Source organism: Pyrus communis, chromosome 17, assembly GCF_963583255.1.
Source record: "Pyrus communis chromosome 17, drPyrComm1.1, whole genome shotgun sequence".
In the NCBI taxonomy this organism is placed as follows: domain Eukaryota; kingdom Viridiplantae; phylum Streptophyta; class Magnoliopsida; order Rosales; family Rosaceae; genus Pyrus; species Pyrus communis.
Window position 1 is genome coordinate 3,286,892 of NC_084819.1, and position 110,925 is coordinate 3,397,816.

Here is a 110,925-nt window from a genome sequence, read left to right on the forward strand (position 1 = left end):
TGTGTATCATAATCAAGACAATTGGGAGATATCACCGCACTTGTGGGGGCCGCCAGCTTCTGTCTTGTGGCTGTAGAGCCATTGACACCTGCAAGATAGTTAGTCCACATCTCTTTCTCAAGACCAAATCTTCTTCACCTAACACTAACACTTAGTACCCGGAATTTATATGTTTTAAATGTATTTATTAATGTAGATGAAAATGAATAATAAATACATTTAATAAAAACGGTCTTTCAATTTCTATCTACATTTTATTGAATTTACATTAAGATTAGAAAAAAATAATATTTAATAAATAACTGATTGCTAATCTATTGTCAGGCTAATCTCACTCCCTCATCTTGGCGTAGATAACATCATTTGTTAAACAAAATGATTATTTGACAACTAATTGAATCATATTATTATGCGCGTGCGAGAGACTTTTTTTTTTATAACTGGCACTACGCACCTCTTAAGTGCTTAAAAATTGAGAAATAATATTTAATAAACAACCACGTGCAAAAGGTATTTTTGAATCACAGCTTGCTACGCGCGACTTAGACATTTTAAATGTATTTATGTGCGTGAATTGCTTCAATATTTTTTTATTTCGTTATTTTCTTTTTCTATCACCGGCGTTACGTGCCTCTTAAGATGTTTTGAACACAACATCTATGATTTTTCTTATTATATTTTTCTTCCCCATCACTTGAGCACTATCAATTTTGTCATTTGTTTATTCTTTTCTCTCTTCCCTTTCATTTTTTATTCTTTTCTCTCTCTCCATTTATATTTATATTATATTATATAATGGTCAAATTACTAACTTACCCTCGCATGATTTGATATATTATTACGAGCAGGTTTTGACTTCTTTTTTTTTTTTTTGCTGAGGGGCAGTTTGGTCCAATTATTTTTGTCGAAGGGGGTGACACCAAAATTTTTGTCGCATGCGTGACCCCAAAGCCACTGTTCATCGCATTGCTCGCTTTATATATAGATGAACGTGGTGTATTTGTGGAGAGAGGATCACTTGATGGATCCTCTTTGTGAGGATCTCGAGGATCCTCCAATCACATTTGTTCATCATACATCGTACAGTCAGTTTTTGTCAGCTATTGATTATATTCAATTTTAAATAAAAAAAATTTACAATGATTTATGACCGCACAATATACGATGAACATATGTGATTGGAGAATTTCCAGGATCTTCACAAAGAGGATCCTTATGTCTATTTATGGATTCAATTATTAACTGATTCGGACTTACATATTTAACTTTTTTAAACTTTATTGTCATAAATATAATGTGTCAAACGATAATTGAAATCATATAGAGGTCATATTTATTTTGAGTGCTAAAGATTTGATCTCTGGACGGTGGTTACTGGCTAACCATGTTTCTAATATTTTAAAAAGATGACTGCTACTGTGTGTTTCATTTGTATGGTTTCCTACAATATTGTGTTCATCTTATCTCTTAAAGTAGGTTTGGTTTCCTAGACTAATCTCAATCTCGAATGTTTGATAGTTCGTTTCATGTTTTCACAGATGAAACTATTGCGTAAGTTAGTATGTAGAAAGGGAATGTAAATATTGTGTGATTATTAGAGTCATGTTTTAGGAAGGTTATATTTATGTCCTTTATTGTTTTCCTTATGTAATAAGGATTGTATGTACTTATATTGAGAATTATGGAATACATAGAAATTAAGCCGTAAAATTCTATTTGGTCTGGACTCTGGTGCAACAGATCATATGACCTTTGACAAAATTTGTTTACTTGTATGACAACGACTCCTCGGAAGTGTATAATAACGACAAATGGCACCACTGCACAGGTGCTTGGGGCCGACACTGTGGACCTCACACTGGCCCTCTCCCTCCATCATTGCTTGCTTGTTCTGTCATTATCACATAATTTGTTATCTATTCCTCAAGTTACTGAGCAATTAGATTGTGTTGTACTTATGTATCCACTGTTTTGTTTACTTCAAGATATTCAAACCAAGGAGATAATTGGACGTAGCACTAAGAGAGAAGAGTTATATTATGTGGATGACATCGTTCCTGGCAGAGCTAATGTAGTTCGAGCATCCTGTACCAATAATTTACAAGAAGTTTGGTTATTGCATCGTTGGCTAGGACATGCTTCGTTTTGTTATTTAAGGCATATGTTGCCTGGTTTATTTCATGAAATAAAAGAATCAGATTTACATTGTGAAGTATGTATTATCGCGAAGAGTCATCGCGCTTCGTTTCCTCCCATTATGAATAAAAGACTGTTTTCCGTTTGATCTTGTGCACTCTGATGTTTGGGGTCCTTCTCCTGTTATTACTCTTTCTGGAATTAAATGGTTTGCTACTTTCGTTGATGATTGCACCCATATGACTTGGATATATGTGATGAAGAATAAAAGTGATGTTAGTATGGTGTTTCGGTCTTTCTCTCAGATGGTTACAACACAATATTCCTTTGGTGTTTCGCTCTTTCTCTCGGATGGTTACAACACAATATTCCTTTGTTATTAAAGTTCTCCGCTCTGATAATGAAGGTGAATATGTTGGTTCCGAATTGTCTGGTTTTCTTCAGGATCAAGGAATCCTCCATGAAACTACTTGTCCTCATACTCCACAACAAAATGGGGTGGCTGAGAGAAAGAATCATCATATCTTGAAAACTGCTCGTGTCTTGCTTATTGGTGCGTTTGTGCTTAAACGGTTTTGGTTGGAAGCCGTTACCTATGTCGTGCATGTGATTAATCGTATGCCATCTTGGGTTCTGGACTTTCGTACACCTCTTCAAGTATTAACAGAACATGTTCCTGTAGTATCCACCAACACCTTCACTCCTTATGTGTTTGGGTGTGTAGCGTATGTTCATATTCACAAGATTCATTGTAGCAAATTGGGTCCATGTGCTATTTGGTGTGTCTTTGTTGGATTTGCATCCCAACAGAAAGGGTATAAGTGTTATCACCCTGACACTCGCCATATGTATGTGACTATGGATGTTACCTTTTCCAAATCCAAGTATTTTTATTCTTCATTCCCATCACCTTCAAATACCTAGGGGGGAGAGCACTAGTGAGGATCAGGGTAATCTTGGATGGTTGGAAATATTATACAATGGGTCTTAACAAGATACTACTGAGAATGAGATAACTGGGTCTTGGCAAGAAACTGCCGAAAATGAGATTAATGGGTCTCAGCAAGAAAATGCGGAGTATGTGACAGAGCTTCAGCTGCTACCTGCCGAGACAGGCACAACAGATCGGTAAGGATCTGCTGAGGAATCTGGAGCAGTCCAGCCACTAACTGATGCCTAACCTACAACCTCCTCTCTCTCGAGCTCGATAGTGCCACCTAATGTGTTTTCTCTGAATATCCCTGAGGTAAATACCACTGATGCTCATGTAACTAATCTCAATAATGTTGTACATATAAGTTGTTGCTAAGGCAAAATCATGGTGTTCCTCCTGACAAGTTTTCTCCTGAAGGAAAAGTGAGGTATCCAATAGCAAATTACGTGTCATTCAAGAATCTTGCACCGGAACGTCCAGCATGGGTGAATAATGTGGAAGCAATCCAAGTACCAACCCAAGTTGATAAGGCCTTGAAGGATCCTAAATGGGTTACTGCAATGGATGAAGAAATGATGGCACTACATAAAAATGATACATGGGAGGTAATGGAACTGCCAAAGGCAAAGAAAACCGGTTGGGTGTCGATGGGTTTTTACAATTAAGTACCAGGCCGATGGACCAATAGATAGGTATAAAGCAAGGTTAGTAGCAAAAGGTTATACTTAAACGTATGGTGTTAATTACCAGGAAATTTTTTCACCAGTAGCCAAGATGAATACGATACGTGTTCTTATTTCTGTAGTTGCAAATTTGAATTGGCTACTGAAACAGTTTGATGTAAAAAATGTTTTTCTTCATGGGCGTTTGGAAGAAGAAGTATATATGGATTTTCTTCCGGAGTATAATGCCGGAGGAAAAACTGGAGTATGTAGGTTGCGAAAGTCACCTTATAGGCTGAAGCAACCACCTCGTGCATTGTTTGGTAGATTTACTCAAGTTATGAGGAGGATTGGATTTTACCAAAGTCATTCCGACCATATGTTGTTTGTTAAACGGAGGAGTGGTAAGGTGACATCTTTAATTATTTATGTGGATGACATGATAATAACAGGTGATGATTCAAATGAGATAGTGAAACTAGAACAGAGCCTTACCGCTGAATTTGAGATGAAGAATTTTGGAGATTTAAAATATTTCGTTGGAGTAAATGTAGCTCGTTCGTCTAGAGGTATCTTCTTGTCTCAAAGGAAATATGTTCTGGATTTATTAAAGGAGACATTCATGCTTGGATGTAAACTTGTGGATACTCCTATTATAGATAAGCATTATTTGGGAATTTATCCCGATCAGAAATTGGTTGACAAAGGTAGATATTAAAGACTGATAGGGAGACTAATTTATTTATCTCACACTCGTCTGAATATTGCTTATGCAGTGAGTGTGGTTAGTCACTTTATGCACTCACTGGGTGTGGATTGTATGGCAGCATTGATGATAATTTGGGCATATTTAAAGTCTGCCTCGAGAAAAGGGATTTTGTATAAGCACCATGGGCATATGAGGATTGAGGGATTTACTGATGTTGATTGGGCAGGTGATGTGACAGACAGACAGTCTACGTCCGGGTATTTTACATTCGTTGGAGGTAATTTAGTTACTTGGCGAAGCAAGAAATAGAAAGTGGTGTCATGGTCTTCCGCCGAGGCCGAGTATAGGGGTATGACACATGGTGTGTGTGAGATCCCTTGGCTATGAAAGTATCTTTGGGATCTTGGTTTTAAACAGGCGGAGGCGATGAATTTGTATTGTGATAACAAGTCAACAAGAGAGATAGCTGAGAATCCAGTGTAGCATGATAGGACGAAGCATGTGGAGGTTGATCGACATTTCATTAAAGAGAAGCTCGAAAGGAAAATTGTATCAATTTCGTTTGTGAATTCAAAAGAGCAACTTGCAGATGTTCTTACTCATGCTGTGTGTAGTAGAAGTTTTGATGACTCACTTATCAAGTCGAGCATGTGTGATATCTGTGCACCAACTTGAGGGGGAGTATTGCGCGAGTTAGTATGTAGAAAGGGAACGTAAATATTGTGTAATTATTAGAGTTATGTTTTAGGAATGTTATATTTGTATCCTTTATTGTTTTCCTTATGTAACAATGATTGTATGTACTTGTATTAAGAATTATGGAATACATGAAAATTAAGCTGTAGAATACTATTGAAACAACATGATTGTGTATTCAATGACGGATTTAATAAAAATTCCCGAAGATGTGCATAGTTGAGAAAATAGCATGCGTAATTGATGAAACAATAATATTTTCCGGATAAAATTCGTGATTGAACTACGAAAGTATATATTATTATATTCTGATCGCCTTATTACAGCTAATGAAAATTTATGATCCCACAAATGTCCTAAATGATGTTTGGAAATGGCGATCTCGTTGACGATGTATAGCTCCCTAAAACCCTTTCTGAAACTCTAACAAAACCCAGCCATATACCAATAAGACCTCCCAAATAATAATTAAAAAAATAATAATTTACCCATCCAGCGGCAGGCGTGCGAGTACTCTCCTCCTCCTCTTCCTCCTCCCTCTCCCCTCCTCCTCCCCCTCCTCCACTTTCAGACTTTGGGTGGCCATTATCTCCTCCATTTACAGGTCAGGCTTCTTCTTCCTTCTTCCTCCTCTAATTTTTCTGTTTTTTTCTACCCTTATTTTCCTTTTAATTTAGTTTGGAAAGGTCTGATTTAGGGATTCAATCCTACTAGTACTAGGGTAAACTTCAATCCCAACTAATCAGAGTAATGAGGCTTTAAGAACCGTGGATTCTCTCTCGGTTTTCTTTTCAACCGCCGTGTGTGGGTAAATCATTTATCAAAGAATTATACTGTGCTTGAGAATGCAGTGGAAGTGTAGAAATAAAGTGTTTAACAGGTTCTGTATAATATGGAAATGTCATATAAACGAAGGAAACTCTGCCGAAATTTTGTGAGGAAGAATGGCTTCAAGTTCAGCCCACCTGCGTTCCCTGTTTCCGTCCCTCCCGCAGCCCTTTTCTGTCAGCCGCCCCTCGTTCCATCTTCTGCTCCACCCCTGCCACACCTATAGCACTGTATATCTTTGTTATCGACATTTTATAATATATAGATTGCATGCCAATATTATAAAAAAAAATCTTACCAAAGCACAAGCTTCTTGGGTTTCTTGGGTTGAATTTTCAATGGAAGCAGTCCCCTTTGATTTTGAATTGTTAAGCTGAACTTCACTTTGTTTTGTGACTGAAGAATGAAATCAGGAAAATCTTCTCACATCTTCCTCTGCTGAGAAGGAAGAGGAAGAGGAAGTTTGTTGGGTATGTCTCATTCGTGCATTCGTTCTCTTCCAGTGCGGAAGAAGAAGTTTGGTTTTGGTCTCCTTCATAATCCGCTTCAGAGTTCTACCAACACAATCCCCAACTTGCACATAGAGAGACAAAAGCACTCAAATAATGTTGGTAAGAATTTGATTTTCCTGCTATCAACTTCTATCTTTTAATTTCCAAGATTAAATGCAACTATATGTGCTTGATGATTGTTTTCTTTCAGGATCATTGTTCACCGCGGCCTTTTTAAGTCCCTTTGGATATCCAACTTTAAGGTTTAGAGTTCAATGCAGGTCAATATCAATCTTGCATCCTTTTATCCTTCACGCCACAGGGGAGCTTTGCACGCTACCCACTTATCAACTGCCTGCTTCTGATACTGGCAAGGGTACAGCTGGTCATTTAGAGGAACCCCATGTCGATTCTGATTGCAATGTTACTGCCGAGAAAACTAGGGGATTGTACAAAAAACCAGTGGATTTCACCAAAGTGAACAAGAATCTGCTTCCTACTGTAGTTCTTGTTGGGCGCCCAAATGTGGGCAAGTCAGCTTTGTTTAATCGGTCAGTAATTCATTTGCCTTTTTTCCCTTAAACTTTGTTTACTATGTATGTGTATTTGGCATAATTTTCATTTTACTCGTCAAAAAGAGAAAACGAATGCAGATATTGTAACTTGTAGCGCTCTTGGCCTTGCCTTCTAAATTTTTTATTTTGTGGGTTTCTTTTAGTTTAATCCGGAGGCGGGAAGCTCTTGTCTACAATACACCAGATGATCATGTTACTCGTGACATAAGAGAAGGCATTGCCAAATTGGGTGATCTACGATTTAGAGTACTGGACTCAGCTGGTTTAGAAACGGCTGCATCTTCAGGCTCTATTCTTGATAGAACATCAGGAATGACTGCAAGTGTTCTCGCAAGGTCTCAGTTTGCGGTTTTCCTGTTAGATGTAAGGTTAGTTATACGGAGGCTGGCATATCTTTGTTTATGTAAAAAGAAAATGTGGTTCAATTTGGTTTGTTACATGATGAGTATGTTTTTGGGCTATTCTGGGTATACATGCACGCTTATGCATGCATGCAAATACATCCAAATACGTGTGTACGTGGGATTATTGATTGTGAATGAGAAACCGTATATTATATGATCTAGTACTAGTAGATAAGCCACATCTGGTTGACCAGGGACTTATATTTTAGGGCCTTTCTCTTGAAATTTGTTGTTCACTTTTCCACTGTTTTAATTTGAAAGAACACCTAGAGTGCTACCACCTTACACTACAACCCTGGCCACCACTTCCTCTTTTCCTTTTACATGCAAATTTATTCAGTCCTTTGTGATATCTTGTGATTAGAGCTGGACTGCACCCCCTTGATCTGGAGGTTGGAAGGTGGTTGCGCAAAAATGCACCTGGAATCAATCTTGTCGTTGCCATGAATAAATCTGAAGCACTTTTTGATGGTAGTGGTTCTCTTATGACGGCTGCTACTGAAGCTTATAGGTTAGGATTTGGTGACCCTATTGCCATATCAGCTGAAACTGGACTAGGAATGCAAGATCTTTATGAGAGCCTGAAACCTAAGCTTGAGGACTATATGCTCCAAGTATTAAACAGTAAGGAAATCTATTCTTTTCTTCTTTCAATAGAATATTGGTTTCATGTGTAGAAACTTGTTCTCTCCTGTTATGTGTATTTCCATGCATATAGATGAACTTCTTCAAAATATTATATGGTCTTCTAATCCCTCTGGTCTCTCGTGGCATGCTTGCATTTTATGCAACCATATTGCTCTATGTAGAAAATTAATGAAGAGTATCATGCTTATATAAACTTGGATTTGGGTTGCAGTGTTAGTGTTCACACACATCTTAGCATATACTTTTTTAGCTCTAGATATAACAGTGCTGAGTTTATAATTTATTTATGTGAAACAAGAAAATGTATTAAAATTTCAAGCGCAAAGATGGAAAATAATGTTAATAAAAAAACAAATCTACCAACATATCAGACACAAGCAGAATACATTTATCTCAAATCTAACATTCTCCACCATCAAGCATGATTACAGAAAGGAATGTTCTTAAAATGCTTTGACATTGATGCCCCAAGAGGAGTCAAAAGTCTAGTTCTATGATTTTTTCCAAAGCAAATCTACTTTCTTAAATGTTTAGTTTGTATTATAATATAGTCTGAACATTTTCTATTGGCCCTGAACCTTTGGATACTCTTATTATCTGTGTCTGAACCTGTTTGGTGGATTTTGCACTGAATGACGACTACTTAGTCCAATATCAACAAGCTAGTATTTCAGATTTTGGATATACTTAATCTTGTTAAATATTTATTATCGTTTTAAACAGCAAACAAGCTGCTACGGATGGTTTCATATGTTTTATTGTAATACAACCTGTAAACAAGCTGCTCCTTAACCACATCATTCATATTCTTTTATTGCTTTCTTGATGAAGGGGTCAATTTTTGTGCTATCCTAATTGATAACGCCATTTTTGTTTCTTTCTTGATCCTAGATGAAGAAGGTACTGCTGAGGATGGCAGCTCTTGTGATGTTGAGGAAAGTAAGCTGGAATTACAGTTGGCAATTGTAGGAAGACCCAATGTTGGGAAGTCAACCTTGCTGAATACATTGTTACAAGAAGAACGTGTGCTGGTGGGCCCAGAAGCTGGTTTGACAAGAGATTCAATTAGAGCTCAGTTTGAGTTTGAAGGGAGAACTGTATTCCTGGTACATATTGTATTTATTTGTTTGGTGCTTCTTAACTTTCAAACTCAGGTTGATTTCCTTTATTTATATTTTGTAGTCCTTATTGGTATAAGGCTTTGTTGTTGCTGCTGCTGTTGTTCTTGTATATTTTGTAGTCCTTCATATTCTTATGACATGCTCTTTATTACCTGGTCTTATATCTGTCAGAGATTATATTCTGTCTCAACCCCAACTTTACAGTATATGTCAAAATCATATGCTCTATTAGATTTACAAATGTAGGAATCTTTCTTTGGAAGTTGGGTAGTGGTTTATTAATTCCATTTCTTTACAGGGTGCTTGAACTGATAGATTTGTAGGATCGCTTCTTCGCTCATAAAGAACTTTAGTGGTATTAGTATACTTCATACCTTTCTGTTTCTTGGGTAGAGAAATCAGTTAGAAGTTTTGGAATGAGAAAACTTCAAAGATGTTTCTTTCAAGCATTTTTGAGTTTTGAAAACACATGCTTCAATTACAAGCGAGGCCTGGGCTAAAATGCAGCTCGTTATAGCAGCCACTAGCCCTCACTTTGGATTTCTATCTTGAGTACAAGTTTTGTATTTTTTCTTCTTGGTTTAAGAAAATGTATTATTGTTACCAAATGTAAGACAGTGAATGCATATGTGTATGCTAATTTGCGGTGTCCCAGGATAAGCAATTGTAAGGTGCTTGATAAAGTTTGAATGTTGTTGAACTTTCTATTTTAATTTTATCTTTTTGTATAAGTATTCTTTGTTTTGACTGTCAAGTTTCATTTACATGGCTTATTTATTTTATTTATTGTGTCTCCGTATTCAGGTCGACACTGCAGGTTGGTTGCAACGAGGTAAACAAGAGAAGGGACCATCATCCTTGAGCATTGTGCAGACAAGGAAGAATCTAATGAGAGCTCATGTAGTTGCTCTGGTCCTTGATGCGGAAGAGGTCTGCCAAACGATATGTTTATTTTTAAGAAAATTCTAGAGTTCGTGATATGTTTAGATTTCTGCTACATGAAATTTGATAGTTCGCACTATAAATTTTATATGACGTAACGTAAGTGATTTTTGTTTTTTCCTTCATATTTAACCGATTCCTTTCTTACAACATCATACGTAATATCAGATTGCAAATTCTAGGAGAAGTTTGAAGCATGATGAAGTAGTTATAGCTAGACAGGCAGTTGAAGAAGGCCGGGGCTTGGTTGTGGTTGTGAACAAGATGGATCTATTAAGAGGGAAGCAATTATTTGACAAGGTCATGGAAATTGTGCCCCAAGAAATCCAGACTATTATGCCCCAGGTACACCTGCGTACTATTTTCTTAAGTTAAATGTCTATAATGCTCCGTGCTCATTTCAAATGCTTCTCATAGAAAACAAAACTGGATATTTACAATATTTTTCACATGCTTCTCCTTGGCTGCCTGAGTTAATATGGGGTTTTTGTTCTGTTTTAATGATATGAAATATTATGATATAAAGGTTGGGTTACTAGTTTGATGCCGCAAATTATTTGGTGGATGTTCTGGGTGGGTTATGAGAAGATATCTGAAAATGACAGAAGCATTGGTGGGAGGGCGCCGGGGGTGGGGGGGATTTCAAGTTCACTCTTCGATAATGTGTTTTGAGCATTGGTTTAAATGGTAATTTACGTTAGCATGGCTGTGGCAAACAGGTGACTGGGATACCAATCGTATTCATATCAGCCTTGGAGGGAAGGGGCCACGCAGATGTCATGCACCAAGTTATTGATACATATGAAAAATGGTGTTCAAGATTGTCAACAGCTCGTCTCAACCGTTGGTTGCGTAAGGTCAGTTGATGGTACCTTTTATGCATCATCCATCCAACATCATAAAGGTGATTTGGAACATAACCGTCTGTCTTTTCCCGCGTTTCATCAGGTTATGAGCAGGCACTCTTGGAAAGATCAGGCTGCTCAACCCAAGGTTAAGTACTTCACGCAGGTGAAGGCCAGACCTCCTACTTTTGTCGCCTTTTTGAGTGGGAAGAAAGAGCTCTCGGAAACAGACATCAGGTTCTTAAAAAGGTCTTTGAAGGAAGACTTTGATTTGGGTGGAATACCGATCAGGATCATGCAGAGGTCCGTCGAAAGGAAAGCTGCAAGTAGCACTAGCAAGAGCGGCCAAATTACTAATAGACCGGCTGAAAGGATGTCGTCCGACAAGAGAAGTAGTGTGTCGGTTGAAGTTGAATAGCACTTGAGTAAAGGAGTATCGTTGTCCTCTTTAATCTCAGAACTATAACCCTCGTCACTTGAGGTTGTATAATTGTCCAATGGTTGCAATTTTGAGCTTCTATAATCCTCTTTAGGGATATTATTTTTGTTACAGGTTTATACTGTTTTGTAGTCGACATGAAATTATCAGTTGAGTGAGACATCTTAGGTTCGGCTCCAAAAAATGGTAGGTCGATACTAAATTATTGTTGGTCCATTCTGATGCTTAGCCAAATGCCACCACCAATATCGTTGTATCAAATTGTAAAAGTATAAAAAACAGTGCCATTTTTTTTTCCCCCAGACTTGAGCAATATTGTGAACTTGGATTGAAAAAGTAATTTCACTAATATTTTAACAGCTGAATTATGGGATTATTTTGCAAAGTGTTCATTTACTATGGTGGTGTGGAAAGGTATTGAACATTTGCATGACAGCGTGAGTTCAAATCCCGTTAGTATTATTATATTTAATTTTAAATAAAAAAAAGTCAAATGATTTATAACCGCACGATAAATGGTTAAGATGTGAGGATCCCTATGATTCCCACAATTTGAATCCAGATGGAATCCAAATCCAATCTATTGTTTGACAAAAAAATATGTAAAGAAAAAACAAATAAGCTTATTTACATTAACATCCCTGAAGCTCAATCATATTTTCATTTATCTTACGAAACTCAAAATATATTGCTTTACTTCATAAGCGTTAACTTTGCATCTCACTTGAAGTAATTTTTCATCGTGTTTTCCTTCTACGTAGTCATAAACTACTAGCCTTAAAAATCCAAGCAAACTGACTTTGAGATAAATATTATATTCTTATCGGGCATGCAGGTAATCTATCAAATATGAGAACGTGTCTTGAAAAATTTGTAAGGGGTAGTGTTATACTTAAAATTTCTTTCTTAGGCTCTAGTTGCGGTAACATTCTAACTTTATCGAAGACGGTTGAAACTATTTAATTTTTTATTTTTTTTAGTAAATTGTAGCAGTAGTTCTTTAATTTTAACTTAATTAGAGTAATGATTCATCAACTAAAAATTCATTACCATTGGTCCCTCAACTCATCAAAACGTGCAACTATAGTCACTCAACTAAAAAATTATTACCATTGGTCTCTCAACTTTAACTCAATTATAGCAATGGTCATTCCAACATAACTTATTTTGACAAAATTCTGATAAAGTTGACATAAAAACTCATAGTTACACGTTTTGATGAATTGAGGGACCCCAATTGTAGTAATAGTCATTCCAACATAACTTATTTTGACAATGTTGACGAAAAGAATTATAATTACATATTTTGATAAGTTGAAAGACCAATAGTAATTAATTTTTAGTTGAAGAATTATTATTCTAATTGATTAAAATTGAAGAACTATTTCTAAAATTTACCTCCTTCTTTTTTTTTTTTTTTTTTTTTTTTTTTCAGTCTTGCTCGTATATATCTTTGCAAAATAATAGTTGAATCCGTGACGTCTTCTTACATCTCCCAGAGACTTTCTTTAAATTTTTGTTAAATTAGGCAGTGATCAAAACGAAACCATTACCACCCCTCCATTTGCTGCAGTGCTCAGATTTTCCTGTTTCATCTCTCATCATGATCAGGCTCATAACAAAATCCAAATCTTTCAGGAAACCAAGCTGCTCATCCTCATTTCTATCTTCAATCTCTCCCAGTCCATCTAACCCAGTTTCCTCTTCGCCAAAAACAACCCATATACCAAATGGCGGCTATCTCTACGTTCAGCTTCTGGGTCGAAATTTTGCTTCTTTACGATCCCAGATTGGTTCCCGGCCGGAAGTCTCATCTGGGTATTGCCAAAATTGGGTAAATGGTCCGGCAAATGGGACTTTGGGGTCTCAGACCAGGAGTTTGTGCAGTGAACCGGACAGAGAGTCTATTCAATATGATGTTGTCATTGTTGGGGCTGGACCTGCCGGTCTATCGGCGGCGATAAGGATGAAGCAGTTGTGCCGCGAGAAGGATGTTGATTTGTCAGTGTGTGTTGTGGAGAAAGGAGCTGAAGTTGGTATGTGTATAATCACTTGATACTACTTATCAAAAGAAGCTTCAATCTTTCTAGTCACCAGATTAAGTTACTTTGTGGGATAAGTGGAAAATTATACATAAATATATGTGTGTGTATATACATATATATCCTTGTAATCTGAAATGCCAAGATTGATCTTTGCTTGGCTTTTGTACTATTGAATTGGACTTTTGCAGTTTCTTATTATGTTTGATCATTTTGTCATTTTTGTGATTTCGTATAGGTGCTCACATTATTTCTGGTAATGTTTTTGAGCCCCGGGCACTGAATGAACTTCTCCCACAATGGAAAGATGAAGAGGTACTTATCTGCCTCCTCCCACCTTCCCTTCGGTTTCTGCTTCCCCTGAAGGCCTACAAATTTACTTGAACCCTATACCCTTGTTTCTTTTGTTTTTTGCTAAGCTATTGAAATCTTTACTTTCAATGGATGCCGATTGCTTTGGGTCACTAAATTTTTTATATCTGCAAATAACTCATACAATTGGAAGGTGATAAGATTGTTGCATTGTATATCAACGTTGTTGCTCATGTTGCCTAATGCTTACCCCATCTTGTTTTGAACAGTCTAATCCTTTTGAACAGTCTAATACTTGTTTGTGGTTAGCTGAATAATTGGGCTTCCAAGAAGTTTCTACGGAGAAAAAGTTTTATGATTGTAAAATTTGATTTTGATAGAGTTTGCGTTTTTACAGTCATATTTTGAACAAATGGATGTGGCATTTGTTGCCTACATGCACTCATTCTTTTTCCTTGATATAAGTACGAGGGATATCAGGGCTTTATCTGCTAATGTGGAATGTATTACTTGTTTGAGAAATAATTTGTAACTTACTTACATTTTCTTCCCTTTTATTTTAAGGTATATTTTTTGCCAACTTTGTTTGCAGTCACCAATCACTGTACCTGTTACTTCTGACAAGTTTTGGCTTCTTACAAAGGATCGTGCACTTTCACTGCCATCTCCTTTTGATAATAGGGGAAACTATGTTATAAGGTACTTGAAAATTGTGCTATGGGCTGCCATGCATTTTGCACCGTTATGTTTATTGTTCTTCTCTTTAGTTGTGCTGGAAGTTATCAAGAAACTAGCAGTTAATTTGTGACTTTGGCATGAAATTTGTCTAGAAATTCTTTTGGGTATTTCTCTGATAACCCTATCAGCTCTCATACAATGTTGACGAGCCTTTATTTTTCCCTTGTCAATCTGGTTCTGTTCAACAGCTCATCTGGAGCTAGTGGAATTTTTTTTTCTTTTCGGTCAATTGGAGCTAGTGGAACTTAAGAAGCTGTAGTATCATGAGACCTCAACAAAAAGGGAGAAATAAAAAGACACCAAAAGTCTAAGATTAAATTTTAGGTAACATTTTAATTCGTATCTTATAGTGAGCTTTCTTGTCCTTGTTGTCCCTGTTGTTCCTGTGTGGTTTTTGTGGTAGAAATGAAATCTTCGTTCGACTTCAAGATTTGCAACCTTTTCACGAAGCTCCCTTTTGTTTTTGTCAATATTTCTCTTCACTGTCATTTAATTCATGTATAATTACAGTTAAACAAACTCTTTACTGTGGACCTTGTGATGCAGTTTAAGTGAGTTGGTACGATGGATGGGAGTGAAGGCAGAAGATTTGGGAGTAGAAATATATCCTGGCTTTGCTGCTAGTGAGGTGTTCCTGTTAACTTTTTTCCTGCTGTTGCTCAATGTACTGTATATTAAATACTGGTATTACAAGTTATCAAATTTGTCAGATATTATATGATACAAACGACACGGTTGTTGGCATTGGAACTAATGATATGGGAATTGCCAAAGATGGTTCAAAGAAGGAAAATTTCCAGCGTGGCATAGAATTGAAAGGCACCTCTCTCTCTCTCTCTCTCTCTCTCTCTCTCTCTCTCTCTCTCTCTCTCTCACTTGTCCTCATGCGTGCATGCACATGTGAGTGTGGTCAACAAATATTTGAAGTTGGAAAAACCCCACTCTGGGCATATGTAGCACATGTGCTCTTACTAGAATTTGGTATTGCCCGTTTTCAAGATTGTAAAGTAACTAGGCACAATGTTTAGTAGATGACAGATGTGCCACATCAGCTTTACCTAAGGTGATGCAGAGTAGGTATTTTATTTAAGTTAGCTAAATCAAGTGCATTTATCTGTCTAATCAGTGAGGTTAGTTAGATGAGTTAGTTTATAATGAGCTATAAATACTATACTTAACCTTAAGGGGATGATTATTGTAATGGTTCATTCGAACAGAAATTACAAAAGAGTTTCTTCTTTCTGTTTCAACTTCTCCAGCTTACTTGTGCTTGATTCATGGTTGGTTTGTGCTGTTCAATCAATCATTATATCGATGCTTTATGCTCTATTGTTGGAGATCTTTATCTGAACGAGTCATGGTCATTGATCTTTCTGGGTTACTATCTTTAGGTTTTGCCTCTATACGGTGTCATGTCCTGTTAGAACTGTCACTTTATAATTCCAAGAAGAGAACAAAGAGTTATCCACTTGTTTTAGAATTTTCTATGAACTGGTATTGCTTACATGGACTAATTATATCCAATATGCAGGGCGAGTAACACTTCTAGCTGAAGGGTGTCGAGGATCATTATCAGAGGTTTCCAAAAATATTTCCCTTACCTCCAATAGGTTCCCATTGATTCTAAACTTTCAGTCCTTGTCATTCACATGTAATTCGAATATCTATCTGTTTCTATAACAGCAAATAATGAAAAAGTACAACTTGAAAGAGAAGGGGAATTTGCAACATCAGACCTATGCCTTGGGAATTAAAGAGGTAGCTTACTGTTTAAAGCAAATAAATTAGTCATACTTTAGATATTGTATTATTATGGCTGTTTCAGAGAGACTTTTCATCCATTATTTGTTATTGGGATTAATTGATTTCCCGGATTTTTTAATTTTATTTTGTTCTTATTATTTTCGTAAGTTTTAACTAAAAGAAGAGAAATTTCTTGATATACATACTATTCTGATTTGTAGCTGTTTTCCCACTACCTTTATGTTCTCAGGTTTGGGAAATTGATGAAGGAAAGCATGAGCCCGGTGCTGTGTTGCACACTCTGGGTTGGCCCCTGGATCCAAAGACATACGGGGGTTCATTTTTATACCACATGAAAGATAGACAGGTAGCCAAATTTTTGATGAATAATTGTCTATTTTATAACGTTGTTAATATATTCTCTTTCATACTCAGTAAAACAAGGTGATACTTCTGATATAGGGAGTGCAATATTAATGGGTTTCTTGCTTAACTTTTCAGATTTCTATTGGCTTTGTGGTTGCTTTGAATTATCATAACCCTTTCTTGAACCCTTATGAAGAATTCCAGGTAATTAAATCACTGGTTCTTCTGAATGATCTAAATGCATCCGTTGCCTTTGGATAAAGTGCATCTCTCTTAATTGATCAAGGGTTTTGCACCATTTTTGGGTACTCAAAATTTTAATGTTTCTAAATGTTTGTTGCGAACATGCGATTGGAGAAGTGATGCACGGAGTTTAAACTTCCATTATTTTTTTGTTGACTGTTTAGTGAATACAATACTTCCAAGTTCTTTGTCACTTATCTGACCTGAAAAAAAATATTCGGTCCTAGTCCTAGGCTCACATTTATTGATTTTTTTTTCATTCCTGATAGAAATTCAAGCATCATCCTGCAATCAAAACACTGCTGGAAGGTGGGACTGTTCTTCAATATGGGGCTCGCACCTTGAATGAGGGTGGTTTTCAGGTAAATTGGTAATTTCTGTTTTACATAATGTGTACAATACATCAAGAAAGAAGCTCAATGGAATGCTATCACTCTGAATTTTCTCCACATGGCTGCATCATGTATCTTTTTAAATTGGATATCCAAGGGCAACAATTGTAAATATTCAAAATTATCCCCATAAGTATGCTGTCACCACTGAATGAAATGTTTACTGAACAGTTAAGGTAGGAGGCTTTAAGAACAGAGTTTCGCATAGTTGGATCTCATTTTGTCAATCATAGTAATTTCATGTAAGATGTAGTTAAAGCACACTACAAGCAGAAGTAGACAATTTGTAATCCTTCTTCTCCTTGGTTTCTCAACTTTTGAATATATAGCGCGATGCCCTATTGCCAGACATTCTAGCGACATAGGTGCTTATGTTGCCAGACAGTGTATAGGGACCACACATTCAGGCAAAAGTTTACCTGATCAATGGTTTAGATTTACAGTTTGGCATATGTGGTCAGACTATCACTCTGAAGCATTGATAAGATGGGTGTTTGCCTAACGTATGGTGCCAGATTTATAGTCTTGCGACATGTCTGCTATATTATAACAGAACAGTACTCTCTCCGCTTCCTCTCTGCGTATTTATAATTATATAGATGTGTTCGTAACTATGTATATATCATTTTTTTTTCTCATTTTTTTTTCTTTCTGTTATACATGTTATACAAATACAAATATGATGATAGTTAAATTTCAGTCTATCCCATATCCAGTTTTCCCTGGAGGAGCACTTATTGGATGTTCAGCTGGCTTTTTAAATGTACCCAAAATAAAAGGAACTCATACTGCAATGAAATCAGGTATCATTCACCAAATAGTTCATCTGATTTATGTTTTATCTTACTTCTATTCAGTATGTCTAATTATGTGAAAATAATTCAGCTTGCTCAAAATTTTAAGTGTTACAACAAATGCTGGTAGATTATATTTGTTAAGTCACGTTATACCTATTTACGGTTGATTGTTTCTGTTGGAAAGTCAAGTGGCCAAATGGTCCAGCTCATAGTACATATTTTTCATGGTGAAGCACGTATTAGTATTATGAATTGGAAAATTCAGAATTTTTTTATGCGTTACATAAGTGCCTGTACTTCTAAATTGCTTTTAAGTTCATGAAGATATCTAACTTATTAGTTATATTACTACAGGCATGCTAGCTGCAGAAGCTACATTCAGTCTACTTCATGAAGGCTTAAGCATGGAAAAATATTGGGATGCTTTAAGGAATTCTTGGATATGGGAAGAACTGTACAGAGCTCGGAACTTCCGACCAGTTAGTATAAAATTCCTTTTCTTTCTCCTTTGTTTATGGTTTCAGAGTTTATCTACTCCCTATTTTTGCCCTACAGTTCTACAGTGATAGCTTTTTATTGTAATCATTGGGGGATCAACTACCTCCTTTTTGAGCCCTATACTTATGGGTCAGCTCAGATTACTGTTACTCTACTGCCCTCCATCTCGTTCAGATTGATTGTATAATTACCCTGATCCATGCAAAGTTTTGACTCATTTTTTCCTTGGTTTTCATTTCTTGGAGTAAGTTGAAAAAAGGCAAAATTTGTTTTATGTGGCTGGATTTGTCTGATGCTTCTTACTTTAAGCTTTGTACTTGGAAATTTATTATAGTTTTTGGTCACTAACCTTTGTGTATTATTGTAGGCATTCGAATATGGACTTATTCCTGGCATGGCCTTAAGTGCTCTAGAACAGTGAGATCATATTGCTCCTTATTACTTTGACTGATTAGTATTTTCTCATACTATTCAATGTTCAAACCTTAGTCGCCAGTATTTTCTGCCTTTCAGTTACATAATGAAAGGAAGATCTCCCTGGACGCTGAAGCATGGAAAACCAGACCATGAAGCAACAAATGTGAGACATTATTCTGAAAACTATGAGCTCAAACTACTGACTCAAATAGTCAGCACACTACAGTTTGGTACTAAGTGATTCAAATATTTGCAGGTTGCACAGTTCCACTCTCCAATTCAATATCCAAAGCCAGATGGGGTTTTATCTTTCGATATTCTAACCTCCTTACACAGGTTTTTAGTCACCAACTTTCTTGTATTCATGTTTCTTTTGGTTAAAGATTGGAGTGTTACAGGATTCAAAGGTACCACCTTGCCAACATATGTTATACAATCAGGTTTTCATAACCTATTTCACCTGGCTCCGAAATTAAAGATATTTGAATATAATGGCATGGAATGGAGGTTTTTCAGAGTTCTAGAACTCAGGGCACATCAATATTTAAAATGAAATCTCACTTCTTTGTGAATGAAGTAAAGAACAATGGGGACTTGCACGGAACTGTTAAAAGAGTCCAGAGGATATTTGCTCCAAAGGAGAGCCCTCTCACATCCCCTTTTTCATGTCTTAAGCTAAGCTTCTATTGGAGTTGCATGCTTCTAGCATAGATCCTTTTGGACAGTTATGTTTTGTTCTTTCCCAAGATGGTTCCGTTCCGCAGTAGGCTGAGGGAGTTATCCTACTTTAACAGAAATAGTTTGGTATGGCCAACCTCTGGTACAAAGGTGCCCCAATTTCCCACTCTTAGTATGTGATGAAATTTAGGTTTAACCTCAATGTGGTTCAAGTTGGCAGTTAAAGACTTGAGAAGCGGAGATGTGCTAGGCCGAGAGCCTAGGTTAAAGGGAATTCTTTGTTCTGTCCTTGAGTTTCGGAAGTGAATTAAAAAATAATTAAGATTTTTTCCTTTTGTGCTTCACTAATACCCAAAAAGAGAAAGGATACGTGTAGCTGACTACTAATAGGTAGGAGTTGAGGGATAATCATTGTCATTCTGTTGTCATAATGTAAAAAAATCACTTTAGTGGACTAAATCAAGTAGAGACGGAATATTGCCACTTGTATGTAGCTTCTAACTGTCAGGCATTGTGTATTTGAAGACCACTAATATAGATTAACAAACTATTCTCACAATTATGGTTGAGCGTTTTAATGTATTGCATTTCACCAGAAAAATGAATACGGCTTCGTTATAGTGTGAGTGTCATCTAGTGACCATGGAGGTTTTCTACTGGATGTTTCAGTGTGCAACAAAAGCTCCTATTTCCTTTTATTCTTTTCCGGAATCTAGTTTATTAAGGATTTTTATCTCTTTGTACATGTGGTTTGTGTGTTTGGGTATGCCTCGATGCTTTTGTACTTCTTAAATTTTTCTTTAGCTGTCAAAGGACTAGCAACTCAGACTGATATTGGTACTTTCCTGCTTGCTCTTGTCCTATTTTGTAGTAAGTTATGAATTTATCTTTGTTTACTTGTATAGGAGCAACACAAATCATGAACATGACCAACCACCTCACCTTCGGTTGAGAGACCCCAAGATTCCTGAACTTGTAAATTTGCCAGAGTATGCTGGCCCTGAGTCACGATACTGTCCTGCACGTGTATACGAGTAACGTCCATTCTATTATTGCTTGTGTTTGATTGGTCATATCTGTAAAAGGATTCTCTTATTCATCTCAAGTTTTAAACTGTAGGTATGTCCCTGATGAAGAGGGTCAGCCGAAGTTGCAGATCAATGCTCAGAATTGCCTACATTGCAAGGTAATTTGAACGGATAGTAAGAGTTACCTTTTACGTATGCCAAATTTTCAACATATAAGCATCCCATTATGCAAATGTAAGGCATATCTCATACACCTTTACTAGTTTGTCTTGCACTTCGTACAATTAATCTTCTTCATACAATTAATCTTTCGGGAGAGGTTTTGGTCTGCAAATCAAATTTACGCCTCTCTTTATCCCACACTCGTGTCATTCTGGAAGTCGTAAGTTGGGAACCATACATAGTAGGATGCTTTCACATGCAATGGTTGCTTCCAACACGCTCTTACATCAACCGATCTTCTTTTTTCTTTTTTCGAAGTTTTGAGGATGCACTGGTAACCTATAAACTTTGTTAGTCATCTTTGTAATCTCAGGGTTGCAACTGCCCGCTTGTATGCTGAAGAAAAAACCAGGCATTTTGTATCGATTCTTCAGCCAAATATTTGCTTTGCTTGAACAAAAACGAATAAACGAAAGTAGTCATTTCTTTTCGTTGCCTTACATCGTCTTCTTGCACTCATTCGCTTACACTGAAGATGTACTGATTTTGGTTTGATGTGTTTTACAGGCATGCGATATCAAAGACCCGAAGCAAAACATTAACTGGACTCCACCGGAAGGAGGTGGCGGTCCAGGCTACTCCATAATGTAGAGAGTAAACAAGCTGTTTTGCTATTGTCATTGCTAAATGTTACAGTTTCTGTATACAATAATTCTACTGTGTTTTCGCCGACGTGAATAAAATGTTGAATCAAAATCGAACGCATGTTTGTCTGCGGTCTCACAATGTGACAGTTACAAAATGTGGTTGGAGGGTGCGTCGCAGCCCTCCCTAACGAAAACGCCTGAATTACATAAAAATGTAGGATCCAGGAGTACAAAGAAGTCGGAAAAAAGGAAAAGAAAACAACATTCCGCAACCATATCAATTGTTGGCTCATAACACCTTTGCCCGCGCCTTCCATTGAATCCATGGCTACGTGACTACATCAACAGTCCTCGCCAATTCAACAGCTGCTCCAACATAACTATGCGGCGTTAACTTTAGTAGATTGGTCTTGGCTTCATTAGGTAATTCCAGGCCTTGTATAAAATCTACTATCCTCTCCTTGGTAACAGCTCTTCCTCTGGTTAGTTCCTTCAACTTCTCGTAGGGCTCAGGAACTCCGTATCTTCGCATAACTGTTTGTATTGGTTCAGCAAGAACTTCCCAAGTAAGGTTCAAGTCCTCAGATATGCAACCTTCGTTGACCTGAAGCTTTGATATTCCCTGAAGAGTGCTTTTGTAGGCAAGAAGAGAATGCCCCAATCCCAAACCCATGTTCCTCAAAACAGTTGAATCAGTTAAGTCACGCTGCCAACGTGAAATAGGTAACTTCATGCTCAGATGACAAAGATTCCCATTAGCCACGCCGAGGTTACCTTCACTGTTTTCAAAATCAATAGGGTTTACCTTGTGAGGCATCGTTGATGACCCAATCTCACCGGCCTTAGTTATTTGCTTGAAATAACCCAAAGATATGTAGTCCCATACATCTCTATCAAAGTCGATCAATATGGTATTGAACTGGCAAATTGCATGAAAAAGTTCTGCCATGTAGTCGTGAGGTTCAATCTGCGTGACATACGGATTAAAGCTCAATCCAAGAGATGTTACAAACTCTTCAGCAATCTGAGGCCAATCAACATCAGGATAGGCGACAAGATGAGCATTGTAATTTCCAACAGCCCCAGCAAATTTCCCCATTATGTCCACCCTAGAAATCTCTTGCCTTTCTCTTCTTAATCTGACAGCAAAATTTGCCATTTCCTTTCCCAAAGTTGTGGGTGAAGCAGGCTGTCCGTGAGTACGAGATAGCATAGAAATATGAGCATTGTCTTTAGCCATGTTGCATATTGCCTCAATCAAATCATCCATGACCGGATATATGACATCATTCATGGCTCCTTTCAGCATCAATGCATGTGCGAGGTTGTTGATGTCCTCAGATGTGCAAGCAAAATGAACAAATTCAAGTACCTTGGCTATTTCTGGATGTGGTTGGCATCTCTGTTTCAAATAGTACTCCACCGCCTTCACGTCATGGTTTGTCACTCTCTCAATCTTCTTTATTTCTAATGCATCGTTATTACTAAATCCATCAATTATTTCTAGCAAATACAACTGAGCATTTTCACTAAAGGTAGGTACCTCTGTAACTTGAGGGATTTGTGAAAGCCATAGCAACCATTTGATCTCAACTACAACACGGAAATAGATCAAACCATACTCACTCATGTATGGAGCCAAGTCCTTGACTTTACCCCAATACCGACCATCCAATGGTGACAACGCCATCAAACTGACAAGCTCAGATTCACCAGAAGATTTACCAGACACCATCTTCACACCCAGAGTGTTATCATTGGTGTTATTTCTGGTGTATCTAACAGCCATATCCACCGTCCTGGCCAGTTTAAAAGCTGCTCCAACATAGCTATGCGGTGTCAGCTTTGATAAAATGGACTTTGGTTCTTCAGGTAATTCCAAACCTTTGATGAACTCTCTTATACTTTCTTTGGTAACTGTTCTTCCCCTTGTTAGTTCCTTCAGCTTCTCATAAGGCTCAGGAACACTATATCTTCGCATAACAGTTTGTACTGCTTCCGCAAGCACCTCCCAAGACTGGTTCAACTCTTCACTCATGCGAGCTTCATTAACCTGTAGCTTTGCTATTCCCTGCAGTGTGCTTCTGTAAGCAAGAAAAGAGTGACCTAATCCGACACCCATGTTCCTCAGAACAGTAGAATCGGTCAAGTCACGCTGCAAACGTGATTTAGGCAACTTCTCACTCAGGTAGGAAAGACTTCCACCAGCAAAACCAAGATTACCTTCACTATTTTCAAAATCAATAGGGTTCACTTTGTGCGGCATTGTTGACGACCCAATTTCACCAGCCTTGGTTGTCTGCTTGAAGTAACCCAAAGATATGTAGCGCCATATATCACTATCAAAGTCAATCAATATATTATTGAAACGGTTGAGGGCATTGAAAATTTTTGACATATAGTCATGAGTCTCGATCTGAGTAACGTAAGGATTAAAACTCACTCCAAGAGATGTTACAAACTCTTCAGCAATCTGAGGCCAATCAACATCAGGATATGCAACAAGATGAGCATTGTAATTTCCTACTGCACCAGCAAACTTCCCCATGATTTCAACCTGAGAAATTCTGCGCCTTTGTATGCTTAACCTGACAGCGAAAATTGCCATTTCCTTCCCCAAAGTGGTGGGTGACGCAGTCTGACCGTGCGTGCGAGAAAGCATGGGAACGGAAGCATTATCCTTTGACATGTCACATATTGCCTCAACCAGCTCATCCATGACAGGAAACATAACATTGTTGATAGCATCTTTTAACATCAACGCATGAGCAAGATTGTTGATGTCCTCAGATGTGCAAGCAAAATGGAAAAACTCGAGCACCTACAATAACAAAACATTACACGATTCTCAAACATATGAAACGAAGCTATCAACAGGACGGTATCAAATATAGAGGAGCAGCTTCAAGCTTGTTTCGGTATTTTAATTACTCGATAAAGGGATTCACCTTAGCTATCTCTGGATGCAAACCGCATTTCTGTTTCAAAAAATACTCTACTGCTTTCACATCATGATTAGTAATTTTCTCAATTTTCTTTATTTCCGCTGCATCATCGACGCTAAATCCATCGATGATTCCTTGCAAGTAAGATCGAGCATCTCCACTGAAACTGGGCACCTCTGTGACCTCAGGGATTTGTGAAAGTTTCAACAGCCATTTGATCTGAAATTAAGAAAAACAATAACACCTTCATCAAATTCAAATTCAAATTCAAATAAAGAAAACGCAACAAAAATTACGAAAACTCGGTAGCAAATTAAACCAAGTACCTCAACGAAAACTCTGTAGTAGATAAGGCCATATTCGCTCATAAAAGGAGCCAATTCCTTGACTTTACCCCAATAACGGCCGTCCAACGGTGACAAAGCCGTCAAAATCGAATGCTCGATTTCGCCTTTGCCGTGGCATGTACCATTGGTATCTTCGATGGCGGATCTTAGAGAACAGTCTATGCGGCTCCGAGGGAGTGAGAAAGAAGAAGTGTTGGAAGGATGACGATGAAGGTACCTTGGGGATTTGGATGGCATAGAACTGAAGAAGCAGGAGAGTTGGTTGCAGTTCGGAACCCTAGAAGAAAACGAAGAGGAAGGAGAAGAGGCTGCGACGTCGATGAATCGGGAGGCCATTTTGACGAGCTCGGAAATCCCCCGGAAAATCCCAGAAAAGTGAAAACCCTAGATAGGTGGCGACGAGGATGATGGAGACGCAGTGCGCCAAACACTCCAAAAACTAAAAATTTAATCTATACCAGTACTGACTATTTTGCCCCTGTTCGGTTTGGTTTAGAGAAATTATTTATTTATTTATTAGTATTTGACTCTTATCCCAATTCTTTCCTTCAACCTTTTCAGTCTTCTTTTTTTTTTTCTTTCGATTTTGATAATTATCTAGATGAAATTTGCGATTGAATTTTGTTGAATTTTTTATTTATTTAATTTAATTTAATCTGTAATTTTTGTAAAATATGCAGGAGAGTTCGAAGTCAAATAGGGGTAAGCATATATTAAGCTTATGTATCTCAATGTGATTGTTTGTAGATTTCGTACGAGTTTATGACTATGTATCAAATCGTTTATGTAATATTCTCCTTTGTATGTAAATAGTACCATATACAAAATCTTCGTACGATTTTTTTTCAATCCCGTAGTATCATGCGGGCATTCTTTGCTAGTTTTTGCTAATTGGAACGGACATAAGTACACCTTGGGTCTCAAGCTTCATAAAAATTTGAGTAAATTACATAAAACTACTTTAACTATTGGACCAACACAGTTTCATACACCATCTTTAAAAAATGTCAATGTCATACCTCATTTTACGAATTTGTTACAATTTCATACATTCCGTCAGTTTCTCTATCAATTCTTTCGTTAAATAGTGACTTGACTTGAGACGGGATCCATTTTCAATTCCAACTACATTAAAAAATAAACTAAATATTAAAAATAAAAAATAAATAATAAATAACCAAACCCACGTCCAAATCCCCTTCCTTCCTCCTGCAACTCCTGCCCTCTCTTCCTCCATCTCCACCTCCCTCCCATGGAAGTGACCGCAAGATAATTCCGAACCCTAACCCTAATTTAAGAAGATGTATTCAATTGAGATTTTGGGAGATTTGAATGAATTTATAAATCGATGAATTTTTCTAAAATTTAATTAATTTGTAGAAATTCTATGAAAATATTTTATTTAATTTTCTCGAAATCTCAGGAGAAGATGTGAGATTTGTGAACATTTAAAATGCACAACGAAATCACTCAAATTCCTTCAAATTTCTCAACTTTTTAAAATTCTTCCAAACAAATTCGCAATTAAATACACCTAAAATGTTATAAAATTCTACATAATTTAATGACGAAATTTAATGTACATACGTCACATTGGATAGGATTGCTGGGGGTTCCAAATCGCTTGGTGATTAGTACTTAATCGGCCACACTGCTTATTATTTAACCTCAATTGTTGTCATATGGGTTTCTTTCTCTGGTATGTTTGGAGATTGCAATTTGCATGAACACTTCAATTTCTTGGTTACTTCGTTAACTTCTTGCAATTTCCAATTTGCCACATGTGTTTTTTTTTTTTGGATTTGATTCTTTATTTAATTGTTTTGTTTGTCTTTGGAATTATTGCAATTTTCAGAGAAGGCGGATCTGATTGCGTCTGCAATTACATCAGAGATCAATCGCGATTTTGTTATCCTGCAGGAGATTTGGGCAAGATCTGAAGCAGTTCCTCTCTGTATGTTTATTGCTCTGTAGCTCTGTCTTTTCCAATTGATGGTGTTCATGTTACACTACGATTCATGATGATGATTTAATTGTTTCTCAATTTGCAATTGTTCGTAAATAATCGTGGCATATATGAATTGCAACCTACTTTCATATGAAAGGGATCATATATCATGTTGCTGACTTGATTGTTCATGTTTTTTTGTATTTCCGAATGGCGTTATGATCGATTAGGTGAATTTTTTTTTTTTTTTAGGGTGATAACTGGTGGCAAATCATAGTTATACATTCTTTCTGGAAGTCAAGAAGACTCATAAAGGCATTTCAGCCTCTCCTAACCACAAGTATGGCTTCCATACTAGCAACCGATTTCGAACCCAAGATCTCTGGTTTTTAATTTGAAGGAATTCGAGCTCAAATTTTGTGAGCACTACATTGAATTGTATTGCACTTGGTTTGATGTTATTTTGGTAGACAATTCAAAGATAGGAGAAACAAAGAGGATGGCACATATAACTGCCCCTCTCCATTGACCTTCTCAAATTTGGATCACTTAAGCATTGGATTGTATTCATTCTTCATGTTTAACTTTGTTCTGCAGGCTTCCTTCCTATGGCTAACTTAAGCATTTAAGTTATTCTTTTTTCTTTTTTTTTTTTTTTTGAAGATATTTAGCTATTTAAGTTATTCTTTTTTTGCCTGATGTTGAACGAGATTTCAAATTCGAATTCTGGTACCTATTATACATGGCCCCACATGGTGTGAAGAGAATGATCATATATGCAAGTCACCCTCCTTTTGTGGACCCATAAAGGATGGAAGCTTGTGCGAGTTGCTGCTATAAAATGGGGAGTCTTACTGCTTAAGTCCCCACCCATCTTCCCCAAGAGAAAAGAAGAAAAAGAAGAAACAAAAATAGAGCCAGTAAGGCTCCCCACCCATCATTCTTTTTTTTAGTAACATTAATATTTGCATTTGGTTGTTTTTAGCAACATTAATCCTAACATATATCTAATTAAAATAAATAAAAAATAAAAAAAATTTCCGACTCCCACATTCTCTATCACTCTCTTCGTCTCTCTTTCTATTTCAAAAACAAAAATCACACACTTTGTGTGTGCCCATATGCTAGTCTATATCTATATTATTAAGAGAAGAGGGCTTGTCAACCTTTTGCCCCCTTTTCTTTCAATTTTGCCCCTCACTTTTGAATACACAATGTTGACATAAGGAGGGTAAAATAGTAATTTTGTACTTTTTGACAAAATGACAATCATATCCTTTTTTTTCCCATTTTGTCATCATTTTTATACACATTATTTATATAAATAGGGTAAAATGGTAATTATGTAATATTAAAAAAAATATGCCCGTATTAAGAGATCACATCATCATTGTCTCATACTCTTTTTAAAAAAATTTAAAACTAATCACACTTCTTAATCAAAAACAAAAAAAAAAAAAACAAATGAAATTGTTCACACACAAAGTATGTGCTTATCACATTATTATTGTCTCATACTGTTTTTAAAGTTGGTAGGTTGCACTGGGAATAGAATACAACTCGTTTGATAATTATTTTCAAGCAAGGCTCATTTAGTAATTATCTCGTTTTAGGTTTTAGTTATAAACTTTTACTCTTTCGTGCTTAAGATATAAAATGTATGTTGATGAAAAGGGGTGGTGAGAGCAACGGTGGTACGAGATAAAAAAAAAAATGGAACGAATAAAAACAAATTCAAGATTCTGAAAAGAATTTAAAATAGTCTTTTATTTTTTGTTTCAGTTTTCAATTTCTTCACCTTGTCTTATATCTTTCTTCTATGTCTACCATCACCATCCTTCCTCAAGTTTGGTGCCTACAATCAAAGATTTGCAGTCTTATGAATATTCTTTTTCGCGACTAATTCATCTTTTACCCTTAATTTTGACGAAATTTAAAATTATCCTATATTTCTGCAATTAAAATTTAAAAATTATCCAGTACAATCTAATCTTGCGTACCAAAAACGATTATGCGTTTCTTTGACAAAGTCCATTTGACGCCAGGTGAAATCATGATGCTATATCGTGTGGTGGTTTTGATCACTCTCGATTGCCTCGTAATTGAGTGGAGGGCAATATCGTTATGAGATTAGAAGGAATATATGCTGCAAGGAGTTGACGTGACAAGCAAGAAATTTAGTGAGTGGTGCTAAATCATCAAGAATAAAAGTTGACAAACTGAGACTAATCCCAAAAACACATTTAATTTTCAGATAACAAATCTTCATAATCTAAATCCACCATAATTACCAGGAACAAAACACAAATCACAAGGTGCTACAACCATACGGTACACGACCGAAAATTAACCCCATCATTCGATCTACAACTAAAACGATATGTATACAACAGGCTACAAACAAAGGTGTCATCTAGGTGTATCTAACCAGACTCAAAAACAGAAGGGGGAGGAGGAGGAGGAGGAGGGGGAGGAAGGGAAGGGAGGGTAAGTCCTAACTGGAGGCGGCTGTGCAACTACAATTTTTGAACAATGCCTCATCCGTCCTTAATTTTTGGCAGACCCGATAACATTTCAATCCTTCGTTACAGATTGGTTGACCTCTGATGCACTATCTTTCTGGCTTGGCGAAGGCACAGATCCTCCTATTTTCAACTCCCCACTTTGTTGTTGCTGCTGCTGTTGCTGTTGCTGATGCTGCTGCTGCATCTGTTGCTGCTGAAGTTGATGGAGCTGATGCTGCTGAAACTGGTGCTGCTGCTTCTGAGAATGAATCTGGAGCTGTTGAAACTGCTGTGCGGTTAGAAGAGTGTGCATTGCTTGATTGTTTGGATAGAACTGCTGCTGACCCGCCCCGCCAAAAGAAGTGTAGTTCATCATAGGTCCACCATTTGGCATAGCTTGGCCAGTCATAACTTTCAGATGCTGAATTTCTTCTTTCAGTGCATCGTTTAATGCTACAAGACAAATAAAAACAGTAATGTTTCGGCAAGTCAATTTCATTCACATAAGGATCAAGAACCAGAAGTTACACGGAATCCGATCAGCAAGAGAACCTAAATTATAGTATTGTTCTGATACTACACAAACAAGATGCTACAGTCTAATTTGAGCAAAACTTCTACATTGGAATGCTAATTGGCTCTAAGAATGAAACATCCAATACGATGGCCAGTCCACTTCAGGTTAGCCAGCATGTTGTTTATGGCTACTACAACATTGAAAATGGGCATAAATTCAAGGAAAATCTTTCTTGTCCATATCGGTGGGGGAGGAATACCCAGCACCGCTTTGATTAGTCACAGGAAACTAGATCCAATGACTGTACACAGGCTATGAATTAGAAGCAAATAAAGAGACTACGAACAAAAATCTACTCATTTGATAGACAAGCAGTAGAATGGTCAAGGCAAGTCTACATTTACAGCTCAGTAATAAAAGCCAAAAACACATAAACCTCTCCGACTAAACATTCATCATAAAGATGCCAACTCATGCAAAATAAAATTTAAAAACACTAATTTAGTACATGATTTAGTACCTTCTGGATAAGTTGAAGAAACAATCAAATCAAATCATAAACTAATTTAGCACATAATTTAGTACCATCTGGATAATTTGAATAATCAATCAAATCATGAACTCATTGTGCAATAGGAAATGCCAAGGAACCAAAGTTCTTTTGCTGAATCTTAAAACGTAGACTACAATAAATTAGGTATTTGGTAAAAGTACATGTAGCAATAAGTCATCATCAACCAAAATCAGAATTAGCAACCAATTTTAATTCTGAGTTAGCAACAGGAAACAATGTCTGCCAACCTAACTTATGGCATCTTGGATTCTAATCTAACAAAAAATCAATTATATGTATGCTAGCATCTACTTATTGGATCGTCCAATATGTACAACATTATTGTGTGTTAGCGTGCTTGTATCATGCTTAATTCTTCCTTTCAGCCAATGACCACAGACAATTTAATAAAATTAAGGTATGTAGCTTTTCTTGTTTCTATACATCAATATTACATGAAAATTAATTCTAATCATGAAAGGAAAAGGGGGCTCACCATCTTGCAAGTGAACCTGTTGCTCCATTGTTTGCAAACGCAGTTTCAGTTCACTGTTCTCAGCAGTCAGACCATTTGTATCTCTCTGCTCATAAAGAAATCCATAAGAATAATCACTTATATCCTCATTATGTAAGCTATATCAAACAGTCATGTGAGTAGTGAAGTGGAAACGAAGGGAATCATAGGCTAAGACATTCATCTCAGTCCAATAAAGAGAACCTGGTCTAATAAAGGAATGGGTTAAGCCAATGAAATTTACCTGCAAGAGAGTCAATTGAGCAGACAAGGATGTTGCTTCTGTTTGCAACGTCTGGACTTTCTGTTCAAGCTCAGCAATATATCGCATTTTCCTTTCTTTTGACCTTGCAGCTGACTGCCTATTTGCCCAGATCCTAATGCATGTCAACCAAAGGTAAAATATTAAGCATAATAGTTGAAGCAACGTGCAAAACAAGGAGACAACAAACGCTTTTATTTTCATTTAAGAAGGGAAAATGAAGAAGGGCAAAAACTAGAAAGCACCAAAGAAAATCAGATCCACTTCAAGGGTAACATGATGTCACATGGGTATTAATAGAAAGAAAAAAAAATGAAAAAGGAAAAGAAATCAAGCCAAGCCCATCCATACCACCCCTCTACACATGATTTCTAGAAAGAACAACTCAAATTGCCCTAAAAATCAGCCTGTATGAAGAGACAGAATCATAAGGGCATGCTTCTAGATATAAACCAGACAATATGATGAGCTGCAGTCATCAATAATCTTACTCTTGGGTAACATGAGTATAAAAAATGACCATAAAATTTTCTTCCAGACAGTTTTCAAAGAAAGTGTAATAGATATTGAATGATACTGCTACACGAACTATGTTCCACAACCACTTGTGAAAATGGTTTAAACAAACATATTTCTATTGAACTCCATTGAAGTATGACCAGTTCGAACAACAGTGCATCTCCAGGCCCCAATTAATTTATTGTAGTCCAATTGGGGGAGCAAATGACCGTTATGTAACAAATGAGCAACACAGAATCCTGGCACATTGTAACTTGAAAGCAACTTAACATTTAAAAAAAATAAAAACAAGGTATAAGTCATTTAGTAAGAGAACTTGGAAATGCATTATCCACTACTTCTGGCTTTAAACCAATGTCAAACACCTCATACATCAAATTATATATGAAAACTCATATGCAATAAGAACAAAGTTATTCACCAGTGAGTCAGTGATATACCACAATAACAACGTTGAATGGATTCTTAAAAAGCTAAGAACTTTGACTGTTAAACATTGATAAAACATTGTATGAACTCAAAACAAAGGGCAGACTATTGTCTGGAATTAGAATTACAAATGCTAATACTTTTATAACACCATAATCCTCAAGCCACACAAACATGTGTATGGGCACATGGAGAATAAACACGTGTCCTTGCATATGAAACACTACTGCCATCAATAAAGGAAAAGTAGCCTCACCAGCAAACTTTAACAAAAAACAATGTTTTTTAAGAGACTGACACTTACGTATTCTAAAATAGTAGGATTCTATAAAATGACTACCAAACCTAGGCTTGAATACATGTTCAAATTACACGTGAAAGCAATAGCAATACAAAGTACTAACAACTCTACTTTGCTACCAAAAAATACTAACAGCTGAATTCCTAGTTAAGAGTAACATGATATATGATTACTCAAGTATTAATACCTCTTTGCACGTTTTGGATCAACCAGGGCGAGCTCTGCAAGCTTAGTAGCTGACAGGGCTTTCTTTGAATCAGCTGCATTGATATCTTCTGAACTGGAGACCAGCATCTCTGGTTTGATGGTTGACGACCCATCCATTGACTGGCTATGTTGGTGCCTAACTCTAGGCCTCTCATTAGAACCGATGGCAATATTCTCTGCAGACGAAGTGGGTGCTCTTGATGATGGTGCTATTGCTGGAGCAGGTGTTGCTGCAGAAGATGATGGCTCCCCGAATTGAAAGGATGATGTAGCAGATGACGAATTGAACTTTTCCATATCAAGGTACATAGAGAACAAGTCTTCCTCCGTGTCATCCGAAAATGAAGGACCATCCGCACCACCCACAACACCAAGGTCACTATCAAAGCTAATATCATCTGGAAGGGTCAAGATTTCCGAATGAGCACGTCTATGGCCCAATTTCCTTGGTGGGTTATCTGGCATTCGGCTAATATCATGGCTAAAGAGACTAGATTCAGCAGACATCCCATGACCAAAATGACCCGAGTCCGCACTAGCACCCGAGGCCAGTGGAGGGAATGGTGATGAAGAGGATGGCTCAGGTTTCACATTGAAAGCAGCTCCGGCCGGCAAGAAACCCGAGTACCTGCCTGATGGGGGTGGGAAACCACCACCATGGGCAGGGGACTTGTCCTTATCCATCTCTATAAGAATCACAAACTAAATTTACCCTTAAAATAACTAAGATACCAAAAATCCCAAGAAATGCCAACTCCTTTACGAGCTGATCAAAATCTAAGCCAAAGTATCCAAATTCAGATCCTCAAACAAGAAAAAGAGCCAATTGAGATATGAAACAACACGAACATACTCCCTCCAATCAAAAAAGTAAAAGTTGCATAAATTACAAACCCCAGGAAACAGAGATCTGACAGCGACAAGTGCAAAATAAATACAAGAGCTTGAGCTTCAAAAGGAAATTAAGCAAACACGTACACGACCATCAGCACGAAAAAAACCCTAGAAACCATCGCAGAGCAAAGCACAGCAGCTGAACATGGTAAATTTCCGTGAAAATATGGGAATTTTCCCGGAAAAATAGTACATGGGACTCGGAATTGTTCTTACAGAGGCAGATCTTCGGATTGGGAGCTGGAAAGCGAGAGAACCAATCACGCAGCTTTTGAAGAAAGCGAAATTCGAATGAGAGCAGTCACATGGCACAGGGAGATAGAGATCTTATGGCTTGTTTAATAATTGTTGAGAATAAGTTTGGAAATGGAAGAAATATAGAATAAGACTACCGTTGGAATGTTTATTAAAAAATTTATGAATCCGGGTAAGAAAAATATTAATGTGATTATTACTTAAGGAAAACTAATGAATATGTTTGAAAACTTTGAGTTTTAATAGTAAAGATAAAATAAAAGTTAAAATAAATAGTATAATGATTGATTTTTTAATGGAAAAATATGATTTTTCGTTAAAATAAACCGTATCAAAAACTTTTCATTAAAATTTCCTTATTAATTTACATAAATTGTTTACTGTTCATTAATCACATAAATAGGATATACTTTTTTGACATGTGCTTACGTTTCTACCAATTGATTTTTATATGTTAAATTAAAGTTTATTTATGAATTTTTAACGAAAAATTATGAAATTTAAGTTTTTTATTTAAATATTTTTTGTAAAAAAATATCAAAAATAAATTGAAAGTCAACCCTGAACCAGGTTTTTCGTGTTTGTTATTTTTTTCCTAAAGTTTTAAATTTTAAAATTATTAAAAACTATAAGGTGTCGAGTTGCTTTAACTTTTTTTTTTTAATTAATGTGTGATTTTGTTTAAAATTAATAAAAAGTTTCAATATTAACAACATATCAATAATATTTATGTTAATTATAAAAAACTCAATCATATATTATGATACTTAAATGCATTTATACAAACAAAAATTTCTCATAGTTTTTATATTTTAGAATAAGGCAATACAAATCAATGCAGTGTTTGTTTCCTTATTTCACTGCAATGCAGTGTCCATTTTTTTTTTTTTAAATTGAGATGATTCCTCTAGGTAACAGAGGGCAAGAGAGAGTGATAAAATATATATGTCCTAACTATTTATAGGATTCATATCTCAAAATCAGTTCCTTGGGGATCCAACAAACCTCTCCGCCTTCCTTTCTTCCCCCTCAACTCCTCTTTCTCCCTCGCACTACCACACCTCACTGTTGTTAACAAAACCAAACTTCAATTGCAGGTCATCTGTGCTTTAAGTCTGATTTTTTTTTTTTTTTACTCTCTCCTACTGTGTTAGCTTTTTTATTTGTCCCGTCTTTCTTCTTCTTCATCTTTGAGATTTCTCTCTCAACTAGAACTTTGTTTCTCTCTTTATAATTCTTCCATAGTTATGAAATATATATCTGCAACCAAAAGACATCGGTTTGCAGGGCCCCTCTCTTTGTTGTTTTGTTAATATTGGTTGAGATTTTAGGATCGAGGGACCTGCAATTGAGGGATGCAACGATGCTAAGGCTGTTTTTAGGAAGGGCAAAGTGAGGGACTTGCATGGTGATTGTGGGTTGTGGTGGTGTTGGGGCTGATTTTGAAGTGGGGTTGAATTTGATTTGGAATTTAGCGGGCTGTTGGTTCAAGGTTGAGAGCTTCGAATGAGCGAGAAAGAGGAGAGTTGAAAGGAAGAGAGAGAAAAGCAGAGATTTTGGCCATTGGATTTGTATCAAAGATGAAATCCATCAGTTTGGAAGATCCCCACAAAATTAATCCATAGAAGATTTAAACCCTATTTGTAATAGTTTAAAACCCATATGACATTCATAGATAAGGAAAGAGGGAGAACGATTGAAAAGTCAACTTCTAACTCTTTATAATGGCTTAAAGCTTATGTGGCATTCATTATTGACCTATATCTAATCAATAAAAACATATCATTGATTAAGTCCAAAACAAAAATATATCATTGGTATATGACTTAATAGTAAAACTTTTATTGACTCTTGGCCAAATTACCTCTATTTAATTATGTTTTTAATTCTTTAACGAATTTATATATATATTTTTATGCCAAGAAATTTATAATTTGTTGTAAATATTAAAAATAAACTTTTATATTAGTTTTTGGTCCACGTGGTCCAAATTTGACCATGACGTCAACACAAATATAAGACCTACATTTGCCATCTCATAATTTAACATTTAGAAAAACAGATCTTTTAACAGAGTGGACTATGTCTAACTATTCACTATATAGACCTAAACAGGCACATATTCGCCCGGTCTGCATTAAAGTAGGCCCATATAAATATAAGAGAGTTTTAATAAAAAAACTTGCGGTATTGTTCACTTTAACGGAAAAACTACATTTTTATACTAAAAAGTCAATCATGTTAGTATTCATTTTACCCTTTATTTTGTCCTTATCATTAAAATTTGAAGTTTTTAATTTTTTTTATTAGTTTTCCTTAAATATAAATCTAACAAAACAAATGTTTGGGTCGACATATATAAACAAACTTTTATGGGGTCGAAAACATAAATAATATAAAGATTCTGGCAAGAGAGTAAATAATAAAACTATAGGCGCGTTATAAGATAGACCTAAAAGGCAGAAGGAAAAGTATGCACTGACTCCCGGCATTCAGTCTGCAGCAGTGTTGCTCTCTCCGTTTGCGCTTTCGTCTCCGTTCCTGCCTCTCGATCCCCCTCTCTCTCCTCTTTCCGGTATCTCTTTCTGTCTATCTCTCTCTCTCTCTTGTTATTAGGGTTTGATTCGTTTCTCCTTCTCTATCGATGGATCTCTCTGTCTGTTTTGCTCTTTTTTTTTCTTCAGAGTGGTTTTATTTTTTGTTCTCTCAATTCAGATTTCCTTCTCTCTTACCCACGGTACTGGGTAGGTAACGGATTTGAGCATCGATGATTGTTTGATGGGATTATTATCATAAGTTGATTCTGTTTTTGTCCTTCTTTGGTTTTGCGAGCTAGGGCCTTTCGATTTTTTAATTTGGGATTTCAATTTTATTGCTTTTTCGCATATATGATTATGGTTATGGTTTTTCTAGCGAATTCTGATTATTTTACGATCTGGGTTTAATGATTTTAGATGGGGATCAAGTATAATACGTGTGTAGAGGTTCTTCTTTTAATTGCTATGTGTGTAGCAGCTTTGTTCAGTTAGATATCTAATTGTTGATTATCAGTTAGGGTTTTGAGGAATCAAATATCAATTCTTTGTGGGTTTGAAGAGTTGTGTTTTTTTGTTTCTAATGAAAGAATAAGAATTTACTTTGTTTTGATGCTTCCTGTGTTTGTTGCTTAGTTTGCAGTTATTTTTTCTTTGGTTTTCATCTACTGATTGGCGTTTGTGTTCTAATATGTTGGAAACAGGTATTTTTTTTGCACCTGATGTCTTTTGATCTCAGCCTGAAACTTTCATCAGTTATTAGAGCATTTTGTTTTATGAGCCGAGGCCGGCTGTGGAGGTCGTGGAGGATATTGTTCCGAGACTGTACCTAGCCCTCCTTTTCCCGGGGGGACAGGGGGGAGTGTTGTTTGATAATAGTCTTTGTTCTGTAATCAAGAGTTCAGCTACTTGGTTCTTTCTGTCAGGGATTATTGGTAGGAAGAGGGGTTGTAATCAGGTAGTTGAACTCTAGTTTTTAAATTTGTGATGGGGAAAATGTTTAAGGCTCCTGGGTTTCGGTTTAAACCAACCGATGTTGAACTTCTAAAATACTTTTTGAAGCGGAAGTTGATAGGGAAAAGGCTCCATGTTAAAGTCATCTCAGAGGTTGATGTTTACAAGCATGATCCTTGGGATCTTCCAGGTATTGTTCACATTGCTTTCTCTTCTTTGAATTATTTACCTATCATCTACGTTGTTGTTGAAGTTGTTTTGCTTGTAAGGATCTCCATAGTCTTTCATTCTTTGAATCAAGTGGTTTCTTACTATGTTTTGCTTTTACACTTCAGACAAATCTGGCTGGGATAGTGGAGATCTGAAGTGGTATTTCTTTTGTCCGAGAGAAAAGAAATATGCACGTGGGAATAGAATTCAACGTGCTACTGTGGGTGGTTACTGGAAGACCACTGGAAAGGATAGATCTGTTCTTTGCAGCGGTGCAGTTGTTGGGTGGATAAAAACTTTAATTTTTCATACCGGTCGAGCCCCACAAGGAGATCGAACAGATTGGGTTATGCACGAGTATAGGCTTGAAGATCAGGGCCTGGCTGATAGGGGTGTACCTCTGGTAAGTAATTCACTTCCTCTTTCCATTATTTTTAGTTTTACTGCCTCCTCCCTTTTTCTTTACAACGGAATTTTTGTTCCTTGTAAAATGGAACCAAAGATTATTTGTCTGTGTTCTGTTATTGTAGCAACCAAGTGGAATCTATTTCATGTATCAAAAATTGGATTGACCGTGTTGATATTTGCATTCCTCCATTCTTTGTTATACTGGCAGGTTATATTGATTGACTTTTTTGGTTCTTTTGATGTTGCAGGACTCATACGTTCTCTGTATGATTTTTCAAAAAGAAGGGCTAGGGCCAAGAAATGGTGCACAATATGGTAAACCTTTTAATGAGGAAGACTGGAGTGATGACGAGGTTGCTGAAGGATCCCAAGATGCAAACACACCTGGCCCATATCTGGGGCTGCCGTGCAGCGAAAATAGTCCAATTGCTACTAATACGCATTCTCTTGAGGATATTGGCATAGGTCCTCCGTCTGGATCATGCATATCTGATATTTTACCGCAGTCTTGCAAAGTTCTTCAACCAGTTTCCAGTAATTATGTTACAATGGAGAAGTCTCATGCTTCCCATGGTGATGACATCCCGCCAACTTTTGATTACTCCAGAGAAGAAAACACTTTCTTTATGAGTGAGAATGGGAAAAGTATGGCTGAAATCCATTCCGAAGCAGTTCCAAATGAAAGCATGCCCGAGCCAAATCATGTGCTGCCGAGCAACTATAATGGTTTCGCTTGTACTAGTGCATTCTTTTCTGAGAGAATAGGCATTGGTCCATCTGAATCACTCATGTCTGATATTGAGCCACCACATTACAATGTTCTTCAACTGGAAACTGGTAATTATGTTACAACAGAGAAGGCTCATATGTCTGATGGTGATATCCTTTCAATGTTTGATTACTTTACTGAAGAAGGCACTCTCTACATGTATGGAAATGATAAAATTGAGACTGGAGGTTGTTTAGAAACAGTCCTGAAGGCAAACATTCCTGAGCCAGGCCAAATGCTTGCGAGCAACTATAATACTTTCATCTCTACTAGTACCCAGCCTTCTGAGGTTATAGGTGTTGGTCCTTCATTTCAATCATGCGGACTTGATGTTTTACCACCTTCTTGGGAGGTTCTCCAGCCGGTCTCCTGTAATTATGTTACAATGGAGAAGACTCCTGCTTCTAATGGTGATGACATCCTGCCAATGTTGGATTGCTTTGTAGAAGAAAGAGCTTTTCATGTGAATGAGAATCACAATAATGAGGTGTGTAATTTTTCCACGTGTAGTATAAGCAAATATCATTCCTTATTTAGTGGCTAGGTGTTTGGTTCTTCTGTTATGGGTTTTCTTTTATCCCAGTACCATAGTCTGTTATCACTTCTTTAGATGTGTTTGCCACTTTCATTTTGTCTCTGGGCATATGTTAGTTTTTCTATTTGGTTGTGTGGATCTTGCAACTATTGTTTTTCGTTTATCTGTGAGAAATGTTGAGTGTTCTTATGGTAATCTTATGAAGTGTTGTTCGACTTGGAAGCCTTTTCTTTCCTTTTTCTGTTATTTTTTGTTTGAATTGTGGAATCATTACCAATACATATTTGCAAATGCAGTCAAATAGTTTGTTTCCTTTTTTTTATCTGATGCTTATTTTATATGTTTGGCGATCCTCCTTTTGCTACTGTTTTTCCTTCTTTGTTATCCTCTGCTGACTGATTAGGAGCTTCTTTCTTGCCATGTTTTCTTGATCCTTCTTTCTTTGCTTTCCAACGAGTAATGGTATGCTACTGCTTAACTTAGCCAACAATGGTATATATTGGCAGTTTCAATGTACAAATGTTTTTGAAGCATGAATTTCAAACTCTGATGGTATACTGTTATATACTTTTAGCCTTTTAAATTTTCTTGCATACATGTGTGGATATCTGTTGCTACAAGCATAAGATTTGCACAAGTAGATTTATACGCTCACATTATCTTTTAAGTGTTGTCTTAACTTTTTTTTCATGGGTTTGCTTCTTGCTTGAAGGAACTGGATAATTTCATTGATTTTGGCAACAACGCTCAAGCTATACCTCATCTGAATACAAGCAATATGTATGAAAATTTAGAAGTCTTGGGCAACAGCCTAGACGGATGCAATTTCTCTGGCGGGCATGATGATTCTGTGAATCATTTTTTGGAGCTAGGTGACCTTGACCAACCAATGAATGGTGATAATTCTGTGTAATTTCCTCCAGTGGAAGGGATCTATGGGCTTGAATTTATCAGAGAAGAGGCAGAGGCTCCAGATCTCATATTTGTGAGTGAAGTGGTTCATTGACTTCCTCCATATTATTATTGTCAACAATGATCAATTGTGCTGTGATCTCCCTTTTTATTTGACTCCATATTATCTATGGAAGTAGGTTGGTAATTTGATAATAACTGTTTGTTGCAAAACTGAGTGCAGTGGCGTTCTAAAATTCATACAGCCGACTTACTTAGTGAGATAAGGGTTGGTTGTTTTATTGTTGCAAAGACAGGAGTGTAAGTTTTATAATTCAGTATTGTGTTTATCATTTTCTAATATTTTTCTTTTCACTGAATATTTTCCTTATTAAATGAGATTAAAAGTTCGATGAATTAACGAACATTTGACCAAAATTGATAATTGAAGTAAACAAGAAGATCAAAATTAACAAATTTGTAACCACAATGCCCAAAAGAAACAAAATCCTTTATCCAAGACATGAACCGTACGTTTCGCAATCTATATGCAAAGGCCCCTCATTTCCAGTAGGTAAGAGTGCTTGGTGTCCAAAGTGCTCCATCCTCTTGAACTTAACTGTGTTTTAAGTTTAAACTTTCTTTACTTTTAGTGTGGATTAGAATAGTGATATCGTTTGTAATAAAAGTAAAAGAGCTTTTGATTTAGTAGTCTATTCCAATTATGCGTTTTCGCCTATTTTTTCTCATCTCTTATCACCCTCTTATTAGTCATTCTTATGTTCATGTCTTTCATGTCCTCCTCTGCAAAAAGTGACTTTACCTTGACTTCTGTTACAACTGAATTGGGCTAGTTGTGTGGGCAAACGTAATAGGCAAAATTGTACTATAATAGCCGACGTCATAAGTTGTATGCTCAATTGGCTCATGAAAAAATGTGTCATTCTAATAAAATAGGCAAATCAAGTAGGCAAAATTGTAATTCATTATTGTCTTTCACAGTTATTTATTTTTATCTTTTATTTTTGTCTTCTTCTCTTGACATCAAATGCTTTATATAATAGATATGTGGGGTCTAATTTTGCCAACACACGTAGAAATAGGCGATGTTGCCTATTTTGGGGAAGTAGGAAGCGTTTACCTACTCAATTGACTACTCCATTGCAGCCGACGTGGCTCATCAAAAAAAAATTTAGCTACTCATTTGCTTACTCCATTAGAGATGCTAAAATTATCCTTAATTCTGGTTCATGCAACGTATCGGCCCACAGATTTTATGATGCTAATTTTGATAAAAAAAACAAAGTAAATTTAAAATAAAACTAGCAACAAAAATAATTTTGATTGAAATCCAAGTTCAATTCAACTTTTGATTTTGATACGAAAACAGACAACTAATTAAAAAAGGGCTGTAAATCTAATGCCAAAAAAATAAAATAAAAATACAAAATGGAAGTTTAAGCTTGCTAGCTCGAAGGCTGATCAACCAGTGACATCCGTTGTTCTTGTAACGTACTACTCACCGAGAGTCATAACTTCCTTCTCCAATTCTGTTAAGTCGTGATATCGATGCGTTCTCTTCAATTTACTACTTCTCTTGAGCGTTTCTACTGTGTTAACCCTTCCCTTCTCTTTGACGACGTTGTTAAGAAGGAAACAAGACACGTTCTTAACAAGCACACCAAGCAAGCTTCCGATACCCGAACCCATCTCCGATGTCTCAATGTCGGTCATCTCCGGCCTATGTGCTGAATTCATTGTCTGATCAGTGAAATTCTCCGATGGATTTATAATTCTTCGTCTGTGCCTGCAGGTTGCCCCCTCTATTTATATAAGAAAAGGCATGGCTGGTTAGCATGTGGGAGCTTTCCTCAAATATATCCAATGGAGACCCGTAGGGAATTGGAGCATTATTGTATAGTCTCTCCAATTAGGGTAAGTTCTTAAGTAAGAGTTTTAAGTAAGGCCGTTTATCACCATCCAAGCAATACTTTGGGCAAGAAGAGTTGAAATAAAGGGTTTATGACAAATATATGAATCTCTACAATCTCATAATTCTCAAAATACTACTTTAATAATTTATTCTTCTCCATAGGGAGATATTTATAAGTTACGAAGGAGCAATACTAGGAAATAAATCAAAACAATCATTTGTCTGCAAGATAAGGAAATCTAGTCCAAATCAAATCAGATCAGATCAAAACTCTAATTAAATCATATAAATTCACTATTTAAATCAAATCCTACAATACTTTCCTTTTTATTTTCCAACAAGAAGCCTATATCCAATCAATTATAACGCTCTGGTGGGAAAGAGTACTCAGACGTAGAACTCCAACCACCACTAGTGAATTGCCTCGGTGGTTAAGATCTTTTCTTTGATCACTGTGTTCTATATTCAAACCCTCCTCTTTTCCTAGTGAAATTAAATCAGTAATATCGCTTGTAAAAAAAAAGAAAAAAAAAAAAGGCAACTCTCTTTTTTTCCAAACGAGCCCTTAATATATTGTAGTCTTTACAATTTATGTTTTCTAATACAATTATATAGCTATTTTTAAATATAAATAGACGTTTATTTATATGTTATTTTTTAACAAACGATATTATTTACACTAAAAGGGTGTGGGAGTGGGCTAAGCCACATAATGGGGCTAGCAATAATGTGATTCTAATTTTTACCTTTGGCATGAATCGAACATAAGATCTCTCATTAACAAGTGAAGAGGAATCATTAGACCATAGTACTAAGCGGCGACATTTATATAAATGTCACATAATAAATTATTTTATAAAAAAATTGAATCATAATAACAAAAACCCTAGGCCCCGCTGAAAATAAATTTATTTAGAAAATATTACGTTCACCAATTGTGGCAGTGTAGTTTTGGCTGTAATTTGTAGTTTTTTGTTTTTTGCATGTGATGCTTTAGTGTAGCAGTGAAAATCACTTATGTCTATGTACTTTAATGTGTGTTTATTCTCACCCCACTGATTCTCCTCCGTCATAACAACTATTTAATCCACTAACACTATCACTCTACTTGAAAAGGAAACAAAAACAACTCACCTGTTTTTTTCCTTTTTTTGTTTGTTGTGACACCCAAAACAAAGCTACATTGCCAAAATTGGTGAATTTCCTTAATATTGTGACAACCCGTTCCAAATTTTACGTTTTTATTTTATTTTAAAAGCGTGAATTTACGAAATTGTCCTAGAGGTAAGGACTTTGACTTCCGTTGACCATCGACTTGAGAGATGTGGAACTTATTCTTTTAGCATATCCTCGTAGTACTCGTTGGTACGAACGTTTAGGCGAAAACCATTTGCGAGTCCGGATTATAACGGTATAGTTACGAACATTCGAAATTGATTATTTAAGGTTTAGTGTTAATTAAATTAAATCCCCACTTTGTGGGGTGAAGCCAAAAATCAGAAATGAAAAAAAAAAAAAAAGGGGGGGGGGGGGAAGCTCTCGTGGGTTCCATCCGTACACCTCTTCGACTACCCATCTTTCAAGGCCGATTCCGGCCAACTCCGGTGGAGTTTTTTGATGCCACCACCACCATCTTGAAGCTCTCATTCCCCTCTACAAAACCCACCCAAGAACCACCTTGATTAACCATGGGATGTGGCGATTTGAGGCAACGAAAGTTGACGAAAATCAATGGTGCTCCGGCCACCCTTTTCGATTTTCCGGCAAATTGGCAAAACGATGGCCGATGCCACCACTTGGGCTTTGTAGCCCATCATCCCAGGAGCAAAACCCAACCAACCTTGACCCCGTTGGACCACCGTAGACGACGAATCGACGTCGGGAAGTTTTAGACACCCGCCGGCTTTGTGGGCAAAATTGACTATCTTCCGTCCACTTTTGGACTTCGTGGTAGGTATGAAAGTTGCTCCACTCACTGAGATCTTCATTTATGTGAAGTTTGAGAATTTTTAGAAATAGTTGGATTTTCCGGCGAGTCGGGACGGCCGACCGCCACCCGCGGCGGCGCGTGGCCAGTGGACCGCCAATGCTATTTTTAGGCTATGTCGAATGTCTTGAATTCAGTTTTGTTATTTGAATGACATAGGTTGATCGTTGGAACCTAAATTCGTTACGATACGTTGCTTGATGAAAATGTGAATCGACGATCCGACCGTTGGATATAATATGTAATATTTAAAGATCATAGGAATTTATAGATCGGGAATCCGATGTACGGATCTTCCCGAATTGAATTTGTAAGTTAGTAAAATAAATGTTCACGTCCACTTGGTTTTGGGTAAATAGCGGAGATCCAACCGTTAGATCGTAATGAAATTTTAATATGTTATTCTAGAAACATATTGTGGATCGTTGGGAGTTGCAGATTGGAAATCTGATATGCGGATCTTCCAAATCGAGCTATACAGGGTTGTAGACCCTATCGTCGATCTTTGATCGACGGTTGACTTTTGGTCAATGGGTCTCAAATTATTCTTGAAGGTCCTTGAGGATATGTTTTATGTAAATTATGTATTCTGTCGGTAAAAACTTTGAGACGTGATTTGATAATTGGTCACAGGCGACGATAGATCGTGATGTCTTGATGTGCGTGCAAGATAATCATAGCGTGGACTCCAGGTGAGTGGGCATTTTTCTTTCATAGGCATATAATTCATAGTTCCACAAGCACTTCTATAGTGATCTATGTTTGTTACCTACAATTAATCATTTCGAACTACGAATGGCTTGATCCCTGTTTAGGGTATGTAGGCAGTCTAACAAGACGTTAGATGCAGCCATATAATAAATGAGATTAAATAATTGAGACAATAGCCTTGTTTAGTGAATTGAGCAATGTGAGGGACATTGGTGGGAATTGTGAGATTTAGCTTTATGATTTGGTGATTAAATGTTGATCATAAATCAGTGCGTGAAGAATCAAGAAATTAAAGTAAGGAAAGGTAAGTATGATAGTTAATGTAACTAGGGTGTAATTGGGCTTATCACTAATGATTACTCTCAAAAGTAAATAGTTTGGGAGTAGGGTGTTATTGATTGTACATGTTACGCCGTATTATATATATTTTGGGAATATCATGAAATGTTTGGGTTTAGATTGCATCATGGCATATTCATATGGACATTACCTGGACCTGACTATTGTAAATGCTTTGAAGTGCTATATGACGCCGCGGACGCCCAGGTAAGCCTTAGGTGAGTCCATGTTGATGTTAGTGATGTTAGTGAGTATGATTGTGTTGAGATATAATATAGCTCATAAACCTGCACCCCGGTGTTAGTGCTCCCGCCCGTGGTCAGGGCACAGTCCTTCACGTGATGTTCACCTCCCGCACCTTACGCTTACCTTGGATCCAAGGTACTCGTAGGTGACCCGCGATTATTCGCACAGTCTTCACGTGATCGTAGCACTTGAGCGTATTTATTTACACCTAGTCTTGTCGTACAGACCACTTTAGGTGGTTCCGACTCGTGTGCAGGTATACTTATTGAGCTATTGGCTAGCCATGATTGATGAGATATGAATAAGTCGTACAGGTCACTATAGGTGACTCCGACTTATATGCTAGCCATGATTGATGATTGATGAGATATTAATAAGTCGTACAAATCACTATAGGTGACTCCGAGTTATATGCTAGCCATGATTGATGATTGATGAGATATGGATAAGTTGTACAGGTCACTATAGGTGACTCCGACTTATATGCTAGCCATGATTGATGAGATATGGATAAGTTGTACATGTCATATTAGATGACTCCGACTGATATATGATTTTGTATTGATTAAATTCATTTGGCCTACTTATTATTGCATGGTGGAGTTGATGGCAAACCGTGGTTCTGGCCATTTCTGAGTATGGTTTGGATATATGTATATATGTTGTATTGTCTTATGGAAAACGATACAGGTTTTACATTTAGGGGCATTACTTTTAGAGAGGTAATAACTTTGGGAAGCTTGGTTTTATTGCTTACTTACACTCTCTGTTTGGTGCCCTCCAGATTTTAACTGCTGAGTTTGTATCGACAAGGATCTGTGGCGAATCTTAGTATTGATGGATATTTCTGAGGGTATGATTCTTACCCACACTCCTGTACCTTACTTATGCTCTGACATCGTGCGTGAAATGGGTTCGCTCCCGCTCACAACGCACTCTGGTACTAAAAATTTTTAGGTTCAAATTATTCACATTTTTCTACACTCTATCACATTTTATGGCTTCGTCACCTTTCAGGTGTCGGCCAGCACAGCTCGATTCAGGGTCCAAGTGGACTTTCTGGGTCGGGGTGTGTCAAATATGGTAAATGCATTGGAGATTTTATTTTATTTTATTTTATTGGTGAATTTCCTTATCATCCTTAACAAGTTCCTTCCATATCAATTTTTTTTTCTTTAAAAAGAATTTCATACTGAATATCTAGTCAAATTACAAGAAAATGACAATTATGGTAAATGCAAAAACCATTTCATCCCTATCTCCTCCTTTAATGCGTTTGTACTAATATGGAATAAAACCCCCACACAAGGAATTTACTCCCTCCATTTACCATATTTGTTTGGATTACACTGAACCAGAATAATTACAAAGCCTGCAACTTCTCTAAATTCACTATGACACGTATGAACGACTACATTCAGGTGCTTTTCTCGATGACTAAGGTACACCAACTTTGGTGTTTGTTTTCTTATTATAACATGGATTTTTTTTGTTTTGGTCCATATATGTTTTAGTTTTTTTATATGCCCATTTTATTCCTACATTGCCATAATTGGTAAATTTCCTTAATATAGTAAATGCGTTGGAGATTTTTTTTTTTTTTTTGGTGAATTTCCTTATCATTCATTTCTTTAACAAGTCCCTTCCAGATCAGATTTTTTTTGTCTTTCAAAAGAATTTCATACTGAATATTTAGTCAAATTGCAAGAAAATGACAATTATGGTAAATGCAAAAATAAATGGGAAATGTTATTGGCACTTCAAAAATCTCATTCTACACTCCTCTTAAATGTATTTTTCTTTTTAAATATAGAAAGTTTGGAGTGTAGAATGAATTTTTTGGAGTGTCAATAACAATTCCCAAATAAACAAATATAATTCCTTTTTTCCCATTTCATCCCTATCTCTTCCTTTAATGTGTTTGTACTAATATGGAATAAAACCCACACAAGAATTTACACCCTCCATTTACCATATATTTGTTTGGATACACTGAACCAGAATAATTAGAAAGTTTGTAACTTCTCTAAATTCACTATATAAAACAAAACAAAACCCCCATCCATATATCACTGACTGGACAAACAAGCGAGAAAGGACTCCCCATGAAACAAATAGCTATGGACTTCCACCTACCGTCTCTTGTACCTTTTGTGGTAGCATCATTAGCCTTTTCATTGTTCCTCTACTCTATATTTTTTAAGTCAAGAAAAGCAGTCAGAAAACTACCACCGCAAGCCGGAGGTGCGTGGCCGATAATCGGTCACCTACCCTTGTTAGTACGTTCGTCTGAGCCACTACATGTGGTGATAGCTCAATTGGCGGACACATACGGACCGATCTTCACTTTCATGTTCGGAGTGAAGAGAACCCTAGTTTTGAGCAGCTCGGAAATGGCGAAAGAATGCCTAAAGACCTACGACAAAGTGTTTGCTAGCCGTGTAAGCTCTTTAGCCTCAGAAATCTTGGGCTACAACTATGCCTTCTTTCCTTTCAGCTCTTACGGCTACTACTTTAGTCATGTACAGAAGATGGTCATGGCGGAGGTCTTATCCCCCCACCGCGTCGAGATGCTCAAACACTTCAGAGAATCTGAAGTGAGTGCATCGATGAAAGAAATATACGATCGGTGGACGAAGAACAACAAGAGTAGTGGTTCCGATAAGGTGGTGGTACTGATGAAAGACTGGTTTGCGGACATAAACCAGAACGTGATCTTTAGAATGATTATCGGGAAACGAATTTCAGAAGCTACAAATTACACCCATGGAGACTTGATAGGGAGAGAGGTATTCAAGGATTGGCTTCGACTGAATGCTACTTTTGTACTGTCGGATGCGCTTCCGTTCTTGAGGTGGTTGGATTTGGGTGGCCATGAGAAGACCATGAGGAAGGTAGCAAAGGAGGTAGATCAAGTGCTTCAAGGATGGTTAGAAGAGCATAAGCAGAAGAAAAAGAGGACTGTTTCTGGTGGAGTGAAAGGTGATGAGGAGGAGCGTGACTTCATGGATTTGATGCTTTCAGTTCTTGATGATGCTAAAGTTACCAATTCTTTTGAAGCTGACATTATCAACAAAGCTACCTCACTGGTACGTTTGTGCGGTTTAGCATTTAATTCTTTAAATTTGTACATTTATCTCTATTTATGACCATCAGATTGAATAAATGAGTAATGTTATGGAGACATATTTATAACACGTTAGTGTTTATATCATCTTAATATCCTTATGTGTCAACTAATGCATGCAACCAATATCTAATGAGATAAACTTATTAATTGACGTAACATGTATGCATCATTTACAACATCAAATTGTATACAAATGTATTACAAAAAAGTAGTCTCCTCAGCATTTTCCTTATTGAATGCATCTAATAATTCTATCGCCCTTCATCTATAAGCATAGGGTTTCATTTATTAGAAAGTGTGTCAGCAAATGTGTAAATTTTGTTTGTAAAAATACTATTGTTACTTCTCTTGCAGAGTCTTCTTCTAGCAGGTGTAGATGTGACGACAGGGACATTAACATGGGCACTGTCTCTACTTCTCAACAGCCCTAAAACTCTAAAAAAGGTCCGGGAAGAGATAGACCAAAATATTGGCAGAGAGAGGGCAGTAAAAGAATCAGACGTCGACAACTTGGTCTATCTCCAAGCCGTTATCAAAGAAACGCTCCGTTTATACCCTCCCGGACCAACCTTATTGCCCCATGCATCCAATGAAGATTGCGTTCTAGCCGGCTACCGTATCCCAGCAAACACTCGCGTCCTCGTCAACGTATGGAAGATTCATCGAGACCCGAAGGTCTGGCCCGATCCAAATGAGTTTCAACCTGAACGATTCTTCACAACACACAGCGACATTGATGTTAAAGGTCAGGATTTTGAGTTGATACCGTTTGGCAGTGGAAGAAGAATGTGCGCCGGAATAGCACTTGCCCTCAGGATTATGCCATTGACACTCGCTTCTTTGCTTCATGGATTTGAAATCGCAACTCCGATGGGTGAGCCAGTTGACATGCGTGAGTCGATGGAATTTACCAACCATAGAACCTCCCAACTTGAAGTCCTTCTCACTCCGCGCCTTCCTGCTCAAGTATACGAAGAGTACGGTAAATAAGGCAAATCTGCTTTGCTGGTATTTAGGGACCAGGTTACATGCAGTGATGGTTAGAGTATTCATAAACTCACGGGGGGCCATCACTACGTTTTGCATTAATTTGGTCACCTCTGGAATTATGTTACTAAATCATGTTTAAGTATTTGTTTTAAGGGGCTTCTAGATCTTAATAAATAAAAAAACCTTGTGCTACTGTTAGATCTAATTCAGGTGCTTTTCTTGATGACTAAGGTGCACAAACTTTGGCTTTTGTTTTCTTATTATAACATGGATTTTTTGTTTTTTTTTTGGTCCATATATGTTTTGGTTTTTTTCTATGCCCATTTTATCCCTACATTGCCATAATTGGTAAATTTCCTTAATATAGTAAATGCGTTGGAGATTTTTTTTTTATTTTTTTATTTTTTGGTGAATTTCCTTATCATTCATTTCTTTAACAAGTTCCTTCCAGATCAGATTTTTTTTTCTTTAAAAAGAATTTCATACTGAATATCTAGTCAAATTGCAAGAAAATGACAATTATGGCAAATGCAAAAATAAACCAGAAGTGTTATTGGCACTCTAAAAATCTTATTCTACACTTTTCGCAAGTGTATTTTTCTTTTCAAATATAAAAAGTTTAGAGTGTGGAATGAGATTTTTGGAGTGATAATAACAATTCTCAAATAAACAAATATAATTCCTTTTTTCCTATTTCATCCCTATCTCTTCCTTTAATGTGTTTGTACTAATATGGAATAAAACCCACACAAGGAATTTACACCATCCATTTACCGTATTTGTTTGGATACACTGAACCAGAATAATTAGAAAGTCTGTAACTTCTCTAAAATCACTATATAAAACAAAACAAAACCCCGATCCATATATCAATGACTAGACAAACAAGCTAGAAAGGACTCCCCATTAAACAAATAGCTATGGACTTCCACCGACCATCTCTTGTTCCTTTTGTGGTAGCATCATTGGCCTTTTCATTAATGTTCCTCTACTCTATATTTTTTAAGTCAAGAAGAGCAGTCAGAAAACTACAACCACAAGCCGGAGGTGCATGGCGGATAATCGGTCACATACCCTTATTATTACGTTCATCTGAATCACTACATTTGGTGTTAGCTCAATTGGTGGACACGTATGGACCGATCTTCACTTTTATGCTCGGAGTGAAGAGAACCCTAGTTTTGAGCAGCTCAGAAATGGCGAAAGAGTCTACGACAAAGTGTTTGCTAGCCGTGTAAGCTCTTTAGCCTCAGAAATTTTAGGCTATAACTATGCCTACTTTCCTTTCAGCTCTTAGGCTACTACTTTAGTCATGTACAAAAGATGGTCATGGCTGAGCTCTTATCGCCCCACTGCGTCGAGATGCTCAAACACTTCAGAGAATCTGAAGTGAGTGCATCGATGAAAGAAATATACAACCGGTGGACGAAGAACAAGAAGAGTGGTGGTTCTGGTAACGTGGTGGTAGAGATGAAAGACTGGCTTGCGGACATAAACGAGAACGTGATATTTAGAACGATTATCGGGAAACGAATTTCAGAAGCTACAAATTACACCCACGGAGACTTGATAGGGAGAAAGATATTCAAAGATTGGCTTCGAACGAATGAGACTTTTGTGGTATCGGACGCGCTTCCGTTCTTGAGATGGTTGGATTTGGGTGGCCATGAGAAGACCATGAGGAAGGTAGCAAAGGAGGTAGATCAAGTGGTTCAATGATGGTTAGAAGAGCATAAGCAGAAGAAAAAGAGGAATATTTCTAGTGGAGTGAAAGGTAATGAGGGGGAGCGTGACTTCATGGATTTGATGCTTTCAGTTCTTGATGATGCTAAAGTTACCAATTCTTATGAAGCTGACATTATCAACAAAGCTACCTCACTGGTACGTATGTGCAATTTAGCATTAATTGTTTAAATTTTCATTTTTGTTTTCTTCCACTACACACCGAATTTATATTTCTGACCAAATCAAATAGATATGACTAATGAATAGTTTTGAATTGAATGGTGTTATGAAGAGAAGAATGGTGTGTGGTTATTATTTCTTGTTTGTTAATGGGGTCGGCTTTTAGTCAAAGTTTGTTTGATTTAGTTTATTTACACAAGTTAGTTTCATATGAAACAATTAGTTTAGACAATAAGAAATTAACTCTTAACTATAATACTTTATACAGTATATAGCTTTATGAGAGAATACCCTTTAAAATGACCACGTCAATTAATAAAGTTATATACGGTATAAATTCATTAATTAACGTGACATGTACACAGTACACGTCATTAATCCAACAAATTCTATTTCCTTTTATTGATAAGTACACAGGATTCATTTGTTAGAAAGTGCGTTAGCAAGGTGTAGATGTGATGACAGTGGCATTATCATAGAAACTCCAAGCCCTAAAACCCTAAAAAGGTCCAGGAAGAGATAGACCAAAATATTAGCAGAGAGAGGGCAGTAAAAGAATTAGTCGTCGTCAACCTGGTCTATCTCCAAGCCGTTATCAAAGAAACTCTCCGTTTATACCCTTCCGGACCAACCTTATTGCCCTATTCATCGACAGAAGATTGCTTCATAGCCGGCTACCATATCCCAGCAAAGACTCGCGTTCTCGTCAACGTTTGGAAGATTCATCGAGACCCAAATGTCTGGCCCGATCCCAATGAGTTTCGACCGGAATGATTTTTCACAACACACAGCGACATTGATGTCAAAGGTCAGAATTTTGAACTGATACCATTTGGCAGTGGAAGAAGAATGTGTGCCGGAATAGCGCTTGCCCTCAGGATTATGGCATTGATCCTCGCTTCTTTGCTTCATGGATTTGAAATTGCAACTCAGATGGGTTAGCCAGTTGACATGCGTGAGTCGATGGAACTTACCAACCATAGAACCTCCCAACTTGAAGTCCTTCTCACTCCGCGCCTTCCTCAGTGCTATGAAGAGTATGGTAAATAAGGCAACTTTGCTATTATTTAGGATAGATTTTTCAATGTGACCGGGAGTGGTACACCCCATGTCATTATACAAATGGTTAGATATGTATGTTAAAAATTTTATAACTTAAAAAATACAAATTCCCACCACTTATATAAAAACACGTGATATACTACATGTGTTCTAGTCACAAGGAAAAATTTCTCATTATTTAGGGCACAGGTTACTTGCAAGTGATGATTTGAGTATTCGTAAACTCGTGGGAGGCATCACTAGGTTTTGCACTAATTTGGTTACCTCTCTTAAGATTTAGTATTATGTTACTAAATCATGTTTAAGTTTTTGTTTGAAGGGGCTTCTAGATCTTAATAAATAAATAAACCTTATGCTGCTATTAGAAAATTTTGTTTTTATAAATAAAAAGACCTTGTGCTGCTATTTAAAAAAAACCATGCATCCTCTGGATCTAAGGCGATTGTGAACTACACTTGTGCTCGTCCTGCGCCCAGACCATTACAGTAATAGACATCGGTGCAATCACAGTATAATGAGTAGATATGATATAAAGATGTCATGCCACATGATTATGCTCACAATTAACATAATAAACATAAAGTGTATGAAAAATCTAGTTGTAAGCAAAACATGGCATGTCACAACAGTTATGCGAAAATAATTATCGAGGAAAACCATATATATATATATATATATATAATATTTGTAAAGCAAAAACACCCACTCATTGATATGTCACGAGGTGTAACTACCTGCTTATTCTGCACGCGGTACTCCTTTAGGTATTATTCTCTTATTTGAGAAATTACTACATTAATCATTAAACTAATAATAATTAAAGTAATAAGCCTAATTTCCTCTTAGTTTGCCCAAGAGCGAGATTTAAAATGATTGAAAATTGGTTTGAAGTAGCTCACGCACTTACCACAGCCGCCATGCGTCGAACTTGAGTTTGACTGAGTTGTAGTCGCCGTTAAAATTGACAGAATATACCTTATGTCGTTAATTATATTCTAACGGCATGAGAATATGTCGTCAGAGTTGACGGAATGTTCTCTTTTCTTCTTCGGTCTTCTCACTGTCTGTGAGCCGTAGTTTTGCCAAAAATTTGGATTTTTCGCTGGAAGATTTCAAACAATTAATACAGAGCCGTTCACAACCAATTTTCTCACAAAGGAATCCAATATTGCTCGAAGTTCATAAAGTCTCTAGAAACTACATATCATAGACTCATATTTCAGTTAACCGTAAAATCAAAATGTGATATCAACGATCCGAACCGTTTATTTTCCGTATCCGCTAAAATATCATGTTTTCAAAAAAGAAATCTGAAAAACGAAATCCGGTAAGAAGAATGGACATAAACAACAATTGACCGTTAAATATAAACCTAGATTTATGGATTATGGTGTTGAATTATGGAGTTGACGTTTTCACGAAATTTGTAAAGTTTGTCACTACGAGTAATTGTATTTTTCTTTTTACATTTTTTTACACTTCTACATTAATTATTATGAATTTTTATTTATTTGCACTCAAACAAAAATTACTATTCATGAGGTTTGGATCGTTTTTAAAATCTAAATGACGATGTAACTATCGGCTAAGCGTAGAGGATGCAATCAAAAGCATTTGCACATTCTTTCACATTTTTCACACTTGAACATTAATTATTATGAATTTTTATTTATTTGAACTCCCCTAAAACACTATTCATGAGGGTTTCTAGGGTTTTAAAAATTCAAACAACGATGTACCCATCATCGAGTGTAGATGTAATCGCGAGCATTTGTATATTTTTTTTTCTTCACATTTTTCACTCTTGTAAATCAATTATTATGAATTTTTAATGTGTTTTGGTATTTCTTACGTGCTTTGAAAATAATGTGACTATTGTAGTATGATTTTTTAGTTTAAAATTATTAAACTAATTGTTTCTTAATGGGTTGAAACAGGTTACTCGCAAGTAAACTTGTTAAGGACTCTGTTATTAACGTGTAATCCGATAGTGACTCGATTAGTTGACGTGTTGATTCAAACCTTGTTATATTCATGTCATTTAGATCGAGTTAACCGGTCATGTAAGAAAGTGAACGATTTAGTGGAATGAGGGAGAGAGGGAGTGAGGCGTGAGAGAGAGATGTGTTAGAGCATCCAGAAAGGGGATGTTAAAATCCTACATGGAATGCCACTATGAAAAGTTGACATTAAAAGTCTTTCAAACCGAAGTGTTATTTGCTTACTGGTTTGAAGGCTTTGTGATTTGGCATCAAACTTGACATCTATGTTAAATTTATTTTAATTCATTTTAATAGTGGGTTCCTTATTCTAGTAACATTTCAACCAAGAAAAATTTTGTTTCAATATTTTTTTAATAGTTAAAACCATTTAAAGCTCTATTTAAATAATAAAACAACATCTGATAATTCAGTTGGATAAATACAAAATTTGACATAAGACTTTAGATTGCCACATTAACCATCAATTGTAATTTGACTCTTTAATTTGACATTTCCTTTGGAGATGACCTTAGAGCACTTCCAATGTAGTAAGCCTCCCCCCAGGCTATAGGCAACTCAATCCCTTAGTGAATAGTAGTTGCATGTAATGAACAGTAATTGTCCAAGTGCATCTCCTCCCCTAAACTGAATAATTCAGACAATTCGTGTTAAAAAAAATATATATATTTTATAAAATGATAAAAAATAATTTAATTTTAATTTCGGATAATAATAAAAGATTGCTTGAAAGTATTTGAAAATATTAAAATGTGGTGTAATGTGGAAGATTTATAGGAAAATAATATTTTTTTTTCAAAATTTTACTGTATTTTAAATTAATTATTGTAATTTTTATTAATTTTTTAATTTTTGCTGACGTCATTATTGTCACAACCCGTCCCGGAATCTTAATTCCGAGGACGTGAAGTTATGAAAATGCCCTTAAACGGGACTAAGGGGCGTAAAATATGTTGTAACTTGATGATTTGGGGATTGGGTAGGATCTCACCTCCCTCAAATCTCTCCCTCATTCCCGTACCTTGTCTCTCTCTCTCTCCTCCCTCACAAATCTCTCATTCACTCTCCGTTCTCTCTCTCTCCTTCAAACTCACACGGACCACCCACAAAACCACCCTAAAACTATACCAACGAAGGATCTAAGACCACCATCGTACTCCTGAAGACCACACGAACACGATGGTACCAATTTCAGGTGAGTTTCACTTCGGAAAACATGGATTTCAATTTCACTGTGCGTGTGCACTGTTCATGCACACGTAAAACTTGATGTTTTTGGGATTTTGAAGCTTGTAGATGTCTTAGTGAGGTCCCAAGGAGCCTCGGAGTACTTCGTTGGAGAAGTTTGGACGTCGGGATCATCGTGGTCAAAGTTGGCCGGAGCTTTCGGGGCTTTTTCCGGCGAATCCACGGCGAGTTAGTGGTCAAGGCAGGTATGGATGTGTTCGTCTCATCAATACCTTCATTTTGATATATAGTACGTCGAAAATGGTTAAGAAATGAAGAAGTTATGACACTTTGAAGTTTACCCAGAAATTCCGGCAAAACACCCACCGCCGGCGAAACCAGTCCGGCGACGCGAGGAAGAAGACGCGCGCGTGGGCAGCGCGTGAACATGGCGCGTGGGGGCGCGTGAGAGCTCCAAATTGAGTTCTGAAAATTGTCACGCGTTCGTGACGTCGTGTAGATCACCGTGGTATATTCATACACCCAAATTGAGCAACGTATGAGAAAGTTATGGACGAATGTTTGGTGTATGTGCGTTAAATAACGTCAATTTGGTTACTTTTTGTATAGGTGAAAATTATACAGAGGAAGAATGTAACCAAGCTAGGGGAGGTTCAGGGACCTATGAGACGTCGATGTGATCAGTGAGTGGGCAGTTATTTTTCAGTATATATATATACGTATGCTTGACGTATTTTAAAAGAAATACGAATTAATTATCCTGTCATATATGCATCATATTTTAATATGTGCATTACCATAATTATGCATACTGTTGCATGGTGCTGAGGAGGCCCAGGTAAGCTACATTTCAAATACATTTGATATACGTATGAAATACGTTTGAGATACGATTGAAATACTATCATCACATGCATTGGTAGTGGCATACATTTATATATGTGTATTTGGTGCTGTGGACGCACAGGTAAGTGCCAAGTAAGTGGTATTCATGTTTGTATTTCAGTAGTAGTTTGAGATGCTTAGAGAGCTCATAATCTGCACCCCCGGTGTTAGTGCTCCCGCCCAGAGAGGGGCAGAGTCCTTCACGTGTATGTTCACCAGCACCACACGCTCGCCTTGGATCCAAGTTAGATGCAAGCCTTGTCGTGCAGACCACATTAGGTGGTTCCGACTCGTAGGTGACCCGCGATTATTCGCACAGTCTTCACGTGATCGTAGCACTAGAGCGTATATATTACACCCAGTCTTGTCGTACAGACCACGTTAGGTGGTTCCGACTCGTGTGCAGATTCAGATGTTGAGTTGAGATTGGAGCTCTATATGCAGCGGTACATGTCACGTTAGGTGACTCCCGGCTGCCAGATTATATGTTATTGATGTGAATTATGCTTGAGCATTTACATTTATTATGAGATTCTAATGTGGCATATTCTCAAGCATGAATGGCATATTCTCAAGCATGTTTGGCATATTTGTACATACGTATATATGTTATTTTCTGGGAAACTATACTTGTTTTACAGCGAGGGGTTAGTATATGCAAAAGAGAAAAGAAGGTTTTGAATACGTTCGTTTTGCTGACCCACTCAATTTTGTTTTGCGCCCCTCCAGGTTTAAGGAAATGCAAAGGTGTGGTGACTACGAGGAAGTTCAACGGTGTTCTGACAGAATGGACCAAATAAGGACTCACCTTCGGGTGTTTCATTTTAGAAGTTGTATATCTTTAAAGCTTCCGAACTGTGCAAATGGTTACGTCACTCTCACGTGACGGCCAGCATGCCCTCCTTCGGGACGGGGTGTGTCAATTATGATGTCAGCATTGCATCACATTAACCAGGCCCTGGGCCTGTCGATTTCTCCCTAGGAGAGAAATTGGGCTCCCTCGGAGCCCAGAACCCACGGTGGAACTCCTCTTAGACCATCTCCAATTGAAGGGTCCAGAGGGCCAGAAAGCCAAAAATAATTCAAAATTTGTCTCCAACTGAGGACCAGGCCAAAGGGCTCGTGGGCCGCACTGGACAAAAAAGGGTCAAAGAGCCAACCGACCAGCCATCTTCAGCCAGCTTGCTGGGCCACTGCTAGCCCACTTTGTCTTTTTTTTTTTTTTTTTTTTTTAATTTCTAATTTTTTTTCTACACCATTTCTCACATATTTTTCATCATTCCATATTATCTTACCTTATTTTATTTTAATTCTTCACATTCCATACTGTAGCCTTTTAGCCCTCGGTTGGAGACGGTTTTTTTGTGACAGGGCTAAAATGAGCCCTATAGCCCTTGGTTGGAGATGGTAAGAAATATGGTCATGCACTGTTTATTAAAATATTAATTTCTTGGAGGGTTAGAGTGCTAAAACGAGCCCTCTAGCCCTTCTTCGGTTGGAGATGGTCTTAGTGGGGTGTTATGACTTCTAAAGGGTGTTGTAGAAATGATGACTTCTGAGTGGGTTATTAAAACCCATCATAAATATTAAATTTAATGTCCACCTGCACATTAAACAGTTTTAAATGGGAGTCTCTCTCTTCCTATTATCACTTTTTTACCTTCCCTTCTCTTATATTTTTCTTTTTATCTTTATTCCTATATAAAAAAATCAAAATAAAAATTTAACGTGACTTAATCTAACTAGTTAAATAAATAAAAAGAGAGAGAGAGAGAGAGAGATTAAGGGCGCGTTTACTAATCCGTAATCAAATTGAGAGGAATTGAATTGGAGAGGAATAAAAATGAGGTGGAATCAAAATCAGATTCATTTCGAAGTTGTTTACTAAAACTGTCTGGAATTCGAGTAGAAATAACATTGATCTATATAAACTGTTTACTAATTCACATGAAGTGGAATGAAAACTATTGTGATTACTAAAATAACCCTAGTTTAATTAATCTATTTTATATGCTAATTATTTTTTGTAAATCTTTTATCCTTTGTTCTTTTGTTTTTTTTTTTAATTTTTTTTTTATTTTATAGAAGAGAGAACAATTATTATTTTTTATTTTTTAGTTAAACATTTATTATTTTATTTTTGAATTTTTTAAGGAATTCTCATGCTTATCTACTAACCCAAAACCCATTGTCCTCATCTAAATTGGCATTCTCTAGAACCCACGGCTCATAGCCTCACACCGTTCCGACCGTTTCTTCTTCCACGACGTGTGGGCGTCGAAGCCTGCGCCTTTCACATGACCAAGATGTCCAACGATTGTTCTGCATGAAGCCTCTTTAAGGCTGATTCAAGTTCCCAAGGCAGCACAACAAACAAAGCGACTCTCACCGCAGACCAAGGCAGTGGTGTACACTGCACGAGGTCAGATTTCAAATTTGAATGTGTGGCAGGTATTTTCATAAAGTAAAGCGTTCGTTATAATTCCGAATAAAGTTCAATATGTGATCACGTATTCTTAAAATCGAGTACTTCTAAAAAATAATCAGATACGAGTCGAAAAGTGAAAAGAAATTTGAGATTCACGTAAAAGATTCACATGACTACTCAAAGCATTTTGATAATTTCATTACTACTAAAAATAAACATTAAATTTCAGAACAAGACGTGAAACATTTCATATCAAATTTTTCTCTAAAGGTATTTTTAGTCAAAATGTTTCATGAGATTTGCATAACACATCACTTTGGTCTCTGATATTGAAAATCAAAAGAAATAGTTGCTGAGATTATCCATCATCCATTATTTTGGTTATTTCGTTAAAAACACCGTTAAGTGTCTTAGAACTCTTGGCCGGAAGTTTAGGCAATTTTCAAAGTTTTGTAACTTAATCATTTCTTAACCAAATTCGACCCATAATATATCCAAATGAAGATAGGAAAGTGTAGAATAAGATTATACCTATTTGGAAGCCCAATGGTTGCTGGAGATGGCTGAAAAATAACCTGAAATGTGACTGGTCTGCATGAAAATTGAAAAATTCGCCGGAAACTGGGTAAACTTTAAACGTTCATAATTTCTTCAATACTCAACGAAATCAATTGATTCAAAAACGAAAATCATACTTCTCGACAAGACGAAGAGAATGGTACCATTATTGATGGCTAATTCGCCTTGGTTTGGCTGGAAAATGGCTCAAATGTGGCTAACTCGAGACAAAGACAGCCACTTTTGAGCCATTTTCTGGATAAACCACGGCGAGTTAGCTATCAAAAAAGGTATAATTCTCTCCATCTCATTGAGAAGTATGATTATCATTTTTGAATCACTCGATTTCGTTGAGTATTGAAGAAGTTATGAACGTTTAAAGTTTACCTAGTTTCTCGCGAGTTTTCTAATTTTCTTACGGACCAGTCACGCTATTTTCCGACCATCTCCGGTAACCATTGGCTTCCAAATATGTATAATTTTGTTCTACACTTTCCTATCTTCATTTTGATACATTATGGGTTGAATTTGGTTAAGAAACGATTGAGTTACGAGGCTTTGAAATTGCCCAAACTTCCAGCTTAGAGCTTCGGGACACTTAACGGAGTTTTGAACGGAATGACCAAAATGATGGATGGTGGACAATCTCAGGGACCATTTCTATTGATTTTCAATCTTAGGGACCAAAATAATGTTTTATACAAATTTCAGTGACCATTCTGGTTAAAAAGCCTTCTCTAAATTCACTCTATAAAACAAAACAAACCCCCTTCCATGTATCGCTGATTAAACAAACTAGCCAGCAAAGACACCCCATGAAAAAAATAGCTATGGACTTCCACCTACCATCTCTTGTACCTTTTGTGGTAGCATCATTAGCCTTTTCATTGTTCCTCTACTCTATATTTTTTAAGTCAAGAAAAGCAGTCAGAAAACTACCACCGCAAGCCGGAGGTGCGTGGCCGATAATCGGTCACCTACCCTTGTTAGTACGTTCGTCTGAGCCACTACATGTGGTGATAGCTCAATTGGCGGACACATACGGACCGATCTTCACTTTCATGTTCGGAGTGAAGAGAACCCTAGTTTTGAGCAGCTCGGAAATGGCGAAAGAATGCCTAAAGACCTACGACAAAGTGTTTGCTAGCCGTGTAAGCTCTTTAGCCTCAGAAATCTTGGGCTACAACTATGCCTTCTTTCCTTTCAGCTCTTACGGCTACTACTTTAGTCATGTACAGAAGATGGTCATGGCGGAGGTCTTATCCCCCCACCGCGTCGAGATGCTCAAACACTTTAGAGAATCTGAAGTGAGTGCATCGATGAAAGAAATATACTATCGGTGGACGAAGAACAACAAGAGTAGTGGTTCCGATAAGGTGGTGGTACTGATGAAAGACTGGTTTGCGGACATAAACCAGAACGTGGTCTTTAGAATGATTATCGGGAAACGAATTTCAGAAGCTACAAATTACACCCATGGAGACTTGATAGGGAGAGAGGTATTCAAGGATTGGCTTCGACTGAATGCTACTTTTGTACTGTCGGATGCGCTTCCGTTCTTGAGGTGGTTGGATTTGGGTGGCCATAAGAAGACCATGAGGAAGGTAGCAAAGGAGGTAGATCAAGTGCTTCAAGGATGGTTAGAAGAGCATAAGCAGAAGAAAAAGAGGACTGTTTCTGGTGGAGTGAAAGGTGATGAGGAGGAGCGTGACTTCATGGATTTGATGCTTTCAGTTCTTGATGATGCTAAAGTTACCAATTCTTTTGAAGCTGACATTATCAACAAAGCTACCTCACTGGTACGTTTGTGCGGTTTGGCATTTAATTGTTTAAATTTTCACATTCATCTTTATTTATGACCATCAGATTGAATAAATGAATTGAATAAATGAGTAATGTTATGGAGACATATTTATAACACAGTAGTGTTTATATCATCTTAATATCCTTATGTGTTAACTAATGCATGCAACCAATATCTAATGAGATAAACTTATTAATTGACGTAACATGTATGCATCATTTACAACATCAAATTGTATACAAATGTATTACAAAAAAGTAGTCTCCTCATCATTTTCCTTATTGAATGCATCTAATAATTCTATCGCCCTTCATCTATAAGCATAGGGTTTCATTTATTAGAAAATGTGTCAGCAAGTGTGAAAATTTTGTTTGTACAAATACTATTGTTACTTCTCTTGCAGAGTCTTCTTCTAGCAGGTGTAGATGTGACGACAGGGACATTAACATGGGCACTGTCTCTACTTCTCAACAGCCCTAAAACTCTAAAAAAGGTCCGGGAAGAGATAGACCAAAATATTGGCAGAGAGAGGGCAGTAAAAGAATCAGACGTCGACAACTTGGTCTATCTCCAAGCCGTTATCAAAGAAACGCTCCGTTTATACCCTCCCGGACCAACCTTATTGCCTCATGCATCCAATGAAGATTGCGTTCTAGCCGGCTACCATATCCCAGCAAACACTCGCGTCCTCGTCAACGTATGGAAGATTCATCGAGACCCGAAGGTCTGGCCCGATCCAAATGAATTTAAACCTGAACGATTCTTCACAACACACAGCTACATTGATGTTAAAGGTCAGGATTTTGAGTTGATACCGTTTGGCAGTGGAAGAAGAATGTGCGCCGGGATAGCACTTGCCCTCAGGATTATGCCATTGACACTCGCTTCTTTGCTTCATGGATTTGAAATCGCAACTCCGGCGGGTGAGCCAGTTGACATGCGTGAGTCGATGGAATTGACCAACCATAGAACCTCCCAACTTGAAGTCCTTCTCACTCCGCGCCTTCCTGCTCAAGTATATGAAGAGTACGGGAAATGAGGCAAATCTGCTTTGCTGGTATGTAGGGCACAGGTTACATGCAAGTGATGGTTAGAGTATTTATAAACTCACGGGGGGCATCACTACGTTTTGCATTAATTTGGTCACCTCTGGAATTATGTTACTAAATCATGTTTAAGTATTTGTTTTAAGGGGCTTCTAGATCTTAATAAATAAAAAACCTTGTGCTACTGTTAGATCTAATTCAGGTGCTTTTCTCGATGACTAAGGTACACCAACTTTGGTGTTTGTTTAATTATTATAACATGGATTTTTTTTGTTTTGTTTTTGTTTTGGTCCATATATGTTTTAGTTTTTTTCTATGCCCATTTTATCCCTAATTGTTTGGTTATGTCATGAATGAATATCGAACTCCTATGGAAAGAGGAATGCTATGGTTCTTCGCTCAAAAAGCTAGTCTCACAAGGTTAGAGAGTTTGGGAGACTCGTTTTCTCCTTGAGCGAGTCTCTGTAGAATTTCTTCTCATGAAAAAATGAAAATAATATATGGAGACATATCTCTTTTTGCACACTTTATTTGTTTATGTACCTCAATGTTCTTTTGATTAATTTGTTCAATCCAAATGCCATAAATAAATAAAGATGTAGTGATATCAGTTCCTTACAAATTCAAAAATAATAATAATAATAATAATAAAAACGGTATTCAGTTTTATGTAATTTTTTTTTTCTTAAAGGTCCAAGGGGACTAACCATTTTCTTTTGCTTAGCCATTTTCACCCAAAATTCAACAAATTGTTACTCGGAATCAGTAGCCAACAACTTAACTAGAGCCTAGTAACATTGTGAATGGTGGTTAGCTAAACTTGGACAAGCATTAAAATATTAAAAACTTAGCCACTTGGTGAAAAATAAAATGAAATATTTAGGATTAATTAAAGTACTTAGATGTCTTTGAGTTTTACCTAACAAGGATGCATGGTTGGCGATTTAATGAAAACTAGCTTTTTCAGATGCGCCTTGCAAATGCGAGTGACATTTTTACATCATGACACTCTATTCTTGGAAAATAGAGTTTTTTGTTTTTACATTTGTGCATTTGTGCATTTGTGCATTTATGCATGCATAAAGACGTTTTTACTTTAGAAACATTTTGTACGTGTTCTACATGCTTTAGTTTTATATGTCCATAATTTCCCATATCAGGAGAGGAATAAACTAATTTTCATACTTTCATGAGATAGATAAATTGTTAGATTAAAGATCATAAATATAAATTCTATTGCAGAAAGATTCCACACAACAATTACCTTTACCTCATAAGACAACTCTTGCTAATTCCAAGAGATACAAACACAATTGTGGAATTAATTTGATATCTCCTTTTACATTGCTTTGGCATTTAGCTTTTTTTTTTTTTTTTTTTTTTTTTTTATCTTTTTGTTGCAAATGGGCTCAAAGCCCAAGCAAAACTGCAAAACAAGGAAGAGCATCAGCCCAAAAGGCTTACACAAATAGCCTAGGTCCTAACAAAAACCCCATAAATATCGTCTAGAATTAAGCCAACGATTGAAGGAGAAGGATCTTCCAACATAACATAGCCAAGTCCAAAGAAAAACTCAACTTTGCCAAACCATTAGCCACCATATAACAAAAAAGCTAAGGAATGCAACTCCTGGCCAGTATATTTGACGAGTGACACTAAAACAGCAGAGTCAAATTCCACAAGAATTCTTCTAGCAACCTTATCCAAAGCCATTTTCAAACTTAAAAAGAGACCCCACGGTTCAACTTCAAGGACTTCTACTCTCATATTAGCTTAAAACCCCCCCCAATCCAAGAGCCCTGATGATCTCTAAGTACTCCTCCCAAAGCGATAGCATGATTTTGCCCTCGGCGAGAACCATCAATATTCAATTCCAACCATCCCTCATTTAGATAAACCCAAGCCAACTTTTGAAGAATTTTGCGGGGCTTAGAATGCATGCATTTAGCATATGTTATTGCACTTGTTTTTCGTTCTTTTTTATCGCATACATAATTATAATCATAGTAGAGGAAACAAAATCACACAAAATAAAAACATGAAATCGGAGAAATTATATATATACTAAACGCCTAACTTATCAATTAATTCCCTTTGTGTCCTTTTTACTGTTCATTCGCCAGTGTTCTTCCAATTTTACCCTTCAGTTGCTCTTCAAATCTTGCTTTTTTGGTCTTTTACACAGTAAAATGACGGTTTTGGCCCTCTGCGTCCAATAGATGTCTCTCGACTCCTGCCTCAGAAACACAAGTGGCTCTTCACGAGACTTCTTTCTACAGTAATGATTCTATCACCTGGCATGCTTAGCATAGTGACACGTGTTGAGCGGGACGCGTGTCACTTTACTCATCTCCTCTTTCTCTGCTTTTGCTTTCGCCTTATCGTTGAAAACCAATGCATCTGGTGTCGGTTCGAATATAATTTCAAGCCCAGAAAATGTATGGTTTTCTGGTCTCCAACCGATCTTGAGGAAATGGTATGCTATCGAATCTAATTGACGATTTTTTTGTATGATTGTTTGTTTTTGAGATTGGGATTTGGGATTTGGAATGTTCGGGTTTTGGGATTAATTTGTTTGGTTTTTGTGTGGATACAACTCGGCAACGACAGGTTGATCACATCCTGAGTTTTCCGACTGATTTATTCAATCCTATCGGTTCTGATTTTTTTCCCTCCATAGTTTCTCCAGCACCATCTGCCTTGCTCTCATCACAACTTCTTTCAGTTCCTCAGGTAAAGTTTCCACCTTTTTTTCTTCAGCAAAATAACAAAGGATTCCAAATTTATTGAACAAATTAGTGATTTTCTGTTGAGTTTTTTCTTCAAAATTTTAATTTTAATTTTTTTAATGGGAATAGGTGGAATGGTAAATGTGAGTTTCTCTTACCGTTCTTCAGAGGGAAGAGCTTGAGAGACAGTGGACTCTTTTGCTATTCCTCCCCAATCACTTTTACCAATCTGCACAACCCAAATTGAGAGACGGTGCTCTTCCTTGAGGTATGAAAAAGCTTCGAATTAATTTGAGTTGTGCAGAGGAAGCGAATAATTATTTGAATTCATTAATTTCGCTGGGGTTGTGCATATTTCCTTTGAATTAATTTAGGTTGTGTTTGAGCATTGTACAGGCATGAACGCGGGTAGAGAGTATGAGGATAAAGGAAAGAGAAGATGCTGTGATCATCCAGCTTTATCGATTTGTTAAGGCACTTTTCGTACTTTTTTTCTGTTTAAAATTATATGCTTTTCGTCTTTTGGAAGTATTTCATTAAGGATTTTCCATGAATTTCTGAGAATTCCATTTTATCCAAGCTATGGGCGTTGAAATGTCAGTACCTTTTTATTCAAATTTTTCTTTATTTGAATATTATGTGTTTAGAAGTGTAAATTTGCACAATTGAATTTTAGTAAATTTTTCATACTCTAATTAAAACAAACCAAATTAATTCCCCATTGTGATTTAATATAATTGAATGTTAATAATTTTTCATGCTTTTGTAAAAAATTTCGTCTAAATTTCAGATTTTTGGAGGATCCGTCATTAAACTTATGGGTTTTTTTGATATTTTTATCTGAGATTTAGTATTTTTTTTCTTCTAGATTTTGTAGAGTACTTCGATTAAATTTGTGAGTTTGGTAGTTGTATTTTTTCTGTGCATTTTTAGTGAACTTGGTTGTGGGTTTTGATGTTTGTCTGCAGCAGGGAAAGGGAAGAAGATCGTTCCATGCCCTCCACCAGTTCCAGATTCTCATTGTGCCTGGCCACCTAGCGAACCAAGTGGTCTTTCAGAACCTGCAGGAGATGATCAAAGCGAGATGGTATAGTTTTTTGTATTTTTTGCTATTGCTGTATGTAAATGACCAAATCGAATGCCTTTGAGCTCCTTACAAATTCACTTTCCTGACTTATTTTTCTTATGAAACTCTGTCCAACCATATTTTCTTATATGGTTAAAGTTGGTGGCAGAATTCTTAAGGAGATCTTCCACAAGCAGTAAGCTTAACATTAAAGGATCAATCTTCTTCATTATCTTTATCGGAGCAATACATCTTTAATGCATGTGTACATTAAAGGATCATTCTTTTAATTTTCTCTTTTTCTTTACTGAAAAAATCCCCAATTTGGTTGTTTTTTGTTTGAAAAGAGTAACGGCGTCCAAGGATGATTTGGAGCTAGGAAAAAATCCCTAATTTTCTCTGCTTCTTGAGATCGACATGGCTTCCTCGACTATTTTCACCGAGGTTTCTCGCTTCAAATTGGTATGTTCTATAGCTCCGTTCAAATTCGTATGAAAAAGTAGTGAATTATTTTGTTTGTAGGTTTTTTCAAATGGATTTTTTTGTGTGGGATTTATTTGAATATTTTGGGTTTGTTGGGTTTTGCTGCCTTGACCTTGCTCATGAGTGGTCATGTAAGGTTATTAAAACTTTCTAGATTTTTGGGTTTTGCTGTAATGAATTAAAGATTTGATAAAGACATTATTTATTTTGTGGAATTCCTTTTAAACATTAGAATTTGTTTTGTCTCACATTTGATGATTTGGGTGTTGAGCAGCAATGCTTTGATGATAATCTCTTTATAAAAAGGAGCCATTAGAATATTTGAGGCTAAGCTTAATACTAATCAATGTAGCTTCAAAGTATTTTATTTTCAGTCTTCAAATTAAGACTAAAGATTTAACATCATGCAATATAGTTTCAATTGTTAAAGATAGTAGATTGAGGTTCTTTGAATCATGGTGGTATTGGTTTTTGGCATTGAATTTTAGTTTTGAATGTGACTTTTATGAAAGAGAATAAAACTATCCATTCCCTCATTAATAATTTGTATAAAACTGTAGCATACCATTTTATTTATGTTTGATTACATTGGTTATTATTACTAATAGTTACGTTTTGTGCATATTGTAGCTTTCATTTTAACTTCCCTAAACTTTCTTCGACTTTCCCTTTCTTACAGGGTTTTATTTAAGACAAACTTATACATCCTAACGCAAAGGGAGAGAGTAGGCAAATGCTGGCATTGTTGATATTGTAAGTGAGTTTGAAAATAGGATTTCTAATAGTTTGCTAGCCGTAAAGTTATTTCTTCGTCTCCCATAAGGTTCAACTTTTTATATACACATTCACGCTTTCTCCATTTCTCTTTTCAACTACTGAAGCAAAGAGATATTGTATGTCTACTAAATTCAGAAAATCAATAATGTTTTACACAATTCTTTCAAACGGTTAATTGTTGTGCTATATCAAATTAGTCGCAGAGTTGAAGATAGAAAATTTAATCGTGTCAGTAATTCATGGTGTTCAATTTTCATGCTTTGCCATTCTTATCCACTTTATTACTTCTTTTGATGTAATTTGAATTATATTTTTTTTTCATCTTCATCAGGCACTTCTCTTTGGAAAGAAGCATGTTTGGTATTCAATCCACCATTTAAATGGGAAAGAGGAAGTTCCCCGTCACATGGTTAGAGCCGTAGAGGTAAATGATTCTTTTTCTTGGATCAAGTTTTTGGAACTTTACCTTATGTCTAATGGCTTTTGTTGCTGTTTGTTTGCGTTAACTAATATTTTTGAATCCCTGGTAGTATTTTTATATTCTTTTGAAAAGAGAATGTTATTTCATCCTGTGTTTTTTTCTCAAATAAATCCATGCTTTGTTAATTGTTAGCTATTCTTTGCTCACTAAAATAAGCCACCTTAATTAATTAAGGTCTCTTGCTGCTGTTTTTGTGATAATATTACCATCTTTATTTCCTCTTCTTTTTTTTTTTTCATTACACTTTGACTTCATGTTACTTTTTACAATTGGTCCTTACTTGACTGAGCCATAGTAAATTGTCCATAATTCACCTATATACACTCTCGATTTTGATGATTACTCAAATGAAATTTGTGATTAGTTTTATTGAATTGTTTTTATTTAATTTAATCTGTATTTTTTTTTTAAAATATGCAGGGGGAGTTGAAAGTCAAGAGGAGGGGGTAAGCACGTATTAAGTTTTTGTATCTCAATCTGATCGTTTGATTTCAAATGCTGATTGTCTTTCTCTTTTCCTTTTCCTTTTGTTTATAAAGAATCAAATTGTTTCAGTTGCTAACAGTGTGGATCAAGTTGTGGTAAAAAGGTCCTCCGCTTATATGATGATTTAATATATGAACAATTTAGATCATCCGTTAATTGACATTTCAATTGAATTTTACTTTCATATAATTTGCTTCACATAATGTAAAAACTATTTTAATGGTTTCAATAGGATGATATAGAACAACTATATTCATTTTCTTGACTTTTTTTTTGGCAGCTCATGAAATACTTTTCTCGAGCCTTGGACCAATAAGAAAGTAAAGCACAGAAGTTCTATATTACATGTTAGTTTTAATCCATTACTAAATTTTTTTTGTTTTTTGTTTTTTTTTTTTTCGTTGTTGGAAATATTGGTATTTCTGTTAGTTGTTGATGGGTAGCTTGAATTTTGTTCAAGTCGTAGTAATTTCCGTACAAGTTTACATTTTTGTGTGGAATTTGTGCAACTTTTGGTGTTTGTGTGGTGTTATTTTGATTGGTTGTTGGCCTTTGATTTTGTTATGGTGAAAATGTTTCCCTCTCTTTGCTTGATAAAATCATGTGTTTTGGATTATGGTGCTGATTTTGGTTCTTATCTATGACTGTTGGTGATGTAACATTATAGGCTTTAGGTAGTAGGTTACGTATTCTTAAAAGATAACCGAGTACATCCTAATAGCTGCATCCCTTGGTTTGTGATTTTGTTGCTCGATTACTGAGGTTTATTTTTCGGTGCTCTCTGCTTGGTTCTCACATTTGAGTCATCTCATCAAATCATTATATAGATTTCCACTTGAAATTTTAGCTTTGGAATAGTTAGGTGGCGATGTCTGCTTGACTTTGTCGATTGAGTCACATCACCTAATCATTGGAGACTTCTTTTCCTTTGATTGGAAAAATCATTGGAGAGTAGTATTTCCTATTGAAATTAACTTTGGAATGTAGTGCTGCTCTGCATTTGTAAAGGTGAAAACTGACGAGTGCCAAGTATGATTGTGTAAACTTCGATAAGTTTTAGAGTTTTATCATACCACATATCAAATGAGCAATATGTGCCGGCGAATTTATTATGTTAGAAGCTTAAAATTTTCCATTCCAGCCTAATTGAATTTTCTTCTATTTTGATTTCGATATAAATGCATTAAGGCCACTCCAGTTTCATGTGTGTCGTCTAAATTATTATTATTATTGTTACGACTTTCTACATGATTTAGCTATATTCTAATTTCTAGCTTTTAAATTTAATATACTATCGTAACTAAAATTATGTTACGTGTTGGTAGCCCCATTGACATATATAACTCCATTTTGCCTTCTCCATAACAGGCCTTGGACATTGGTAAAGAACAAATGGTTGATTTGCTGAGGAAGTATGAATCACTAGAACTAAATACATGAGCCTTAGAGTGTTGTAATATATTGTACAAACATGTATCATAAAGATGTAAATATGTTTTGATATAGAAGTAAATATATTTTAATATATTTTATATGTTTAACATTGTTTTAGACCCGCAGCATCGCGCGGGCTAAGTTTCTTGTATGTTTCTGTATCTCTAGCTTTGGCAGTTTATCCGTCATTCTACCCCTTTTTTTAATTTGTTTTTTAAAGTTTTTTCTCAACATATAAAAAGAATTTTAAATTTTTGTGTTTTTGACAAAATTATCCATGCGAATTTGTTTCTATTATTTGTTGCTAGGTTTGGATTTTTCTGTTTTTAGGGTTTTTATGTCCAATGCTTAAAATTTCTTTGATATGGTCGATATTTCCATAGAAATTTCTAAAAAATCAGAGAAAGATATGGAAATAGGGGTGAAGCTTAAACTTCAACTCAAATAGGAAAAACTCTTAAGTTTAGGCTAAAATCGACATATATCGTAGATATTTTTGACATATGTTAAATATCGGAGAAACTGTCATATTCATCCAAACCAATGTTTGACCATCCCTAAAGTTTCATATTAAATTCTAATAATCTCTATTGAAAGCAACCGATATTGATATTCGATATATCCGTCGATATTTTCCCAAATTTACAAATCGATAGTTTTACCGATATTAAGATTTTAAACACTATTTATGTCTAATCTTTTTGGTAAAGCCTTGTGACACCAAAATACTCTTCTTGCTTACCCTTATAGTTTTATTTTATTTTATTTTTAAAGTACTCTTATAGTTGAGATATTAGGGTAAATCTCAGTTTACTACCTCAAGTTTTGGGGTTTTCAACATTTAGTATATGAATATTTTTTCGTCCCAGAGTCATACCTAAAATGTTAATTTTGGGACAGTATCATTCATCCGTTAGTCTGGCTATTAAGTATCCCGTTAACTGATGACGTGGCGCCCATGTGGACAATGACTGGGCGCCACGTGTCATTAAGGGTCCATGTGAAAATTAAAAATTCAAAAAAAAAGTCCAAAGTTTCAAAATTCAAAATTTAGAATGGGAATAGTTAAAAGTGAAAACCACTTTTCACTCGAACACCCCCAGAAATCTCGATTCCCCATCTCCGTCCTAAACCCTACCAATTCGCCATCACTCCACCTCGCCGTCGATCCAACTCGATGTCAGTCGCACGCCGTCGTACGTTGCACACATCTTTGCACATCAAAGAAGGGGCACCATTTTTGGGCAAGGTTGTCGTGAAGCCATCGCTGGTGATGGGGTGGCAAAAAATGAGGATTGAAGTAGCTGAAACACTAGTTTATTGTAAGTAACTTACCTTTTTCGAAGTGTAGATAATATGGGTTTAGGTTTTCCGATTTTTCAATTTTGAATTTTAGGGATTTGTGAGTTCCAATCCCTTTTTTTTTTTCTATGGTTTCTGGAATTGTGTTTTGTAGTTGGTTTCATGCATTGTTAATTGTTTTCAATGTGTATGTGGTTTTATCTTCATTCGTGGTCTCAATTGCAACCTTTAAAAAACCTTGTGGTTTTGTTTTCACCTTTTTGTCCTCATGGTCCTACAAGTTAGTGTTTTAGGTTAACTTTTTTGGTTTTAAAACCTTTTTCCTTGACTTTGCAGGCATGCCTGAATTATTTACACTTAAAATTAACCACAGTGGGAAGTGGACTGAAAATGCATATATGGGAGGGTTTGAGACTTTGTTTGATTACGTAGACAAAGACTTCATGTCTTTTTTCGAGATTGATGAAATGGTTAAAGAGTTAGGATATGACGGGTTTATCTTGCATCCCTATAGGATTCCTGGGATGTCTTATAGGGAGGGATTAAAGTTTATTGATCGGGACCAAGATGTGGGTAAAATGTGCAATTATGTTTCAGGGACTAAGAAAATAGATGAATCGATGAGAGTGGCATATTAAAAAAAGGTGTCACTATTGATGATATTGAGGAGTCGAGGGTGGCAATTTCGATTACAAATGGAAGTGGATCAAAATTGAAGAAAGGTGGAGCAAAAGAGGGTGCTAATCACTTAGAAAAATGATTATATGTTTTGAATGACATAACCTACAATGGTGATGATGAACATGAGGTTGAAGCAATTAAGGGAAGCAATTAAGGGAGGATAAGGAAATGGAGATGAGGCTGAAGATAGTCATTTCAATGCTGATAATGAATGTGACGAAGATGATGAAAGTGATGAAGGTTATGAAGGTAAAAAAGGTCACGAAACTGAAAAAGTTAATGAAAGGGCTGAACTAGAAGCTAATGAGTAAAAATTTTGAAACATTTATTTTTGCAATTTTAATTTCAGTATTCAATTATTTTTGCAAAGTTTAGGTTTTTAACAAATATGCATTGTTTGTGGCAGTAAATACAGAGGATGACATTACTAATAGTGAGTTTGTGGACAGTGACTACATTTTGGAAGATGATGATAGTCGTGCAGTAGATGATACAGTTGTAAACATTGTGATTGAAGATGCTGAAAGGGGTGAATGGGTTGGGAGCTAACATCTAGAAGAATTATTGATGCAAGAGATGTAGAAGACGTTCCCTTTGATGATGAGAAAGGACTCATATGGCCTGCATAGTGTTGACGATTCAGGTTCAGAATGTGACGAAAATGTCATCTACCTTGAGTTCAATGAAGAAGTCGACATGGATGATCCAAAGTTTGAAAAGAGATTGAAGTTCAGAGATGCTGCACAGAGGCAGTGTGGTCTTTCCATTAATCATGGTGCATCTTCTATTATGCTAAAAAGGAATGAGAGATGGAAGATTAGCGCAAAGTGTGAGAAAAACTGTCCATGAAGATTGTATGCTTCCAGGATGTACAATGAAGATTCAATGCAAGTGAAAACTTATGTTGGGAAACATGAATGTCCGAGGATTTGGAGGGAAAATCCTAACTGCAAAGTGGCATAGCTTGTGAAGGGGTATGTGGACAAGTTCAAACTCAACCCCCATCATTACATTTATGGAGGCAGTGAAGGAGGAAAAAATGGTTGAGATCCACCTCAAGACAGCCTACAGAGTGAGAGCACAATGTTTGAAAATCCTTTATAGGAGTAACATGGATCAGTACATAAAGTTATGGGAGTTCTGTGATGAGTATAGGAGGATAAACCATGGTAGTACAGTTAAGATGAAGGTGATGCCCTATGATGATGCTCATGTGATATTTTAGAATATTCATATTAGTTTGGGGGCTTCCAAAAATGGATTTAAGAATGGATGTATCCAGCTTGTAAGGTTGCATAGTTGTCACTTGAAATGAGTGTTCAAGGGCCAGTTACTATCTACAGTTGGAGTAGATACAAATAACCAAACTTGGATTATTGGATATGCTATAGTAGAGCTCGAGAACAAGGACAGTTGGGTTTGGTTTCTGGAATTACTAGCTGTTGAATGGGGAATTGTGAACCAGCGTGGTTGGACTTTCATTTCTGACAAAAAAAAGGGTTTAATACCAGCTTTTGAGAAGAAGCTACCTAATTGTAATCATTGATTACGTGTTAGGCACTTATACACCAATTACAAGGCAGATGGGTTTAAAGGGAAATGATTAAAAGATGCCTTATGGAATGCTGCCAAGTCAACAACCATCGCTGATTTTAGAGAGAGTATGGATGAGGTGAATAGGCTAAATAATGAAGCTTATAAATGGTTGGTGAAGAGACTAGCCTTGCATTGGAGTAGGTCACACTTTGAGACACACTTAGTGTGACATTCTCTTAAACAACCAATGTGAGAGCTTCAATTCTTTTATCCTGAGGGCTAGGGACAAGCCTATTATTACCATGCTGGAAACTATAAGAGTTTTATTGATGAAAAGAATATGGTTGAGAAGAGATGCAATGAGGAAGGATAAAGAAGCTATCTGCCCAAAAATCCAGAAGAAGTTTGAGAAGTACAAGTTGAAAAGCTCATGCACTATAGCTACATGGTCTGGAGGAGAAAAAAATTAAAGTAGATGAAGGCAGATGCAATATATTTATGGTGGATTTGAATGGGTGCACTTGCTCATGCAGAAGATGAGATTTGGTAGGCTTTCCTTGCATGCATGGTTGCTTGACCATCTATTATGCAAGGAGACAGGCTGAGGAATTTATTTCATCTTGGTGCAAGAATGAAAAGTACTTTTAAGCTTATGAAAACCTAATTCAACATGTCCAAGGCATGAAATATTGGGAGCCATCTAAAAACAAATGCATTATTCCTTCAACTTTTAAAAGGTAGCCTAGAAGACCAAAAAAAAGAAGAGAAATAAGGAGGGTGATGAAAATGAATTCAAGTAAAGCAAAAGAGGGCAAAAAAGTGTGAAGTGTAGTGTTTGCAAGGGCTCAGGACACAACAAGGCCAGATGCCCAACCACTCATCATCATCCAGCTGCTAAAAAATGAAGAAAAAGCAAGAAAAATGAGGTATAATTTTGATATTTTTTGTTGATTTTTCATTTCTTAAGTGAATTTGTTATTTGTGAAGTGTAGTGTCTTTGAGTGCTAATATTTTATGGGTTCATTAATTAGGCCTCGACACCTAAGGCATTACAATCCTCTCGGTCATCATAGCCATGCACTCAGGAAGCTCCACAATCTTCATCTCAGCAAACTCAAGTCTCTCAAACCACTTCAAAGTCTATTGCAAGAGGTCAGAAAATGAGGATGAATGTTTTATGAAGCTGCTTTTATGTTTTAGGTTGTTTAAGGGTTCATTTCATTATAGTTGAATATGCCCTTAGTTTTTTGGGAAACAACTTTCGGACAGATCTTTTGTGTTTTGGACAGATCTTTTGTGTTTTTGGTACTCTTATTTTGGTTTAGTTGTGTACTTATATTTTGGAAGAACACTTTGACCCATTAGTTGTTAAAGTTGTGGTCTTTTGATACTTTCCTGTGAATTGGAAGGTGTACAACTTAGAATATTGAACTTTGTTGTGAATTGAAAATTGTTGACAATTGAACTTTGTTGTGAACCCTTGAAACTTTGTTGGTAGTTGGTAGTTTAAATGATGAATTTGCATATTTAGAATTGAAAGTTTGTTTGAAATTGCAGATTTGGAATGAAAGTTGTGGTTTTTTCCCTATTTAATTTGATTTTTTTTTTTTGAAAATGATTTGGCGGGAAAAAAGGAAGGTAGTACATAGTTATGGGTTAAAATTTTGGGTGGGAATTGTTTTTTTTTTTTTTTTTGAATTTTTAATTTCCACATGGACCCCTTAATGACACGTGACGTCTAGTCATTGTTCACATGAGCGTCACGTCATCAGTTAACAGGAGACTTAACAGGCAGACTAACATATGTATGTGATTGTCCCAAAATTAACACTTTAGGTATGACTCTAGGACAAAAAAAACTTCATGTACTAAATGTTGAAAACCATGAAACTTGAGGGTAGTAAACTGAGATTTACTCGAGATATTATATAGTTTTGTCCATGACAGTCCAGGGTAGAAAAAAAAAAGGAAATTTTAACGAAAAACCACATTTTTACACTAAAAAGTCAATACTGGTATTATTCACTTTAACCTTTATTTTTTCTTGGGTAAATATCAGTTTACTACCCTCATGTTTGGTGGTTTTCAACATTTAGTACATCAAGTTTTTTTCGTCCCAATGTCATACCTAAAGTGTAAATTTTGGGACACTCTCATACATCCGTTAGTCAAACTATTAAGTCTCTCGTTAAGTGATGATGTGGCGCTCATGTGGACAATGATTAGGCACCACTTGTCATTAAAGGGTTCACATGAATATTAAAAAATTAAAAAATTTAAATTTAAAATTAAAAAAAAAAAAATCTGGGCGTTCACCTTCACCCCTCCCAACCCCCTCATTCCTTCTCCCTCGATTCTCTCCTCTGCACTCACAACCCTCCTCCTCCTCCTCACAACCTTCATGTCCATAGCCATCATTTCACAACCCCAACCCCTCCTCACCCCCGCCAAGCAAGACACCATTTACACAGGTATGGGCTCCGTCAACCCCGACATCCCCTGGCGCTCCCTTTTCCCCGACGACCTATGCCTCTCTGGCCCTCACGGCGTCGTATGTGACTTCTTCTACGAAATCCCCCTGAGTTTCTCAAAGTTGAAGAAGCCAAAGGTTCTTGATCTGGGTTACAATTATTTTTTCGGAAATGTTCCTAAATCGGTGGGAAATCTCTTGGAGTTGGTGAATGAAGGGAATGATTTGGCTACTGCGGGAGGGAGAAGGACGGATGTTGGGTCGGAATTTGGCATGAGCATTCGGGATAGGGTTTAGGAATTTGAGTCGTCTGTGTCGGAGAAGCAAAACCCAGAAACCCAAATACTTCCCACAAAAATAAAACCAATATTTTTTTTTTTTTTTTGCAGAAAAATCAGTTTCAAGCAAAAAAGCTTCAATCTTTACTCTACCCAGCTGGGTGTTTCTCAAAGTTTTCAAAAACCCATCTCAGGAACTCCAAGAATTGACATGATTTGATCCAAAAATTGAAAAGAGCAAATGGGTTTTCTCTCAAACCCTATTTCCAATTTCTCCTTTTATCTGCTTCTGTTATTCTTTCTCATCAGTTTTGAGCTCATCCCAGTTATTGAATCTACCACTGACATCATCTCCTTGGAAGAAGTGTGCGGGAGGGTGAGTGCAGAGGAGGGGAATGGGTGGGTGTGCGGGGAGGATGGGTGCAGGGAAGAGAAGGGAGAGAGAAGAAGGGAAGGGGTAGGGAGGGGTGAAGGTGAACCCCTCCTCTAAAGAGAAGAAATGAGGAAGAAGGAGAAGAAGAAGAAGAAGAAGAAGAAAAATTCCACATGAACCCCTCTGAAGAAAAGAAAGAAAGAAAGAAAAAAAAAATCCACGTAGACCCTTTAATGACATGTGGTGCCCAGTCATTGTCCACATGGGTGCCACATCATCACTTAACGGGAGACTTAACAGTTTGATTAACGGATGTATGAGACTGTTCCAAAATTTACACTTTAGGTATGATTCTGGGACGAAAAAAATTTGATGTACTAAATATTAAAAACCACGAAATATGAGGATAGTAAACTGATATTTACCATTTTTTCTTTATCGTTAAAACTCAAAGTCTTCAAACCATTATCATTAGTTTTTCTTAAAAAAAAAAAAAACCCGGAGATTGGGGAAATGGCAAAGTGTTCATCCAAAAAAAGGCCCGTTATGTTGTAGCTCGGGTTGGGCTTTGGGCCCACAAATGTACCTGAAAAAAGAAAAACTGGGCTTTTGCGTAATTTAAGTAAAATGTAGGGCATTTTCTGTAAATCGGGTTATTATTTAAACCCCACAGAGCTACTAGGGTTTATTCTTCATACCGAGTGGGTGCATTTCGCCGCAGCTAGCTAGAAGCTCAGGTTCCTTCTCCCTCTACCTTTCTCTCTGTCCGTCTCTCTTTGCTCCTCTCTGTGTCTGTATCTCTCTTCATTCTGTATGAGTGTCTCTCTCACTCTCCGTTGCTTGTCTTCTGGTCAAATGGGATTTTCTTGTGTTTGCGTATTTTCCATGAAAGTCATTTGGATTCGATCATGTTTTAGGGTTTTAATCTCGTTTTGTAGTTGAGTTTGATTCATTTTTGTATAATATATATTGGTTTCGGAAATGATTGGAATGTACTGAGATTGTTTGGTTTCTGAATGCTATTATTGTTCAATTATATTTTATATGTATAGATCGTTGTGTCGCTATTAAAATTTGGTGTTAGATCCTGTAAGATTTTTCATTAACCTGTATGGACATGTGGGTTTTATTTGTATTGATTTCTGTTGCCTTTTTTGGTTTAAAGGAAGAGGAGGAAGATGTCTCACAGGAAGTTTGAGCACCCCAGACATGGATCCCTTGGATTTCTTCCAAGGAAGCGTGCCGCTCGTCACAGAGGCAAAGGTATATATAGCTCCTTTATTTGGTTTCCAGTTTACATCGATGAGATTTGTACAATATTTTATCATCTGCTTGCCAATGGTTTGTTTGTTAACAAGTATTGTATTGAATATGATATTTCTATATTTAAGCTGAATGTTTACGCTGTTCCTTTTTGTAAAACAATTTGTAAAGATTTTAAACTTCTGTGTTTTGATAGAGTTTGTAAAGATTTTAAAAGTTTGTGTTTTGATAGTTAGTGTTTAGTTTGAATGTCTGTATCAGTGTAATATGTTCGTGTTTATTTGTATTTATGTATCACTCACTCTTCTGTCAATTTTGTGGACATGCAGTGAAGGCATTCCCCAAGGATGATCCATCCAAACCCTGCAAGCTGACTGCTTTCCTCGGTTACAAGGCCGGGATGACTCACATTGTCAGAGATGTCGAGAAGCCTGGATCAAGTATGCGACGCTCTAACTAACATCTCTTTAGGTCATATATTTTGTTGATGGGTTACCGATATATAATATAGTTCCTTAACTCTATGATTTCTTTTGTGCTTGATCGAGAAGGTTAATAAGAGATGGTGGATACTTAGGTTGGAAACATGTGTCTGTTTCATATTTACAGCCACAAAATACAATGCTTAAATAAGTTCAACACGAATTTGTGCCTTTTTTTTCTTCTGACGTGTGCGTTCAAGTGGTTCACTTAGCATGCAGAAAATGTGAGTGTTTGAAGTATCAATGTCAGTTTTTTTTTTATTTTTTTTTATAACAAACTTTTAATCTCTTTAGAGCTTCACAAGAAGGAGACGTGCGAGGCTGTTACTATCATTGAGGCTCCTCCCATGGTGGTTGTTGGAGTTGTTGGTTACGTGAAGACACCACGTGGCCTTCGTTCTCTGAACACAGTGTGGGCCCAGCATCTGAGTGAGGAGGTGAAGAGGAGGTTCTACAAGAACTGGTGCAAGTCCAAGAAGAAGGCTTTCTCAAAATACTCGAAGAACTATGAAAGTGAGGAGGGAAAGAAGAGTATTGAATCCCAGTTTGAGAAACTTATCAAGTATGCTACTGTCATCCGGGTGTTGGCTCACACTCAGGTATTGATTGGACTTTGTTTGTCGAATTGATGCTGTTCTTGTTTAGCCTGGGTATTTTTTGTCATGATATTTGATATTTGCTTCGTAGAACCTTCAGCCAGTTTACCCTATAAATTCATCTTTCAAAAACGTAGTTCTGATTTATGATGGTTTTATTTGTTCAGCTAGATCGAATAAATTGTTTGGAGGCTAATGTTTGTCATGTCTTTTTTTTTGCTTCGTTTTTAGATATTATTCCAAATACAGTTTTTATAATAGCTGCAACATTGCATTGAAACAAGTAATGTTATGTTCTATGGAACTCGTGATTGATGTTGCATGTGCTTGTTAAGTAAATTTTATTTATTTATTTAAGTTGTTTCTCGTAGTAATTGCTATATCTTACTGTTATGTACTTTTTATGGTCCTTCAGTGATGTGTTTGTGCCTTTGTCCAAAAAAAAGTGATGTATTTGTGCTTGTATTTTTTACATCTGCAGATTAGGAAGATGAAGGGATTGAAACAAAAGAAAGCACATCTTATGGAGATCCAGGTGAATGGAGGGACCATTGCCCAGAAAGTTGAATTTGCCAAAAGCTTCTTTGAGAAGCAGATCCCTATTGATGCTGTTTTCCAGAAGGATGAAATGATTGACATCATCGGTGTCACAAAGGGTAAAGGTTATGAAGGTGTTGTTACTCGTTGGGGTGTTACCCGGCTTCCTCGCAAGACTCATAGGGGTCTGAGGAAGGTGGCTTGTATTGGGGCCTGGCATCCTGCTAGAGTCTCATTTACAGTTGCCAGGGCTGGTCAGAATGGATACCACCACCGTACTGAGATGAACAAGAAGATTTATAAGCTCGGAAAGGCTGGGCAGGAGTCACACACTGCTGTCACTGAGTTCGACAGGTTAGTAAACTTAATAAACTTGCATGATTTTAGTACTCTGCATGTGTCCTGTTGGTTCCTCTTTAGTTTTTGTTGGATTCTTGGTTTAGATTTTAGTTTTGTGTTTGTTTAGAAAATATGCTGATATCGATGATGTTTCAGGACCGAGAAAGACATCACTCCCATTGGTGGCTTTCCTCACTATGGTGTGGTGAAGGATGACTACATTCTGATCAAGGGATGCTGTGTTGGACCTAAGAAGAGGGTCGTCACTCTTCGCCAGTCCCTTCTCAAGCAGACCTCTCGTCTTGCTCTCGAGGATATCAAGCTCAAGTTCATCGATACCTCCTCAAAGTTTGGCCATGGTCGCTTCCAGACAACACAGGAGAAACAGAAGTACTACGGACGTCTCAAGGCATAAGGATGAGAACTCCCCAAGAGTTAATAGCTATCGAAGTAGTAGTCGAGTTTTTAGTTGCAACAATTCTGTTTTTCATGGTTTGTTTTGGTTTGAATTGCCGAGGATGTTGAACGGTGCGGATTAAGTTTTGTTTTCTTCGAGGTACTTGAATATTTGATGGTTATTTTAGAATTACAACTTTTGAACCTGTTTTTAATGACTGCTCATTTGACGGCTAAAATCATGGGGGATAAGGGGAGAAAACTAGAGGTTAGGAAAAAGTTATTTGATTGATAAACAGTGACTGGTGAACCACAAGTGGTCCACCGGTAAGAGCGCTGACTCTGGTTTCTTGATAAACAAAAAAATGTGGGGGTTTCAGGTTTGATGCTCTGAGATGACGAGTTTGTTTGACTGGTCGAGTAGGGTGAAATTTCTCAGTCTTTCCTAAGTTTGGAAGATCTGGATAATCGTTTCTTGCCATCAGTTGTTTCTTTTTGAATTTCAAAAAAAAATTTGACCGGTGAACCACAGCTAGTGGTTCATTGGTAAGGGCACTGACTGGTTTCTCAATAAACAAAAAAAATGTGGGAGGTTTCAGGTTTGATGTTCCGAGTTAGTGAGTTTGTTTGATTATGGTTGAGTAGGGTGAAATTCTTCATATCCTCTTCGGATCCAGAAGGTGTGGATAATCGTTTCTTGCCTTCGGTTGTTTCCTTTTGAAAAAAAAAAAATGGTGACTGGTGATTGCATATAAGGTCCTGGTATACTTTTTAGTTCGAAGTCTTGTGCTCGGCTTGATTTCTTGGACAAATTATGTGATCTTACCATTTTCATAAAGAAAGGTTGGACCATATTGTCAAAATTGTGGGCCGCTTGATCCCATCCGTTCGGGGTTGTGTGCCACTTGGTGCTAACCGTTTGGAATGAATTTGTGGCTCAAACAGCAGTAGCCACGGTCTTTACCAAAGGTTCACTTCGATAGAGCGAGAGCGCGATAACAACCCGAAGGCGAAGATGGTTAGAAGATTAGAGAAACACTGCCGGGAAGAGACTTGGAAGATAAGAGAAACATGACGAGTAAGAGACTTAAGAGGAATTGCCCCATACAGGACAAGGGAAGGGAAACACTGCCGGGAAGAGACTTGGAAGATAAGAGAAACATGACGAGTAAGAGACTTAAGAGGAATTGCCCCATACAGGACAAGGGAAGGGTCTACCGGCGATTAGTTGTTCTTATTCATTAACTTAGCTTGAGCCAACGCAAATATGGCATTGAAGCTGAACTTGAGCTTGATTCAACTAATTTACATTTTATTTATTTATTTAGAAAATATATATTTACACAGGTGGGTGGCGGAATAAATTGATTTCAAAATCACCATTTGCGAAATACGAACCTAACTATTTATTAATGAAGAGGTATACTACTAAGCCGTTGTAGGGCAGTTTGGATTGATGTGCCTTTTAAAAATTAAAAAAAAAAACCCCATTTTGCTTTAAGAATAATCAGTTGCAAAATAAGCAATTGAGCATTTGATAAACTATATTTTTAAAAGTGACGTGAGTATGAAAAACAATGTAAAAACGTTTGGTAAATATATATAAGTTTGTATATGATAAAAAAAATGGACATGTAGTGATGGTGGTGGTGACAATAAGCGGTGGCAAAGACAATGATGGTTTTGACATCGACAATGGTGGGGGCAGAGTCGTAGTGACACTGGTAGGGTGTGGTGTTTGGGGGTGTAAGCGAAAGTGGTGATCCCCACGGTTGTGTAAGGTTGGTGATTGCAGTTATAGGTGGTAGCAGCTATAGCGGTGAGCACAACATTGGTGATGGCAACGACAATGGTAAGGCTGTGATGGTGGTGCCAATAGTTGGGTGTGATGGTTGTGGTGCAGAGATAACAACAATGGTGGTAGGGAAGCAACGACGGTGGTGGCAATGGTAGCGATTGTGGTTGTGGTGACAACAATGCGGTGGTGTTGCGGTTGTAGTGGTAGTGGTGGTGTTTGTGATTGTTGTGTTCGTGGCAATGGTGGTGAAAATGGAGGTAGTGGTGTAAGATTAGTGGTTGTAGTGAAATGTGGTGACAATCACTTTGTTACCATAGAGATAAAATGTGTATAAAAGAATAAATAATGTCATTGTTAAACCAATGATGGTATTACAAGAATTTAAAATATTCATCATACGCTCAACTCTACTTTTTATGGAAGCAGTTTTTAAAAGTAACCTACAAACATCTTTTTACAAGTTATTGTCCAAAGGCCATTATTTCTATAATAAGTGAAATATTTAATTTTACCAAACGTTTTTTTATTAATTAACTATAATGCAAATTAGGCTTATTAATTGAATAAATGATCCTCGTGGTTACATGGTATTCGGAAAATAGTTCTTGTGGTAAAAAAATTTAAACTTAAACTCTTGTAGTGAAATTTGTTAAAATTTATGCCCAAAATTAAAGTTTCTGTCATTTCTCTAATAATAGCCTCAAGTGAGAGGCTAATATGCAAGGCTCACTTGTGGACAATTAATGGAGAAATGACAGAAGCTTTGATTTTTAACATAAATCATAACAAACTTCAACATAGGAGTTTAAATCTGAATTTTTTTACTATATGAACTATTTTTCGATTACTTTGCGACAATGAGGATCATTTGCCCGATTAGACCTTGCATTTTTTTTATGGTTTTAGTGGGGTCCAAGGACTGACCTTGGCCTCGCACGTGTTAGAAATCCAAGTTTAGGTTAGGGCAAATGGGTGTGGGGGTTTGTTGTACTTTGAATGTGCGCATTCCAATCTAAATCATATCTTGCAATTACATGTCAAGCACTCGATCTCTCCCTCTCTCTCTTTGCGGCCCTGACTGAGTTTCCCTCTTCACTTCCGACGTCCTTCGATCTCTCTCTCTCTCTCTCTCAGGCAAGTCCCTTTCCTCCGTCTTACCTTTCATTGTCGATGTCGTTTTAAGCATATGAAGGTGCGTTTGGTTGTAGAGAAATAGGCAGGGAAAATCTTAATCCGGTAACTGGGATCTAATACGTCACTGGACGTGTTTGATTCTTCAGCTATTATTTTCCTTCCGTTGCTTTCTCGGCAACCAAACAGGTCTTTAGGCTTTGAGTTCTTATCAATTTTGTCAGCTCAGTTTACCCTTTTCGTTTACTGTTTTGCCCTCTGAAAAAAAAAAAAAAAAGAAGCTTAATTTGGTATTCTAATTAATTTTTTGAAGAAAAGCTCATTAATTTTTTGTATTTTGAAGGGAATTATTGTTGTTTGAAGCCATTTTTATCTGGTTAATTTGGGGTTGTCACTGAACTTAAGAATTTGCATTGCTATTACACAGCTATGGTGTATTTGGTGTTGTTTGAAATTGGGTTGTGCCTGAAAAGGCTAATGTGTGGTTGGGTTGTTGCAGGGTTTTCCACGATGACAGAACCTTCTAAAGTCATTCATGTTCGAAACGTGGGGCATGAAATTTCTGAAGTATGCTTCTGCCCTTCACTGTGTCTCTGCAAATGCCGAGATTCAGCGGATTTAAAATTTTAGATATGTTTTTATGGCTTTCCAAAAAATTGTATGATTGACAATGTACTTTAATTGGGTTGAATTCATGGTCTCCTAAAACTAGAAGCATAGAGTCTTATACTGATGAGTTTAGTGCTTCTTGGACAATCAAGAAGAAAATTATGCTTAATTGACTTTCACTATATCTAAAGGAAATGAGATTAATACACTTTATGGAAAAGGTAAGAAAATTTCAGGAATTGAGGATAATCTTTTGTTTATACATTTTTCAGCGTTGTGTGAGTCAATTGGCTGTAAGTTTATAGTATGTTTACCTTGCATAAGTTTGAGAAGAAAAGGTGTACCATGGTATCGGAACTGAAGCAATGCATTAAGTGTGAATGTTTTATAAGTAAGGAGGAGATTTTTAAATGGAATTGAGGAAACTGCAAATCTAAATGTGAAGAGAATGGTTTGATACGATGAATAATGAGAATTAGTGCTGATTTTGGAGGGAAGTGCCTTTCTCTTTAAAGGAGTTTAATTCTTTAATTTGTTACATATAAGTATAACGTGGTAGAATCATCTTGAGCTTATTATGCTTTTATTTCTTTTAACTATTTCTGATGAATCTTATGTTGTTCTACTAGAATGATTTGCTTCAGCTATTTCAGCCATTTGGAGTCATAACTAAGCTTGTGATGCTTCGTGCAAAAAATCAGGTTTTTTAAATTCTCATTACAATATGGTAGAACCCTAGAGATAGAGGGTTTATGTTGTCTATTTCATGTGTCATGTGCAGGCTCTTATCCAAATGCAAGATACTGCTGCTGCAGTCAGTGCACTGCAGTTCTATGCAAATGTTCAGCCTGCCATAAGGTAAAAAGATGGTGCCCCACCCACCCACCACCCCCCCCCCCCCCCCCCAAAAAAAAAATAATTTTGAAACCTCTATTGAGCACGCTCTATATATTGTGATTTGCATAGTAATTTAAGTAACAATTTGTTACATTTTAATCTCAGTTTATACTTTCTATGATACTAGGGGAAGGAATGTATATGTCCAATTCTCCTCACATCAAGAACTGACAACAATGTACCAGAATGCTCAAGGACGAGGAGATGAGGTTGGTACCTTGTAGGCCAGATACTTCTATAAAAAGTGTTATCCAGTAATAAACATTAGAATGAATCACCTTCTGGTATGTTAGTACTTTTTACTGTGTCGTTAGTAGAGCTGAAGTGGCATGTGGTGAAGATGTAGACATATTGGTCTGATATTTTTCCGATGGAGGTTGAAATGTCACATGGGGAAGTGGACGTCTATGCTTTATAAATAAATAAAAAAAACCCCTTTATATTGGTTCAAAAGAAAAAGGTCCATATAGTTTTTTATGACGTATTAAGGCCATAGACCGCACTAGTTTTAACTTTCTTATGTATTAAAGCCATAAACCATATAAATATCCATATAATTTCCACAATTTCTTTATAATATTGTACTTTCACTATAATTTTAGTTCTACGGGTGCAAATGATTAGTGTTATATTTACCTAGGCAACAGTAAAATGTATCATGTTTAAAAATCTATTATTCAGAGAACTTATGTAATTATGTATGTTATAAGGTCATATTTCCCGCCTCACACATTGTTTTCTTCACCTGACATGTTATATATTCTCATGTATGTAAACGTTATGTTTTTAACCTTTTTTAAAGAGAGCATTTATTAGTTTATTATGAGTGAGTTGGGGAAGCATAGTTCTGCTTGGCCTCTAATGGTTTATCATAAATTGATGGGTAAGTTACCAGTGACTTTTTGAAGAAAAACAAAACATGTGCAGGTCATGTGCTACCAAAATTTGCTCTTTAGGATCCTATGGCAGAATGCAGATGTCATAAAGGCTTTGCAATTCGTACCAAAAGAAGTCCCTTTGCAACGAGTAGTAGCACCCCTTCTGTGTTTCTTTTATTTTTTACAAACGAAGTACCAAAAGAAGGCCCATCAGTTGCATTTTGTTCTTTTTCTGGAGGTCACTTCTGTGTTATAAACAAAGTATAAAGCATTTCATGTCAAATCGATTTTTAAATGTGGTCAAGGGACATTCAGTATAAATTACATAATAAGTGATAGGATTAGCATATTCCTGAAGCTTAACATCTTTTGTCTTTTGTGATGTAATGCCCAATGCCTCATCTGCGTACTTGTCTTAGAAGAGCCAGATCAAATGCAGATAGGTTATTGGATCGATTGCGTGGTAGCCTGAATAAAAGGAGTTTCTTTTTCGTTCCTCCCTCTTTAATATGTCTTAACAAGGCCTTCTAATAGAGTATTGTCAACCTTTTAAATATATTTTTCTGTTACCATAGTTTGAGATTATAATCAATCTCTGATAGTCCAGTTTGATTGGATGAATACTATTCAAATTTTTAGAAGATCTCCCAATACTTGTTGACAGGGTTCAGGATTCAACAATGAACATAAATAGTATAGATTACACAAATCAAGCCTGTTCCAAATTTCTTCACGGGCACCTATATTCGTATCTTAGATCCTTTCATATTTCTTTTCATATTTTACATGCTTTCCATCCTTTTATAGTTGGGTATTAATTTTATTATCACTTTACATGTCTCTTTCTCTATCTGTACTTCTCTATTTATTCTCCTCTCTCCTCTGTCTCTATGCTGTTCTGCTGTCGGACACTATCTGGATGCACAGCCAAACCGAATTCTGTTAGTTACAGTTCATCACATGCTATATCCTATTACAGTGGAAGTCCTGCATCAAGTGTTTGTTCCTCATGGTTTTGTTGAGAAGATCGTCACTTTTCAGAAGTCAGCTGGTCAGCTTCTACAAGTTTTCTCCCTCTTTGTATCTCAGTCTATGCCTCTTTTATTTTAGACTACAACTCTCAAGTTGACTCTTGATCCGAAGCTGGATGCATATGTGCTTGTTTCTATAAGAGTGATCATATTCGCTTTAATTAATTATCAGTGTTTCAGTAGCTATAAAAAAACTTATTTTTATATTTTCATTTTGTAGAATGATTCTGTTTGCAAACCTTATGCCTTTTAATTGAAAAAAAAGGACTTACTGACAAACAGTGCATGGATGCTTTATTTGTTGTAATGTATTTTCCATCCTGTTTGTGCAACCATGTAGGTTTTCAGGCCCTAATTCAGTATCAATCCCGCCAGAGTGCTGTTGCAGCTAGAACAGCCCTGCAGGTATTCTTCAAACATCCATATTGCTTTGCAGCTTGGACGGAGACTTTGTTTGACGTCTGCATCCTAGTTCTGTTAATTGTTGAGCGTTGGTTAACACATCTCCTCTTTACAGGGACGTAATATTTATGATGGTTGTTGTCAACTAGACATTCAGTTCTCAAAGTAGGTTTCAAACCTTTTATCATTTGTGGATTCCATTCATATGCTTGGATTGGTCATATTTCTTTCTCATTGTCTACTGATAATGTTAATTTGTTCATTATTCTCATCATAATCCAGCCTTGATGAATTACAAGTGAACTACAATAATGAGCGTTCAAGGTTTGTTGGAATCTGATGGACTTAGTTTTATCTTCTTTATCTTTTTGACGTTTTCCTGCTGTTAGTGCTGAATCATTTTTTTTTTCTTTCATCCCTTGCCTAGGGATTTCACAAATCCCAATTTGCCTTCAGAACAGAAAGGAAGATCTCCACAAGTGTGTTCCACTGCATTTTGTTGTTTATTTCAAATTCATGTGTTATATCCTCTCTAGTTACCTAACCCTTTGTCTTATATTTCTGTTCACTTTGTGCTACAGTCTGGATATGGTGATGCAGGAGGCATGTATGGCCTTCAAGGTACTGGAGCCAGGGCAGGTGCTTTATTTCTCCGGTTTTTTTTTTATTGCAGCAATCTTGTGATCTACAATAATTTATTAATATCTATGTTCATTTTCGTGTTTCAGTTGGATTTCCGCAGGTGGGTATTGTTCAGACTGTCTTGGATGTGTATGAGATAACCCGGAGCTGAGGATATTACCTGCAATTTTGTGGAAAATATTTAGGATGTCTAGTGGATGACTTTTTCCTTGTTTTTTGATTCTTTGTGAAATTGACCGCATGGTTTCTGGAACTCCACCGTACTTGTGTGTCAGCTCATGCTTGTTTCATTTGAAATGTGCCTACTGCTGTTGGGGATCTCCTACAGTTTGTTTTGGTAGTGAGTGGGGGGAAGTTGTGTCATTTGAGATATTACACTGTTTGGGGGTATAAGATAAGATGTCTGCTGATATCTTTGCATGGCCAGCCTCTGAAAAACGAAAAAAAATCTTTGGATCGCCTTGGCCTACTTTGGTCCTTATAAAGAGGATTGTAACCAAGGTTTCTGTATATTTATGGTTTCTGAACTAGTAGTGAGGAACACTAGGACTGTTTAAAGCAAGGAGCCTCCCAATATCTTGAGGCTCATTAATTCCAATTAAAATGGTTCCCACCTTTTAAGTTGGAAATGTATGTTTTCACACCCCATTTTCTCCCCCTACACGGTTCTCTCTTTTTCTGGCCTTTGGATTGAATAAATCAAAGGAAAATAAATGGTCAGAATTTTACAGGGGCATGCAGAAATAGGAAAGGGGTGTGTCGATTTCATTTCCCAATTGTATCTCTGTTTATATTCATACTATAATGCAAACTATAAGTAACTAACCACTTTTCCCCTTAAATCTAGATGCCTAATGCGGCTGCAATTGCAGCAGCCTTCGGTGGAGGTTTGCCTCCTGGTATAAGTGGAACCAACGACAGGTGTACAGTCCTTGTCTCCAATCTGAATCCTGATGTAAGTCATGCTACTACTACTCTTCCTTCTTTCTCTTATGTTCTTTATTCTTGACATGTTGGCACTTTTTATTTCAGAAAATAGATGAGGACAAGCTTTTTAATCTGTTTTCCATCTATGGAAACATTGTGAGAATTAAACTTCTTCGGAACAAGACAGACCATGCCCTTGTCCAGATGGGTGATGGCTTCCAGGCTGAACTGGCAGTACACTTTCTAAAGGTGTGGTTGTTTAAACTTCTCTTATTTATTGTAGGATACAGTGTGTTTATACCTAGGGGTCAACCTCATTATGGAATTATAGTATTTTTCGATGAGTGATGCAAGTTTAACTGTCTGGGGATCTTTTGTTTTGGTCATGTGGCTTGTAAAGAGCTTTGACAAGAGATGCGTGGCATCTGTTTGTTGGTTTTCAGGTCTGAAAGTAGGTTTAACATTATTGATTATTACTACAATTATTATAATTATGTTTGGATAGTTGTACACGACCCATATATTCTCGATGATATCATAACTGTTCTTGATGATTTACCAAGTCACTGAAAGCTTGGCGTAGAAGTTGAATAATGCAGTCTTTGGTGCCACTCAACTTTGGTTTTGAGTAGTCTGGCAGAGTTTTCGTTATTGGTTTTTTTTTTTTTTGGTAACTAAAGGTAGAGAAGAAAAGGAGGGAATACTGACATTTGACACTAGGGATGATAGTAGGGAGAAGAATATTTACCTGCAATGATTCACACGACAAAAACAAACAACAAAAGCCAAAAACAATGTTAAATGGACGTTTTCCCCGTCAGTTAAAGTTTTATATATTCTTTTCTCATTTCTTCTTCACATTCTAACATCTATTCTCCGATACACTTTTCCTCTTCACACATTTCTTATAGTGAGAAAAGTTGTCCTTCTGGTACCAATGCAAATTCATACCTGTGATGCAGGGTGCACTACTGTTTGGGAAGCGATTGGAGGTCAACTTCTCAAAGCATCCAAATATAACGCAAGGTGCTGACACACATGAATATGTGAACTCAAATCTCAACCGCTTCAACCGTAATGCAGCAAAGAACTACCGCTATTGCTGCTCCCCAACAAAGATGATCCACTTGTCTTCTCTTCCCCAGGAAGTCACTGAAGAGGAGATTGTGAGCCACCTAGAGGAAATTGGGACCATTGTCAGCACAAAGCTCTTTGAGATGAATGGAAAGAAGCAGGCCTTGGTTATGTTTGAAACCGAGGAGCAGGCCACTGAAGCACTTGTGTGCAAGCATGCTACTTCCATCGGTGGGTCAATAATTCGAATCTCCTTCTCGCAGCTACAGGCAATATGATAACTTAATTGTTTCAGAAATAACAGGGATGAGGATTATAAAGCATAACAGGGTTGAGGCTTCATAAATGGGAAATATTTGTGGAGCTGAAGCTGTTATTTGCTGTTGCTTTTGTTTGTAATGGTGTTTTCGAATTGCGATTGTGTTGGAGTATCCTGCTTCTTGATCATTTATGGTCTTGGTTATCTCCGGTGTTTGTATCAAATCATTTATTAGGTTCTTTACGTCTTGGAGTTAGCTTTCGTTTCTTAGAGATGCCAAAAAATTTTAAGCATAGGAAAAGGGAAAGTTTTACCTTTTTTCAATTTTTAACTTTTTAGAAGAGGGATTTCTTATGTGTGCATCTCTAGTAATTCGGGTTAATTAGGTCATCTCTTGTATTCTCAATCCATAGCCATTTATGTTCCACTCAATTCCTTGATGTGCTACTCTTGTATGTTCACCTTCTTCCTCCTCCTCTCTCTCTCTCTCTCTCTCTCTCTGTGACATTGACTGTAAATTTTATGTATGATTCTTCCTCTCCTCTCTCCCTCTCTGTGACATTGACAAAGTGTAAATTTTATGTATGATGATTCTTCTTTCCTTCTCACCTCCTCTCTCTCTCTCTCTCTCTCTCGCCCTCTCTCTGTGACATTGACAAAGTGTAAATTTTATGTTCGATTCTTCCTCTTTCCCCCCTTCCTCTCCTCTCGCGTCTCTCCCTCTCTGACAAATGGTTTGAAAATTGTATGTATGAATCTGCCTCTTTCTTTCTCTCTCTCTCTCTCTCTCTCTCTCTCTCTCTCTCTCTCTCTCTCTCTCACACACACACAGATTGACAAAGTGAAAATTGTATGTATGATTCTTCTTCCACTTGGTCCGCCCTCTCTCCCCCTCCTTTTGGTTTAAGTTGCAATGTCTTAACCATAAGTTGCAATGTCTTCACCCCTAGAGAAAGCGCCACTTTAGTGTGACATGCTATGGTCTCAACGCGTTTATGAGTTACTGGACACTGGTAGCATCTGACATTGGGAAAAATACGTCTAGTTTAGGTGCCTGGTGCGTGATAAGGCACTCGGTTTGATTAGTGCGTTATATGGACAGGGAATACAATTTCTTTACAGAACACTTTTGCCTTTTAGATTTAGTAAGAATCGAATTGTTAATGGCACAGTCATTTGTAACTTTCAAATTGTTTTGTGTGCATCGCTTAATATCGATTAACTTGACAGAAGCCGAACTGTCACCCGGTACAACCCATAGAGGTGCAAAATGCAATTGACCTCTTCTAATGAGATACTCCGTAAACCAGTGTGGTCAAAACAGCTAAAGGTCCAAAAGCTAAAAAAGGGTATGATTTGTTCAAAAACTCATCTCCAACCAATGGTTAGGCTATAATTCTATGGGGCCCACTAGACTATTATTTGGCCGAAGAGAAGTTAGGCTGACCAAATGTAGCTCCCCTCTTAGTCCTTTTTTAGTTCAAAGAAGTTTTACATGGTTAGTGCTTGTGATGAAGCGGAATAGAGTTTTCAAAGTTATAATCTTGAGCATGAAAATGTGAAGAAGATCATAGCAAAAGTTAGACATGTATTATTTCCAAATCAAGGTTGATGGAGGCAATCAAGACTTAGAAGATTGTAGGGGTCAAGCTTCTCAGTTGTAATCATTGATTCAAATTCAACAACTAGATTTAAAAATATGAATGTGGCCTGACACATACATTTAAAAATAGTTGTTTGCAGAGCTATAATTATAGACGAGGCTATGTATAGTCCCTTCGATTGGAGATGACTTAATATCTTCAAAAACTAGATCGGCACAAGGAATGACCATCAAAGAAAACACAACCCAAATCCAATTGGCCAAGAGGATGGTTCTTGTGGAAACTAGAGTAACTACTATAGAACTTGTTTGGATGTAAAATGACTGAAAACGCTTTTAATGAAAATATTTTTGGAACCAATCCTTGGTAAAAATGCAAGTAAATCCTGGAAAAGCATTTAAAGTGCTTCCTGGAAAAAGCACATAACTGGTGCTTCTTGCAGAAAGTACTTCAAGTGCTTTTGGAACAAAAGAACATTCGCTAAAAGCATTTTCAATCATTTTAAAAGTACATCCAAACGAGTCAATAGTGGAACCTCATTCAACCACAAGTTTACGAGACAAACTACGAACACAGGCAAACACGGGCCCCTTCGGTTGGAAGGGCAGCGTGCCATTGACACCGAACTTGAACTCCGATCGTTATCATCTAACGATTGTTTAGGGCAAACAAAACGAACCTGCTACGTTTGTACACATGGAAAAAGTCAGCAGATTGAAAAGCCAATTCTAGACCAGTGTTCCTTCAGCATTGGTTTAATTACTAAAACATGGAAGTCATTGTAGCATTGCATTAGTTAGTACAATACGAATGGGATCATTTCTGTTCGACGAACAAACGGAATAAAACAAAACTTTAGGGAATTGTAGAGAGTGCAGAGGGCAACTTGTACCAAACCGGAGCTTACAAAGAGAGCATACTACGACAAATCCCCCACTCAGGTTGCTTGCTAGTAAAGCATCGACACAGCACATCAGTGTAATTGCCAATTGAACTCAGTCCGCCGATCATTCTTTGTTGCTGGAAGATTTTCCTTCCCTGACAGCTCTCCTCTTCTCTTCCCTGCAGAATTTTGAAAAAGGTTTTGAGTTAGTTCCAAACAAAAAATGATGGGAAAGAACTCTAGTTATCCATAGAAACTATGTTCCACGTGTTGGATGTTAACCGTATGTATCTGAGCCTTCATTATTCTTAATTCACAAGCTTACTGTGTTTTGAATTAGATGACAAAATACAATCATTAGTAAGGATGACAAGCTAATGGTCATACATGGTGATTAGCGCATTTTACCTGGCTTTTGATATTTCCTCTCTAGGAGGGTGCTTTAGTTTCGGGTATTTCTTTTTCTGTTCTTGTTTTTGTTCCAAGGGGGTTTTCCCATTCAGATGAGAGAAAAAGGCAGGGAAATTCATATCCTTCGACCTTAACCCAGCGCCCTTCCTCCTTTTCACAGTGACGGGGGATTCCTTCTTTTGGTTGGTAGTGCCTGGAGATTTTAGTTTCCCATTTTCGCTAACCTCTTCTTGCAAAACCTTATTTTCAATTTTAGTATCATCCTCTGTCAACATCTGTTGGTCATCTTCCTCAGCATTCTCTTCTTCAGTCATGTTTTGGGCTTTCTCCACTGTTTCACCGAGTTCAGACTTTTCTGCCGATTGCTTCAAATTGCTCATCTTTTGCAGCTGCAAGCATTGAGTAATCAAAGAACTAGTTATGGTCGCAACTCAAAGAGATCCCTGACCCATGACGTCTAGTATTTAATCCTTTACTTTCACCCAAAGAAAGGGAAGACAAAAAAAAACACACGCACACACAGTTTTACCTTCGCCACAAAAAAGCCATCCATATTGTGAACATGAGGGTAAAATCGCCTCGTGTTCTCTAATGATGGGTGAAACCGCTGTTCCCTGAACCGGACAAACCTGATAAAAAAAAAAAGAATCATTAGTATAGAAATGTAAAACTCTTTGCATCAACAACCGAGCCACACAAAAGGAGAATTATCTTTACCCTTTAACCCCAAAGCTAAGTCCACATGGGACAAGTTTAACATTTCTCTTTTTGAGTGCATAGTCAATTACTGCTTCATTCTGCAAGACATGTTAAATAAATATTAAGGAACAAGTAAAACTAGAAAGACAACTTAGGGTGCAATAAACAAACCTCAGCAACCAAAATGGAGCACGTGGAGTACACAATGTATCCCCCGGATTTTGAATTTGCATCCACCATGTCAATTGCGGCAAGTATCAGTTGCTACAGAAAAAACAATACAAAATTTAAAGGCGATCTAAATGATGAATGAATATAGTAATTGAGAAGAAAACATCATTAACTGAAAAAGAAAAAAATAAATATATAGGTCTGCCGTCGATCTGACATGAAAAAAGGTCCACATTTTCTCATAAATATTTTGGGAAAGGGGAGTAAAAGTTGATTTTTCATTTTAATAGAAAAGGAGAGATTCGATTGTTAATTGCATTTGTAATGTAATAGACACGTATAATAACTGTTGACATTCTAGCAACTTCTTGGTCTAGAATCACAAGTCGGAGAACAATATACCTTCTGCAGGTGAGCACATTTATGAATTTCATCAGAGCTTTTAGAAGTTTTAACAGACTCATCTTTAGATATAACCTGCAACAAAAGACTTGTTACATTTCATACATCCACGAAGCCGAGTAAATGGTAGCACATTCACCCCAGTTGCTTACCCCTGTCCCACTGCAAGGAGCATCTAATAGAACTCTATCAACTGCGTTGACTCCCAGAACCTTAGGGAGCTGAAATGGAGGATTTAATTAACAGACGAAAAAAGAAAAGATATAAAATTGGGCAGAACATAATAAAACACAATAATCCTCAGAAATAGTCTTATACAACAATACATGATAAAAAAAAAAATTGAAACCAATCAAAACAAAACCATGCACTTGTAATCTAACCTCTTTGCCATCATAGTTACAAACTACTGTGTTTGTCACCCCCATGCGGTGCAAATTAGCAGTGAGTGACTTGAGCCTTGGCTCCTTCATTTCATTGGCAAAAATTAATCCTGAAACGAATTACATTGTAACAATGAAAAAACAAATGGAACAGATAGGTGGAGCTTCTACAGGTTCTCAAAAAAAAAAAAAAAGGAGGACTACAAAACACATATGAGGCAACAACATCTTGATCGTAATGTTCTCACATCTTTTTGTTCTTTTAAGCAATATCATTGTACATTTGAAGTAAATGTAAGATGCTAGATCATGCATTTGTACACTTGAAAGGATTTGTAGAGGATTAAAGACGCATGCACAAAATAAAAATTTTAACAAAGATTATTCTCACATAAGAATTAATTATCATAGATAATGTGATGAAATGAACCAAAGGGCGATATCTTGGCATGAAATGGTTCAAAAGATGCTAAAAAGCATGTCTACTGTTATCATGCAAAAGGCTTTTCACCACATGCAGTGCAAACACATACACAACACCTCACAAGTTCAAATGCGAGCATGAGCACAGATATTTGGGATCAAGGTCCAAACTAACTTAACTAACCATGCTTTCACATTAACATAGAAGTACATCAAAGTAAAAGAAAACACTGCCTTCCAAAAAAAGGCAGGATGAATAGATAAGTAAAAGAATGAAACTGAAAATAATGAAAGACGATTGTCACAGTGTTGTGCAGGCTGAAAGTCAAAATCAAATCCAGGATATGAAAAATAATTACAACATGTTGAACAGAATGGATGCAGAGAATAGCTTAACACCATTCTGTTTACTAGTAGCATAACATGTCATTCATCAATTGCATCACTCCACATACCACTATTTTTCATTAGAGCGGCAATATAAGTTGTTTTACCACCAGGTGCAGCGCTGCAAAAGGACAAAAGGTGTTATCACAACTGAGAATACAACAGTGGTAGTAGTTGGAGTATAGTGTTCAAGACACAATTAAACCAATCTGTTCTTATTACATGACACTGACAGGGCATGCAAGCATGAAGATGATGCCAAGCACATAATTGCTTAGTAATCCAGAATCCTAAGGAAATTTAACACTTCAAAACAGGAGCAGAATTTATTCTCTCACTCTCTCAAGCACACCCTGCAAGAGCGAGGTTACATGACTTACATTCAGAGAAGATAACCCATAAAACAGACCAGGTTTCTTCTATTTATACTCGATGTTCTAGTAAAAAGTTTAATTCCATCTTAACCCTAAATTTTAAGCACATGGTTTAATTCAGTTTTCACTAATCAGACCCCCAATTACAGCAGGAAGAACTTCTAAAATGGAGCATAACATCTGTTAAGCAGACAGGTATATTAGGTGCGGCATACACATAGTAACCAAAGATATCTTCTTAAGGTATTGTGAAAGTTAAATTTAAGATTGATAAAATAATGATATATAACAAGTAGGAAAGTAGATAAGCAAAATAAAGTAAAAAAGAAAACTACTTACGCCATATCAACAATTCGTTCCTTCTCTTGAGGAGCAAGGGCCATGACAGGCAAAAAGGAGCTTGCACTTTGCAGCTGAGCAAACAAATTAACAGTAAGCAAATCACTTGAAGGATAACAATTGAAACGAGCACCACAATATAATGCTAAATCGTAAAGCATCTACCATGTAATAACCAGCCATATATTCAGGAGTGGCACCAATTGGAACTTGAAAATCATACACAACCAATCCAACCTGCAATCACAAGATGAACAGTCTCATTAATCTTGATAAGAGATAGATGTTGAAAAAGACAGCTAAGAAAAATACATAGATGAGATGGTCCTTACTTTCGACCACTCGCTTAAGGGAGCAAGGTTTACTCCTCTGTTGATTAAAACATCTGCCAAATCCCTCCTTCGTGTCTAAGCACAATGGAAAACATCAATTTAAAAAATGCAAAATACTGAGGGTAAACATAAAAACAAGTCACATTTCACAAAGTCAATATGTTATAATATTCTGTCACCTTTAGCGTATTAGTTCGGAGACACATTGGTCGAGGTTTTTCAAAAGCTTCTACGAGTTCCACCAGCTCAACAGCCGGAAACATCTAGATAACGGAATAACATACTCATAAGTTTCCGAAACCAAACAAAGTAAGAAAAGATCATTGCTGAATTGATACAAAAAACAAGACAATGTGAAGATATATCAATCACCTCTACTAAAGCCCCAATTAAAAAGCTATTGTAGCCATAGTATGAAATTAAATCCCTCTTAAGCTGCTCAACATAATCCTTCCTTGGTGCCCCATCTTGCCTCAAAGCCTTGAAGTTTGAGAGCACTCGAACAACTAGATATAAATGTTAAGCTTAGATTTTATAAAATAATAATAATCAAGAATTTTTTATTTTTAAAAATACAGAAGCCTAAGACATGCTTACTCTCTTTTATCCTCCTCTGGAGATTTGGAAGATCAGGAGGCCGATGTGCCTCTTCTTCCAGTTCCTATTATCATTAAGTAAACAAGTTAAGTTAAGCATGAAATAGAATATATCAGCTGTTAAATTAACTTGTTAATTAATATTCCCATTGTTTGCAAAAACATAATCCGGTCCAACAATAAACCTCTTGGGTTGGTAATCTGAACTCATCGGATTCTTCCTTAATGTTCAGCTGCATTTCCTCTTCACCTTCTTTTTCTTCCTTTGTCCTATTCTCATCAATACGTCTTGATTTTTTCTCAATATCAGATTCATCTGAATCAGAACCTGAATCAGAACCCAAACCTGAACCTGAACCGTTCGCTGCAACAACATAACAACACAATGATATATGATATTCAACTATCAAAGAACTAAAAGCACAACAGACAATAAGCGAAGCATGAAAACAATAAAAAGCCGAATACCTTCATCATCACTTCCTTGGAGAGAAGCATCATCATCAGCAAGGGGATCATCACCGAAAAGACTGTCGGAATCTGAACCAGACCCTGCCTCATCTCCATCAAATTCTACATGTCGTTCCTCTACCTCTTGTTCATCCGAGCTTTCGTAATGGTCCGAAAGCTCAGGTTCCTTCGGGGTTTTAGGGGCGAAAGACCCTTTCTTTTGCCTCTTTTTGGGGGAAGCCTTGTTTGCTTTCGGACCCTTTCTCTTATTTTGGGCAGAGATGGCCATTAAAGCTGTGATGGAAAGACAAAAATTCCAAAATTAAGGTTCTTAGCTTGATATTAACTGGAGGAAAAGTGATAAAGTAATCCAGAAGAAATCAAACCACAGTTTAACCACATAATTAGCAAACAGTGGCTCACTTCAGTCATTGAAGAGAGAGAGAGAGAGAGAGAGAGAGAGAGAGTTTGAAGAGGACCTACCGTTTTGCAGTGGGTGAAAGGGAGCTTTGGCAGCAGAGCTTCAATGGCGGGGGAGAGGAGGATTGACTGAACGAGGGAGGGAGGCAGCTCAAACAAACTTGACGAGAGGAGAGGAGAGGGGAGGGTTTTAGGTCAGAATTAGGGTGAGGGGTTTATGCGTATGGTGGCTCATGGGCGTCAAACCCTGGCCGTAGCTTTGTTTCAACGGTCAGGATTGCATATAAAAACAATCCAACCCTCAGATCGCTCCACATCAACCTTGCGTCTCACGTGCGGTGATAACACGAGAACTCGACGTGACGACTAATTGTAGCTAAAAACTCATTGCTTAAAAAAATATGGGTAAATTACATTTTACCCCTTTAGATTTGGAAACGATTTCAATTCCTTACAACATCTTTAAAACATTTCACTTTCATACCTCACCTAGTATTTTATTTCAATATAGTACATCCGTTACATTTTTCATTCATTGATCCGTTAAGAACTGACATAGCTACCACATTTGTCCTAACGTGGCAGCCAAAATTGTACCATGTGGCAAATAAATAATTTTTTATTCATTTAAAATATTATAATAATTTACCCTATTTATTAAAATAAAATAAAAAAATTATAAATAAAAAAACCTATCTTTTTCACAAGCCCTTCCCTTTCCCTAAACCCTAACACCCTATCCTCCCCCCCCCCCCCCCCCGGGAACCCCAAACAACCCTCCCTCCCTTTTTTCTCCACGGCCAACGCCCCAGCAACCCCTTCACGCCATCACGAACTCATTGGCAACCCATCTTCCCGGACCTTCGTCCCCTCCCTCTCATCCCTTCAAGCTCTGTGACTCATGCAAGATCTCCCCCTCCCGATTCATTCTCTGCCTGCCCTGCGACACCATGATCCATAAGCGCGTCTGGATGTGCGACGCCACTTTCCGGTGACCCTACCATTTTTTGCCACCAGCTCTTCCAAACCCTTGGTTTCCCTCCTGACCCGACCCGCCACCACAACAACTATCGCCTTCTTACAACTTGACGGCAAATCAATGCGTGCACCTCACACGATTTCGAATTGAGTTCTTGATCTTCGTCGTGTGTCGTTGGTTTTACTTCGAGGAAGGGCTTGCGGTTGGGGAAAGTGACGGAGAAGGAGAAGTTGAGGTTTTGGTGGTGAAGCGACGGGTTGAAGGTCGGGGAGGTGAAGAGGGAGGAGAGGGAGAAGGTGGGGGTGGGGAGGGGGTTGCGGGGGAGGTGAAGATGGTAGAGGAGAGGGAGGTGGGTCAAGGGAAGTTGGGTTCTGGGTTGGGTTTTTTTTTTTTTTTTTGTAAATTATTATAATATTTTAAATGAATAAAAAAAATTGCCACGTGGCACAAATTTGGCAGCCACGTCAGCTCTTAATAAATCAATTGATGGAAAATGTAACGGAAGCACTATATTGAAATAAAATAGTAGGTGAGGTATGAAAGTGAAATGTTTTGAATATGTTGTAAGGAATTGAAATCGACCCCAAACCTAAGGGGGTAAAATGTAATTTACCCAAAAAATATATATACTACGGTCTAGTAGTATTCCTCTTCACTTCAAAGTGAGAAGTTTTATGTTCGATTCTCACCAAATGCGAATTTGAACCATATTATTGCTAACAATTGTGAGGCCCACCCACTCCCTCCCCTTTAGTGTAGATAATATCGATTGTTAAAAAAAAAAATATATATATATATACACACACACACACACATAACCTATATTTTTAAAAACGTTGTGATTATGAAAAGCAATATTAAACCGCTTTGTAATTTTTAACATGTGTGATATAACTATATATAATGATGGGGTGATGGTAGGGACAATGGTGGAGTTATAGTGGTGGTGTCAATAGTAGAGTGTGATGGTTAGAGTGAGGAGGTAGCAACGGTGGTTAGCAGAAGTGGTGGCAATTGTGGTAGTGGTTGTGGTGGTGGCGGTGGCGGTGACAACAATGGGGGTATCGATGGTGATGGCAACAATAATAGGGGTACAGAGATGGTGCCAATAGTCTGGGGTGGCTAAGGTTCTGTTTGGTATTGTTTTTCTTTCATCAAATAAAACAAGTCTATTTAGACAAAAATTTATGTATGTTATTTTTTAATTAGCACAAGATGTCATCGTAGTGTTATACCCATGGTATATAAGTCCTCTCATTTATTGTAATATCTGGTTGTATCAAAACAAGTAGGGAAAAAACATTTCAATACTAAAGATTGAATGGCTCAACATTCTTAATTTGTGTCCATTTTTGTAGTATACATATATTGATTTTTGAACATTGTCAATAAAGTAAGAGTTTGTTTGGAAGTGTTTTTAAGATGATTAAACGTGTTTTTGGTGAAAGTGTTTTTAGGTTTCAAAAGCACTTGAGGTGCTTCCTGCAAGAAGCGCATTTTAAGATTTACTTGCACTTTTACTAAGGATTGGTTCTAAAAACACTCTCATAAAAAAACAATTTCAATCATTTTAAAAACACTTCCAAACGAGCGCTAAGTGTATCTAGCTCTTAAGAGCTTTGGCATTAAACCTCCAGCAAATCATATTTGTTTGATTGATTGGATATTTTATACGATTTCTCCCTTGTTCCTTGAAAAGCTATTTACAACCTGTTATAAAATTTGTGACCAAAAAAATAAGTTAGGGTTCGTACGGTAATGTTTAATAAAACGACTTCGAAGAACTATTTTGTAAAACAAAAAGGACAGAGTTTTGCATTTTTATGATTTGAAAATGCGTGCGTTTGGTAGTTTAATCTGAGAGCAGTTTTTGAAAATGAAAACATTTCCAACTGGTTTGTGTTTGATTGTAGTGTTTTTGTAATGTAACTAAGATGATAAAAAAAATTAAAAAAAAAACAGTAAATTTGTGTTTAATAGCAACGTGTGGCCGTTTTATGATCTCGTTGAAGTCTTTGGTTTAACAATTTCCATAATATAATATTATGTAGGTTAACATTTGATTTGTATGGAATAAGACCATGTCAAATTTTGAACATAAAATTTAAATTTTGACAATTTATGTGGTACTTTGACATCTTTTAAAGTTTTGTTCTCCAATTGATATGTCAAATTAAATTATTACTTTATAAAATAAATTATTAAACTAATTAAAATTTAATAAAGAACATTTAAAGTTTATTCAGTAATTTGTTCACCTTTCTTGATTGAAAAGAAGGAAAAAGTAGGATAATTACATCGGTCAACTCAACATTAATTATAATAACTGATTAAACTAATTAAAAATTAATAAAATATATTTAATAATTAGTAAAAAAACATTTGAAGCTGCTGTCAAATTTGACAACAACCTCTTTTGATGTCAATCCATGTCATCGCAACATAGGATTTGACACTTCAGTTAGAGAATATTAGTGTAATTTCTTTTTACTGTTATAGCTGATGTGTATATTTTGGCATCTATTTTGAAGATGCTATAAGAATTCGTAAGATCTCGTTGTAATTTACTCCAATTTTCAAAAGGAATGAAAAGAAAAAAAAAAAAATGGTACGCTTCCCCTTCTGTTCTCATGTTCATCTAGCGTCACCTTTTTTCATCTGTCACATCATGTTTTCCCGCTCTCAAGCTCTGTACTCTGCAACCCTCGTTTGGGGTTTAGAATTGGATTCAACGCAAGCTTGAAGTTGTGTCCTAGACTCCTAGTTAGGGATGTGCAACGATTATGACAAGTAGGTAACTGTGATTATTTACCGATAACCAATTTCAAGCTTGAAATTGACCATAGCTGTGACCATAATTCACCTTGTAAAATTGCTCCTGCACCTAGGTGAGCAGTGAATCCAAAATTCAATCAGATTTCCAATCCCTACTGGGACCCCCTCACCCAAGCTACGAGAGCTTCACTTCAGTTCTTAGAGGCCTATTATTCAAGGGTATGTTAGCCTTGAACCAATTTTGGGCATATTGTAGAATACAATCACAGAAGGACCATTAGGGAAGCAAAAGTCTGGGTCAAAAACCTTAGAACATCTCAACTTCCAATCATACCAACAAGCAACAGCAAAAATAAGGCTCCAATCAAGCCCAACAAACCTGATTTAGGCTTGGTTTGGTACTGAAGTGATTTTGAAAAAAGCTGGGAGCTGTTTTTGTAACATTCAGCTTCAGCTTTTTTTCACAGTTTTGGGTGAAAAAAAGCCAAAAACAAGAAGCTGTGAAACCCAGCTTTGAAAAACCGGCGCACATCTGTTTTACATAAAAGTTTACCAAACACTATAATATTGCTTTTTTTTTTCTTTCAAAAGCACTTTTACAAAAAAAATTACCAAACACTTTACTACTTTATTTCACATCTGCTTATTCTCACAGCACAGTAGAAGCAGCTTTTTTTCAAAGCAAAGCAATACCAAACCAACCCTTAGAGTACTTCAAAGTTTGACTCAAACCCTCATGCGCCCTCGCCATCAAATTGAATAAATCAAACAGAAACAATGGTTAAGATTAAATAAGGATGTCTGAGAAGTAAAAAAATTACCAGGTCCAAACAATTCAAAACATGCACTTGAACCTTATTTTATTATCCGTAGATTCTGTACAAGGATTCAGTATTAAGAAATGCTCGAGTTTGCTCCTCTTGACGGGTAACATAAATAGGTTGTCATTATACTACAGTACTGTTTACCAGGGAGAATGTAAAGCTTTCAAACACACAAAATATTGAATTTATAAATACATACACGCGGGCACACAACAGATGATCCTTGAACTAGAGCTGCCATTTGTAATATGCCAATCCTGCATTCCGATCATCAGAAGATGTAGTTGGGCAGCTGGAGGGGAAACCGTGCCACTGCAACTTCAAACGGGCCACCCTTTGGCACCCTCAAACTAAAACAGAGACAGAAAATAAGTTACAACTATCAAATGATACACTTATGATATTGCTTCAATAAAGCCTTTCAACAGAGTGGAGTGGCAAACTTAATATGTATATCTATGATTGTTACAAAATAGATTTTATGCACACAAGAGTCATAATTGATATGTTCATACAGATTTTAGCTAACAACCGAAATTCAAAGCCAGAAAAATTCGAAGTTCGTGATACAGAAAAATCAAGTTGGTGAAAGATCAGCCAAGTTGGAACATCCTTCAACATAACTACTTTTTGATATGGTGGAAGTTGCTCCTATGTAGCTCCGAATGACAAAACATAAAGTCCTGGCTTTATGGAGTTTGGTTAGCCTCTTCTCTCTTGCTCTTATTACTCGTCTAACTACCCCATTTCTTGTCCAAAACTACACTTAAAAAAATATCCAGCTAAAATATGTTGGTTTGGCTTTTCCATGAATTCAATTTGGTGCTATTTCTACACTACATTATGGGTTAAAGCAATTCCTTAGAGATTCTACATTCCAAGAAAAGTACTCAATCATCCCAATCTTAAACCAACAACTCAACAGGCTGAGAGTATGGGTCAACTAGGGGCTTATTTGGGAATGCTTCGACAGGAAACACTGTTGCTCATAATTACTTAGCAAAAGCTTTAAGTTTTTTCTGCCAAACGTGATCATAAGCACTTTTGGTTATCAGAAGACAGTTTTGGCCCTTTCAGCAGTCTCAAACAGGCCCAAAATCAGAGTCATAAGCTTCATGCACCAATCTTAAAATCTGAACTAAAACCCCAGGTGCTAACTGAAGAAGGAAAAATTACAATGGAAAGAAAAAATCACATATTATTTTCCGTCTCTTCATTGGCAAGGACAAAATCTAAACAGGCAAAAAAACCTTATTCTTTTTATCACGGGAATAAAGAAATAGCTGAATCAGTTCAAGCAAAGGAACCGCCAGTGCTCCAAGGTTAGTATATAACCACAATACGATGCTTTTCAATCTTGGTTCAAACAAAACAAAATATGCTTTCAATCAAATTTTGGGTGCCACATAATCTACTTAGGAAGAAAACATAAAAGTTGTTGTACAGGAATTTAGGTCAAGTACCTGCCAGGGACAAATGTAAAAGAACCTTCAATAGAACCTGAAGAAGATGGTAGAGAAGAGCAACTCTCATAAACGAATTCCTCTTCACCTGGACGCAAAAGTGGGTACTGCAAACATGTAAAAGTATAAGATTTCTAACAGATAATTTTCATGCGTAGTTTATATTACAATCAGAAGTGTGACCTCCAAAATAATTTTAACACTTGTCTACTTTTCTTCTTATCAAGTGGAACCCAAAATTTATTAAAAAAGTCAAAAGTGCAATTGTGAAGGAGTCCACTCTCAAATTAAATCACTCACTCTAACTGCCTAAACAATATGCATGACAATTAAGAGTTAGACTTCCAAACCACAACACATCGATTCACAGCAGCAATGCTGACAAGGAAGGCCTCCTAAATTCTAAAGAAATGTAGACAAAAACTAACTCAATTTCAATGCTCACCATCACCCACCCGAGTGTTCCTGAAAAAGCTTTCTATTTGACTACATAAAAATGACTAAAATGATAAGATACACCTTGAGAAATATATTTTCAAGGGGTTTGCCTTGATCTCTCAGCATGGATTTAGCAATCCAACCATTAGTAGCAATTCCATACTTACTCCTATCAACCTTATGCCACAAAGAGTCAGCTTACAAAGGGTATCTCCACAACGACTTCCCAAGAAATGCTTTATTTTTCTCATTAAATTAACCACACCAATGCTCCCTTATCCTTGCTTCTATCCACCAAGTGATCGTTCTTTCCTCCTCTCTACCATACCACAAGAAGTTCACATCAGTCTTTCTAGTCTATCAGCTCTTGATTAAAAAAAAAATTGTAATTTCCTTAAATATCATTATCCTTGTTAATTTACTCTATATGTTAGTGTGCTTATTAATTTCAGGAGGATATATTGGAGAAATCTAAGTTCTCAAAGTATCCAACGTGCTATATTTATAAAGACAAATGCTGCAGGGACTCGGTCACCCCAAACTCTCCTGCCACGTATACTCCCTCTCTAATGCATCAATCCTGTATATGGGCCCCATCATTGTTACGATTAAAATTAAAATTTTATTTTTCTCTCCTCTCCAGCATCTTTTCTTATCACCTCACTGAAAAACTTAACAGCATCTTCTCTTCATCTTCACTGGATTAAAACTCACTTCACCTTCCTCCTCGCTTCTCCCCTGTCTGTGTCATGGGAGATCTGCCATCACCGCCATCACCCCAACATGAAGTCCTCCTCCATGAATGTACAACCCGCAAATTTCCCAATCTGAAAACTCAGATCAATATAGAAGAACTAATTTTTCCTTTGTCTTTCTCTTCACCAAAATTGTTTTAGGTAGTTACTGAAAGCTAAAATGGGTTTGAGCATCATATATTAATTCTTTTGATCTTGTGAAATTGAGAAATATAAAATTAATATTAAAACATTGACGGTGAGATTTGAGACGGCAGCATATCCAAACCGCAGATCTGCTAGATGATGAACCATGAGAAGGTGGAATAGAGAACTGGAATTTTGGCAGCCATGGTTACCAATTCATGGTTTGAGTTTACTGGAATTCTTGCAGGGAGAGTGATGAAGGACAGAGAAATTACGATTTTCAATTGCAACTTTTATCTTTGAATTATTTTAATAGTGCGACCCATGTCTAATTTAATTCAGGACCCATGTATGGAGAGTCTTGCCGGACTCGCTTTTGAGTGAATCTGGCTAGCATTTCTCTTTTATAAAAAAAAACCTGCATGGTTTTGAAGGAAAATAAGTCTTCTGGTAAGAGTAACGCACCTCAGCCAAGTGAGCTATATGGATTAAGCAGATATTAGGACTAGTAACTATGACATGGCATCAGCAGATTTTTTAAAACAAATTATTTGAAATATGTTTATAGGGTCATGTCTTTAAACACCCCTCCATTGAAAGGTAGATAACTGTCTATCTACTAAAGGGAAGAAGAGTGATTCAATTAGATTCTGGAAAAAAAATTTGATAATGGAAGCAGCTGACCAAGTGAAATCGTACCTGTCCAATAACAGCTTCTCCTCCAACATCAGCTACCACAACATCATTAGAACGAATGATCCAGTGCCTCCAAATCAACTGACAAGAGCTGAATGGCATTCCATTAATCACACATCCTTCAGGAAGAAGGGACATGCGGATCGAATAAGAAAATGTATACTTTTCAGAAGTATTTTCAAGATCAGCAGCCTCTGGGACAAACACAGCAGAAGCACGAACCTAAAACAAAAATCACAGTATAAATATTTATATTGCAATTGAAAAGTTAAAGTAGTCATTCACGTAACTGCATTCAGAATTACTGTCAAACAAATCACTGTGACGAACAGTATTTTGTAAGAATAATGGACAGACCAATAGCGTTTTAGAACAAGTAATATAACCATAATCATGCATAGTAATGTTTAAGAACCTAAGATATTTTCTATCTGGAAACTATTGGCACCTTCTAACAGTGTAGATATTACCTGCTTATTTATCAAGAAAAGAGGTAATGAGGAACTAAATGTGGGTTTGCTGACTTCAATTGAGGCACAGTAACAATATACAATCAGGCAATTCTCAATGCAAATGCCCATGAAACGAAGTTAAATCTGTTCATTCCAATATACATCAACCACGACATATACTTTCCATATTTATTTGTTTTTTACGAGCCCCAAGAGAGAGGAAATAAAAGGAAATCTTTATGCAAAGGATTGCACACTTTCAAAGACATGCCCACGAAAAAATACAAACAATTGACTACCTTTATGCCATTCGTTATAGCAGTGGAACATAGAGGGGATTCTTCTGGAAACTGACCGATGGTTCTGAAATTTTCTTGACGAAGTTTAATAATGCCATTTTCTAAACGACGGCCATGCTCTTCTAACCAAAGCAGCATGCCATCCTGCTGTTGATCAACATTGCAATCATGAATTGAACTTATCAACGCATCTGGTACGCAAGGAAGCATTTGCCCATCAGTTGGAAGATTTCTGGTACCAACATAGAGTTGACCACTTGTACAGTTCAGGAAAAATAACTTCCTGCTATATGTACAAGAATCCGCCACAACAACATATTCTGATCTACCAGTAAAACCCAGTTTACGTCTGATCTTCATTGTTTCTAAGACTACCTGACGTAAAGGCATCAAATACACAGTTACCAAGTGGTCATAAAATGCATAACCACCTATGAGGCCCAATGGACAGCCAACCAGGCTATTTTGAAAATATTTTTCCTCAAAAGCTTGACCATTATGAAAACGATAGAGGATCCTTGTTGGAAGAGGAAGTTTCACTTTCAAGATTTTCTCCACCTCTTGTATATCAGCTTCTGATGCACCCTTTTTCAGTGTAGAAACAGCCTCTGGAAAATTAACAGTCAACCAGTTTCTAAGTTTGTCCCAGCATCTTTTGACTCGCTTTACAAGCGACCAAGGATACATTTTAAAAGATAAACGCCATAGTTGGTAACTTTCCTGAAGAGAGGAGGTGTGTTAGTAAAAATAATATTATTTGATAAGATATTAAATATATAACAAACTCAAAAAGGTGTCAACCCTGCTACTAGAAATATGATCCATGAAATCTTCACGGCTACAGAGCTCCATGAAGTGTTAGACAATCAGACACACCAAAATAGTGAAGCTGCTAGGAAATGAGCAAAATATGTATATCATGTTAACACGCCATCAGATGCAGCCCCATTCTGCATGTGGAGAGGCAAAGAAATGTAAACAGAGAAAGACATATAAGTACCTCCCCACCCTGCACCTTGAAACCCAACAAAAGATGGGGAACAGTGATTAGAGGTTTAGAATCCAGGACCTTCTACAAATCAAAGCTCTGATTCCAAGTTAGACGATAACTAGACCTCAAAGAATTAAGCCATTAGGTGATGGCCCCAAACATGGATCAAGCAAAAAAGGACTATATTCCTTGGAAATCAAGCCATGTCTCACAGCAGTGCTACAAGTTTTGGACCAAATATGATATGTATAATGCAATTTAAGCGAAAAAACAGAGAAGCTTACTGCAAGAACTGCACAAAAATTGTAAGTACACATCTAAAGACCATGGGACTGCACATATCAGCTCTCGGTCATCCCAATAAACAATTCTCGCTAAAGTATGTTTCCAATTTAGAATCAAGAAGCAAATTTGAACCTAACAAACCCCTACCCACTACCCACACTATTATTGAAAATAGGCCCATAACATGACAAGGCATGGATTTCAAATGGAACACCACGCCGGAGCCTTGACCCCTTAAAATTTGAGTCTTCAACCCAAGTTCCAACCGATCAATCCGTCATGTTAATACGCAGTCTGTGCAAAAGCCTATGATGGATTTCCTATGAAATTTCCACAAATACAATCGACCCAAATCAAAATGGAAGAATTTCAATCTTTTAACAACTTTGGAGAGAAATGAGAGGTCCCCATAAAACCAACCCAGAACCCGAAACACAGAAGTAAACACCAACCCACAAACCAGACTGAAAATTCAACATTTTTTCATTTGCCCATGATCACATACACCGACATACATAAGAAATTGGAAGAAAAGTTGGAAAACTGTGTGAATATATATACGATTCATACATCAAATTTTGAATTCAAAGGCCAAATTTTTTTGAGAAATTGACCTTGAAAGAAGGGGCGAGGTTGCCAAGGGGGTCGAGGGGTTGCAAGAGGTGAAGGTCTCGAGCACAGAAAAGGGACCAAAGGGATTCATCGGAGGCGGAAGCTCTGAGTTTGGTGCTGACGCATGCTGCTCTCGCTGAGTCTTCCGCTCCTAACTTGCTGAGGATTATGTGCAGCGCAAGATCACCCACTGCCTCCAAATCCATCTCTCCCATTCAGCTCTTACTCTCGCTCTCTCTTTCAGACTTTCAGGTGCCTTCTGCTGCGGTGGCGGGGACGCGTTTATATACGCTGCCTAAACTCACTGTCGAATGTTCTACAGCGATATACAGAAAATTGGGGCAATAGTATTAATATCAGTCAGTATGGCGTATTGGTATTACTCTCTACTTAGAATGAAAAATTTTAGGTTCAAATCTCGTTAATAATAAATTCGATGTCAATTTAGGTTGTTCATTGTGTGACTTAATCGAACTCATCTCTTCTTGTAAATTCTAATTAAGTTAAAATTTAAGAAATATCGCTCCAATTATCCCAACATATAACGTCCTTCCAAAAACTTTTATTTGCTAGAGTATATGCTATTATGCGATTTTAACCTTTTAATGTTCAACTTTTTAATTGTTCAATTTTGATTTCTATGTATTTTTAATGAATAAACTATTTAGATCATTTGATACTCAAACCGCCATAAAGAAGTCTCATGTCATAACTTCTAAGTAAAGCACCATAAAATTTAAAAAGTATCGTGTTCTGAGTATTAATGGTAGTAAGTCACATAATTATACATATAGTTTAGTAATATTTTCATTCATTTATAAATCAGAAAATTTTTATTTTAATTTCGTGAATGATTTGATACTAATTTACTCTTTTTTTTTTTTTTTTTTTTTTTGTAAATACCATTGTATGGAAAGAAACTACAACCATCTCTAATGCTAAGGTAGTAAATTCTAAATGTGTGGCTCACTAAAATACATTTTGGTACGCTCTTCTTCATTTTTCCAATTTGAACCCTTTGGTATTATACCAATTAATACTGTAGTCTAGTGATATTTTTCTTTTTTATAAACAAAAGATCTCGTGTTTAACTTACATAGATGACGAGTTCAATACCAATTTATTTCTTCACCATGTAATTATATGGTGGTAAATACCACCAATTGGTCATGACAATCACTACTGTTACATTACTTCTTGGATGAATTTGATTTAACCTTATTCTGCATGCCAATTTTTTGAAACTCTTCAATTAAGGTGAAGCTAGAATTTTGTGGCTCCAAAACCTAGAGCCAAGTTAAGACAATAGGACCCAATATTTCAACAAATAAAAGAAAGTCTCAATTTCAATCAACAATATGATCTTATTATGTCATTCTGTTGACCCTAAAAACTACCAAACTCACATGACGCGTAGACTGAGTAACTAATAAGCTAACTACGTCTTTTAATTATGTGCGGGGTGTGCCAACTCGTCGGCCGAACTCGATCGGGGTGTAGAATGTGTTGATGTTGCGTTGGGCACGCTGCTGACTTCTCGATCTTTCAACTGCGGCCGAGGAAGGAACACATATCGGCCTTTGGGTTCTAAAGCCTGAAGATAATGCTGCTAGTTCTACGAAGTTCACAAATTGTCAGCCCTAGGTTCGGGCACAGTAATTATATTCGTGAGAGTATAAGCATGTTAAACTGGTACCAAACTATATGGACACAAGTATCCAAAAGAGATATAGTCTTGATTGTAAATGTGGTTTGACCGTCGGAATGCCGAACTCTAAAAGATACTTGTGAATATCCAATCATAAAACAAAACTCAGCTTTCAATGTGCCGAGCTTAGTAACTTGTAACACCTCACTTCGCCGAGAAGGCTAATGAGATGACCTCTACCAACAAGGATCCAGAAATCCTTGTCGACCGAGTCTTGGATAAATAATTAGTCGGCCTCGAAGCAGTGCTGTTTATCCAAACTGAAGGTGCTCCTCAAGGTTGATTCTAAGGCTCTAGTACTGTTTATCCAAATTGGAAATGTCGCCGGTTGCCTTCACAGTATTGTTTATCCAAACTGAAGATGTGTTGGTGGGAAGAAAAAGGAAGAGGAGAAAATCTCAGGGTTGTCGAGAAATTTTGCACAGGGCAATTTGAGTGTTGAATTGGAGAGGCCTTGAATGATGCACTCCCTTCTCTATTTATAGTATCGAATCCCCTCATGGCTGAACTAGAAATGGACTAGGATTAGAACTCCTCAACCCAATCCGACCAGGTTTCGGCCAATCCTAATTCCTACAGGACTTTGAACTAAGCTTCTTAACAAACTAGATTCATCCCTAATTCTCAACGTCCTTAGCCTTAAGAATCCTTGTTGCACTAGGATTCGACCAACTCACCCTTATCCAAACCAAACCTCTTTGTAATAGGATTCGGCCGACCTTAACTGGACGGCCCATAACAAGATCCTAGATGAATGTCACCGGACTGAGAACGACTCTAAGCTCGGCCCAAAATAATATTTTGGACCCAAACACATTCGTACTAGGATTTAGTAGTATTCATCTTATTTATAAATTGAAAGTCTTATGTTCCAACTCCTATAAATAGAGAGTTCGATACATAAGTTTAATGCCTGCTTTGAAACCAGGAATGGATGACTTGTGCAAAGGTTTGTCATTAAAACGTGATCTAGTTTCTTCTTTTGTGAAAGCAGGATTTCGTTCCAATTATTTTTTTAACAGTAAATTCTTTCAAGTATTACCAGCTTTTGCTCTTGACAAGCAAACTGCAGCTGAAGTAACAGCTTTTG

General features: G+C 36.8%; 12 protein-coding genes, 1 long non-coding RNA gene and 1 pseudogene across 15 annotated transcripts in view; 9 read left to right on the plus strand and 5 right to left on the minus strand.

Moving 5' to 3' along the window:
• LOC137722964 (B-box zinc finger protein 24-like) overlaps window positions 1–9 on the minus strand; it is a 3,416-nt gene extending 3,407 nt beyond the window's left edge. Inside the window, exon 1 of the mRNA XM_068462099.1 lies at window positions 1–9. This exon is cut by the window's left edge and continues 521 nt beyond it. The gene's annotated coding sequence lies outside the window, so the exon portion shown is untranslated.
• Window positions 10–6,369: 6,360 nt separating this feature from the next.
• Window positions 6,370–11,726, plus strand: LOC137723382 (uncharacterized). Its single transcript, XM_068462573.1, has 9 exons — window positions 6,370–6,576; window positions 6,668–7,007; window positions 7,175–7,399; window positions 7,800–8,059; window positions 8,975–9,189; window positions 10,009–10,134; window positions 10,315–10,491; window positions 10,866–11,003; window positions 11,095–11,726. The coding sequence occupies exons 1-9, from the start codon at window positions 6,438–6,440 to the stop codon at window positions 11,407–11,409; spliced, it is 1,935 nt and encodes a 644-aa protein (XP_068318674.1). The 5' UTR covers window positions 6,370–6,437; the 3' UTR covers window positions 11,410–11,726.
• Window positions 11,727–12,928: 1,202 nt separating this feature from the next.
• Window positions 12,929–21,551, plus strand: LOC137723383 (electron transfer flavoprotein-ubiquinone oxidoreductase, mitochondrial). The gene is made up of 18 exons (XM_068462574.1): window positions 12,929–13,466; window positions 13,711–13,787; window positions 14,377–14,483; window positions 15,069–15,150; window positions 15,233–15,341; window positions 16,054–16,100; window positions 16,206–16,280; window positions 16,516–16,632; window positions 16,767–16,835; window positions 17,144–17,236; window positions 17,967–18,069; window positions 18,418–18,542; window positions 18,929–18,978; window positions 19,075–19,141; window positions 19,235–19,314; window positions 20,562–20,690; window positions 20,776–20,842; window positions 21,414–21,551. The coding sequence occupies exons 1-18, from the start codon at window positions 13,034–13,036 to the stop codon at window positions 21,495–21,497; spliced, it is 1,914 nt and encodes a 637-aa protein (XP_068318675.1). The 5' UTR covers window positions 12,929–13,033; the 3' UTR covers window positions 21,498–21,551.
• A 131-nt stretch (window positions 21,552–21,682) lies between these two features.
• LOC137723381 (uncharacterized) lies at window positions 21,683–25,153 on the minus strand. The gene is made up of 3 exons (XM_068462572.1): window positions 24,765–25,153; window positions 24,442–24,657; window positions 21,683–24,314 (listed from the first exon to the last, which is right to left on the minus strand). Exons 1-3 carry the CDS (start codon window positions 25,119–25,121, stop codon window positions 21,822–21,824), a joined length of 3,066 nt encoding a protein of 1,021 aa, XP_068318673.1. The 5' UTR covers window positions 25,122–25,153; the 3' UTR covers window positions 21,683–21,821.
• A 3,822-nt stretch (window positions 25,154–28,975) lies between these two features.
• LOC137722740 (probable transcription factor PosF21) lies at window positions 28,976–33,808 on the minus strand. The gene is made up of 4 exons (XM_068461816.1): window positions 32,520–33,808; window positions 31,066–31,198; window positions 30,804–30,888; window positions 28,976–29,690 (listed from the first exon to the last, which is right to left on the minus strand). The coding sequence occupies exons 1-4, from the start codon at window positions 33,221–33,223 to the stop codon at window positions 29,308–29,310; spliced, it is 1,305 nt and encodes a 434-aa protein (XP_068317917.1). The 5' UTR covers window positions 33,224–33,808; the 3' UTR covers window positions 28,976–29,307.
• Window positions 33,809–36,162: 2,354 nt separating this feature from the next.
• LOC137722817 (NAC domain-containing protein 82-like) lies at window positions 36,163–40,364 on the plus strand. Its single transcript, XM_068461912.1, has 5 exons — window positions 36,163–36,263; window positions 36,927–37,366; window positions 37,512–37,789; window positions 38,043–39,050; window positions 39,811–40,364. The coding sequence occupies exons 2-5, from the start codon at window positions 37,210–37,212 to the stop codon at window positions 40,009–40,011; spliced, it is 1,644 nt and encodes a 547-aa protein (XP_068318013.1). The 5' UTR covers window positions 36,163–36,263; window positions 36,927–37,209; the 3' UTR covers window positions 40,012–40,364.
• Window positions 40,365–47,310: 6,946 nt separating this feature from the next.
• On the plus strand, window positions 47,311–49,325 carry LOC137722278 (cytochrome P450 CYP82D47-like). Its single transcript, XM_068461242.1, has 2 exons — window positions 47,311–48,294; window positions 48,690–49,325. Exons 1-2 carry the CDS (start codon window positions 47,311–47,313, stop codon window positions 49,323–49,325), a joined length of 1,620 nt encoding a protein of 539 aa, XP_068317343.1.
• A 920-nt stretch (window positions 49,326–50,245) lies between these two features.
• LOC137723248 (cytochrome P450 CYP82H23-like) lies at window positions 50,246–52,150 on the plus strand (annotated as a pseudogene).
• An 8,016-nt stretch (window positions 52,151–60,166) lies between these two features.
• LOC137721900 (cytochrome P450 CYP82D47-like) lies at window positions 60,167–62,261 on the plus strand. Its single transcript, XM_068460924.1, has 2 exons — window positions 60,167–61,150; window positions 61,559–62,261. Exons 1-2 carry the CDS (start codon window positions 60,167–60,169, stop codon window positions 62,192–62,194), a joined length of 1,620 nt encoding a protein of 539 aa, XP_068317025.1. The 3' UTR covers window positions 62,195–62,261.
• A 3,411-nt stretch (window positions 62,262–65,672) lies between these two features.
• Window positions 65,673–68,496, plus strand: LOC137721759 (uncharacterized). 2 transcript variants are annotated; one of them, XR_011066713.1, is made up of 5 exons: window positions 65,673–66,017; window positions 66,344–66,458; window positions 67,159–67,236; window positions 67,588–67,680; window positions 68,158–68,496. It is a non-coding gene; the product is annotated as an uncharacterized lncRNA (long non-coding RNA). The 2 variants fall into 2 exon arrangements; XR_011066712.1 differs by having other exon boundaries at window positions 67,159–67,232.
• An 8,480-nt stretch (window positions 68,497–76,976) lies between these two features.
• On the plus strand, window positions 76,977–80,125 carry LOC137722739 (large ribosomal subunit protein uL3). Its single transcript, XM_068461815.1, has 6 exons — window positions 76,977–77,034; window positions 77,463–77,560; window positions 77,890–78,000; window positions 78,337–78,641; window positions 79,120–79,529; window positions 79,671–80,125. Exons 2-6 carry the CDS (start codon window positions 77,476–77,478, stop codon window positions 79,927–79,929), a joined length of 1,170 nt encoding a protein of 389 aa, XP_068317916.1. The 5' UTR covers window positions 76,977–77,034; window positions 77,463–77,475; the 3' UTR covers window positions 79,930–80,125.
• A 3,207-nt stretch (window positions 80,126–83,332) lies between these two features.
• Window positions 83,333–90,002, plus strand: LOC137722405 (polypyrimidine tract-binding protein homolog 3). Of its 2 annotated transcripts, none has more exons than XM_068461394.1 (14): window positions 83,333–83,406; window positions 84,078–84,149; window positions 84,230–84,306; window positions 84,473–84,554; window positions 86,151–86,274; window positions 86,595–86,659; window positions 86,772–86,821; window positions 86,939–86,980; window positions 87,084–87,135; window positions 87,238–87,295; window positions 87,385–87,398; window positions 88,146–88,253; window positions 88,331–88,474; window positions 89,188–90,002. In XM_068461394.1, the coding sequence occupies exons 1-14, from the start codon at window positions 83,350–83,352 to the stop codon at window positions 89,575–89,577; spliced, it is 1,335 nt and encodes a 444-aa protein (XP_068317495.1). In that variant the 5' UTR covers window positions 83,333–83,349; the 3' UTR covers window positions 89,578–90,002. The 2 variants fall into 2 exon arrangements, with proteins under 2 accessions (XP_068317495.1, XP_068317496.1); XM_068461395.1 differs by having other exon boundaries at window positions 87,238–87,277.
• A 1,874-nt stretch (window positions 90,003–91,876) lies between these two features.
• On the minus strand, window positions 91,877–97,639 carry LOC137722306 (26S rRNA (cytosine-C(5))-methyltransferase NOP2B-like). Its single transcript, XM_068461273.1, has 18 exons — window positions 97,496–97,639; window positions 97,031–97,306; window positions 96,748–96,926; window positions 96,564–96,627; window positions 96,339–96,472; window positions 96,146–96,229; window positions 95,967–96,041; window positions 95,800–95,871; window positions 95,635–95,708; window positions 94,990–95,042; window positions 94,112–94,221; window positions 93,881–93,949; window positions 93,729–93,803; window positions 93,327–93,419; window positions 93,174–93,253; window positions 92,986–93,085; window positions 92,454–92,845; window positions 91,877–92,224 (listed from the first exon to the last, which is right to left on the minus strand). The coding sequence occupies exons 2-18, from the start codon at window positions 97,299–97,301 to the stop codon at window positions 92,170–92,172; spliced, it is 1,980 nt and encodes a 659-aa protein (XP_068317374.1). The 5' UTR covers window positions 97,302–97,306; window positions 97,496–97,639; the 3' UTR covers window positions 91,877–92,169.
• Window positions 97,640–102,020: 4,381 nt separating this feature from the next.
• LOC137723003 (F-box protein SKIP16) lies at window positions 102,021–108,456 on the minus strand. The gene is made up of 5 exons (XM_068462156.1): window positions 108,130–108,456; window positions 106,240–106,959; window positions 105,492–105,710; window positions 103,474–103,580; window positions 102,021–102,360 (listed from the first exon to the last, which is right to left on the minus strand). The coding sequence occupies exons 1-5, from the start codon at window positions 108,340–108,342 to the stop codon at window positions 102,282–102,284; spliced, it is 1,338 nt and encodes a 445-aa protein (XP_068318257.1). The 5' UTR covers window positions 108,343–108,456; the 3' UTR covers window positions 102,021–102,281.
• Window positions 108,457–110,925: the final 2,469 nt, after the last annotated feature.

Bases quoted from the DNA above. Each gene is read 5' to 3' on its own strand.
- LOC137722405 (XM_068461394.1), top strand. From the start codon at position 83,350: ATGACAGAACCTTCTAAAGTCATTCATGTTCGAAACGTGGGGCATGAA. The intron at 84,307-84,472 runs GTAAAAAGATGG...CTATGATACTAG, and splicing joins AATGTTCAGCCTGCCATAAG to GGGAAGGAATGTATATGTCC. The intron at 86,981-87,083 runs GTTTGTTGGAAT...TCCCTTGCCTAG, and splicing joins TACAATAATGAGCGTTCAAG to GGATTTCACAAATCCCAATT.
- LOC137722817 (XM_068461912.1), top strand. From the start codon at position 37,210: ATGGGGAAAATGTTTAAGGCTCCTGGGTTTCGGTTTAAACCAACCGAT. The intron at 37,790-38,042 runs GTAAGTAATTCA...TTGATGTTGCAG, and splicing joins CTGATAGGGGTGTACCTCTG to GACTCATACGTTCTCTGTAT. The intron at 39,051-39,810 runs GTGTGTAATTTT...TCTTGCTTGAAG, and splicing joins ATGAGAATCACAATAATGAG to GAACTGGATAATTTCATTGA.
- LOC137722278 (XM_068461242.1), top strand. From the start codon at position 47,311: ATGAAACAAATAGCTATGGACTTCCACCTACCGTCTCTTGTACCTTTT. The intron at 48,295-48,689 runs GTACGTTTGTGC...CTTCTCTTGCAG, and splicing joins TCAACAAAGCTACCTCACTG to AGTCTTCTTCTAGCAGGTGT.
- LOC137723383 (XM_068462574.1), top strand. From the start codon at position 13,034: ATGATCAGGCTCATAACAAAATCCAAATCTTTCAGGAAACCAAGCTGC. The intron at 16,101-16,205 runs GTTTCCAAAAAT...TTTCTATAACAG, and splicing joins GTCGAGGATCATTATCAGAG to CAAATAATGAAAAAGTACAA. The intron at 20,691-20,775 runs GTAACGTCCATT...TTTAAACTGTAG, and splicing joins TGTCCTGCACGTGTATACGA to GTATGTCCCTGATGAAGAGG.
- LOC137722740 (XM_068461816.1), bottom strand. From the start codon at position 33,223: ATGGATAAGGACAAGTCCCCTGCCCATGGTGGTGGTTTCCCACCCCCA. The intron at 31,199-32,519 runs GTATTAATACTT...GACATGCATTAG, and splicing joins GATCCAAAACGTGCAAAGAG to GATCTGGGCAAATAGGCAGT. The intron at 29,691-30,803 runs GTGAGCCCCCTT...TTTGTCTTGTAG, and splicing joins ACAGGTTCACTTGCAAGATG to CATTAAACGATGCACTGAAA.
- LOC137723381 (XM_068462572.1), bottom strand. From the start codon at position 25,121: ATGGCCTCCCGATTCATCGACGTCGCAGCCTCTTCTCCTTCCTCTTCG. The intron at 24,658-24,764 runs GTACTTGGTTTA...TCTTAATTTCAG, and splicing joins ACTACAGAGTTTTCGTTGAG to ATCAAATGGCTGTTGAAACT. The intron at 24,315-24,441 runs GTGAATCCCTTT...TTGTTATTGTAG, and splicing joins TGCATCCAGAGATAGCTAAG to GTGCTCGAGTTTTTCCATTT.
- LOC137722306 (XM_068461273.1), bottom strand. From the start codon at position 97,301: ATGGCCATCTCTGCCCAAAATAAGAGAAAGGGTCCGAAAGCAAACAAG. The intron at 96,042-96,145 runs GTGACAGAATAT...CATTGTGCTTAG, and splicing joins TCCGAACTAATACGCTAAAG to ACACGAAGGAGGGATTTGGC. The intron at 93,086-93,173 runs GTAAAGATAATT...TTTTTTTATCAG, and splicing joins CTTAGCTTTGGGGTTAAAGG to GTTTGTCCGGTTCAGGGAAC.
- LOC137721900 (XM_068460924.1), top strand. From the start codon at position 60,167: ATGAAAAAAATAGCTATGGACTTCCACCTACCATCTCTTGTACCTTTT. The intron at 61,151-61,558 runs GTACGTTTGTGC...CTTCTCTTGCAG, and splicing joins TCAACAAAGCTACCTCACTG to AGTCTTCTTCTAGCAGGTGT.
- LOC137722739 (XM_068461815.1), top strand. From the start codon at position 77,476: ATGTCTCACAGGAAGTTTGAGCACCCCAGACATGGATCCCTTGGATTT. The intron at 78,001-78,336 runs GTATGCGACGCT...TAATCTCTTTAG, and splicing joins TGTCGAGAAGCCTGGATCAA to AGCTTCACAAGAAGGAGACG. The intron at 78,642-79,119 runs GTATTGATTGGA...TTACATCTGCAG, and splicing joins GGGTGTTGGCTCACACTCAG to ATTAGGAAGATGAAGGGATT.
- LOC137723382 (XM_068462573.1), top strand. From the start codon at position 6,438: ATGTCTCATTCGTGCATTCGTTCTCTTCCAGTGCGGAAGAAGAAGTTT. The intron at 7,008-7,174 runs GTCAGTAATTCA...GGTTTCTTTTAG, and splicing joins AAGTCAGCTTTGTTTAATCG to TTTAATCCGGAGGCGGGAAG. The intron at 7,400-7,799 runs GTTAGTTATACG...TCTTGTGATTAG, and splicing joins GTTTTCCTGTTAGATGTAAG to AGCTGGACTGCACCCCCTTG.
- LOC137723003 (XM_068462156.1), bottom strand. From the start codon at position 108,342: ATGGGAGAGATGGATTTGGAGGCAGTGGGTGATCTTGCGCTGCACATA. The intron at 105,711-106,239 runs GTAGTCAATTGT...TTTTTGTTTTAG, and splicing joins CTATAACGAATGGCATAAAG to GTTCGTGCTTCTGCTGTGTT. The intron at 103,581-105,491 runs GTACGATTTCAC...ACATGTTTGCAG, and splicing joins GAGAAGCTGTTATTGGACAG to TACCCACTTTTGCGTCCAGG.